Here is a 141,461-nt window from a genome sequence, read left to right on the forward strand (position 1 = left end):
TTCCTGCTGCCCTCAAACTTTTCCTAGCAGGACTGTCTTTTTCAGTAGTAGAAAAGGGCAAGAGTCCAGTAGCACCTTAAAGACTAACAAAAATATTTTCTGGTAGGTAGCTCATACCCTGCCAGAAAATATTTTTGTTAGTCTTTAAGGTGCTTCTGGACTCTTGCCCTTTACTGCTACTGCAGACAGACTAACACGGCGACCCACCGTGAATGATCTTTAAAGTGTACTGCAAATGGATTGAAAGGGGGCTATTACCTTGCATTTTGGAGGCGGGGGAGGGGAAGGGGGCGGGGTTTAGAAGCAGTGAGGAAGGGGGGGAGTTGCCTTTCACTGCTCCCCCTAGCGGCGTCCCCTGGGCGCTGCAGGATGCGGCAAAGGCCTTTGCATAAATTATGTTCATGACGCAGTAGCTAAAACATCCCGGGTCTGCAAATCTGCCCCCCCCCAGGCGGGGCAGGGGCTTGGGTGGCTGCAACTGGGGGAGCATGCCCGGTGCAAAAGCCCGGGGGCCGCGATTGCAGAAGGGGTAGGAGCCCTGCAGGGCCCGGGGGGGGGCGCTTCTTCCTCCCCCCTTTTTTTTCCTGCTTGCATCAACCTTCGCTCCTGCTGCTGTGAGATGCATTTTTAATTATCCCCCAGAAAGAAAAGAAAAAAGGCAAAAGATCGGCTTGCAGGAGCCCCGGCCCGGGCAGGGGGAGAGCCGGTCCCTGCCGGTGGCGGAGCGGTGAGTTTGGGGGGGCGGGCGGGGGGGACCCGGTTCGGTGAATATGCAATAGTCTTAATTAGCATAATTTATATATTTATGATAAAGAGAGGGGGGAAAACAGGGGGAGACGCTCTGGACGGCCGCAGCCAGGCCGGAGGGTGCAGAAATCTTGTTGGGGGGAGGAGGCATCGGATCTGGGGGGGGGGGCTGCACCGTCCGTGGGGAGTTAGAGCCGGGGAGACCGGCTGCAAAGGGTGGGGAGACACCAGGGCCGAAGGAGAGGCTGTTAGGGGAGAGGGTGGAAGGGCTGGATTGGTGGGGGATTCCCCCCACACACACCCCCAAAATGAAGGGGTTTGTTTGAATAGATTTTTTTTATTATTAATAATTTTTTTATTATTTTTCCAAAATTATTAATCATATAGTTTAACAGTGACATTATTAATAAATTTTTATTAATTTCCCAAAATTATTAATCACATAGTTTAACAGTGACATTATTAGTACATTTTTTATTATTTTTCCAAAATTATTAATCACATAGTTTAACAGTGACATAAACAGTAAAAGCAAATAAGTAACATTGTTAAAAGATCTGTATATAATAAAGAATTGTGGGCTTCCCCTACACCTCCCTTCATCTTGTGATAAATTAGTAATCTCTTTTGCACCAAATTCTAATCCTAATACTATTGTTAATATTTATTGACCTGGCATTTATATTTTTCAAGGGGGGGGGGGAAGATTAATAGTTAATAATGTCATATACAGGAAAGAAGAAAGGAAAGAAAAATAAAAGAAAGGGCAAAAAAGAAATAATAGATCTCACTAATAATAAATGGATTAGTATAATAAAAAGCATTTGATTATTTCCATTAAAATGTTTGAATAGATTTAATGGGGGGGTCGGCTGCAGGCGCGGAAGGGATGGAGGGGATCGTCCTGGGGAATAGGCTGGAGAAGGGGTGAAGGAGCAAAGGGGTGGGGGACGCTGGGGGCGGCCCGGGGAAATGGGGGCATTCAAGAGCAGAGGGGTCAAGAGGGGTGGGAAATAATATATGGGGAAGCCATCATGCTTGGCGGGGTCCCCTTGCGAGTGGGGGGGGGGGATGATGGCTGGACCAGGGAAGCATCCAGCAGATCTGAGTTGAAGGGAGCAACCCAAGAGGATTTGTGTTTTTATTTTTGATTGGCTGGAAATGGGACCTTGGAGACGTACCTGGCCAAGGGATGAGGGGAGGGCGCTCCACAATCTTTTGGAAGTAGCTGGAGACGGAGCATGAGGAAGGACAAGAGGATGGGGAGCAGGGATCCAAGGTAGAGGCAGCCCCCCCAGTGGGTCAGAGGAATTTGGGGTGCATGCCGAGTGGGAAATTATGTGACGACTGAGAGGAACAACACCAAGCCCTGGTGTAGAGGGGGAGTGATGCTGGACACAGTGCCGGGGGGGGGGCAGCAATAAATTTGGGGGGATGCTTGTGGAGAAGTGGGCCGGCTGAGGGCCGAGAGAGGAAATAAACTTGGAGCATTGGTAATGGCCGATAGGTAACCGTGATACTTTACATCTGCAGACTAAAAACAGTGGCAGCCTTTTTTTAAAAGAACAAAAATTAAACCGGCCTTTGTTTTTAGCATATTCCACCACCGCCCACACACACTACTTTCTGTTGTAAATATAGGAGCATTGACCTAATAGATATACACTTCAGTGTGTCTAATGAAGTGAGTTCCGAGTTATTAAAGCTTATGCTGGCATAAATTTTGTTTATTTATTTTATACCCGGCACCCTCTCCCCACTGGGGACTTGGGGCGGCTTGCCACATTTAAAATACAATAAATGTAAATGCAAATAATTACAATAAGTGTAAAGCAATAAATCCAATTAAAACATCAAGTTGACAAGCCAAGCCAAAGGAAAAAAACAACTGGTCAGCTCCGTGGTTCATAATGCTAAGCAAAGCCCACCCATCCAAACAAAGGAGACTTGCGTGCTCTATGGAATTGTGGAAGGTCCTACAGGGCACAAGCTTCCCCGGGGAGCTGGTTCCTGAGAGAGGAGGCAGCCACTGAAAATAGCCTTGCCCTGGTGGTTGACAGGCAGGCGGTTCACAGGCCATGCACCTCTAGAAGGAGGTGAGGGGGTGTAATACTGGGACAGGCGGTCATACAGGTAAGAGGGTCCCAGACCCCAGGATGTGGTGATGGCTGCCAACTTGGAAGGCTTGAAGAGGGGGGTGGACATGTTCATGGAGGAGAGGGGTATTCATGGCTACTACCGGTAGTAAAAATGCATACTAGTCATGATGCATACCTATTCTCTTCAGTATCAGAGGAGCATGCCTAATATATTAGGTGCTGTGGGACGCAGGCAGGATGGTGCTGCTGCAGTCGTCTTGTTTGTGGGCTTCCTAGAGCCACCTGGTTGGCCACTATGTGAACAGACTGCTGGACTTGATGGACCTTGGTCTGATCCAGCATGGCCTTTCTTATGTTCTTATGTTACCATTTAGGGCTTCATAGGTCGAAACCAGCACTTTGGATTGGCACCGGAAGCTGATCCAAAGCCAGGTCAGGTGCTGAAATATTAATGTTTACTGGTGGTCCCTGGCCCAAGAAGAATCCGACTGTCCTCAGCCAGAGCCAGGGCTCTAACCTTGGCCTGGTGGAACTCTTTATCAAGTGAGACCCTGGCCCTGTTGCACCTGGCTCAATTCCGCAGGGCCTACAAGACAGATGTTCCACCAGGTCTATGGTTGAGGACAGCGACGGTTCCGACTTAGCTGGCCTCCTTCCCCTTCCAACCCTATCCCCCTCCCTATGCCCATCCTTTAGTGTTTTTGGTGCTTTCTGTATTCCTGCCCCCCTTTTGCTCTCCTCTGGTTATCTTGTTGTTATCAGTGTTTCAAAAGCACCATTTAGAATTTTCCAGATTTTAAAAAAAATTCTAGAATGTCAAATAATAAGGATTTAAAGCATTATTTATGTATTATATTTATTAAGACTTCTTGTCCTATTTCAATTGTTACATTTTTGGTTGTGAGCTGCCCTGAGCCTAACTTTGGTCGAGAAAGGGCGGGATAGAAATCTAATAAAGAAATAAGTGGTATATGTGCAGTCAGCATTCTAGCAGCTGCTTTTTGTTAATGGCGCCACTGGAATCCTGTTTCATTTTGGGGTGGTGGGAGAACCTTTAAAGGTGCCACTGGAATCCTGTTTCGTTTTGGGGTGGTGGGAAAACCCCAAACTTAGTAGTGCCTCAACACTACTAAGAAACTGTGCTGCACTTAATCTTAGCCAGAGCTGACCCTTTCATTGTTGGGGTTTCGCTCAGGTAGACTGTAATAGTCTGTGGATGCAAAACATTGGCACCTTAAAGGCTATCAGCCCATTCCTGAAGGGGGGGTGGCGCGAAGCTCCTTTGGAGCCAGTGTGATGACCCTGCGCCAGCATAGGTGCCACCTTATCACAGAATAAGGTGATATCTATATGGTGCGGGGGCAAACATGGCAGCGTCCAGGTGCCACCGCCACCAGTGCAGCCATGCCGGCAGGGCTTTCCCTGAAGCGAAAGCCCACACTGGCATGGGGGGGGGGGCATTCCCAGGGGTGGAGCTGCCTTTAGGCTGTGTCCACAGCCCTTTCGTCCCGGGAACGCCCCCTTGAACAGTGGCTGGGCTGTGCCACCTTTTTGGGTGGTGCAGCCTCACTGTTTTCAATGGGGCATTCCCCCTTTTTTAATTAAAAAAAATGCTCTTTTTCTCTCTGCGGTGTCCGGGAAGCCTCTGAGGAGGTGGCCGTGGATCTACCCCCCCCCCACCTTCAGGATTGCGGTCTATGAAATGTATTGCAGCATAAGCTTTCGTGGACTAGAGCCCACTGAGTAAGCTGCATGAAGTATGACCTCAGTTTGCAAATATATACACATGGTTATAATGGGGGGATTGTAAACATGCCATGAAATGGAAGAGACATAGGCTGTAACATTTCATGCGTGAAATATTCTCTCTTGGCAGGTGTTGCTGTATGTACACACACATGCAACGCAAAGAATAGCCGCACTAACTAAATTATAAACAAGAATCGGAGAGCATAACTCACCCACTGAGTAACTGCAGCTAAAACTCATATCAGGCATTAGGGAATGGGTTTTTTTGGCTCAGGGGACATTAATTCCAGGACAGCTTGATCTCAAGAGCCTGCTTTTAAAAATAATTTTAAATAAATTATCCTGAGACTGGATGTAGTAAGGCTTAGTTCTCATTGAGGAATGTTCCTCGGTAAAAAAAAAATTCTCCTCTGCATAGAAAACCAGGTGTTAGAGAAAAGCCGTCTAGCCTTCTGTCTGATACGCTAACTCTATGAGTAAAAATGTCTTAACAAATACATAAGTGGTTGAGTGAGGCAACAGCTGTACTGAGGCGTTTTGTGTCAGATTGCTTTGTATTTTCCACTTGAAAATAATTTCAGCATAGAAAAACGTGTGAACACTGGTGTGCAGGCTGAGAGGCCTTTTTTTCTTTTTGCCCAGGGTATATAAAGCCCGAAAGTAAGCGTATGCTTCACATGTCTATATTATGATTGTTTATTGGAGAATTGTTTCAGTGATGATTGTCCCTTTTTATGTAAGCCATTTTGGAAGCTATTTTCTGAGAGCTATTTTTTAAAGGGAATATAAATGTTTTAAGTAAAATAAATGTGGCTCGGGTTCTCCCTTTGGAATTTAACTCTCTATACATTCATGGAGAAAGCTCTAAAAATGCCTAATGCTGCTGGGGAAAGATAAACAGAGACCCACTGTGATTCCAAGTATTTATTGATAACATTTTTATTTGAAAAGCTCAGGGCAGTGTTCCTATTCCACTCTATCACACAACAACGCTATGAGGCAGGTTAGGCTGAGTGAATGACTGCCCCAAGGTCACACAGCAAGCTTCTGTGGCAGAGTGAGGATTTGAACCCAGGGGTTTATGTTCTAGTCTGACACTGTCTAGACATGACTCGGTTAGATGGACAAATGCCGGCTTGGTATAAGGCAGCGCCACTGAACTGTATATAGTTCAGTGTTCATGTGTGGATCACACTCTAGGGTGGGCAAATCTGTTGCTTCCGTGGGTTAAAGGCAGTTCCTGTATTGGGTGTTGGTGTCATCTCTGAACTAGTCATACAACCACTTTGGGGGTTCAGTGGAATCTGTGCAGCCTTTTAATTGCATGATAATCTGCTGCTTTAGTAGTAGTAGTACATTTATTGCGGCATTGCGCCAATAAAGATTAAGAACATAACAGCAATGTTACCACGGGTACATTGATATTATTTAAAAGTTATGTCATATTAAATTGAAAGAGTATATATAATTAAAATAATTTACAGTTAGGTAAAAAATAAACATTTTGACACATTAAAAAAAAAGATTTCACCCCCCCCTCTTCTTTGTTTTCCGTTATTTTATATATGGATTTTATCGTAAAAGACTTTGACGACGTTTATAGATTGCTGCACAGAATTTGGCGACCTCACTAAGTTGGTGGGGATTTTCCTCCGAGAGGAGATTCCTAACCTGAAATTTATCAGAATGTCCTGAAATTTTCTCAGACATGGATCGAGTCAGCTTAGAACGGGCAACCTTGTAGAATGGGCATCTAAGAAACATGTGATCCAGTGTTTCAACTTCCCCAGAATTGCATGGACAGATGCTGCTTAAGTATGGTTGCCAGGTCCCTCTTTGCCACTGGTGGGAGATTTCTGGAGCGGAGCCTGAGGAGGGTGGGGTTTGGGGAGGGGAGGGACTTCAATGCCATAGAGTCCAATCGCCAAAGCGGCCATTTTCTCCAAGTGAACTGATCTCTATTGGCTGGAGATCAGTTGTAATAGCAGGAGATCTCCAGCTAGTACCTGGAGGTTGGCAACCCTATGCTTAAGCCACATTTAGCAGTTTTGTGGTCGATTCCTCCCTGCTCCCCATGGCACCTTCTGTTGGATTTCTGGTGTCCAAGTGCCACAGGCATTTCAGTTACCAAAGGTTTTGCCATCAACAATAACAATTAATGAAATTGCTTGCACCCTGTAAATTGTACCTAACTGTTCCAGTGCTGCTGATTTCCACTTCTAGTAGTACGTGGAAGTCAGTGCAACAGTGCAGTATTAAAGAAGGGAACAATTATTCTTTGTTCCACTGGTCTTTCATACCTGCTGCTACTCCCTTTGTGGTGCTGAGAGACACTGATCCTCTCTCGGGCTGTTTGCCCAGGTTGTGCTATGAAGAGAATGGTTGGACAGGATTGTATCAAGCCTCAATTACGTCCAGTCTCCTAGAGATGGAATTGCCACTGAAATCATCTATTTTTACTACGGTTAACTTTTAAGAGGTTATTATTTAAAGGGGAAAAAGTTCACTCAGAAGTGATCAGATTAGAGATTGGAATTACATCTGTGCACCTGTTACTTTCATACTGAAAATATCACCCATAACCAAGTACCATCTTGTTGGGGATTTGGCCAGTGAACCCACTCCTTTCCTTTCCAGCCCCTGTGACTATGAGCTCAAGTTGGTATAATCTGGGCCAGTCACCCCCCCCCCCCATTCCATTTTGTTTCCAAGCCTGGAAAGAAAAGAATATTTTGTGTTCCTTATAACTGAGAACAGAATTCTTCCTCAAAATATGTGTGTTTGTGGCTGCCCTTCTGGATGCTCTTATGTTTCGAGAGACTTCCCCTCACCCCTGGATTTGTTAGTTGCCTGGATCACCTTTACTGTTGGGTTTTCCACTGGATCTCAGGACTGGAAGCTCTCTCTTCTGCATTTTCTTTACTTCAAATGAGTGGTCATATTCTTGGTGCTTGGCATGACTCTCTAGGCTAGACCTAGTCATCCCCGCCAACACCTTGGTATGGTTTCCCTTTACTGAACCTCATTTCTGATTTTAATTTCATCTGGGCCCTCAGTTATATTTGCCCCCAAGCCTTTTGGCAGCACTTGGGACCCTAAGTCAAGGATCATTGTTGCTGCCATGTGGGGTCATAGGTTTGAGCTGATGTCCTTAGGGTCATTAGGATGCTCGTAAGTGTACTGCTTCCCAAGATGTTTTCCCTTAGTCAGTGGTAAAGTCAACGATGGAAGCTCTACAGTGAACATTAGAGAGATGAAAGGCTGTGGAGGAGTGTTGGTTTCTTCATATTGGGCTTGTGAAGCCAGTTCCATAACCTGGCTTCTGTTCAAGGAGTCAGACTATTCTCAAATAGGTGCATGTTTAGAGAACATGTGTGCCTGCCCACACAAATGTGCTCTGTGCCCTCTTCTTTTAAGCACTCTTGTGGAGTAGGCATCTCTTGGGAAGGAGGAAGAATCAATAATGCTCTCTAGATTTTATTTCTGTGCTTTCCTGTATTGGTAAAAAATAGACTGAGGGCAAATAACGAGACACGCCTTGTATTTCTTTTTTCTTGTGTAACAGAAATAATAGAATCTTACTTGATTCTGGAAAAAATTATGAGACAATCATATAATCGTGTCAGTCCCATGATAATGGAACCACCTTCCCAGGGGGGGTATACCTGGCCCCCTCACTTTCAATCTTTAAGAGGCAACTGGTTTTATTTTGGACTGTTTTTGATTAAAGCAGTCCTAAATTGTGATTTTAAATTTTGATTTTATGTATTTTTATATACTCTGTTTTATGTATTTTATTTATATTGGAAGCTGCCCTGAGCTCTGTAAGGAAGACAGGGAACTAATAAATGTTTAAAATAAATTAATAAAGATTTCAAATGTTATTTTAGTGTTTTGTTGGAAGACCATGAACGTTTAGAATATGGCATCTTCTGAACTAGGCATTTTCATTTTTCCTATATAATAAATATCATAGAACCTTATGTGCTGTTCCAAAAATTATACAGTGATTGTTTTATGGATTTCTAAAAAGTTAGCACATCAGGAAACCTTAGTAGGTTTCCAAATGTTGAACAAATGTGAGACTTATTTTTAAATATACAAGTGTAGGGCTCAAAACATTTCTGTCGTATTGTACCCCAGATTAACCAGAATGTGCAGCATGATCTTAAACATGTTTTCCTGAATGTAAACTTCATTGATTCCAATGGGTCTTACTCGCAAATAGGTGATCATAGCATTGTTTCCTGGGCAGCATTATCTGGTTTGGACATCTGCCCGTTTGTGCATTGACAATTGTGCACATTTGTCCTGCTAAAGAATTATTAATTGGATTGAACTGGAAAATGAATATGAAGTTGTCATATTTTGTTTTGACAGATGAAAGAGAAGAACCTTGCATTGTTTACTGTGTAGGAAATAATTCTGCCCTTCCCATATTGACTTAATCTGTAATTGATTCTTAACACAGCATAGAATTATCTTGCTTCTGTTTTCATATTTTATAGCAACATGTTGGAACCCCAGTTTGAAATTAAATGGACCCAATTTGACACATGATTTGTGAGTATTGAGTTCTCCGAGAGCTGTGCTTGCAGTATGGGGACCACTGTCTCACACTGCCTTGCTCTGAAGAGTTTAAAGGATGAGAGATGTTGATTTTATGTGAAACATAATATAATGTGTTAACATTTATTTATTTCCTGCCTCTCCACGTAAGTAAGCCCACAAGGTGGGTTACGACAATAAACATTGTGAAAACAGTAAAACAAGATAAAAGAATAAAAACAGGAAAAAAACAAAAATGCTATAAAATAATTTAAAGCAGCATTGGATAAAGCCAAGCAAACCATATGAAAAGAGCCATGGAATGAAAGCAGGACAATTTGATAAAACAATGACCGAAGCTTCACATGGGTGAGTGGGGGGGAGGAATCTCAAATGCTTGAAAGAATGAAAATGGCACTAACATATTGGCACTAACACAGAGTGAAGGTAAGCAGGTTTTCTGTGAATCTGCACAGTGGCGGTTGTGCAGTGAAATGTGGGCTGCAATTTCTGATGCAGAATCTAGAATTGTAAAACTGCACATGTGTCTAGTCCTTATGTCTACTGGAAGAAAAACTTGAATAGTTACGGGCTGCTGCTAAAATTGTTTGAAACCCAGAGAGAGTCAAAAGATGAAGTTGGATCTGGGAAAGTGGCACTTAGATGCAGTCTTGTGGCTTGCTGGCTCATCTAGAAGACAATAAAAGTTTCCATTTCAACTATTTCCTGCACTCCCCCCCCCCCAGCTAAGATGCACAAAAAACCTAAATATTACAAAAATAAACTATTGTATGAACGTTGGATACTTGGTTATTTTTAAGTTCTAGCAGTAGAATTTTTTACACTCTGGTTGCAAAATTTGGGATCTTCAGCAATAAATTCTAGACTGAAGTATAGATTTCTCTGAATCCTTAGTCCCAAGTTGGGTTGTCAACTGGCCAGAAGAAAACTGTCCTGCCTCTTTAACAGAGGTTTAATGATCATGAGCAGTTGAAGCTTTTCATGGCCTGGGAAAAAGTTATATTGCCTGGGACCTGGGGTAGATCAAACATAGTAAACTGAGACATAGAGGGACCAGTTTTAATATTGGCAACCCTAGCCCTAAGCATCGCTCTGTGGACTACTTTATTTCTGTTAAAACTTATCCATTTTGTTCAAACTTCAACTCAAACCAGGAGTGTGTACCACCGAGACTACTTGAAATCTTTCTAGAAAGCCTACTTAGTGTTACCTTAATATTGCTGATACTGAGGGAGAAATGCATGGATAGGATAAAAAATATTTTTAATGAAAAGGTTTCAGATTTAAAATAACTACAATTCGACATCGGTAATGACTGGGGTTTGGTGAGTTTTCATCATAGGTCCAACATACTGCTACACATTGGAATATTTTCATTAATTTGGGGGAGCAGAAGTGAGAAGGTATATTTAGCTGAGCTTGCATTTCCTTGGCAAACATGGAATGTTCCTCCTGTGGCATATACAGTTCCCAAGATCCTCTGGAAGCGAAATGAAGTACTCCAGTTTCCTCGCATGCAAGCTGTCTGCCTAAGTGTGGGTCCTGCTTAGTGATTTTGTTTTGTTTTAGGAACAGACTAATAGTCTAGCCAAAGCATTTAGGTCTAATGACAGCTTCTTCTAGGCTCTAGCTTCCCCCCCCCCCCCCCGCAGCAGCTTTACACAAATGCTGTGGTGTCTGTCCTTATGTTTGTAAATGTATTTCCAGAGAATCAGCCAACAAAGACCTTTGTGAGCTGGCCCATCCCTGCATAAACTTTCCAAGAATTACGATGAATCATTCTGAATAAGATTAGAAACTGAGAATTTTGGGGGATAGCCAGAACGTGATGGAAAGACCTTGCAATAGGAGAACTCACCAGGCTTCCCATCTGTTTAAAAGCGTTTTCGCAGCCAGCCACAACATTTACACATGATTCTACCTTGGACTTTTATGCACACATACACACGCAATCCAGCCACATTCTAGATTCCAAGCAGTTCCCTCAGTCTTTGCAAAGTGTATGAGTTATAAATGCAATTTTAGAATAATGGCCCCTCCAAATCTAATATTGTCAGGTCCGTGCCGGCCAATATATGAAAGTTGAGGGGAGAGAGATTTGGAGCACTTGTAGTTGGTAAGTTTAAAAAATGAACGGGTATGCTCTTTGGTCTAGAATCCTCTGATTAAATGTGAATACCCACTAATTAATCAAGTGATTAACGTTGATTAATCTGCCAATCCATTTGATTAAAGGTTACTACTAAGACTTTGTTGGAATCATGCAGTGTGGGTTCTCTTTTCATTCAGGAAGAGATGAGATGATGGGGAACAAAATAGGTACATTGTTTTAGGGTTTTTTGTTGTTTTTGCTCTTGCTGTTGTATTTTAATTATTTTCTTTGATTAATTTGAGTGGTTGTCTTGGTAGCTTATTCCTCTGTGGCTCTAAAGCAATATGTGAATTAAGTAAATAAATAAATATGGAGTACCCAAATTATATTCAATACTATTTTTTGAAGTTTAGAATTTTTACCAAACTGAAGTTTGATGTTAAGGGTACTTTTTGTAATACAAAGTCTATAAGTCTTGTGGCTGAATTTGTAGGCAACAAATGTGCAAATCTTCCAGATTCAATACTTATAGCACATTTTTTCTAAATGCAACATCATCTATAATTGGAAATGTTTAATACAAATTCTAATTGAGAATATAAATTTGATTCTTTTGTGATTGACTTGGGAGAAATTGCTTGAGACTTTGCTCTCAGGTTTGCTCTCAGATTTGTTTCAAGTTAGCCTCCAGTTCTATCCAGTCTTATTGTTTTGTGAAATATTATGCTTCTTGCTCACCGGTTAATATAGTATAGAATAGTAGCTGTATTGGGATAGTATGAAACCAAGAATATGTCACAGATGTAGGTGACTCTGCTGTTATATATTTGGTGCCTCTAAATCAGGGGTCCCCAACCTTTCTGAGCCTGTGGGCACTTTTGGATTTCTGTTTCCCTCCCCATCCACTCTCTGCAGCTTTCCCCTCACAGTCTGCTATTTGCACACATTTGCTGCTGCACGATTGGGAGGATTTGGTACATTTGCTGCGGGATGTACTAAAACGAAGGACAGGATGGTCCATTTGAAATAATGGGAGAGGCTTGACGGCCCATTGGATACAACGAGAGCCAGGAATGCTGATTGACTTGCATGGGCTCCATTGAAATACATTACAGCACAAAAAAAAAAGTTGCAATGAAAAGGCAGAGTGGATTTGGGATGATGGTCACTGTGCCCAGATAGACTGCTCTGGGACTGGAATGACCCCCCAGACTGGAATGACGGTCCCGGGAGTAATGTGGGGGTTCTGGGACTGGAATGACAGGTCCCAGAGTGGAATGGCAGCCCTTGTGACTGAAATCAGTGTAAAGTTTCCCACTCTAAGGTTGTGATTACAGGCGAGGAGCACTGCCTTCAATCACGAGGGCTGTCATTCCACTCTGGGACCTGTCATTCCAGGCCCCAAACACTTCTCCTACTCCCAAGGGCTGTCATTCCTATCCCAGAACACTTCTGCTACTCCTGGGGACCTGGCATGTTCAGTCCAGCAATAAGCTGGGCAGCTGCATGATATAGGTTTTAGTTTAGTACATAAATAAGTTGTGTATTTATGTTCCTCCCCTCTGCAAAAGTACTCAAGGCAAAGAGCTTCCAGGACAGGCTTTGTTCTGGTCTCAGTCAAATGCATATGCCACCTCGGGCTCCTTTGAAGAAAGGTGAGGGTAATAACCGTGTAGTGGAAATGTGACATTCACTCACCGGTTCCTCCTTTGCCCAGAGTTTCATAGTAGCTCATAGGCTGAATCCATACATGATACCTCTGGAGTCAGTGGGTTCAGGGCTTGTATGCTTGAGTCCTGACAACCAGATATGGGGCAGTGCTTCTGAGTGAAGCTGTTAACTAAAAGTGGGTGAATATTACATAGCAATGGCAGAAGTGTGAATGACGTGTGCTTGAAGTGCAGTCGCTTCCGACTCATGGCGACCCTATGAATCAATGTCCTCCAAAATTTCCTATCTTTGACTTACACATTATCATCTTATGCCTGGGTGTGATGTGCAGAGGAAGAACTTGTGCGTCTCCTCTGTCTCAAGGAGGATGAGTTCTTCTCATGTGTGGAATTATTTTTTCACACTGTTTATTTGTCTAGGAAATGTAAATGCTGCCTTTCCAGAGACTTGCTAAAGTCTCCTCACAAACTAAAGCAATACACGAGAGCAATAGTATAAAAACAAGCGATATGGTTACATGAAGCTGCCTTATACCGAATCAGACCCTTAGTCTATCAAGGTCAATATTGTCTACTCTGAAGACGAAGAAGAGATGGTTTTTTTATACGCCACTTTTCTCTACCTTGAGGAGACTCAAAGTGGCTTACAATCTCCTTCCCTTCCCCTCCTTACAACAGACACCTTGTGAGGTAGGTGGGGTTGAGAGTCCAAGGTCATCCAGCAGGCTTCACATGTAGGAATGGGTAACAAACCTGGTTCACCAGATTACAGTCCACCGCTCTTAACCACTACGCCATGCTGGCTCTCTCTGACTGGCAGCAGCTCTCCAAGGTTACAGGCAGAGGTCTTCCACGCCATCTACTGTATAACCCTTTAATCTGAAGATGCCAGGGATTGGACCGGGGACCTTCTGCATGCCTAGCAGTTGCTCTAGCATTGAGTAACAGCTCCCCAAGCAGAGGCATTACAAAAAGCATAAAACGGCTTTGAGCAGCCATAACTGATATCTATAAAACAGTCTCCAGGCTAGAAGCAAATCATTAAAAACAACTAAAAACGGTGCAGTCCCTCCGTGAAATGCCTGGATAAAAAGAAATGTTCTGGACTGGCGCCTAAAGGACAATAAGATAGGTGCCAGGTGGGCCTCAAGGCAGAAGGCACCCCAAAGGTGAGGTGCCACCATGGAGAAAGCCTTGTGTGTGGTCATCACCCATTTCATCACTAGGTGGGGGGCACAGACAGCAGGGCCTGGGACAAGCATCTTAACTGGAGGGGAGCTGGAAAGTATGGGAGGATCAGCTCTTCAGGAAATTACATCAGAAACTCAGTTGTCAGACATTTGCACTTCCTTACTGCGCCGCTCCATTTTTTCTTATCTTTGCTGGCTACATAACCTATAAAGAAGAAAAAACGTGCTGTCAAGTGACACCTAAAGCAGGAGACAAGCAACGCTTCTTTTTCTCAGAGTTGCTGCTTATTTGGACAAGAGATGGTTGCTCACGTACACTCATCCCCGCTTTTGCTTCAGGTTAAATAGATTTTACAGGCTTTTGTTTTTATTTGAAACCAAAGCCTGTGTGACCGCAGGCAACAGTAGGACAAAAAATAAAAATGTGCACGTACGTTATAGGAAGCTTTTACTACCGCTCTCAAATCATTTGCAGCTTTCTTCAAAATGAACGCCTGTCTCCAGCCCTAAGAAGCATGTCTGCATATGTTCAGGATCTGGCCTACAGTCTTCTTACAGAAGTTGGTCAGTTCACTTGGGATTTAAAGCAGAGATCTGGGATGCTAGTTCAAACCCCGGCAGTTCTCTCTCGACAGCTTCTCTGCCGGTGCTGCGCTGCTCCTTACCTTGTGCCACATTCAAGGTAAGATTCCCACTGGAATGTTATCTGGGACGGTTATATTTCTGACTCATCGGCACTTGTAATTAAACTTGGTAATTATATTCACAGTAAGGCATGGAGTGTTGTAAATCATCCCTCTCTCTCTTCACCCCCTTCCTCCTATTTTTTTGTGTGCATTTCGTTTCTTTGTCTCCATCTGCTGCGAAATGGCTGTTTCTTTTGCAGCGCGCACTTAACATTGCCATCTGGGCAAAATTATTTGCCCCATTAATTGCAGCAAATGTGTGAAGGAGCAACCCCCCCAAAAAAAACCCTCAAACGCTACTGCAAACGGGTGGAATGTCTGCTAAATGAGATCCAGCCCACTTCTGAACCACAGAACTTGAACAGAGCTTGACATTAGGAAATGTCTGTTTTAATAGTCTCTCTTGCTAATTGGCCTCTGCGCAGCATCGAAAAATAGCTCTCTCTCTCTGCTTGACTCCGTCCCAAAGGGAGGGCTTGAAAAGATCTGAGCCTTTTGGTATAAATGATAATTAAATATGTTTGTGTGAACTTCGTGATACTGTGACTGTCTTCCGACTTCGGCGATTGCTTTTGTGCTTCGGAACGTACGTGAAGGTCTAAAAGAAGCTCTTGGCTTTGCTTCGCAGCCAGAGCTCTGGATGTAGAGAAAAATCGTAAGGGGACATGTATGCTTTCTTAAACTGGTAGGATAGCCATTTCATTTCCCCCTGCAAACTAATTCTGTGGGGGGGTTTCAAAGGTTTCCGGAAAAAAAATCTTAACACACCCCACTGAGCAACCCCCCCCCCTACAATTCCCAGTGTCCTGTCTCGACTACATGATGCTGCTGTAGTGAGGCAAAGCAATTTAGAGGCAGGCAGGAGGTAGCTGGCAGGGGTATGTGAATGCAGAGGTAAGTGCTAGAGTTGGCATAGATTGAGATGGGGGTAGTGTGGTGCGGTGGTTAGAGTGTCGGACTAGAATCTGGGAGGCCCAGGTTCAAATACCCATGCTGTCATGGAAGCTCATCTGGCGAACCTGGGTCAGCCCGACCATCTCAGCCTAATCAACCGCATAGTGTTGTTGTGAGGATAAAAATGGAGGAAGGGGAAACAGTATTGTAAGCCACTTTTGGGGGTAAAGCAGGATATAAATATCGCAGTGAATAACTGGGGAGCAAGCAGAGAAGCAAGGCAAGAAGTAGATGTCTGCAGGCTTTGGACAGTTCCTAGGTATTTAACGATTATATTTTTACCCTATACAAGGAGATCATGGTGGCATAGAACAGGGGTCCCCTATGCAGTGCCTGTGGGTGCCATAGCACCCGCCAACGCCTTTCCAGGTGCCCGCCAAGTGTTTTTAGACAGTGGGAGGGACCAGTTTCAGATTTTGCCCAGCTGGTCTTCTGGTTGGCCATTGTTGCTTAGGGAGCAGTTGTTGCCACTGCGCAAGGATCTTCACTGTGTGACTGAAGGTAAGCTGTATGCATGCAAGCAAACATTTTGAAACAGATAATTCACAGTGGGTAGCCGTGTTAGTCTGTTTGCAGTAGTCAAAAAGGGCAAGAGACCAGTAGCACCTTAAAGACTAACAAAAATATTTTCTGGTAGGGTATGAGCTTTCGTGAGCCACTTCTGAAGAAGTGAGCTGTGGCTCACGAAAGCTCATATCCTACCAGAAAATATTTTTGTTAGTCTTTAAGGTGCTACTGGTCTCTTGCCCATTTTGAAACAGGATGTTCATTTTAAAAGGCATCCTGTTAAACAGCTTCTGCCTGAAATGCTGAAGTGTTACTATTAGAGTTATTTGAGACCTCACTCCTTGGTGTTTTGTGGTTGCACCCACCACCCTTTGTCGGAATTCCAAAAGTGCCGGCAGGCTGAAAAAGTTTGGGGGACCCCCTGGTGTAGAAGATTCTCCAGTCCTCCATTTCATCCTCATAACAAACCTGTGAGATTGCTTGGGCTGAGAGAGAGAGTGGCTGGCTCGGGGTCACCCAGCGAGATTTCATGGCTGACTATGGATTTGAACCCAGGTCTTTCCAGTTCTCGGACATGCTAGCCACATTGGCTCCTACACGGTGCCACAGGTCCTGAAGGCTACATCAGGCTTCACCTGTCAGTGGAAAATCTTTCTAAAAGAGGGATTTCCAAAGAGATTTCAATGCAAGAATGGGAAAGACTCTGGACAGTATCTATAAAATTTACAGACAGTAATAACTTGAGAGAAAATTGGTACAAGCAGTTTTTCAGATGGTACATCACTCCAATGGACATTAAAAAAATGAATAAAACATCCGATAGTCGTTGAAAATGTAAAGCGCAAGATGGAACTTACTTTCATTCGTGGTGGACATGCAAAAAAGTAAAGAAATTTTGGATACAAGTTCACCAAGAAATGCAAAATGTGTTGAAAGTTAAATTTCCTATGGAACCTGAAACGATGCTACCGGGAATAGAACCTGGTAATTTAGAGAAGAAGCATAAAGGATTATTTCAATATTTAGTATTTAGATGTATGTGTGTGTGTGTGTGTAAAGTGCCGTCAAGTCGCAGCCAACTTATGGCGACCCCTTTTGGGGTTTTCATGGCAAGAGACTAACAGAGGTGGTTTGCCAGTGCCTGCCTCTGCACAGCAACCCTGGTATTCCTTGGTGGTCTCCCATCCAAATACTAACCAGGGCTGACCCTGCTTAGCCTCTGAGATCTGACGAGATCAGGCTAGCCTGGGCCATCCAGGTCAGGGCATTTAGATGTATAGTAATATATATATCCCAGTGGCTACCTGAAGGCTACCTCAGGCTTCACCTGTCAGTGGAAAACCTTTCTAAAAGAGGGATTTCCAAAGCAATTTCACTTAACTGGAGGTCAGAAGAAAATCGGCCCATGTGACCCTGGCGATAGCAAGTTCTGTCCAAAGTAATGTCAACCCAAGCTCTGACTTTTCTCAGGTGCTGGCCGCTTCTGATGCTTTCAGTGGCTGGGACGTGTAGTCCCCTGTGTAGCTGTGTAAACAAGAGTCTTCCCGCATGTGTCAAGTAGATTTGAATGTCATTCAGGCAAGCTGGCTAAGTGCATCGCGGAGACACGCCTTATAAAAAATGCAGTAGGTTCCTATAAAGACAATTACCTTTCTGTGAGGCAGTCAGGGGACAGGACGTGACCCAAGGAAGCGAATGAAGAACTTTCTGAGAGAAGAAACCCTGTTCACCCCTCTTGGCAGGTTTGCCTGGTTTTTTGTTTTCAACGACGAGGAAAAGGAATGCAAAGCAGAGAGCTTGATGATGAAACACGGATGATAGCAAAGGGAAAACTGACTGGTGTAGTGATTAAGAGCGGCGGACTCTAATCTGGTGAACCGGGTTGGTTTCCCCCCTCCATGTGAGGCCAGCTGGGTGACCTTGGGCTAGTCACAGTTCTCCAGATTCTCTCAGCACCACCTACCTCACAGGGTGCCTGTTGTGAGGAGAGAAGGGGAAGGAGATTGTAAGCCAGTTTGATTCTCCTTAAAAGATAAGAGAAAGTTGGCATTTAAAAACCAGCACTTCTCCTTTTTGGAGGGGGTGGTCCCAGATGGTAAGATGTCTCCCTCTAAAGCACTGAGGATTGATCTACTTTTGTCTGTTCTGAAGAAGAAGAGTTGGTTTTTCTATGCCAACTTTCTCTACCACTTAAGGCAGAATCAAACTGGCTCACAATCACCTTCCCTTCTCTTCCCCTCCCCACAACAGACCCCATGTGAGGTAGTCAAAAAGGGCAAGAGTCCAGTAGCACCTTAAAGACTAACAAAAATATTTTCTGGTAGGGTATGAGCTTTCGTGAGCCACAGCTCACTTCTTCTTTCGTGAGCCAAAGCTCATACCCTACCAGAAAATATTTTTGTTAGTCTTTAAGGTGCTACTGGACTCTTGCCCTTTTTGACTACTGCAAACAGACTAACACGGCTACCCACTGTGAATTATCACCATGTGAGGTAGGTGGGGCCGAGAGAGCTTTATCAGAGCTGTGACTAACCCAAGGTCACCCAGCTGGCTTCGTGTGGAGGAGTGGGGAAATCAAACCCGGTTCCAGATCAGATCAGACCAGACTCCACCGCTCCAAACCACCGCTCTTAACCCCTACACCACACTGACTCTCTGATTATGAGTATAAGTAACCAAGTTTTCTGAGGAATCCCAAATCTTGTATTGCAGGATCAATAGCTCTGAGGGCACAAGGGTTTTTTGGATTTATCCTCAATTCTTGGGAGGGGAATGCCCACACCACACTAGGGGAACAAAAGGGAGACCTACCTCAAGATGCCCTTTAGGGACCAAAGCATTATTAGCAGGGTAAGTTGGGGTAAGGGACAGATGGTAATAGAACAGTGGGGTGAAATGAGGCTTAAGGGATTCAAGGAAGGTTTTTTTAAAGTAAGCAGGTGTTGAGGAACCCGTAACATGAAAGAAGAAATGCTAAAAGTGTCTGGTGTGTATCCTTGTCTCTCAGGACTGAGTGGATTGCTACTTTCTTAACAGGTGCCTCCGCAGCCTCAGCATCCATTGTCTCTGCACTATGTGACCCATCGTACATTGCCACTTGCTTCTTCCAGCAACCAATCATGGACACTGAAACGGTTACCCCACAAGAAGCACCCCTGACAGTTAATGAGCAGGTATGTGTCGGAAGCTGTGTTCCAGGGATTGGGATGGTGGTGATGGTTATGTATTAATTCAGATATTTATACTCTGCCTTTCCCTTGTAACTCATGGTTCAACATTCAAAAAGAAATACAGTAAAACCCCATTTGCTCACTTACTGCAGAAAATGCCTGCAGCTGACAGCCCATTAAAAGGACTGGCAAAAATAATTTATTTTTTGTTATCTTTGGATTTGTATCCCGCCCTCTATCCCGGCTGAAGCTGGGCTCAGGGCGGCTAACAACAAATAAAATATAAAACAATAAAGGTACAGGAAAATCCAATCACAACTTTAAAACCAATAGTTTCTGAAATAAAAACAAGCAGGCCTCATTATTTGCCCACAGGGCTGCCCCCAGCCCAGGGCAAAACCAGTCAGGCTCCCTGTTGGAAAATCAGATGAAGAAAAGAGAGGGGAAGGGAGGCCAGGTATGCTGGAAACCGTTGCTGTCCTCAACCATAGGCCTGGTGGAACATTTCGGTCTTACCTGTGGAACTGTGTTAGATCCCGCAGGGCCCTAGACTCGTTAAGAGAGTTTCGCCAGGGCCAGGGCCAAGAAAGCCCTGGCCCTGGTTGAGGACAGCCAGATACTACTTGGGCCAGGGACAACCAGTGAGTTGGTATTTGCTGAGCGTAATGCTCTCTGGGGGGGGCATACTGGGACGGCTTTATGGTGCCCCCTAAAAACATCTGGTGCCTGCCTCACTGAGCCCATTCCACAGTGTGAGATGGCACTGTCTTTAGAAGATGCTAGAGAAAGGGAACAGTCTGGTAAATGCCAAGTGAGCCACTTTAGTGAAATGGATGGTACATGGAGTCTTGGGCAGGATTTCTCAAAAGCAGCCAGCACAAGGGACTTTTGTTGATGTCAGTGAGGTACCAGTTGGTTCTGCTGATGACCAATGTACATGTTACATGGGGGATCTCTGACTGTTCTTCCAACTTCTTTATTAGAAGTTCTTTTGGTGGGTCTGGACCAGGAAACCATAATCGAGAAAAGATTACATACCCCCTCCTTACTACTGTATATACTCGCTTATAAGCCGACCCGCGTATAAGCCGAGGTGCCTAATTTCCCCCCCAAAATGGGGAAAAACTAGGCACCCGCGTATAAGCCGAGGGTCGGCTTATACAACCCCCGGGTCGCCCTCCCGCCCGGCCTCCCGGGCCCTCCAGACCCACCCCGACCCCAGCGCCACCCTAGGGGGGGAGGGGGAAGAGCCCCTGAACCCCCTACTTACCGGGAGAGGCAGCAATCACCTGGCGGCGGCTCCCTCCCCCCCCCCCCGGCGTGCAGGAGGCTGCACAGGCCGCTCCTGGCCCGGGGAAGGCGTACTGGTGGCGGTGGCCGCGGGGGCCCCCCCGGCGCGCAGGAGGTTGCGCAGGCCGCTCCTGGCCCAGGGGAAGGCGCGCTGGAGGCAGCGGCCGCGTGCCCCCCCCCCTGCACGCAGGAGGCTGCGCAGGCCGCTCCTGGCCCGGGGAAAGGCGCGCTGGAGGCGGCGTTGCCCCCCCCCGGCGCGCAGGAGGCTGCGCAGGCCGCTCCTGGCCCGGGGGAAGGCGCGCTGGAGGCGGCAGCCGCAGACCACCACCACCCCCCCCCCCCCGCGCGCAGGAGGGCCAGCAGGCCACTCCTGGCCCGGGGAAGGCGCAATGGAGGCGGCGGCGGTAAGTTTCCCCCCCTCCCTCCAGCTACCGTATTGACCCGCGTATAGACTGAGTTGGGATTTTTCAGCCCTTTTTTGGGGCTGAAAAACTCAGCCTATACACGAGTATATACGGTACTTTGACAGCCCCTTCCAGCTGTATTTCAGTTGTTGTTTTTTAATTGGGAGATCAGTCATGTATAATTAAATATAATTTGGCCCCAAGTTGCAGACAGGCTGCACTGTGGCCACGATCCTTCTTCTGTGGCTTCAGCTAATGACCTGATTAATTTCATTTTTATTTTAATTACTTCATTTACAGCCCACCTTTCTCCCCATTGGAGACTCAATGTGGCTTATATCTTCTCCATTTTATCCTCGTAACAACCCCGTGAGGTAGGTGTGGTTGAGAGAGTGACTGGCCCAAGATCACCCAGCTTCCATGGCAGTGTGGGGATTTAAACCTGGTTCTCCCAGATCCTCACCTGACACTCCATCCACTACCCCACACTGCCTCTCATTAAGAATTGTGGTCCAAATCACCATAGTTTCTTCTCTTGGTTTGTTGTTTTGGGGATGTGAGCCCACTCATGTCCCTCTCCTTCACTTTCTCTTTTCAGGTGATTGTGATGTCGGGTCATGAGACAATCAGGGTGCTGGAGGTGGGGGTGGACACTCCACTCCCTGTGGAGAATGCAGGGAAACCTTTGGAAACGACACCAATGTCCATGGGAGGAGAAGCTCCCTTGAGCTGCCCTCCAGAGCCCAGTGAAACAGGGAGGAAAGGAGTAGAACAAAACACAGAAAAGACACACGACAATTCAGGTGGTAAGAGGCACTTCCTTTATTTTCTCCCATTCCTCAGCCTATCTTTGTTTTTCAGAAGAAATGTACAAGAAATGGGTCAGCTTTGGATTGAGCTATGGCGTCCATTTGCAGGGAGATAATATTCCGGGTAACTTTTGTCAGGCCTGATTCAGGTATAGGCATCCTCCTAAGAAACCTTAGGCATGTGGTTAGCTTTCCTGTATCACGTCGTTCATCTCATACCAAGAGATGCACCCAACAAGTTGTCTAATGGGTTACTGTACATAAGTAAATACTATTATTTTTATCCTTTATTAAAACTAATTATTAGTATCTTTAACTTGACAAACTTACAGTAGTATAATACCATCCAGTAATGTACATAGATAATTAAAGGAGAACAGCTACATGACTCTGCTAAATGTCTTACCCCAAAGTAAGCAGGATCACAAAGCTCCCAGAAGAAGCTGATAATCAGTTCAGACTCCTGTACCAGTAGGCTTTCAAAATCATCTCAAACTAATTGTTCCGCTTGATGGAGCTCACATTCTTGACTAATAAATTATCTTATTACTTCAGATACCTTCTTCTAAACGTGGTCCTCTAAAATTATATAAACATTGTGTTCTTGCTGCTTTCACTGATAACAAATAATATGAGAAATAATAAATAAAAGTTTCTCATACACAGGATTATCATTGGCCTCCCAACCAGCACACCCCATCTTTGAACTATCTCCTCACTTCAGTCTTTGGTTGAATGTTTTCAGATATTCCTTGCACCTGGTCCCTAGGACGTAGGTTATCTGTTGATATAGATTAGACCAGTGGTTCCCAAAAGTTTCGGGCCACTGCCCCCTTGGTTTCACAAATTCAACCTCAGCACCCCCTTCCTTATCCTATAAAAAGCATTATTCAAAATAGGGGTTTTGCATGACTCACTAAAGAAGATAATAACAATAAAATTTTAAAACAGTAACAATTAATTGCCCATCTATTCAAAATCAAATTAAAACTTTTTAGTTGAAATTTATTCAACAAATCCAATGAACTTGGTCCGGTGGTACCAGCTCTTCAAAGTCTGGAAAAAAATTCTGATTGTTTCCACCAAATTTGCCAGCATGGTGCAATAGCTTGACCTATTGTAAATTAGTGAACAACACAGTTGAAGGGGCCCACCCCTGCTGCCCCCTTGCCTCTTAGTGCCCTCCTCGGTAATCCCACCGCCCCCAAGAGGGTGGTACTGTCCACTTTGGGAACCACTGGATTAGACTCGTATTATTCTTTAGCTTCATTGCCCGACTCCGATGTAATAAGAGGCCGTATTATTCTTTAGCTTCATTGCCCGTCTCCAATGTTGTTCAGTTCTGGGTTTCTTGATTCCTTATTTGGCTTGACCCAGTGTTCAGCTGAGAGACCAGGCCAGCCCTTGTTCTGACCCACAGAAGTGTCTTCTGTGCTCTTTTTAGTCAAAAGCAGCATCTGCTCCCCTGTATTCCTGGCCATACCTGTGACAGTACATTATCCATTTGAATTTTTATTTTTTACTTGGGCTGGCTGCTGAAACGTTGATGAAGTTCAAGAGTCACGCACAAGCAAATTTCATTTGCTTACTGAGGGAACGCTGAGCATGTGAAAAACACAAATGGAACATCCTTCCTGATAAGTGAGGCTTGAGAGGGTGAAAGTCCATCCCTTGCACTATCTCCCGCCTTCCAAAAGTCAAAGAGGTTTGGGCGAAGGATGAAAAATGCCATTGTGCACTCATCTGCCTGTTATCTGGTGCTCAATCCCTGGGCCTTGACAAGCCAAGCTCTGGCAGCAGAAAGCACAACAGTGGAGAGCACAAACGTGTACAACAGTCATGAGTGGCCAAAGTGTTGAAGCAATCCCCAGGCTAATGGCCAAGACAAGGTATGTCAGGACATGACAAGATGAAAAGCAGGCAGCTGGGCCAATACTGAGGGGTTGGGCGGGGGTAGTCTGGGATGCATCAGGGAAGGGTCAAGGGGCTTTGCTTGACAGTGAGTTGCTCAGGCCCAAAATACACAGTACACCCTACTTATGTCAGGTGCTCAAATGGACTCAGAGTCAACATACACTGGGGAAATCACCTTAAACACTGCTTGTTTGCGAGAGGGGAGAATGAGCCTCCTGTTTCCTTCCCTCTCTGTTTTTGCCAGCAGAAATGGCAGGGAGGGGGCTTTTCGCCCCTGATGAAAACAGAGTTTGAGGGAAACCAGAAGCTCATTCTCCCCACTCATGTTACTCCCTTGCAGTACTGAGCAAATAAGTGAAGTTAATTCCTGCATTATACTTCTGACTGCAAGTCCAGTCACACACCCATGACCCAACATATGTTGGGCTCGAATAATTGGAGGTCTTGCAAAGAGGAAGTGGAAGGTGATTGGTTACCCCTGGAGACCTGACTCCCTGGCTATGAAGTTTCTGCCCAGTTGAGATGCTTGCATGCTGAGTGGAGTTGTTCTCTTTTTCTTTTACTTTAAACCAGTGTGGCATTCCCTATGGGCAGCTTTAAGATACTGGCAATCACTTACAAAAATCCTTCATGGCCTCCATCCTTCATATCTGCTGGACTGCCTCTTCCATCTATACACCACACAACAACTTTGCTCATCTGAGGCCTTCTGCAGGCCTTCTGTGGGTGCCACTCTGCAAATGGGCAAAATTAACAACTGCCCATACACGTGGTTTGTCCGTTGTGCTCCCACCTTATGGATAGGCCTGCCTGTTGACGTCAGGAAGGTTCCCTCCCTCTTGGCTTTCCACAAACTACGCAAAACTGAATTATTCAAGAGGGATTTTAGCTAAAGTTTGCCAAAGTAATGAGATATGGCCTTAAATTTTATACCTGTTGTTCCTCTGAACCTTAAGCTGCAACTTATTCATCAAAGAATTATGTTTAGGATATACAAGACACCACAGTGACTTTTTAGTGAAGGACTAAGTAACGTGTCTAATTGTTGGTGCTGTAACTTACAAGACATATCTCTTAAACATATACTTTGGGCCTGTCCAGTTATTTAGTCTTTTTGGGAGGAAGTAATTACTTATATCAATTTTGTATTACAATATTAATTGATCTTTGAGAATGCTTATGTACTTTTAAACTATTTGTGTGTCTCCTAGAGACTGATGGTCAACTAAATTGGACCCTCCGTGCCCATACTGTTGCTAAAAAAATTTATATTAACACACTGGAAAGATAAATACCCACCTCCAGTAATCCAATGGATTGAGGACTTTACAACTTTATCAACATTTGAACATACGGCGTACAGATAACAATTGCTTGGACATAGTTTTAGATATTTGGAAACCTTTTATAGATGCTTATCTGTCGACCTGCCACCATTGTTGTTACATTATGTTATATTTTTAATTTCTTTCTATTTGGGGTAATTAATTAAACAAATTGAAAGGTAGCCGGCTCGAGGTCGACTCAGCCTTCCATCCTTTCGAGGTCGGTCAAATGAGTACCCAGCTTGCTGTGGGTAAAGGGAAGATGACTGGGGAAGGCACTGGCAAACCACCCCATGAACAAAGTCTGTCTAGTAAACGTCGGGATGTGACGTCACCCCATGGGTCAGGAATGACCCGGTGCTTGCACAGGGGACCTTTACCTTTTTAATTTAAAAAAAACTATTAAAAACACTTCAGGTATCTCTTAGTGGCTCCTGATAGTGATTTCCCCTTCACTGAATATCAGTTATTGAGTAACAAACAAGAGATGGATTGACTCAATAAAGGAAGCCACAGCCTTCAATTTGCAAGATCTGAGCAAGGCTGTCAAAGATAGGACATTTTGGAGGACTTTCATTCATAGGGTCGCCATGAGTCGGAAGCGACTTGACGGCACTTAACACACACAACAAACTAGAACTTTTCAGTCACTAAATCATGTTCTTTTTGGATTGTTTGGATGCAGTCTCCTTTGGTAATTTGTACTCTCTGGCTGATTTCTTCCATTAAACGTGCAGTGAATGTAAGGATTCTGTACTTCCTCATTTTCTATCATGTTTTCATGTGCTGCATTTTACATGAAAAATCTTTCTTCAATAAAAAAGAAAGCATTATTTCTTTTTTTTAAAAAACAACAGTAGTAAACTAATGGATAACTGTCACCAAGATTTATATAGAAGAGCCTGAAATGCCTCTCAAACTGCTTTTCCTGGGGGACAGGGGCCCCTAATGAACAGTATGAGGAATGGACTTGGGGTCTGCAGTAGGCGGGGGGAACTGTTAAAAATCTCTCCTCCCCTTCCATTAGCAGAAATTACCATTGGGTTGGATCCAGACTAAATTTTCCACCTGCGGTACAGAACTTTCCTGCCTCCCCCTATGGTCCTTTGATCTCCATGAAATGCTGCTCCTGGAGAATAGGGGACCCTGAGGAACAACATGAGGGGGGTCTGCAGCAGGAAGGCGGAATCGGTCGAAATTGCCAAATTTGGACTGGATCCCACCCCATGAATTTCAGGATGTAAAGTATTTTTCAGCAGGAATGCAAGACTCGAGGCCAAATTAGACCCTGCTGGCGTACCCTCATGGCCCCTTTTAAACAGAGGGGTGATCAGGACCAGAGAGCTGGTAGTGGTTGGCTGGAGGCACAGCCTTTTCCTGCCCTCAGTTTCCCTACTCCAGACTGCCCCCAGTAGCCTTTTGTCCCTGGAAGTGCTTTCAAGCCCTACCTGCTAGCTCCACCTGTCTTCATTCAGTGATATTAACTTGGTTCAGCATTCCACTGAACTCTTGCCTCATTCTTCTCAAGGTGAAGTAAAGACATTATCGGAAATAATTCCCGCACCCATCCCAGGAGTCATCCCCTTCAGCCAAGCAGCAAACCAGCAAACACAAACTCTGACACCTGTCACAGTGCAAGCTGCACCACAGGTAACTACCCTACAGTTCTGTGTTGGGTATGTGGGAGGTATCGCACAGGACGGCGAATTTAGGGAACAGTGCATTCAATTTCTCCATCTGGGGGGTGGGTGGTTAGGTGGTAATTTAAGGCCGTGGTTTGGAGCAACCAGAGGTGGGCTTGAAATCTGTACAGAAGCGGAACTGCCAAACATCCCTTATTTGAGGGATCCTAGGGGTTACAAAAACATTCTGGAACTGTGGTCCTCTTTCCCCGCAGAATGCTGTGGACCTTGAATATTCTAGTCTTGGGAATTCCTACTGTTACGAGGAGCTTTAGAGTTCTGGAATGAGTTTACATTTTTAAGCTGGTTGATATGTAGAAATAAAATGCACTCTTCCATTGTCGTTGGCGGGTGTGTGTTTGTTAACACGGGGATATGCAATGCAACTGTGCCAGCCCTCGTTAGGGTATAAAGCCAAAAAAAGGAATATTTCCAGGTCCTGCCCTCTTCAGAGCCATGTGCATTAGAGAGTTCACTGTGAAATAGTTGTGAAGAAGAAACTTCCCATAGCCCTATAAATACCTGGGACCCGAAGTAGATACCCAGCTCTCTTCACTGCAAACTGCTGCAAGCAGCAGTTGTCATGAGTAAACTGTTCAAAGAACAGTAGATCCCCTCCCATCCTCAAGCAAGGAGCTGTCCATCTGCAGGATTTGGGGGAAATTAAAGCAGCGGGGGAGAATTAACCCTCCTTCCGCAGATCCAGTTCAGCCCCCATCCACCCCCACGACTGTTGGGAAGCCTGAAGTCAGGAGATCTGTTTAATTGGCAGCTTGGCCATTACTGTCCCCAGCAGTCCCAGTCATGGTCTGTGGCCAGTGAGCAGGCTAGTCCTACACATTCACGTACAAAGGAGAACGGGCCATTTTGTAACAAGGGGAAATAGGCACAGAGAACAGAGCACTAGTTTCTCTTGCTCTAACCCACCAGACTCCAGGGCTTTGCCAGAGAGCTTTGGGCTTCATCTCCATGGGGATTATCCACTGCATGGGCAGTGGGAAGCCCAACCATAGCAATTGAGAGTGCCCACATAACCTCGTGCCCAATCCAGGCATAACTTGTCTGACTGTCACTTCTCTCCATTTCAGATAGAGAAAATTGAAACCATCATTTTCTCTGGCTCGAATGGGTAGCTGTGGGTGGAGCATTCATGTGGATGCTCCACCCATGGCCAATATCGGGGTGGGGGGAGCTAATATTTTTTCCAAGCTGTTCTTCTTTAAATGCTTCTCTCCCCACTTCTGTCACTATGCTGCTTTTTGTGGGTGTGCAATTTGGACCTGCTGAGAGAACCAGAATAGCTTTTCTTATAAATAAGCTTTCCAGCCTGCTGTCTGAAGCAGCAGGCTCGGGTGCTTTCTGGTGAATAGATCCGCTGGCAGGGATGTCTCTGGCCTTCTGCTTAGAATGTAGTTCTTCCTAGACAGCGTTTCAGCTGCAGCCCCGCACAGAGCACAAATTCAGTGTTTCTTGCGCTGTCCTGTCAAATACTGAAGAGAACATTGCAGGAAAACGAGCTCCTATACGGAGGGACAGTCTTTCCCGCAACCACGCTGGCAATCAGGGCACTAATTGGAGACACTAGCTGGGATATGGTGCAAAACTGTACTTCCCCAGGAAAAATGCCAGTGCTAACATAAAACCTGTAGACAGGGTGTCCCCAACATTGTTGAGCCTCTAGGCGCCTTTAGAGTTCTGACACAGCATGGTGGGAGCAGACTACCACAAAATGGCTGCTGCTGGAGGAGGAGCCAGCCATAAAATGGCTACCATAGCATACCTTCAGTCATGCAGTGAAGATACTTGTGCTGGAGTGGCGGCAGCTGCCAAAGCAATGTTTTTAAAAATCTGTGTTGCTAATCAAATGCCCAGTGGCCAATAGGGTTGCCAACCTCTAGGTTCTAGTTGCAGAACTCCTGCTATTACAACTAATCTCCACTCAATAGAGATCAGTTCACCTGGAGGAAATGGCCGCTTTGGCCATTGGACTCTATGGCATTGAAGTCCCTCCCCTCCCCAAACCCTGCCCTCCTCAGGCTCCGCCCCAAAAATCTCCTGCCAGTGGCAAAGAGGGATCTGGCAACCCTAGTGGCCAATAAGAAGCTTTGTTGGGCAAAGCCCCACCTGCTTTTGCCTAGTTTGCAAAAACACTTGGCGGGCACCAGGAAAGGTGTTGGCGAGTGCCAATGGTGCCCATGACGGGGAGCCCCGCCTTAGACAATTGTGCTCTGAAGGGAAAGGGTTTGGAGACCAAGGCAGCCTAGCATGATCCTTGGTGCTGTAGAATGTTCCCCAATGTTGATTTTGCAAACAGCCCCCTTTTGGGTGTCACAGAGCTGCGTCTGTCCAGCTGCTGGCCCGGGGTGCAAAGCCCCAGACGGCACATCTCAGGCAGGAGTCACCTGGCTGGGCTGGGCCTCCCGCGGGCTCGCTGACGCGGCGCTGATGCTGTCTGCGGTGGCGTTGATCTTTTCTTTCCCTTTTCTTTTTTAAATCTTGTTTACTTTTGCAGGTCTTGACTCAGGAAAACTTAGCAACAGTTGTGACAGGCGTAATGGTTCCAGCAGGGGCAGTTACTCAACCTCTTCTTATCCCCATCAGTATTGCAGGTCAAGTGGCAAGTCAGCAGGGGCTGGCTGTGTGGACATTTCCTGCAGCAACGGTCGCTGCCCTTCCGGGACTGACGGCCGCCTCTCCTACTGGGGGAATTTTCAAATCACCTATAGCCAATCTGCAAGGTAACCACATTCTTCCACAGGACGGCCTTCTTGTGTGACAGCCTTCTTCCGCAGGACAGCCTTCTTGTGCCAAATCCAAGCACCCTCGGAAGAGGGAGGGAGGGGGTGTGGCTCAGTGGTAGAGCATCGGTTTGACATGCAGAAGGTCTTGGGTTCAACCCCTGGCATCTTAAGTCAAGGATCAGGTAGTAGGTGGTGTGAAAGACCTCTGTCTGAGACCCTGGTGAGCTGCTGCTGTTCTGATTATACAGTACTTACCCTGATGGACTAATGTTCTGATTCAGCTTCATGTAGTGGCGGTGGGCCTGTGGCTCAGTGGTAGAGCATCTGCTTGGCATACAGAAGGTCCCTGGTTCAATCCCCAGCATCTCCAGTTAAAGGGACTAGGCAAGTAGGTGATGTGAAAGTAGGTTACCTGTAGACCCTGTAAGCAAGTAGGTTACCGGAGACCCTGGAGAGCTGCTGCCGGTCTGAGTAGACAATACTGAATCTGATGGACCAAGGGTCTGATTCAGTGTAAGTCAGCTTTATGTGTACTTGGCATGTAGAAAGTACCAGGTTCAATCCTTGGCACCTCCAACTGAAAGGATCAGCTGGTAGGTGACGTGAAAGACCTTGGCCTGAGGAGAGCCGCTGCCTGTTTGAGTAGACCGGGGTCCCCGACCCTTTTCAGCCTGCAGGCACCTTCAGAATTCTACCACAGGGTGGTGGGCCCAGCCACAAAATGGCTGCTGCAGGAGGTGGAACCAGGCACAAAATGGCTGCCACAGCTTGCCTTCAGTTACACAGGGAAGAACCTTGTGTTGTGGTGGCATCTGCTGCCAAAGCAACGTTTTTAAAAATCTACACAGCCAATCAGCAGCCTTGCTGGGCAAAAGCCCCACCTGGCTGTTCCCACTTTTGAAAAACACTGGTGGGCACCAAGAAAGGTATCATCAGACACCATAGTGCCCACAGGCATCACATTGGGGGCACCTGGTGTAGGCAGATGGACCTGTGGTCTGATTCAGTTGAAAGCAGCTTCATTTGTTCAAGAGCCTGCAATTTTCTTTAGAAGAAATGTAGTATTGTTAAATTTGTGTTTTTTCCCAAATATGACATGTGTAAGGAGGTGCTAATTGGAAAAAGCTGCTGGCGTGGTTTTAGATTTACTAGCTGAGAGGGGAGGAAACTCAGCGGGGTTTACTGTGTATATTTAGGGGCTCTTGGCTCTGAGTCAGAGCCTTGTGCATGCTGGGAACGGGCTTCATTCAGTTCAGTAGAGTGAACAGATCCTCTGGCATAAAGGAATATACTTTTTATTGGCTCTCCTGAAATGAACGAGAAACACCTTGCATGCTGGGGGGGGGGGGCACCCCATGCAGGCGTCAAAGCCCCTGTGTTCATATTATTTATTTGTGGCCATTGTTATCTGTTGCAGCGCATTAATATATTTTACAGTACAATCATATACATACAGTGCATTCCTAAGCAGAATTATCCTCTTCTAAACTAGTGGAGTGTAACAGCTTAAGATTGTACTGGAAGTTACTTCCTTCAGTCTAAGCCCATTGAAATCATTGGATTTTTTAGAAAAAGGAAAAGAAATGGGTTTATATTGGGAGTGCCTTTGCACTCTTAGCCACCTCCGCTGCTTTTTTGAAAGCAGATTTCAGCTTGCTTAAAACGAATCAATAAACATTCACGGTAGAATATTTCACAGCAGCAAATTCCATGTTGGTCTGTTTCACCAGCATGTGATTTAAGAGAGGTTATTCTGCTGGAAAGTAATTTGTGAGAATAGCATAGCTTTTATTTGCAAGAGGCTGTTTAAGGAAAAGGACACTGGATCAAGAAAATATAGTTGGGGGGGGGGGAATCAATCCTCCAGGCACAACTTGTTACTGCAGCCCAGTTTGCATAGGAACCTAAGAATTACCCTCTGTATGTTCAAAAGCTTCTGAATGACTGTAATGGTTGTGGGTTTGAGACAGCTAACACAAGGACCTGTGACTTCACTTCTAGCTCTTTCTTAACTGCAGCTGGCTACTTCCTTGCCAGTTCACCTTCCAGCAGGGCTTGGCTTCTTCTTGAAGCAGCAGGAAGAAACTTGCACTGACTGATACAGAGTTATCTGCATTACAAACGCTTTCACGTGTTTACATCAGCAGAGGTTGCAATTCAAAAAGATGGCACCTTGTTTATGTATGTATCTAGCTAGCTAGCTATAAAGCATCTCCTCTTAAAATTTTATTTTGGTCTTAAGTTGCAGCGTGGTGTACTGGTTAAGAAGGGTGGACTCTAATCTGGTGAACTGGGTTTGATTCCCCACTCCTCCACATGAGCTGCGGAGGCTAATCTGGTGAACCGGGTTGGTTTGTGCACTCCTATACATGAAGCCAGCTTGGTGACCTTGGGCTAGTCACAGTTCTCTCAGAACTCTCTCAGCCCCACCTACCTCACAAGGTGTCTGTTGTGGGGAGAGGAAGGGAAGAAGATTGTAAGACTCCTTAATTCTCCTTAAAAGGCAGCGAAAGTGATTCTCCTTAAAAGGCAGCGAAAGTCGGCATGTAAAAAACCAATTCTTCTTCTTCATTTCCACACCCACTGGATATTTTAAACGTGCAGGTGTAATCCATGCCTCAAGCTGAGAAACAGCGTTTTTAACTTACAGGGCCGGAGAAAGAAAAGTACAGTGTGATGGTGGATAGTTAGTCTTGCTCTCGCTCCTTCTCTCACAGCTGCTGCAGTGCTAAACACAGCCATACAAGCCCCTTTGCAGCCAGCCCAACCTATCCAGGCTCAGCAAACAGTCCAGCCACGGCCGCCGGTTCAAACACAGACGGTGTTCCAGCCTCAGACTCAGCCGGCCATTTTGCCACAGGCCACCACTGCTTCAACGCCACCTGTTGCCAAGCCGCTGGAGGCGCAAACGCAGATCACAGTTCAGCCGGCGGGATTTGCCTTTAACCCCGGAATAGTAAGGAGCTGAAAACTGCTGATGAGGAATCACTTGCTAGATTAAGGGCTGGGAGGGATGGGGGAGATTCTGGTCTTTCCTCTCCCCCACCCCCCCAGCCAGATTATCCTTTGGTAGAGAAGAGGGCGCAGAGTGGTAAGCTGCAGTACTGCAGTCCAAGCTCTGCTCACGACCTGAGTTCGATCCCGACGGGAGTCGGTTTCTGGTAGCCGGCTCAAGGTCGACTCAGCCTTCCTTCCGAGGTTGGTAAAATGAGTACCAAGCTTGCTGGGGATAAAGGGTAGATGACTGGGGAAGGCAATGGCAAACCACCCCGTAAACAAAGTCTGCCTAGTAAACATCAAGATGTGACGTCACCCCATGGCTCAGGAATGACCCGGTGCTTGCACTGGGGACCTTTACCTTTAGAGAAGAGGGCAGCGTAAGATAAATTGTGGTTTATGGTATTTTTTAGAATTGTTGTTTTGTTTACTTTGTAAGCCACCTTGAGTACCGCAAGGTAGAAAGGTGGCAAATAACGCTTTAAAAAAAATAAACATTCGCAGCATAATCTTTGGTGCTGAGAAAGATGGGTCCCATCTCCTGTTCTGATGCTGATGCCTGAAGTAAGCCCTGTGGGGCTGGGTTGCTTTTATTGTTTATATGGATTCTAAGATGCTGGGATTTCTAGTCGCTCTTGAAATGATAATGCTTGACTGCAAATATGCCACAGTTGCGTTTGTCGCAGAGTTCAACAGCATGTCAGGCGAGATAGTACTTCCTTTCCACGTGGCAGCCTGCAAAATCTTTCCTGGAAGGCTGTGACCAATCATAATAAGTTACCACAAACCGCAGTTTAAGGCCATTTTGTATTGTCAAAGTAAAATTTTTTTGGCTGTCAAGTCACAGCTGACTTATGGCGATCCTGTAGGGTTTTCAAGGCAAGAGACGTTCAGAGGTGGTTTGCCATTGCCTGCCTCCACGTCACGACCCTGGTATTCCTTGGAGGTCTCCCATCCAAATACTTGCCAGGGTCGAGTCTGGGAGTATGTGACTGACCTAAGGTAACCCAGAAAGTTTCCATGGCACAGTGGGGATTCAAACCTGGGTTTCCTAGAACCTAGTACGACACCATAATCACTACACCACGCTGGCTGTCCACAAATAAGTAATAATAATAAGCAGCAAGGAAGCCAGTGAGGCATAGTAGTTAGAGTGTTGTGCTATAAGTTCAGATTCCCACTTATCCATGAAGTTCACTGGATGACCATGGACCAATCATTCTCTCTCAGTCTAAACTTCCTTATGGCCAGTTTCCACACACCAGCATGGTACAGGGGTTAGAGTGTCGAACTAGGATCTGGGAGACTGAGGTTTGAGTCTCTACTCTGCTGTTGGAACTTGCTTGGTGTTTTTGAGCCAGTCACACGCTCTCAGCGTAACCTACCTGACAGGGTTATTATGAGGATAAGATAGAGAAGTGCCAGGATTTCGGTGGACATTTTGGGCTGCCTGTGGAGGCAGGAGAAGTGTGCTGTGTGAGGGGAAACCCTTGTGTCCACAGAATTGTCTAGTGGGGAATCTGTTCCAATATCTCAGGCCAGCTTTTACCACTTGGCTTTAAAAGTTAGTAGGATCTACCGAGAGTCAGGTAAAATTGCTGTGGGGGTGGCGATCTCTGCATTATTTCGGCAGTCTTTGATTAGAACACCACTGCGAGGTTGGTCAGGATTAAATAGATTCCACTTTGTATATGAAACAAGAATAGCACAGTGTTTTAATGCTCGGCTTCTGTTCTTTTCCTCCCCCCCCCCCTTTAGCTCAGTGCGGCTTCTCTGGGGGCCCCAACTCAGCTCCTCAGTTCCCTGGCTGCCACGCCAGTGATTGCAAACACTATTCCCAGTGTGCAAGGGATAACAGGACAGATCCTGACGAATGCACAGGGGCAGGTAAGTGCCACAAGACTTCAGGACACGCTTTAATCAAAAACGCTAATGGAATGTGAATGAATTGGCAGTCAGTCCTTGTCTGAAAAACCAAGCAGCCTCAAAAACTTAATGGTTTATGTATGTGCCCCCTTCTGCCTCTAAACAAAGCATCCAAGATGGCAAACAGCCTATAAAAACAGATAATAAAGACAGCAGTTGAAAACAACTTAGACACTAACAATGCAGTCTTTAAGCAGAGGCTGGACATAAGGACTAGGAATGCTGTAGGGGTGTAAAAATGGAAGCTGAGATTTCCCATCCTGTTGAAGTTACCATTTTCTGTGTTTGCACGGTACAGCTGTGGAACTGTAGAAAACAGACAGCTCTTCTCTTATTCCTCTCTTGTTCATGTGGCCATCTTGTGAATGAATGTCTTCAAAACACCTTCCAACGATCAGAAAACAGTGGGTCAATCTATTCTTGCCACCGACCTTGTTGGAGGGTGGGGAATGGTTTTGTTGTATATCTATGCTTAATTTGTTTGATTAGAAATTGAGAGTCTCCTATAGTCACACCAAGTCTTGACTCTCTCCCCTGCCCACACTTGCCCCGTAAAATCCCTCAGTATGTTTTACTATCATGTATCTATCTAATGAGTACCCAGCTTGCTGGGAGTAAAGGGAAGATGACTGGGGAAGGCACTGGCAAACCACCCCATAAACAAAGTCTGCCTATTAAACGTCAGGATGTGACATCACCCCATGGGTCAGGAATGACCCAGTGCTTGCACAGGGGACCTTTACATTTTTATCTATCTAATGAAAAGGGGCTCTGATCCACTAAAACTCATGATGAAATAAATGTTGTTATTCTTAAAGGTGCTACTAGATTTTTGTTTTATTTTGCTACTGTTTCTCCTTCTCCTTTGTTTTTTCACACTCCCGCTTTTGTCCCACCGACTCCAACCCCTCACTCTACTGAGCGGGGAAGCTACCAAATTTCATGGCCCTTTCAGTTCAAAAATTCCAGCTTCTGACATTGGTTCTGTAGTCTTTTTAAAAAATATATCAACCAAGTTAATGAAATTTGATAGAAATGCCTCTGTTTTTACATTGATAGTGTAGGAATGGATGGATGGTATACAAAGGCCATGAAAGAAGTAAGAATAATTGAAAATGCTGTGAAAGATGCAAACAGATCAGAAACGACAGCAACAAACAGGGGCAAAATAAAGAGGATCACAATGACAACACTCGGAAGCAAGCAAACAAAAAGACATATTATACATCCCTACCTGAGATGGAGCCTTGACCTGGATGGCCCAACCTGATCTCAGAAGCTAAGCAGGGTCGATCCTGGGAGAGCCAGCATGATGTAGTGGTTAAGAGCAGTGGTTTGGAGCTGTGGACTCTGATCTGGAGAACCGGATTTGATTCCCCACTCCTCAACACAAGCAGCGGAGGCTAATCTGGTGAACTGGATTTGTTTCCCTGCTCCTATACATGAAACCAGCTGGGTGACCTTGGGCTAGTCACACTCTCTCAGCCCCACCCACCTCACAGGGTGTCTGTTGTGGGAGGGGACTGGAAAGGTGACTGTAAGCAGGTTTGATTCTTAAGTGGTAGAGGAAGTCGGCATATAAAAACCAACTCTTCTAGTACTTGGATGGGAGACCACCATGGAATACCAGGGTCACTATACAGAGGCAGGCAATGGCAAACAACCTCTGCTTAATCACTTGCCTTGAAAACCCCACCACGGGTTGCTATAAGTTGTCTGCGACTGTATGGCACTTTATACACACACACACACCTGAGATGGAATGGGGGAGGGGATATTTAAAGTTGTGTGTGCTATGTGCCTGAACATTTCCCCTTCCTTTCCTCTTCCAGGTCATTGGAACTCTTCCATGGGTGGTGAACCCAGCTAGCATCGCCACAGCCAACCCTGCCCCGGCCACACTGCCTGCCCAGAATCTGCAGGTGCAGGCGGTCACACCGCAGCTGCTGTTAAACGCCCAAGGCCAGGTCATTGCCACCTTAGCCAGCAGCACCATCCAGACAGCGACGGCCGTCAGGAAACCGAGCACCCCGGAGTCTCCAGCAAAGAGCGAGGTGAGCGTCAGCCTAGCAAGGGCTGCAGTGTGCTAGGGAAATCTTCTGTGGAGGACTGTGACCAAGGTGTAAATGCACACGAGTCAGGACAGAGTAATGGACCGACCTTTCCAACAGATCCTTCGTTTAGACCAGTGATATGCAGGGCTCTTTGACATGCCACCTTTGGCTCATGTTCCCCATTGTGACACCTGCCCAGTGTTTCAGGAAAGCAGGCTTTTGGGTTAGCAGGTTATTCCCACCTGGAAACAGCCACTGTTTAGGCTGATGATAATGATGAGGGAGCCAGCGTGGTGTAGTGGTTTGGAGCAGTGGACTCTGATCTGGAGAACTGGGTTTGATTCCCCACTCCGCCACACGAAGTTAGCTGGGTGACCTTGGGTTAGTCACACACTCAGCCCCACCTGCCTCACAGGGTGTCTTTTGTGGGGAGGGGAAGGTGATTGTAAGCCAGTTTGATTCTCCCTTAAGTGGTAGAGAAAGTTGGCATATAAAAACTACATCTTCTTCCACTACTGCCACAGAGTGAGTGCCACTGGTATAGACTACCTCCTAAGTGGCAAAACCAGTCCAAATATACCTTTCTTCTCTAGAGCCAAGATTTGAGGGAGGTAGCATTTCTGCAAGTCTGCAGCTGATTGGATGATGCCTGTTACATCACCAAGGACCTTTCCTCCAATCTGTGCAGCAGTGTTTCACCTTTAGAGAAACAAAAGAACACAGAAACAAATTAACATACACGTTTTACAATAAAGCAGAGAGCTTTCTCTATGCGTGGGGGAGTCAGAGGTATGACTGAAGGCTGAGAGCACCTGATAGACTGGTTTGCATACCTGTCACTTCAGTTGCGAAGACAAGAAGAGGCCATGCTCCCTCTAAAGTTGCAGACCTCTCGGTGCGGCCTGCAGATCTGGAATTACAACTGATGTCCAGATGACATATATCAGTTCCCCTGGAGAAAATGGCTGCTTTGGAGGATGGGCTCTATTACATTCCATCCCTGCTGAGCTTCCTCCCCTTCCCACCCTCCCCAGGCCCCCAAATCTCCAGGAATTTTCCAAGCTGGAGTTGGAAACCCTAGCTCCCTCTACAGCTCCAGAGCCTTCTGTGAACATTCTTTCAATCAACAGGTCTAAACTTCAGAGCAGAGGATGAATCCTTCTTATTTGGCAGAAGTTAGGAAAAATCTTCATAGTTCTGATAGTGGAATTTGGACTTGCTTGGTCAGAGCTGCACACAAGTCTTGCCAATTAGGTGGTTCTTCAAAGCTAGAGCCACAGTTGTGTTCAGTATTTTTGCGTCTAAACGTCGCTCTCTTTTGCTCCATCATCAGGTCCAGCCCATTCAACCTGCCCCGAAATTAACTCAGCCAGCTGTGGTCATCGCAAGCCCTCCCCCTGCAACCAAACTCACTTCTGCTCCTGTCCCCATCACCAGCTCAGAGACCCCGACAGTCAGCCAGCTGGTTTCCAGTAAGCATCTCTGGGATCCCTTATTTCTTTTTAGGCCAGGTAGCGGGTGGGAATCGTGAGTGTCAGAACAGAAAGGGGCTTGCGATTCTGGGTGATTGCAGTGTGTATTTGTGGGTGTGGATGCAATTCCTGTTTAGGCTAGCAAGGGGGAGTGCCTGGGTTTGTGTGGTTCAGGCATTCACTGCTCCATGCCTAGAAAAAAAGTTTTGCTCAGCCTAGGGCTTGTCCGCATTCTCATTTTTCTCTCTTGTAAGTTCCTGTTTCTTCGAGGGTGGGGGGAGTGTTCCAGTTCCGCACGTGTTTTGTTCCCTCTAGTGGTCAATTCTATATCAAACAGGTTTATGTCCAGCGTAAAAACCTGCAGTTTAAATCTGCAGGGAGATGTGCTGGTGGACATAAACCTGTTTGATATAGAATCAACCACTAGAGGGAGCAAAACATGTGCGGAACTGAACCCCCCCCCCCCCCAGAAACCTGAATTTACAAGCGAGGAAACTGAGAATGCAGAAGAGCCCCTACTCAGGCTGGTGGTGCCTTCAGTTCATGCTAACACAGAATGTTAAAGGTGAACCACACAATCCAAGCTCTCTTCCTTAGTCGTTGCTTGGTAGTGATGGATATAGTCATCGCATACTCTTTCCTCACCCCAGCCATTGCTCTGCTCGGTGTTGGCAGCCAGAATTTGCTTTCATGAGTCAGAGTTAACTTCATCAGATGTGGTGGAGGGTAAATCCTTCAAAGCTATTTACATATGCAATAGAAAGATAGAAGGATGGATGTGTGTCTCACACTCATTGTCAGTTAACTGATTTCATTGTTTGTATTTGATCTTCTTTTGAACCAGCCTCTGTTAGGAACCTCTCTTCTCCCCTCCCAACTCCACATTCTGTTGTGTATATAAATCCCCATACGCTCCAAGACATCTGATGTAGTGAACTCTGATCCATGAACACTTAATGCTGGAATAAATTTTGTTGGTCTTGAAGGTGTCGCTAGACCCCTGTTTTGTTCACCTGCTACAGACTAAGGGCCAAACTGGACATTGGATGCAATATGTGATGGCCACAGGGAATTGCAGTCAGACAGCAGCTGTGAGGTCCCTGTGGGAATTCAGCTTTGAAAAGCTACAGGAGCCTGATTTGAATCACGACTCTGGAACGGTGGGAGGAAGGGCTTCAGCCTTCCCTCCCCATGTTATTTTTTCCTACATGAAACAGCCCCAACAGGGGATGTTATTTGTCCTGTGGGGCACTGCAAATGTAAGCATTCATTGTACATGTAGCCCACCCCCAGTAATGCAAATAACACTCCCCAGGGCATTTCAGATAGAGGAAATGGCTGGGGGGGGGGGAGGAGTCTGAACCCCTGATCATGCTCTGAATTGGGCCCTTGTAGCTCTTCACAGTTGAGTTCCCACAGCAAACTCGCAGCTGTTATCTGGCTGATAGTACCCATAGCGCTCATGCATTACATGTAATGTCTAGTCTGGGCCAAACGCAGTTACTCCTCTGGAATTATCATTGTCTGACTAGTGTCCCTGCCGACTTTTTCCTTCGCGTTTAGAACCCCAGCCTCCCAACAGCGGTAGCGAAGAAGATGGAATAAACTTGGAGGAGATCCGAGAGTTTGCCAAGAACTTTAAGATCCGACGCTTGTCTCTGGGACTGACGCAGACGCAGGTGGGCCAAGCTTTAACTGCGACTGAAGGACCTGCGTACAGCCAATCTGCTATATGCAGGTAAGCCCAAGGTGTTCGGGGAAGGACCTCTTGTAGGAAGTGTGTTTGAAACTATGTACTGAGTCTGTGGGATTGCAGGCACAGAGTCTCTCGTTCTAGGTATTTTAAGTTCTTTGGCTGTTCACCAGTTCTTCAAAATAAAGGTAAAGATCCCCTGTGCAAGCACTGGGTGATTCCTGACTCATGGGGTGACGTCACATCCCAATGTTTCCTAGGCAGACTTTGTTTATGGGGTGGTTTGCCAGTGCCTTCCCCTTTACCCCCAGCAAGCTGGGTCCTCATTTTACCGAGCTTGGAATGATGGAAGGCTGAGTCAACCTTGAGCTGGCTACCCGAAACTGACTTCCGTCGGGATCAAACTCAGGTCGTGAGCAGAGCTTGGACTGCAGTACTGCAGCTTACCACTCTGTGTCATGGGGCTCCTTTTTTTTCTTCAAATTAGAGTAGTAAAATAAAGAGACTGAGATCTCTCAGTAATTTATAACCCCCTGAATTCTGTTTTTCTGGTCAGAAGGTTGTAACTGTCATTTGTACAAAAGTGTAGAAGGCGAATGTGTACAGTTGGATCCTGCAATGTGTGAGCAGAAAGGAAAACATACTTAGCACAGTTCTGCTTGCGCAAACAACGGCACAATGGCTGTAGCAACGCATAGGCCTTCAGTGTAATTTTTAATGAACTAACAATGTCCGATTGGACCAGTGGAATGTACAGCAGACAGTTTGCATGATTTTATTTAATTTGCTTTTGCAATTGTATCGGAAGAAGTACCTTGTGGAATGTACCAGTGGAATGTACAGCAGACAGTTTGCATGATTTTATTTAATTTGCTTTTGCAATTGTATCGGAAGAAATACCTTGTGCTATGCCTTGCGCATGCCGAAAAGATGGTGGGGAGGTAGAATTGTTTTCACTTAGAGCGAGTAGACGGCAAGGAGTAATTACAACACATCAGCTTGCGCATGGAATTTTGGGCACATGGAAATTGTTCGTGGAATCTTGCGTTTTGCTCAGTGCTAAAGGATTGGTTCCCCTGAAACCCCTTAGCTGAGGGGAGAGAGGGGCTCTGCTAGTATTCTTTTGCCTGGGCTAACCTGAACCAAGAGGGAGTCAGCTCACCTTCTCGTGTTCCTCTATGGACCTTTTCTCTGCAGGTTTGAAAAGTTAGACATCACCCCCAAGAGCGCCCAGAAGTTGAAACCCGTCCTGGAAAAGTGGCTGAGTGAGGCCGAGCTACGGAACCAAGAGGGTCAGCAGAACCTGATGGAGTTTGTGGGCGGTGAGCCTTCCAAGAAGCGCAAGCGCCGCACGTCGTTCACCCCGCAAGCCATCGAGGCCCTCAACGCCTACTTTGAGAAAAACGCCCTGCCCACAGGCCAGGAGATCACCGAGATTGCCAAGGAGCTCAACTACGACCGCGAAGTGGTCCGGGTTTGGTTCTGCAACCGGCGACAAACACTCAAAAACACCAGCAAACTTAACGTCTTTCAGATCCCTTGAGTGACAAACGGCTCAAGAGCCTCTCCTACCTTACGTCGCTACTCTGAGCACCTTGTGGCTAATTTCTCCCTGTGCCCTGCCAACCCTTTTACAAAGACGACTGCAGCGGAGGGAATGAAATAGGATTTCCTCTTGCTTCAGTGTATCCGTGCCCTTTTCCCTCACTATGACCCAGTTGTGTACATGTTCAGCTGTGTTCTGCCCTCCTGAGTGGCATACTGGAGTAATGAAGGATTTAGGAATACATACACATTTAGCTTCTTCCTGTCAGATCATCCGCTTTTTTTAAAAAAAAAAAACTTCCTGTGTGTTTGAAAAATGTAGCATTAGGACCACTGGAATGGTGTCCACGAGAAATTTCCTGTCACATTTCAAGAAAAAAAAAATTGTAAAAATCCTATTCCATTTCAGTTTCTTTTCAAAGGCACTGTTATCTCTTCACATGTGGTAACAGGTCTAGTTAACAGCATCTAAGCAGAGTAGTGGCATAATTTATATCTTTTTTTTCTTGTGAATATATATTATTATTATTGATATTATTATTATTATTGCAGAGCACTATTCAACTAAAAGCCTTTTTAAATCACTGAAGGAAAAAATATTTTTTATTTCTGCTAGGACCCTTGGGTTTGCTGAATTCCCAGACTGTTGTGGTTTTGTTAGTTGGTTTTTATGGATAGATTAACTTCCAGAAGAATGCTGGGGAAAGGGGGGAAGCGGTCAACACTGGTCCATTCTTTATTCGGCACCTTGATAAGAAGAAAAAGAAGAGTTGGTTTTTATACCCAGCTCTCTATCTTAAGGAGTCTCAAAGCTACTTACGATCACATTCTCTTCCTCTCCCCGCAAAAGGCACCTTGTGTGAGGTAGGCGGGCTGAGAGAATTCTGAGAGAACTGTGACTAGCCCCTGGTCACCCAGCAGGCTTCATGTGGAGGAGTGAGGAATCAAACCCAGTTCTCCAGATTAGTGTCTGCTGCTCTTAACCACTACAGTGGTGGTGTTGAAAACCCTGAATGACCAGGCAGGACCATAACTGGGGGTGGGGGGGAGGCAGATGTCACCCTGTGGCATGCAGAGAGGGTGGCATAACTGCCTCCCCTACCCGGCCCATTCCTCCTGTAGGAGAGGAGCTATGGCCATGACACCAGGTGTTAACAGCAAGGATAATCTAGCAAACAGCAAGGGCGGATTGGCTTTTATAGTGCAGGATTTGCTAATCAGCTCTGGGTACAGTGGATTCCAAGTTTGAGTGACTTCCTGGGCAGATGATCCTGGCTCAGGTTTTAATCAGAAGAGTCATTAGAGGGGGCAGGGTGTATTACGACAAGAACAGGCTAAGGGATGATGTGGTTGCCTAGACTTCTTTCAGCAGTAAATATATAATGAGGCAAGAGGTGTAAGTAGATCCTTGCCTTGGGGGCAGTGAGAACCATGAGGCTTGATGGTGAGCACAGTCTCTCAGGCAGAATTGTTGGTAGCTCAAGCAGCGTGGAAGGGGACAAACTCTGAACTGGCCTTCTTCCTGTTGCTGCCTTCTAGCCATGGCATATAGAGGTTTATTTTATCTATTTTGGTATTGATATTCAAGCCTGAACTCTCCCCAGAAGCTAAACTGAGACTATTGTACTCTGGTGAGAAGACAAGTGTCACCGGAGAAGGCAATCATGCTAGGAAAAGCTGAAGGCAGCAGGAAAAGAGGAAGTCCCAACATGAAGTGGGTTGACTCAATAAAGGAAGCCACAGCCCTCAGTTTGCAAGACCCGAGCAAGGCTGTTAAGGATACGTTTTGGAGGTCATTAATCATAGGGTCGCCATACGTCGGAAGCAACTTGACATCACTTAACACACACACACACACTCCACTTTTCTCCCCAACAGGGACTCAAAGCAGCTTATAACATCATTTACCTCCATTTTCTCCTTATAACAGCAACATTGTGAGACAAGGTCACCCAGCGAGCTTCCATGGCATAGTGTGGAGTTGATCCTGGGTCTCCCAGATCCTACTCTGACTAGCAATTACGCCACTGCCTCTGGATATGATGGTTCCCTTTAGTCATCATGGCTAGTAGCCACTGATGGATTTATCTTCCATGAATGAATTGAAGTGCTGTTGCTACTGAGTCAGACGATTGGTCTGTCAAGGTCAGTACTCTCTACTCTGGCAGTGGCTGTCCAGCCTTTTGCATGGTTCTACCTGGTCCTTGTAACTAGAGGTGCTGGGGATTGAACCTGGGACCTTCTGCATGCAAAGCAAGTGCTCCACCTCTGAGCCACAGCCCCTCACCTTTATTTATATGGGTATATTTATGATACATGTGTATGATAAACAGACCTCCGCATACATTCAGTGAGACGCCAGTGGCTATCAGCCAACTCTTGTTGGGTCTGATTTCTGTTTACTACATTTCACCTTTATAAATGCCTGGGGGAGAAATCAATAATGTGGGATTTTCTTTTGAGGACAAGATGAAGAGTGTAAAACAACTCTCTGCTGGCTGACAGAAGCCACGGCAATTGGGGAGAAGGGAGTGCCTAAAATCATCGGTGCTTCCCATTAGAGGAACAAGAGGAGGAGGAGGAGTTGGTTTTTATATGCTGACTCTACCTTTTATGGAGAATCAAAACGGCTTAAAATCTCCTTCCCTTCCTCTCCCCACAGACACATTGTGAGATAAGTGGGGCTGAGTTTGGGGAGAACTTTGACTAGGCCAAGGTCACCCAGCAGGAGGTTTTTGGGGCGGAGCCAGAGGAGGGTGGGGTTTGGGGAGGGGAGGGACTTCAATGCCATAGATTCCAATTGCCAAAGCGGCCATCTCCAGTGGGACTGACCTCTGTCGGCTGGAGATCAGTTGTAATAGTGGGAGATCTCCCGCTAGTACCTGGAGGTTGGCAACCCTAGTTTTGCAAGACCTGAGCAAGGCTAATGATAGGACGTTTCGGAGGCCGTTAATTGGTAGGGTTGCCATAAATCCGGAGTGACTTGATGGCACATGACATAACACAACCTCATCTTGAATAAAAGGTCATTCCACTAGTATAGATACAGGTGCAGTGGTGGCCAAGTTAGCAGAATAGGAGTTGGCAGAATAGAAGTCCAATTCTGAATTACGGGTTGGACTGGTTGCACATGCGACATGTAGTGTATTTTGGGACCTCTCCTGTTGTCGGTGTGCACATGTGACATTGTTTTCAATGAACTTCAGTTTAAAATCTATTTACAGTGGCATGTCAGGCTTCCTACATTTTTGTGCTGTGGACAAATGCATTTAATTTTAAACACATTTTTAGTCCCGCCACCCTTGTCCCACATAGTTGAGCACACGGGGGAAAGCCTCTCGCATAAAAGGAAGTGCATGTTGGGCCAGCTCGCTCATCTAATGCTTCCTTCTCTTCCTTGAAAATGGGAGATTGTGGCAGGTTCATTTCTTTCGCCATCCTCAAATGGCAGATGTCTGTGAAACAAACAGGTTTGGGGCAAAGCCTTGTCAGTTTCCACTGGAGTGGGTTTTTTCTTCTAGAAGAGTGTAGGTGTACCAGCATTGGTAAAGTTTACAGGGGGGGGAAACATGGCAGTCACCTGCAATTGACAGTACTTTCCCCAGTTTTGCCATTGAGGGGGACCGTGAAGGAAATGTTAGCAGGGAAGGTAAGCAGGTAACCCAAAAAGCATGCCTTGCACCGGCAGACTCAGTCATCACCTCATGTTTTGGCTGCATATAAGTTGAAGGCAGTATGGGCCAGCATCTCTGGCAGGTAAGTGGAGAAGGTTTTTCTGTACTAGCTAGAGAGGGGGAGTCAAACCATTTGGAAGCAGGGAAAGCACAGCTTGTAAATGATGCTGATGGGCATTTACTGAAACGGAAGCTGAGTAAACAGAGTCCTTGGAAATGTACTGTGATTATGCCCTTTAAGTAGGGTTGTCAGCTCTGGGTTAGGAAAGACCTGGAGATTTTGGGGGCGGACCCTGAGTAGGACAGGATTTGGGGAGGGGAGGAACTTCAATGCCATAGTCCAATTGCCAAAGTGGCCATTTTCTCCAGGTGAACTGATCTCTTGCCTGGAGATGTAAGCGGGTGATTTCCAGCCATCACCTGGAGGTTGGCAACCCTACCGTTAAGATATGGGACCATTGATGTGCATGCTCATGCTGCCCATTGTCTTTTCTGTGTGACTCTGTGCATTGTTTCCTCTCCAAAAGTTTTGGACTAATGGGCAGACCGTGCCCCCCCCCGGGTCTCTGGAACACTAAACCTGTGTATCAGGTGGAAGAGACAGGGCATATCAGTGCATATCAGTGAGCCAGCGTGGTATAGTGGTTAAGGACAGTGGTTGGAGTGGTGGAGTCTGATCTGGAGAACCAGGTTTGATTCCCCACTCCTCCACATGAGCGGCGGAAGCTAATCTGGTAAACTGGATTTGTTTCCCCACTCCTACACACGAAGCCAGCTGGGTGACCTTGGGCAAGTAATTCTCAGCCTCACCTACCTCACAGGGTGTCTGTTGTGGGGAGGGGAAGGGAAGGTGATTGTAAGCCGGTTTGATTCTCCCTTAAGTGGCAGAGAAAGTCGGCATATAAAAACCAACTCTTCTTCATCACTGTATCCATGTCCTCACTGTATCCATGCCATTATAATTTTTTGTGGGGTGGAATTTGGAAAAAGTCTCTGCATGCACTTCTGTTCCCCCCCCCCTGCTAGATTTCAGCCCTTGAACCAGCATTTATGGATCGGCAGAGTGTACCTTTCCCAAACCAATTTGGCCTCCATGCTTATGGAATCACAGGGGGCAGGGTTTCTGGATGATAATACACCACTTTCCAAACAGGTTTGAGCCCCAGTACTTGCAGAACAAAGCTCTCACTAACGTCCAGAGAGATGTCTGGCAGAGAAGAAAAAATCAACAGTGGTGCGGAAGCTCTCTGTTTTCATTAGGTGTTGCCAGAGAATGTCCAATGGATGTGATTGTTGAGTTAAACTCAAGGCTGTTAAGACCCAAGATGAAGACCAGCCAGAAGGATTCAGGTGACATTTAAGCACTTTCTGCGCTATAGGCTTGGTCCCCTCATGCCAGGTTCCATTTTATTCTTCCTGCTACCACCAGTCTGATTTGTTTTCCATGGTGTGTTTTAGTTTGCCTAGTGGTGAAAAGTGCTGTCAAGTCACAGCTGATTTATGGCAACCCCATAGGGTTTTCAAGGCAAGATATGTTTGGAGGTGGTTTGCCATTGCCTGCCTCCACGGGGGCTGAGAGAATTCTGAGAGAACTATGAATGGCCCAAGGTCACCCAGCAGGCTTCATGTGGAGGAGTGGAGAATCAACAACCCCAAACCTACTAAACTTCTACTTATCAAGAGATTTAAGTAGGGCTCCTGGACTGTCCACAAGCAAAGCAAACCTTTTGGATCAACTCAGCTCTCAAACAACTATCACTCGTCTACCACCTAATTTCATAACTCACCCACATAGTGTGGAAGATCTGGCCAAACAACACTGTTGCAGAGCTTCTTGGGTAACATGCTCCAATTCATCCACATGGGAAGCCCATTGAAAGCAATAAATTGTGCATGAGATGTGCAGTGTGATGATGCACATTATGGTCGCGGATCCTAATCTAACAAGCAAAATGTACTCAGGTCTCCTTTGCAAGATCAAAGTGACAGGTTAACTTGGTGGGCCCGCAGAGCCTGTGGTCACTTATACGTCCTCCCTTCTCAACCCCATGATGAGTTGCGGTCATCATCATTTGAAGGGGGAAGGAAGGAAGGGAGCAGTGTTGTTCAGAGGGATTGCCTTGCTTCTACACCCTTTCTGCAAAGAATTAAGCAGGCAATGCACTTGATGTAGTCGTGTGAAATAAACTTTATTTTTCCTTTAAACCCCCTCCACTCTGGTTTGCTTGCTTTCCCCCCTCCAATGGATCCAAAGAAACAAGGACTAGAAATAGTTCCCAGATGATTCATCTATAGACCCTTGCTCAACACAGATCTCATTCAGATGGGGGCTGTTGCATGCTATAGCATCAGTCCAATGCAAATTGGCTTAGGTGGAAGGCAAGTACATTTCCCATCTCATGAGCCAGTGCGGGAATCCATTTTACACAGTTACATGTCTACTAATACTGGAATATCTTGCATATCTGAAGTGAAGAAATTCATACAAATAGCTGATGCATACCTTTTGGCAAGAGTTTGGATTCCTGTTTCTAGTGTTGTCTGACAAAGGATTTCTCAGGTTGGACAACTAACATAGAATTCAATGCCACAAGATGTGGGTGATGGCTTTTAAAAAGAGTACCACAAAAATATAAAGAGTACTTCTATCAATGGCCATTTTCTATAATAGCTAATTGAAACCTCCATGTTCAGAGGCACCATATCTGTGTACTGGATGACTGGCAGAAGCAACAAAGGGCTGACCCAAGGGTTTTGGTGCCCTAGGCAAACTATAGAGCAGCTCTAATGGGAACACACGTTAGAAATTTATTTCCCTACATTGACTGTTTTGTTGCCTTAGCCAATTTAAAAAAAAATTATTTTTGCTTGCATTGTCTTCAGTCCTAGCCCCCTGCGTTGTTTTATTTTGTTAAAGGTCTGTGCTGTTTGACTGAATTTGGTTTTCATTGCTTGCAATCTGTCTTGGGTCTCAGTGAGAATTTCGGGCTACATATGAGACAAATAAATAAGCAAACAAATTTAAACATGATTTGCACTGGAGAAAATTCACACCACATATGTGGTGGACCCGTAAAAAAGCACGAAAATACTGGGAAATGATACATGATGAAATGCAAAGAATGTTGAAAATTAAGTTTGTGTTAGATCCAAAAAATATGTTGCTAAATATTCTGCCAGATAACATACCAAAAATACATAATGAACTATTTATGGTGACAGCGGCAAGAGTGGAATACGCAAGAAAGTGGAAAGCAGAAGATTATCCAGATGCAGCTGAATGGGCCAATAAAGTAGTAGAATATGCAACTAGGGCTAAACTAACATCTTTAGTGCACAATAGATCAACCTCTGAGTTTTAGGATAAATGGAAAAAATATTTGATTATATAGCTGAGAAAATTCACACCAGATTCACAAGGGATTTGTGCACACTGGCCCGGTTATCACTTTTTATCTGCACCAACCAGTGGTGACTGGCTTGTCTGAATAAGCCATCGCAGAATCTCATAGCAGAAACGAAACTTTCATATGACCTAAGCTACAACTTTTTGAATAAGTCAGTTTATTATTCATTCATTTATTTTCTTCATTTATACCCCGTCTGTCTCCCCAGAGGGGACCCGGAGTGGCTTACATCCTTCTCTTCCCCTCCATTTTATCCTCACAACAATTATATGAGCTAGGGAAGGTTGAAAGAAGGCAACTAGCTCAAGGTCACCCATCAAGCTGACTTATGGCCACCCCATAGGGTTTTAAAAGAAAGAGGCAAACAGAGGTGGTTTGCCATTGCCTGCCTCTATTCAGGACTTCCTTGGTGGTCTCTCATCCAAGTACTAACCAGGGCCAACCCTGCTCAGCTTGCAAGATCTGACAAGATTGGGCTACACATTCATATTACACACTCAGATGTGAGTCAAGTACTGAGAAATCAAGCAATGTATATTAATTTGGGGGAATGAGGCAAGGGCCATTGCACAAAGGTAACGTAACTGTTTGGTACGCAGAAGGTCCCCGGTTCAATCACCGGCATCTTCAGTTAAAAGGATTAGGGAGTAGGTGATGTGAAAGACCTCAACCTGAGAACCAAGACAACTGCTGCAAGTTTGAATGGACAATACTGACCATCATGGACCAATGGTCTGATTCAGTACAAGGCAGCTTCATGTGTTCAATGTGTGAGGAAGCCTATGCCAGGTATCTAATAACCCCATCCCATGTATATTAACCCGGAAGTACATTCAGTAGGATTTACTCCAACATAAACATGCCTACAACTGAAGGCATAGGCTAGAGGCTAGGGTTGGCAACAGGCTTGGAGATAAATGTCCTATTTAATGAGCTAATTAAGAGGCTTAACGGGATGTTCTTTACCAGATGGTTATTTACCTCTGTGCCCACCCATTTCCATGCATCAAGCTTCTATCAAAGGGACAGGACGTATTTCTCCAGACCTTTTTAGAAAGGCTGAATGAACCCTGGGGGAATCAGGCAAGGTTTACATGTGCAGGTGAACCAAGATAGAATACCACTTCAGGTGGTGGAATCCAATGCTGAATGTTTCTTTGCATTAAAACCTCCCTCTACGGAAATGAAAAATGAGTGCAGAAAGATTCCCACTTTGCTGGTTTTTAAATCTGTTGCTACAGACTAACATGGCTAAATACCTAAACTATCTACAGGTGTTTTTTTTTTAATCCTAGGGCAGCATTCCTAAAAAGATCCTCAACTTAGTCTAAAGTGATGGCGCTCACTCTACCACCTTCATTCTCCTGCTTACCTGAGCACTCTTCCATTAGACTGGATGGTAAGCTCTGTAGGTAGAAATATGAATAACCAACCCTAACTAGAGCAAACCCGTGCACACAAATTACTCCAGTCTAAACCCGCTGAAATCAATGGCATAAGTGTGGGTAGGATTGCAATTAGACTTCGTGTGTGTGCATACAGTGGGATCTTACGTGGAATTGTTCCAGCCTAAACCCGTTAAATGAATGGAGCAATTAATACACAGGATTGCACATTTAAGCTACTGCATACATGTTTGCATGCACACCCCTGAGTTACTCTGCCCTACACTCGTTGAAATCAATTCCTCACCTAGAGTATTGTGTTCAGTTTTGGGCACCGCAATTTAAGAAAGATGCAGACAAGCTGGAACATGTCCAGAGGAGGGCAACAAAGATGGTGGGGGGTCTGGAGACCAAGTCCTATGAGGAAAGGTTGAAGGAGCTGGGTATGTTTAGCCTGAAGAAGAGAAGACTGAGAGGGGATATGATAACCATCTTCAAGTACTTGAAGGGCTGTCATATAGAGGATGGTGCCGAGTTGTTTTCTGTTGCTCCAGAAGGTTGGACCAGAACCAACGGGTTGAAATTAAATCAAAAGAGTTTCTGTCTAGACATTAGGAAGAATTTTCTAAAAGTTAGAGCAGTTCCTCAGTGGAACAGGCTTCCTCAGGAAGTGGAAAGCTCTCCTTCCCAGGAGGTTTTGAAGCAGAGGCTAGATGGCCATCTGTTAGCAATACTGATTCTATGATCTTAGGCAGATGATGACAGGGAGGGCACCTTGGCCATCTTTTGGGCATGAAGTATGGGTCACTGGGTGTGTGTGGGGGGAGGTAATTTGGAATTTCCTGCATTGAGCAGGGGTTGGACTAGATGTCCTTGGTGGTCCCTCCCAACTCTATGAGTCTATTCTATGAATTGTGTCCAGCTAGGATTGCATCGCTTGGCTGCCACCCTATGCGTACACTTGTGTGTGTTAAGTGCCGTCAAGTCACTTCTGACTCATGGCGACCTTATGAATGAAAGTCCTTCAAAATGTCCTATCTTTGACAGCCTTGCTCAGATCCTGCAAATTGAAGGCCGTGGCTTCCTTTATTGAGTCAGTCCATCTCTTGTTGGGTCCTCCTCTTTTCCTGCTGCCCTCAACTTTTCCTAGCATGACTGTCTTTTCCAGTGACTCTTGTCGTCTCACGACGTGACCAAAATACGACAGCCTCAGTTTAGTCATTTTAGCTTCTAGGGTCAGTTCAGGCTTGATTTGATCTATAACCCACTGATTTGTTTTTTTGGCAGTCCACGGAATCCGTAACAGTCTCCTCCAACACATTTCAAAGGAATCTATTTTCTTCCTATCAGCTTTTTTCACTGTCCAGTTTTCACACCCATACATAGTAATAGGGAATACAATGGCATGAATTAATCTAGTCTTGGTGACCAGTGACACATCCTTACACTTCAAAATCTTTTCTAGCTCCTTCATGGCTGCCCTTCCCAGTCTCAATCTCCTTCTGATTTCTTGGCTGCAGCCTCCCTTTTGGTTGATGGTGGAGCCAAGGAATAGAAAGTCTTGAACCATTTCAATTTCCTCATTATCAACCTTAATGCATACACTTACCTAGGAATAAATGCCACTGAATATTACAGGGAGGGGAAAAGAGGTCTCCCTCTCATTTATATCACTAGAAAAGAGCAAGAGTCCAGTAGCACCTTGAAGACTAACAACATTTCTGGCAGGGTATGAGCTGTGGCTCACGAAGGCTTACACCCTGCCAGAAACTGTGTTCGTCTTCAAGGTGCTGCTGGACTCTTGCTCTTTTCTATTCTTTTTAATTTTTTTAAAAATTTTATAACATAAAACAAAACAAACAAATACAATAATAATATAAAGAAAATTAAAAAAAAAAGAAAATACAAAAGAGTATCTATATATACTTGTTAATACATTCATGGTTACAAAATTATAAAGTTCAAAAAGATACCCCTTCGACCCTCCACCCACCTTAAAAAGTGACCCATCACCCGACTTCCGAAGAAGTGTCTCAACAGTTTTAAAAATATCTATTAACAGTAAAATATTTAAAGTATTAAAACTAGTTTCTATAACTCACTAATTAAAATAGTAAAATCCATTTTTGCCAGTTTATCCCTGACTCTTGCTCTTTCCTACTGCTATTGGCAGACTAACTCGGCTCCTCATCCTGATTTATCTCATTTATATATACCAGTGGTTCCCAACCTGGGATCTGGGGACCACTGGGGCGTGCGTGTGCAGAATCATTGCAAGGGGTCCCTGAAACCAGATGTGCACAGAGCAGTGTCATTTTGATCTTTTCCTCATTGTGTATTTTCTCCATCAGCAGATTCTAACAGGACAGTTACTATCGTATGGGGGTCTGCAAAAGGTTAAGAAGGGGGTTCTCAAACTTGAAAAGGTTGGGAACCGCTGATACACACAGAACGAACTGAACAACGTCAATCAGCTCACCTTCGCCGAGAATCTAACACACCCAACCCCGCCAAAACCCCAACGTGAACTCACCCCCCCCAAAAAAAACAAATACCACATCCCCTGACGCTCCTTACACACCCACCAATCCCAGTCCGCGCCACGCCCTCTTTCCCTAACCCAACCCCGAAGGCTCGTTCGCAGCCAATGAAACCGGCGACGTCCCTTCGCTCTGGCGCCCCGGTTGGTCGCTGGGGCGGGCGGGCGGGAAGGAGAGCGGCGATTGGCCTGGGCGGCCGAGGGGGCGGGGCGCGTTTTCCCGGCCGGGCTGCATGTAGCGGAGTTCTCTCGCCCTCCGCCTCCATATTGAGGAGGCCGCGGGGGTGGCGCCTCGGCTGGGTGGTGGCAGGGTGGTGGCAGGGCAGGCCCCGGGTAGCCGCCCTGAGGCAGGCAGGCAGGGCTGGGGCGTCCCTCAGGAAGATAAGGCGTGGTGGTTAATTGGGGCATAGTGGTAATTGGGGGTGGGGGGCATTGCTGACGGCTTGGCATGCTTGGGGGTCTGAGCTGAGCCCTGCCTTTTGGGGGGCCCTGCTCTTGGGTACTGAGGGCAGGGTGGGTGGCGCCTTCTGGAGGAGGGCGGTCCAAATTGGTGGGGTCTTGGGGGGGGTGTCTGAAGGGTTGGGACAGAGACCCTTAGTGGGTGCATCTCTAAGGCGGGCTGAGGTTGGATCTCCCCCCAGCTTGGGGCTCTGGGGTTGGGGGTGTTCCCCTGGAGAAGCAGCCTGCCTGGCTCCCTGATGGTGGCAGGGACTTGATCCCTTCACACATGCACTCTGGGGTTGGGGGGGTTTGGTGCACCCGGGGAAGGTTATTTGGGGTTGCACGGCTGTTGGGATCTCCTTTCTCAGAGTGTTTGGGGTGCCTAAGGAAGCTGCACCGTCTGGCCCTGGAGAAGGGTGTAGAGCTTGCAGGAGTTGTGCTTCTGCCCCCCACCCCCACCTAACGGAGGAGGTGTGCCAAGATGGCTTGGGCTCTGAAGTTACCCTTGGCGGACGAAGTCATCGAATCGGGTCTGGTTCAGGATTTCGATGCCAGCCTCTCTGGTATTGGGCAAGAGCTGGGTGCTGGCGCCTACAGCATGAGGTAAGAGGGGTTGCACTTGCCTGGTCGTTTTTGGAAGGGTATCTGATGGTGTTCCTTGGATCCTGAAAAGATTTAGTAAGGGACGAGATTGGGTTGTGTTGCTGGGTGTCAGTTGGCAATGCTGGCGCCTTGTTTGTGCTGGATGGGGTCAAGAAACCCATCTAATCCAGTAGCCTGTCTTTAGTAATCAACCTGTACTGGTTACTGGCTACTTTCTTGCTGAACCACATGCTACCATGGGAGGTATGGATTGAAAGGATGCGCCTGAGGAAGGTTATTTGGAGCTGTGCATAGTCTTACACGCATAGTTAAATCGTGGAACTGCCTGCCCCAGGATGTGGTGATGGCCGCCAACTTGGAAGGCTTTAAGAGGGGAGTGGACATGTTTATAGAGGAGAGGGCTATCCATGGTTACTAGTCAAAGTGAACACTAGTCAAGATGCATACCTATTCTCTCCAGTCTCAGAGGAGCATGCCTATTACATTAGGTGCTGTGGAACACAGGCAGGATGGTGCTGCTGCAGTCGTCTTGTTTGTGGGCTTCCTAGAGGCACCTGGTTGGCCACTGTGTGAACAGGCTGCTGGACCTGATGGGCCTTGGTCTGACCCAGCATGGCTTTTCTGATGTTCCTATGTTCTGATGCCTTTTTGTATTCTCCTAAAGTGAAGGGAACACAGTTCACATGTCTGTATATCAGAAAATGTCATACTGTTCTTTCTTTTCCTCCTCTCCTCGTTCAATAGCTGTAGTCTTAAGGGGCTTGTGAATGCATGGAACTGGAGTCTAAGTGATGGGTGTCAGAGGGTTGTACAATGCCTGTGTATAATGACTGCCTGTCTTCGTAAAACTGGTGCATGTCCATTGAACAGTCCAAACTGTTCCAGATACAACAGCTTGAGTCTGATCGCCGACACACTGCTTTTGCAACCTCCATCAGTAATACAAACTTACTGAGGAATTCCAACTCTTCATTTACAGCTGTGATCTTGTACTTTGTTGCTTAGAGGTCTGATTGCCTTAGGCTTGCTGTTTCTTTCCTTTAACAAGAGTGTCATTTGAGGATAACAGAAGAGGGTATTGATCCCCCAGGATGTTTTCATGTGAAGGTGGCCCATCAGAAAGGAGTGGTAACGCCTGCTTTCCCTGCATACATTTTATTTGTGGCAGAGTTAGATTTCGTAAGCCTCTCTGTCACACTGCTTCACGGACTCCAGCATCAGCTACCAGTGCCATTCAGTGGAGTCCTCAGAATCTTAGCTTTCTTTTAAAGTTAAGTTTCTAGCTTGTGTGGGGCGGGGGGCAACTGGCAAGATGTGGAGGCAGTTAGGAGGTAAAGCACATATCTGGAAGTAGGTTTTGATGTCCATTGTGATCATTCTTTTCTGCCTCTGGATTTCTAGTCACAGTGCTTTTTTTCGTCAATATCCAATGAGCCCATTTCCTCCTTTCTCTTTTCCTCTTTATTTTTGGCCGTAGAAAGCATAAGACCTCACCTAGAGTACTGTGTTCAGTTTTGGGCACCACAATTTAAGAAAGATGTAGACAAGCTGGAATGTGTCCAGAGGAGGGCAACAAAGATGGTGAGGGGTCTGGAGACCAAGTCCTATGAGGAAAGGTTGAAGGAGCTGGGTATGTTTAGCCTGAAGAGGAGAAGACCGAGAGGGGATATGATAACCATGCTCAAGTACTCGAAGGGCTGTCATATAGAGGAGGGTGCCGAGTTGTTTTCTGTTGCCCCAGAAGGTTGGACCAGAACCAGTGGGTTAAAATGAAATCAGAAGAATTTCCATGTAGACATTAGAAAGCATTTTCTAAAAGTTAGAGCAGTTCCTCAGTGGAACAGGCTTCCTTGGGAGGTGGTGAGCCCTCGTTCCCTGGAGGTTTTTAAGCAGAGGCTAGATGGCCATCTATCAGCAATACTGATTGTATGAACTTGGACAGTTCATGAGAGGGGGGGCATTTTGGCCATCTTCTGGGCACTGGGTGTGTGTGGGTGGGGAGGTAGTTGTGAGTTTCCTGCATTGTTCAGGGGGTTGGACTAGATGACCCTGGTGGTTCTTTCCAACTCTGATTCTATGAATGTTTGGTAGTGGGTTACAGTGTCTTGAGTAGACTTGTTTCATTCGCGAACAAAGTTTTTAATACTTGTGTGATCTTTGGTTTCTGGTGAACCTCTTGAACATAACTTCGTTTTACAACTTTTTTTTTGCTTGCTTGTAGTTAGGTGTGGTCCTGTTTACCGGCTAAAATAGGCAGCTGGGTTTAAGGAAGAATAGGGCAGGTTTGATGTTTTCTGTTGGCACTTACTTTAGGTTTGAGTGATCTACTCAAAATGTAGTTCCCTGAAGCTGTCATTAGTAGAAATGAAACCTAGATCGTTTATGCATGGGAGTTGTACCTGAGGCTCGTTGCTTGCTGGACCCATATTTTCCTGTTGGGAATCTATGCACCAGCAGTCTCCAAGCTCAAATCAAGTCCCCGCCTCTTTAAATGCTGCTTTGTAATTGGCTTACTTTGTAGAGCTTACTGTGAGAGAAACCCCCCCAAACCAAATTGGTGCATAAAAAAGCACTTTAAGAACAAAAAATGGAGCAATCTGAAAGGGGAGGGGAGAAATCCAACCCTCGGTTTTAAAAACCTTTTCTTCTGCTCAGAAAGAGCTCTGAGGAAGCTGGAAGCATTTGAATCCCTGCCTCTTTACATACTGCTTTGTAATTGGCTGTGAGAGAAACCAAGTTTGCGTGTCCCGCCCTTTGCATTATGCATGGGGATTTCACCTGGACTGAGCTCAGGGGAGAAGGAAGAATCGGGTTGAGAGGAATTGGAAGTCCCGAAATTTATGAGGGCTGGCAGCAAGGTCATCTCTGATGCATAACTCCAAGGTACAACCAAGACAGATGGGGGGGGGTGCGAACGTGAGTAAAAGTACCCATGCATAAACGACCATCGGCACCTTTGTGTAATATACAGGCTTATGTATTCATTTATACCCTGCCTTTCTCCCCAGTGGTGATCCAAGGCAGCTTACATCGTCTCCTCTCCTCCATTTTATCCTCACAACCACCCTCTGAGAGTATGTCGCTTGCCCAAGGTCACCCAGCAACCTTCCATGGCAGAGTGGGGATTCGAACCTGGGTCTCCCAGTTTCTAGGATGACCCTTGAACCAGTTTCTAGGATGACCCTTGAACACTGGCAAATCAAGGCTGTTGCACCGTCACTTTTTTCCTCATTGTTAGAGTGGGGCTGATGGGGAGAGCCGTTTACGACTGTAGTAGCTGTCCTCATTCTGAACAAACCATATCTGTGACTTTCCCAAAGCCCCAAAGTGCTTCTTTGCTCTAGGGCAGTAACTAAACTGCGTGCTGTGGCCCAGTAGTATGGGATGAGAGAACTGTGTGTGTGCTACAAGAAGGGTTTTGTGAGCCCAAAAGAGTTGTCTTCAGAAAAGGGTACCTGTTGCATCGCTGTATGATTTCCTGTTCTGGGTATGCTTTCTTCTAATAAGTCTTCTCAGTGGTGGGTGATTCTGCTGTATCTGGTGTTGTGACTAGATTAGTCTCTCGCAGTGAAGAGAGATGGCAGAATAACCTGCTCTTTGAGGGGACAGGGCCAAATATTGACTTGGCAAACAAATATAATGCAGTAAATGCAAAGTAAAACGGCATAGGGCTTTTCACATTCAAACCAAAACAATATTTTTACAACTTGCTGTATTTGCTGTATAACTTTTTTAAAATGCCCATTTATTTCCAGTACTGGCTGAAAGTCTTATTAAAGTCTCTTATTCTGCACCAAGAAGTAAGCAGTTGAATATTTATCTGGAAACTGGTCAACATAAGCTTAGAAATGGGTACATGTCATCTAGGGTCACACTAAAGACAAGGTAGTTTCCCATTGTGCTCAGAAGAGGTTGTGCAAGTGAATTGTTCATCAGCTTTCCACATAAATGTCCATAGTCACTCACAGAAACCACTCCTGATGTAGCCTATCTGCAGGGACTCACTTTTTAAATAAATATTTATGCACATACCGGCCTCTAAGTAAATGGTTTTAAAGAAATGCTGTAAAAGTTTTTATCTGATATATGCTCTATAGGTTCAGCCAGTTTAATCTACTCTGAAATCCTGCTTTCTCCCTTTCTCTGGCAGACTGTTTATATTTGTAGTCTATTACCATGGATTTCAGCTATATGCAGAAGGCCTCTATCCTGACTGCTGCTGTTTCCATGCTCCTGAAAAACACCACAGATAAATGAACTTTTTGCTTGTTTCTTTAAAATATTTGTGTGTGTTTTCCCACTTAGGGGTCAGTAAAAGGTAAAGGTCCCCTGTGCATTCCTGACCCATGGGGTGACATCACATCCCGACGTTTACTAGGCAGACTTTGTTTACGGGGTGGTTTGCCAGTGCCTTCCCCAGTCATCTTCCCTTTACACCCAGCAAGCTGGGTACTCATTTTACCGACCTCGGAAGGATGGAAGGCTGAGTCAACCTTGAGCCGGCTACCTGAAACCGACTTCCGTCGGGATCGAACTCAGGTATTGAGCAGAGCTTGGACTGCAGTAGTGCAACTTACCACTCTGTGCCACGGGGCTCTTGGGGGGGTCAGAGTAGCTAACAATTAAAAACTGTTATACAAACACATTTTTTTAATGCGCTTGTGATTAATTCAGGTTGGAGCTGATAAGTGTACACTCACTGTGGAGGTTTTGTGTGTGTGATTCTCGAGCCTTTATTCTGGAGCTAGTCACCTAAACCCTTTGTGGAAGTTCTGTGCCCGTTTGGGTTAAACAAAGACTTAAGAGTTGTCACAGGATCTATTTGACTGTGGGTCCAAAGGAAAAAATTCAGGTTCGGTTTAGCTCCGTGCCTTTTGCACAGCATGTTCTAAAGACTTCGTCCGTAGTTGGTGGGTGGGTATTCCTGGTACACAACCTTGGGGGTGGACGAGGATGGCTTTTAGATCCCAGCCAATACTGATTTTCAAGCACTGACAAAAAAGACCCTTTTGTTTGTTTTTTGCTCTAACGAAGTAGAAAGGGAGATAAAACAGCGCTGGTTTCCCAAAGAACGACTTAATTAAGGTAGGTAGTGTGGTGTTTCCTGTTAGTGATGCTGATGCAGTTGCCTAATCCGGCAATATAAGCTCATTTAATTGTGTTGATGTACCTGCAGGCGGGCCCAGGAGGGAAAGGTCTTTGCAGTTTCACTTATGGCACAGTGGTATTTTCTACACGGACACTGCCCAGGTGTTAACCATTTAAATGCATCTGCTGGCACCCTGAAGGAAAGAGAAAAGGCCTTGCTTGATGCTTTTTGGCTCGTTTCTGGTGATACTCCTGAAGCTTAACCCTGACAAGAAAGAAGAGCAACTAGTAGGCTAACCCAGGATTCCAGGTGTCACCACTTCTGAATGAGGTCGCGCTGTCCTTGACCAGGTCTGTTGTCGGGTGATGCTCTTGGACCCAGGCCTACTGCTGGGTAAGCAGGTGGCAGCTGAGGCCAGGAGTGACTTATACCAGCTTTGGCTGGTTAGCTGACTGCAACCTTTCCTGTGCAAAAAAGTTCTGGACACTGTGGTCCATGCCTTGGTTACATCTAGATTAGATTGCTACAATATGCTCTATGCGGGGCTGCCCTTGAGATGTGTTTGGAAACTTCAGTTGGTACAGAATGCTGCTGCCAGGATGTTGATTGTAGTGGATCCTAGGGACCGTATCACTCCAGTCTTGGCTCGTCTACATTGGCTTCCAATTTGTTTCTGGGCACAATTCAAATTGCTGGTCTTGACCCTCAAAGCCCTATATGTTTTGGGACCAACATACTGAAGGAGCACCTCACCCGTTATGAACCTGCCCGACCAACTATGGTCATCTTCAGAGGTTCTGCTTTGGGTACCCCCGCCTTCTGAGATTAGGTGGGTGGCAGCTCGGGAGATGGCTTTCTATGTCATGGCAACAAAACTCTGGAACGGTCTCCCCAGGGAGATTAGTCTGTCTTCTGTTGCCATTTTCTGCCAGGTGAAGTCTTTTTTGTTTAGTTTGGAAGCTTGCTGGCTGACATTGGGCCAGCCACACTCTCTCAACATAACCTACCTTACAGGATTGTTGTGAGGATAAAATTGAGGCCAGGAGAACAGTGTAAGCCGCTTTGGATCCCCATTGGGGAGAAAGGCGGGATATAAAGTAATTAAATAAATAAATGTTTCATTTGGCATTTCCTCAATGATTCCTCCTTTCTAACCAATGGGTTCCTTTGAAATGTGGTATTGGAGGAGAGTGTTACGGTGTTGGAGGAGTGTGTTAGAGAAAGTTGGCATATAAAAACCAACTCTTCTTCTTTTCCATTCCCTTTAACAATGATGAAATTTTATCCTCTACCAGCTCTCAGCCAGTTTTAACTTTGGGGGGATCTTGTGAGAGCAGAGGCTCGGGGGGGGGGGCTTGTAGGTGCAAGTCCTCCATTCCTGCTTAAAACTTGAATCTTGTGTGCCTTTTTCTTGACGTGTTAGGGTCCTTAATATTTATTGTTATTACTAACAACAGTTGTATCCCACCTTTCTGCCCAATCAGAGCCACCAAGGTGGCTAACAAAACTATCATAACAAAAATAATAAAACCAGAACTAAAAAATACGTAGGGCTTTAAAGCTCAACACTAGTGCCTTGAATTGGGCCTGGAAACAAATTGGGAGCCAGAGTAGATGGATGGATGAAGACTAGAGTGAAATGGTCCCGATGACTTGATATGGAGCCTATAGTCTGTGGTCAGATTTTGGTTATTGTATGTACTAAACATCAACTGTTATGTGTTGCTAATATTTGTAACTATGGGGGTTACCTCACTTTGTATTCCCAGCGATGTATTAAGAGTTTGAAAATGTTATAAAAAACATCGCTTTAAAAGGGTTTTTGGATACCACGGCTTATAAATGGTTGGAAGACGTCTTCACTGCTAAAGGGGCCAATCAAAGTGCGAACAGTATTTTTTATAACGTTTTCAAACTCTTAATACATCGCTGGGAATACAAGTGTGGTAACCCCTTATGTTTGTGCTTTTTAGGAAGCCTGTATATTAGGCCCTGTGTTTCTAAATACAGTTGTGCACAATGTATAATAAAAATAGATTTATTGGTTGCTATTTTAGATAGTGTTTAGCTCAGCCTCTTTGGTTTCGCCTGTAGGGTCCACACATGATGGTTAAATACTGTAGTGGGTATTAATCATTCCTTTCCACTTGGTTTGGTTGTGTGCTTCTGAATATTTTTGTGCTTCTGAATATTTATTCACTCATTTAAGGCATTGCTACTTCTGAAAGGCACGTAAGGCGGCTTCCAAATGAGGATAATAATGTTTGGACAAAAAAATACAGCGCAAAACCAAAAGGTCTCTAACTGGCAAGCCAGCAGCAGCACAACCATGATCATGAAATTGGCGATTAAAAAAAATCACTAAAAAAGATTTTAAAAATTAAAAAGTAATGCAAGCAAACAGCATTTAAAAACCAAGTAGGAAAAAATATAGAGGGGACCAGGCCGTGTACCTCTTGATATTGATGATTTCTCAGATAAGGCATTTGAGTCCTGCAGTTTTAACTGAGTTTTGCAATTTGCAAAAACTATAGGCTCAGCATGCATTGTAAACCCAATGACCAGCTAGTGGTGTAGTGGCCAGTGTGGTGTAGTGGTTAAGAGCAGTAGTTTGGAGTGGTGGACTCTGATCTGGAGAATCGGGTTTGATTCCCCACTCCTCCACATGAGTGGCGGAGGCTAATCTGGTGAACTGGATTTGTTTCCCCGCTCCTACACACGAAGCCAGCTGGGTGACCTTGTGCTAGTCAAGCTCTCTCAGCCTCACCTACCTCACAGGGTGTCTGTTGTGGGGAGGGGAAGGGAAGGTGATTGTAAGCCGGTTTGAGTCTCCCTTAAATGGTAGAGAAAGTCGGCATATAAAAACCAACTCTTATTCTTTTATCATTCAGTGTGCTTTGACAAATTCCAGGAACTTGCAGACAACTTTTGATTTGGTGTAACAAGTGTTGTTCGATCCATTACTGTCAGTTTGTGTACATATACAGGCATGAGATTTTTGGGAATGGCTGAAACAGTCCCTGCTGCCTTCTCAAAAACTGCATTGTGTCAAAAGCTATCAAATGGCCACGTTGGTTCACACAAAAGATCCGAGAGCAAAATCTTAACACCTTTCATTAGGCCAAACCAGATTTGGTCCTGATTGGTTCACTTTATGTTGGAAGCAAGGAAATATCTCGGTCCCCGATTTTCAGAATGACCTTGTGCGAAGGACTTTCTCCCTGTACGTTCGTAAGCCCAGCTGTGCAGTTGACAAAAATGAGATGGTTGTGCTGAATGCAACATATATCGAATGGATTATTTTTTTTAGAGAAAATAGTTTCACAGAACCCATTGATATCCTGCAGTCTGGATGTAGTGGGAGGCACAGCTGCATTTCTAGAATGCTACCTGGACTAATAATATGAAGTGTACTAGGCTCAAAATGCTTTTGTTATATGTTCTTCAAGGTATTCAGCAGTTTTTTGTGCAGTCAGCTGCTCTTAGTAGAGGAAGTGCTTCTTGCTACCAGTAATACTTTACCAAGTGTCACACTGCTTGTGAAAGTTACTGTTGATTTTACTAGTTGCCCTGCAGCCAGAAAGTTTGGGAAACTTAAAATATAAGCTGTATTTTTTCCTTTGGGGTATGCTTGTTGGGCTTTCTGAGTGCTGTGAAAACCAGTACAAGTTATGTGGGAAGAAGTACCTATTTTTATGTGATAGTACCCTCTGGAAAGAGCCCCATGGCGCAGAGTGGTAAGCTGCAGGACTGCAGTCAAAAGCTCTGCTCATGACCTGAGTTTGATCCCGACGGAAGTCAGTTTCAGGTAGCCGGCTTAAGGTCAACTCAGCCTTCCATCCTTCCGAGGTCGGTAAGATTAGTACCCGGTTTGCTGGGGGTAAAGTGTAGACAACTGGGGAAGGCAATGGCAAACCACCTTGTAAACATAGTCTGCCTAGTAAACGTTGGAATGTGATGTCACCCCATGGGTCAGTAATGACCTGGTGCTTGCACAGGGGACTCCTTTACCCACTTTGGAAGCATGTTAAAACACATGCAAATTTCCCATGCAGAAAAGTAAATGCTTGTTGTGTGTCTTATAACTTAATGTCAGTATTGCTGAGTTTATCTAGGGGTCTGGAGCACACAGAAGGGCAATAGATAATCTTGAACACAGTTCGCAGGTCATGTGTCTGGTGGTAGTCACCTTCAGTTGCCATATAGCATGGTGTGGGATAGATAATTCTTTTGTACCTTGCTTTAGACTGGAAGAATTGGGGGAAATCCTTACTGGCGATTGTAAAACTGCCCGTAAAACGTTTGCTTATGGGAATGCAGAGTGGTGTGCAGTGTAATTTTCTGGCTGTTGCGTCACACAGCTAGGGACGCTGCAGGTATGTGGTTTATAATTCAGCATACCTTTATGGCGCTGGCTATAAGCTTGAAAGTGCATTGGTTGTACCTGGTGAAAGCTCAGAAGTCTAGGGACATTTAGGCTTGACCTTCAGTGGTCATTGGTTGGAATTTTGGTGTTCTCCCTACCCTGTGGCTAGCAGAAATAGAATAAATTATGCAAACACACATTTTCTTGATCTGTGCAATAAGATTTGGTGGGTAATGCAAGCCTAGATAATTGAGAACTTACAGGTCCGTGTTGCAAGATAAGCTCTTATGGATAAGGTTCAGTGAGGATTTTTAGCTGTGAGGTTCGTGTGCATGTGCTAAACTTTCAAAAATTAAAGAAGATTTTTATGGGCATCTGTGTGCTAAAGGAAAGCATTATGTGTAATTAAGCCTTTGTGCAATCTTAAAAAAGAAATCCATCATCTTATGAGAGACCTCTGTACTGATCCAAGAAGGGTTCTATTTCAAGTATAAATTAGGCAAACAAAATCCACATGAGTGTACTTGCAATTGATGGATCCCTGTACATGAGCAATTTCGCTCTGGGAATCACTGATGTACCAGTTCTGTGTCTGTGGCATGCTGTGGTTTTGAGGTTGTGTGTGTGTTTATCTCTAGGACTAGTGTGAGGGTGGACCTTTGTGACTAGAAAGCCTTTCAAGCTCCAATCTAAACAAGGTGTATTTGCCAAGTTTAATTTTTTTCCAGTCTTTGTGATGGTGAGAGAGGAAGTGTGGTGAAATTAATGGCAGTGATGGGCAGGAAAGGCATTGACTATTGATATGTGATCCTTGCAGATGCATTCAAAAATCAAATTGGGGAGTATTCCATATTCTCATGTTGGCTATTTGGTCACCGTTTAAAACAAAGCAGTATTCTGAGAATATTTGCATCTCTGAAGTTGGCCATGTTCATCACTTAGGCAGCCAGGGGGTACTCCCTGTTTATGCGTCCTTGGAATTTATTTGATTGTTGGAGTTAATGGTAATTTGGGATTTTCCTGGCCTTCTGATTCAATTAATGAGGCATTAAAAAGTACAATTCCTATCAATCCTGGCAGGGAGTCATATTGGAGAAGGTGGGAAATAATAATTTACAGGAAAGGTAAGCCTGTTCTCTGTTTTGGGAGCAAACCCCTGTGGCGGATTACTCTCCCTCTCCTTTTAAAGTAAATTTTATGCCTGAGTGGGAAGACTGGTTGGGTATGTCTTGGGTATGTGAGCAACCCACTGAATGCTTGTATGTGAGCATCCCATTGAAGGTGAGAATCCCAAATTCTCATAAATGCCCATCACTCACTTTAGCAAGTGATAAGAATGCTTGAAAAAATGCCAGTAATTCCAAGTTGTGTGTAGAGATGTTGTATCCATCACTGATTTTGACAGGATAGTGTGAAGGTAGGGTAGGCTGATATGAAGAATGCAGAGAGATTGTTCTCTGGAAAAACTGGAGAATTTGGCATTTACTCCTTGTGTCAGCATCCAGAAAAATAGGCAGTCAGTGGAGATTGACAAGCCAATCTCTGGACAGGACAACTGCTGTCACTTGACTGTTTGACCGTGGTCCAATATTCATTGATGACATGAATGCTGCTGCATAGACTGCAACTGTATTTCATTATGATATCCTTTTTAGCCACAAATATTGCCATCTTTAAAAAAATTGCTGTCATTTCCCCCCCATATTCATGAATTCCCATCAAACTAAAAGAGCTTTAACTTTGGCCAGATGTGAGGCTGTACTCGAAGGCAAATATTAAACTCCATACCTAGAGACACTGCCCATGCCCAATGGGTGAAACGATGGTACATGTCTTTTTTAAGATGTCCGTACCACAGTGGATTGAGGGCTAAGTTTGTTTCTCCTTTATTAGCTAAACTCCCTGAATGCTCAGAGCGGGTATGGTTGGAAAAGCTATTAATTGATGAAGATCTCATTATTTTGAAGCAAGTGGCCAAATGTTGTGCTGATGTGGTCAGAGCTCGAAACAAGAAAAGGGTTCCTGGTAATGATAAAGAATTGTATTAACTACAGATCTACACTTCATATTGTTTTATATTGTTTATATAGAATTTTACCTATTTTGCTAGTAAATTTTGAAAACATAAGGTTTTAGGTTGTTAGATTTGTAGCATAGAATCTGTATCTTGATATTTCTCTGGTCTATGCCTGCAATAAATTTATTAGTATTCATGAATTTAACAGCTGGCTCTGATATTCTAGGGTCAAGGTCAAAGATGAGAGCTGTTCAGTGACTTGTTCACATTTTGGTTGCATTCTTGAGCAAATCTCAGCTTTTGAGGGCATGAACCTGGATAGATGTCCAGCTCCTTGGTACTCAGCCGCTGGTTTGCAGAGAGCCTCATTTACCGAAGTCAAAAGAGCCATATGACTACTGTATGCCATGTACACCACCTTACCAAACACACACATAGATATTTAATATAATTTTACCTTATATTATTCTAACTATAACCATGGCTGCATCCACATGATTTTCCAGGCCCTTGCTTCTATCCCTAGCATGAGGCGTGAAGCTCACCCGTTCTCCATTACCTGTGGTGGTGGATGTTTCAAGGTGGGAACCAGCAACGAGCCACACCAGGCAATGTCCTTGGCCGCTTTCCTGGGAAATGGGATGGGTGCCACATTGGGGAACAGTGCTCTGAAGAGCCGTGTGTATCGTGTCAAGGAGCCACAGAGTACCACTGGTCTATCTGGTGCTCATTCCTTGCTTTCCTTGTGCAGTGCATCGAGATGGAAGAGTCTGACTTGCTCCCATTAGTTGTGAGGCTGCATATCCATCTTTGAGTACTTATTGGAGACTTCTGTCTTCAGTCTTTGTGCACTGGGTGGAGGGAAGAAGAAGGGAGTGTGTAAGGTAGCTACTCAGGTTTGTGCAGTCACAAAACTGATATTTGCTCATATCTGATCTGAGCCCCATAAAAATCTTACTTGACGTTGTTAAAAATAATTAACTTCACCATTTCACTAGTTAACTAATTTGTTTTTTGTAATTAGCATAAGCATGTAACCTGATGATGATTAAAGTTTCTTTTTTTGCTCTAAATAATGTTTCTGTCTTAAAATTACTCGATCGTTAGTTGATTAATATTTCACTAGTCAGTTGGCCAAATAGCTCTTGACCTGACCAATTCCCAACCCTCGATGTAAAGAGGCAGTAAACTTGCGCTTCCTTCAGAAACCAGAATCCAAGCCCGGCATTAAATGGCAGATAATTGGCAAGATCCTCTGTATGTAGAACCCCTGAAAGAAGCTCCTAGAATACTAGTAGAACTGAAATGTTCTTTAGCTTCTCCTACATGCAAACTAAAGCTCCAACCAGGTGTGAGGTCACAAGCACAGTCCCAAAGTGAGGATATGGGATTGAGAGAATTTTTGCAAGCTGTGACCAAAATGAGACTGGAGATGGGAAAGCTCATGTGCCCCACCCCCCATTAAGAAAGATGCTGATTCTGAAGGATGTAGCTACCCGGCCTTGTTGTTGCTTTGTGTAATCTTCCCTACAAATGGTTAACCTTTTTATTACTTTGGGTGACGTCTGAAGCTGACCTTTTCAGCGGAATCTTATAGTACTGCTAATTTAAAATTGCCTTAACTCCTAGTTTAAGTGCTTTTAGGGCAGTCCTGCTACAGCAAAGTTAGTAACGGTGGGTAATCTACTCTGCCTGGAATTGTTCTTGGTCTAGCACGTGCCATCCATGGTACTTGAAACGAGTGTTGCAAATACATGTATGAAAGCTGTTAGCTCACCTGCCTGTGACTATGGGATGAAAGTGTGTGTGTGTGGGGGGGGCAGACAGTTTTTTTCAGTTTGCAAAAGTATCTCTGTGCTTTCTTGGAGGCCATTCATAATCTCCATAGGTGACGAGTCCATTCATTGTTTAAGAGACAGTTTGGAGCTGAGGGAAGGGGTGTGGAGGGGGAGTATTTCCTGCAGTGCTTGCAGGCTGGGGTCTCTATCAGACTTATGAGGCATTATTGTTAGGTCTGCAGTAGGAACTACTGGAGCTTACAAAGCCTCTTCTGTGAGACCCTTTTCCTCAGTAGAGAAGTCTTCCATCTTGAATACTTTTTTTTTTTGCCATCAAGTCACAACTGACTTATGAAAACCCCGTACGGTTTTCAAGGCAAGAGAGTTTCGGAGGAGGTTTGCCATTCCCTGCCTCTGTGTCACGACCCTGATATTCCTTGGAGGTCTCCCATCCAAATAGTAGGCTGGGTTAGGGTTGCCAACCTCCAGGTATTAGCTGAAGATCTCGTGCTATTACAACTGCTCTCCAGCCAATAGAGATCAATTCACCTGGAGAAAATGGCTGCTTTGGCAATTGCACTCTATGGCATTGAAGCCCCTCCCCAAACCCCGCCCTCCTCAGGCTTCACCCCAAAAATCTCCAGGTATTTCCCAACCCAGAGCTGGCAACCATAGGCAGGGTTGAGAGTATGTGACTGGCCCAAGGTCACCCAGCAAACATCCATGGTGCAAGTGGGGATTTGAACCTGGGTTTTCTAGGTCCTAGTATCTTAAATAGAAAGCTATCTTTAGATAGATTTTTCCTCAAAAAACATTTTTTTAAAAAAATCCGATTTAAATAAAAAAATTTTTTGATTCTTTTGATTTAAAAAAAAACAATCATTGATTTTTATCCAACCTGGGTATGAAGACTTCTGTCCTGCTCCATAGCTAACTTCTGGTTATATCTCTAAAACTCAGAACCAACCCTTCATGGTTGCCTACCCAGTGAGCTTGTAAGCATGTGACAAGAAGTCACATGACGCCAGAGCCATGTGTCAGGCAGACAAGCACGATGACCTCCGAGGTTTCAAGGCCAGGATCTTGGGCACCAGGCCAAGGGATCTAGGAACAGGAAGTGCACCAGGATGCGTGATATATTGAGGAAAAAGGGGCAGAGCGCTGGAGGAATCCTCTCCATCACTGCGTTACTTTGCCTTGCGGCCCCACTGCTCCTCTCAGCATATATGTAAAAACCAACAATACCTTTGCTCTCTGCCCTTATCCTGCAGGCCCTGGCCCCTGGGTTGAAAATCACTCAGTAGAGGCATGTTGCTTTTTATAAGGCCTGTCATGTCTGTGTTTGAAAGCAATTGTGTCATAGCTGCCGGTACTCACCTGCACTCTCTTGCAGCTCCATTCTCCTCCGAGGCAAAGGCATCTTCAATTGTGGGTGTTTTCCTGCTCTTTCCAGGAGGCAGGACTAATCAAATTTCCTGTCTCCTTGGCGGGAAGACCACCCAGTTCCCCAGTTTTCGTCCTGCCTTTTACCGGAGAGCAGTGACTTCGCACAGCTCCGGCTTTTATTCAAGATAGTTTTCCTATCCTCGTCTTCAGAGTTTGTTTGTCGTGTACTACTTCATGAATTTTAGTCTTGTGTTTAGTATCGTCTGTAGTTTCGTTTCGCTCCCCCGTCCTCTCCGTTCCCCCACCCCTCCATAGCCGGCATCGGCTTCTAAAAGCCAAGATGGCCGACGCAGCAGTAGGGAGAGAGGACGACCTCCTCTCACTGGAGGACTATCAATTGGGCAGGCTGGTCCATTCCGCCCAGATAGATAGACCACCCGATGACCGCACCGGCGGGACATCGGGGAAGGACAAGGGTGCGACGGCGCAAGGCACGGGGGAAGAGGAAATCGATCCCACGGCAACAAAGAAAAAGGCGCGAAAAGCACCGAAAGCCCCGCCACCGCACAAGCGAAAGAGATGCTCCAAAGTCGCCCACTTCACGAGAGCCGGGTCCACTCGATCCGTCTACTTGGCGACCCTGGAAAGGACGGCCCCGCTTCAGCCTACAAACTATGCGCAGCCTTTGAACACGGGAGAAGCACCGACACTGGTAGGAACGTTCCCGGTGGGAGGTGGCAACCCCCTTCTTTGAATGATATCCTTAGATGGCGGGTATATACCTCTGATGAGACTAACGACCTAGTTAACCTGGCTCTACAAAGACAGTGGCAAGCCTTCCAGGCTTTTCAAATGAGACCCCCCCTTCCCCTGGATGGGACCTGAGTCATTACCAAATTCCTCCTCAGCTTGATCCTTTAGCACGAGCCAAGAGGAGCCCATACCCCAACGGCCAACTAAAGCAGCCAAAAAGGTCACCTCTCATGCTACGGTGGTGCAATCAGATCCTCTCTCCTCTGAACAGGAATCTGAGTCAGAGGAACACGAGGAGGGCGAGTTCGATTCCGATGAGGAGATACTTCCCTCAGAGGAACAACAACCCAGACTTTTCTCAGGAGATGACTTCCAAGGTCTCCTAGCTAAAGCCCTGTTAGCATTAGACCTAAATGAAGATCAGGAAGCTTCAGAGGAGACCACCCCAAAGCGTAAACAAGGGGTCAGAGAATGCTCCCCTAGGAAGCAAACCCAAACCATTTCCGTACCCTTTCCTGAGTTTTTCCTGGGGGCAGTCAAAGATGAGTGGGATAACCCTACCTCTGGCAAACAGATTCCCAGCAATGTTAAGAAGCTGTACTCCTTAGCACCTCACTCCATGAATCTCCTTAAAGTGCCAGTGGTGGAGGCCCCTATAATTGACCTCCAGAACCCCGGCCTGGTACCTGAGGATGGAGTAGGCTCCATAAGGGACCAGCTAGATAGGAAGACTGAGTCCCTAACCAGGAAAGCTCATGAGGCGGCCGCCATGGCAATACAGGCTAGCGCCACCGTATCCATTTTTGCGAGGGCATCGTACCTTTGGCTCAAAAAGCTAATCCAGCTTGTGCCAGAGGAGAATCACTGGGTCTCAGCCGGGCGGGACAGGGTACTCAAGGCCAACATGCTAATGGCAGATGCTTCCCTGGATTCCATCACCTTCATGGCAAAATCCATGGCCTCAGTCACTTCCGCGAGAAGAGCCTTGTGGCTAAGAGCCTGGCCGGCAGACTTCAAAGCCAAAACAACCCTGATGGCCTACCCCATTCAGGAGGGACGCCTGTTTGGGGAAAAACTGGATAAAATACTCATTGAAACCAGGGACAAGAAGCATGTAATGCCTAGACAGCTTAGAAAAGATAATCGCCCCACCGGGTACTCCACCGGATACCAGTCCTTTCGTTCCCCAAGGGCACCTTTTAGATACAGGACTGAATCCAGGAAGGGAACTGGGAACAATAACAACAATCAGAGACCGTTTCGCAAAGGCAGAAGGTTCAACCGACAGGGCCAGCAGCCCAGATCGGATAAGCCAGATAAATTCTCAAAGCCTAACACCCAGTGACTTCAAGTCACTACAACTGGGGGCTCTGGGGGGAGACTGCAGGCCTTTGCAAGCAGGTGGCAGAGGTCCAACCCAGACAACTGGGTATTTCAGATTATTTCCAAGGGATACCTACTGGAGTTGATATCACCACCACCAGACAGATTTCGGCCTTCCCCCATACCATTCAAGAGACTAAAACATTCACGGACCATTCAGGCCATATCACATCTACAGCAGATGGCCGCCATAGAACCAGTACCATCACAGGAGAGGTTTCAGGGAGTGTATTCAATATTCTTCACAGTCCCCAAAAGAAACGGGGACTGGAGGGCTATTCTGGATCTGAAGTGTGTAAACCGAAGAATACAGAAAAAACACTTTTGCATGGAAACTCTTCGGTCCATCGTAGAATCCCTCCTCCCTGGAACCTTCATGACTGCGGTGGACCTCAAAGAGACCTATCTGCATATTCCCATACACCACATGCAAAGATGGTTCCTCCGCTTTTCTTACACTCAGGAACACTTCCAATTCAGAGCCCTCCCCTTTGGGCTATCTTCAGCTCCCAGGGTCTTCTCAAAGGTGCTGGTCACCATTATAGCAGCCCTCAGACAGGAATCCATCCAGGTACACCTGTACCTGGACGACAGCTTAATCTGCGCAACATCACGGGAGCAATCCCTTTCTCACACCACAAGGGTCATCCAGTCATTACAGGAACACGGGTTAAACTTCCAAAAGAGCTCTCTGCAACCATCCCAGCTCGTAACCCACCTGGGGGTACGAATCAACTCGTTAGAGAACTCACTGTCCCTGCCCCGAGAAAGAGTGACCAAGATAGTCTACCTAGCAACCACCATAATTCGGAACAAGAAATCCCGACTGATGTCTCTGGTGAAGCTTATGGGTCACATGGTCTCCTGTATAGCGATAGTCTCATGGTCAAGGTTTCACTCCAGACCACTACAGTGGCTCATTCGCCCCTTCCAGAAAGACATCACACACAAAAGAGACAGACTACTTCACGTGACACCCAAGGTGAAGCACAGTCTCTGCTGGTGGACCAGCCCGCGCAACTTGGGAAAGAGTCAACAGTATATCCACAGCGACCCGCTTCAGATCTTCACGGATGCAAGCCTCGAAGGGTGGGGAGCCACCCTCAACGCGACAGTAGCCCAAGGCAGATAGTCAGCACAAGAGAAGGAGCTTCACATCAACCTGCTGGAGCTCCGAGCTGTGAGACTAGCTCTATTGGCGTTCTCAGAAGTCATCAAACTCCAACACGTGTTATTCGTTCGGACAATATGACGACCAAGGCGTACCTCAACAAGCAGGGAGGGACCAGGTCATTGGCCCTCCATCAAGAAGCATCGCTGATATTCCGATGGGCCCAGGTCAACGTAAAATCACTAAAGGCGGAACATATCAGGGGATTCCTGAACACCCAGGCAGACTGGTTGAGCCGCCAAACCATAGAGACGGGCGAATGGTCATTAAATCACCAAACCTTCCAGACCATCACACGCAAATTCGGCCTCCCAACGATCGACTTATTTGCGTCAGCCACCAATCACAAAACTCCGCGCTTCTTCAGCAGGTACTTCCACCTGCGAGCAGAGGGTGTGGATGCCCTTCTTCACCCCTGGCCTCGGGAGTTCCTGTACGCCTTCCCACCACTTCCCATTCTCCCCAGGGTGCTTCCTGGTAATAGCATCATACTGGCCGCGCAGACCATGGTTCACAACACTACGCAGACTGTCGACTCAAGAACCCTGGAGAATTCCAACTACCCGGGACATGCTTCAACAAGGTCCTCTTGTGCACCCAGAACCCCAGTGGTACTGTTTGACCGTATGGGTCTTGAACGGAGGAGACTTCTAGACTGTGGCTATTCAGAGAACGTCATCAATACCATCCTGGAAGCTCGGAAGCCCTCAACTAGGTGCATCTATACAACATCTTGGAAGGCCTTCATCAGATGGGCCAGAAGAAAAAAGGTTGACCCTCTCGACCCAGGAATCGACAAGATCTTGGAGTTCCTACAAGACGGAGTGCGCTTGAAGCTGTCTGCCTCCACCCTCAGACGACAAGTGGCGGCGATCTCCACAGTAATTCCTTTCTCTCAAGGTGTCCCCACCTCTCAACACCGAGACGTCACAGCATTCTTAAAAGGGGTTACTCAAATTAGACCACCCACAATACACCGCTTCCCCACTTGGAAACTTAACATAGTATTAAAAGCCCTGACCACAGAACCCTTTGAGCCACTGAGAACGGCATCCTTACGGTTCCTTCGGATGAAGGTACTGTTTTTGACCGCAATCACCTCAGCTCGCCGCGTCTCCAAGCTTCGAGCTCTGTCAATCAGCAAAGGACAGTGCGTCTTCCATAAAGAGAAGCTGGTCTTACGATTGGTGGGAACCTTCCTGCCAAATGTCAATACTACCTTTCATAGATCCCAAGAGATCTCCTTGCCGTCTTTCTGCCCGAAGCCATCATGTCAAACAGAAAAGGATTGGCACTCCCTAGACCTTCGCCGTGCTATCCGAATTTTTATCACCAGAACAGCTGAGTTTAGAAAATCGGACTCTATGTTAGTTAACATATCTAAACCTAATAAAGGGCTTCACAGGTCAGCAGCCACCATTAGTTATACCTTGCATAGATGTATAGCGGAAGCCTACAAGGCCTCTAAAGTTCCGGTCCCAGAGGGTATCACAGCCCACTCTCTACGCAGCGCGGCTACCTCGGCGGCATTCAATAAACAGGCCCCAGTCGACGAGATCTGCCGGGCGGCCACCTGGTCCTCGGTCAATACGTTCGTCAAGCATTACAAAATTGATACCAGGTCCTCAGCACAAGCAGCCTTTGGACGTAGAGTCCTTCAGCATGTGGTAGACGAAAAAGATTAACCCTCCCAAATGGGGAGCTCTTGGAGGTCCCACAATTGAAGATGCCCTTGCCTCGGAGGAGAAGGAAGCCTTGGTTACTCACCGTAAAGGCTCTTTCTCTCCCGAGGCGAAGGGCATCTGGCCCACCCGGGCTAAAGGTATAGCTAAAGAAGGACTAGAATACAGTATATCAGTTTATATGCTACCCTTCAAGGTCAGCTCAGTTAATGTTGTCTATTAGCACGCTGTTAGTGCTTAAGTTACCTCCTCTCCCATTAGGGTCAGTTAGGTATATTACATACCCTTTTCAGTGTTCCTGTTTCCTAACCTTACCTTATTGTACTGTTCCCAGTTGATGTTTTTGCACTTCTCTAAGTAGCTAGGCAAGCCTGTAACTGGGGAACTGGGCGGTCTTCCCGCCAAGGAGACAGGAAATTTGATTAGTCCTGCCTCCTGGAAAGAGCGGGAAAACACCCACAATTGAAGATGCCCTTCACCTCGGGAGAGAAAGAGCCTTTACTGTGAGTAACCAAGGCTTCCATTATTGTGATGTTTCACCTTCTTTTGGTGAACTGCAACGTTCACTAAGGAAACACCAGTACAGTGCTATGGTAGCAGGCTGTGTGAACGTTCTCCTGACTTTTGGAGGGTGTTGAAAGTGAAGAACACCTTGGTCCTGTGAGGGGCTGAGAAAGCAGTGCAGAGCTCGGATTGCTGCACATGTTGTTGATACCACGATAAGGAGCCATGTGCCTGGGATACTAAGGTTGCAAGCAGGAGACCATGCACATCAGTCTTCCTAGGGCACTCTGTTCTCAAGCCTCCCTGTTCTATTTTATCAAGGCTGGGTTTTGGCAGTTGAGTTTAAGTTAGCAGAAGGGCTTGTTTTTCTTCCTGGATTTAGATTGATGTGGTCCAAATATTTCTGCTGCCTTCATAAAGCCATATGAAGCTGCCTTATACCAAGGCCGATTATTTATCCATCGAGCTCAGTATTGCCTGCAGTAGGTTTCTGGGATCTCAGGATGACCTTTCCCTGCCTCAGCATCTGTTGCCTGAGATCTGTAACTGGAGATGCCAAAGTTTGAATCTTGGACCTCTTTATGCAGAGCATGTGTTGTGTACAGCTGAGCTGCAGCCCCTCCTTGTGATTTGGAATCATGGTTTGAGAAGAGGACTGTAGTTCAAGGCTAGGTTGCAACAGCTAACTTACATGAAAGTAAAAGTCTTTCATTAGCGAACTGAGGGTCTCCTAAGCTTGTTCATGTAACCAAATATCATGGGTCAAGTCTGAACCATGCTTTGTAGTTTGAGAAGTCTTACTTTTATGCTTCTAATACAGCGATGACTCTTCAGTCTGTGTTGGTGACAAATCAGTAACTTTGCTCTTTCTCTGGTTCGGATGCTTACTTGTTCACAAAAAAAATCTATAGACAAACACAATGGTTTTGCTACATTTGGGTTGATGTCATCCAACATAAATTCAGCTTCATCCAGTCAAAAGCACCATGCTGTTTACTAGAGCTCTTGAGTTGTGTTTCTCTCTGTGTTGGAGTTATCATTTCATTCTTCAAGCCAATGTTCCATTTCAAAACAGAATTTAGTCCAAGACTGTGAAGAGTTGATGAGGCTCCCTGCTGTTGGTGGGAGGCATGGAGAACAGCCGAGGTTCAATCCACCACGTCCTGCACGGGTGGAACCCCATTTGGCTGTGGTCAATTAGGGGTGTGTCTGTGTGTTAAGTGCCATCAAGTCGCTTCTAGTAAGAGTGAATACTGGCTGGCTGTTCTTCATGCGGATTGACTACTTAAGCTCAGATGAGAAATGGAAATAATGCCCCTCCTCTTGTTGTCTCACATCTCACAATAAACTAGAGGCGATCCATTCTTTACTCTTGGTCAGTTGTCTGGGTTGGTGGATCTTGGGCCTCCAATGTAATTTCTCTAAATGTAGGCTCTCCATAAGTCAGTATGTAATCTATTATTTCAGTCTGAATGGAGGAAGCTTTCTTCTTCTTTTGAGCCTTCCTTTTGGATGCTGGAGTTAGAACAGATTGATGGTTCTTTGGATCCAGCAGTATTCCAGTTCCCTTAATTTGGCTAAACAATAATGACACTGGGATTGTGGGACAACTGGGAGTCAAATGCCACAGCCCCATGCTGAAAAGTAGATAAATATTGTCTGCTGCCGGAGGTTGTCACAAACAGGTTTCAAAGTAGATTTTTTTGATCAAAGATGTGAACAGCCACTGTAATCTCCACTAATCCTCACTGTGGAAAGAAAATGACTAAAATCTTTGGAGCGGTAATGCTGATGTGCCGTGGCTTTTGTGAGGGTAAGGCTGTGTTATGCCTAGAGATGAGAAGGTCTGGAAAAAACTAGAAAATTTTTGGGGGAAATTGTGGGTTTTCCTTTTTCCCCCCTGAGCCCTTTTTCCAATTGAAAAATTAGAAATTTTGAGGAGTTCTGAAAAAATTCCTATGAAATATTTTCTCTTTTAGTATGAGTGAAATGCTTTCAAATACAGTACATGGTGGGCATCCCGTAAACATATACTGTTCTTAAATCCAAGATGCATTTCGGCACCTAGAAGGATACCTAATCTTCATGAGGGGAGCATGCAGGGCTTTCATTGCTTCTCAACTGTTGCATGCCTTTTGACCTGACATAGTTGACCTTTTCACCTCTTCCTCAAACCACTGTGACACATTTATCCACAGACAAGGTAAAAAGAAGGCCTTGCTGAGATGAGCGAAGCTGTCGTGGTGGTGCATAGGGGAAGAGATGGTCTCGCATATATGAGGCTCCAAGACCATGACTGGCGTTGTATGTGATAGTCAATACTTTAAACTCAGCCCGGTAACTGATGGGCAGCCAGCAGAGTGACTGTAGAATGAGAGTAATATGCATGTTCCACCTAGCTCCCGATAATAGCCGAGCTGCGGCATCCTGTTCCAACTGGAGTTTCCGAATTGATGCTGAGGGGAGATGTATAGTGCATTACAGTACTCTAGTCTCAATGTCACTGTGGCGCAGATCCAGGTGGCCAGATCATAGAATCATAGAGTTGGAAGGGACCACCAGGGTCCAACTCCCTGCAAAATGCAGGAAATTCACAACTACCTCCCACCAACACACCTAGTGACCCCTACTCCATGCCCAGAAGATGGCCAAGGTGCCCTCCCTTTCATGATCTTCCTAAGGTCATAGAATCAGCATTGCTGACAGATGGCCATCTAGCCTCTTCTTTTTTTAAAAAAATTATTAGGTTTTTTAAGGATACAGAAAAAAGAAGGGAAGCAATTAAATTGGGAACTTACATTATTGGGTCGGTATCCAGGCTGAGCCCTCATCAACTTTAACAATTAGCCTTGGCATTTATCAAAATTAGTTATTATATTCTCATTTACAAAGCCTATCTCGCACTAATACAAATTATTTTACTCTAACACTTTAAATAAATGTCACTAGTATCGTTTTTATTGTCTAACTTTATATTTACTTCTCTGATTACATATATACTACAAGTTTAAAGCATTTCTATCATAAAAAGATTGCCATCTGTGTTCATGTTCCTCCATCATTTTCTTTCGCAACAAGTTGGTTAATGTCGCCATGTCAGCATAGACATACATTTTTGTAATCCACTCTTTTAGCATTGGTGTCTTCTTATCCTTCCAATACTTTGCATAAAGTATTATCGCCGCCGTCATCCCATATTGGTAAAGTTCTTCATTTACAGGTTTGATTTGTGGCGGAACTAGGCCTAGCAATAAATGTTGAGCTTGGAGCCTCTTCTTAAAAACCTCCAGGGAAGGAGAGCTCACCACCTCCCGAAGAGGCCTGTTCCACTGAGGAACGGTTCATACCACAAATATGTCACTTTTACATTGCAGTAACTACCGTGATTCTCTCCCCTACTTCCCTTGGCACTTGTGGTGAGGGTGCTGACTAGAGTACATAATTTTAAAAAAATTGCCTATGCCCAGAGAATCTGAGTGTTGTATCCAAGTCTCCTACCCCAGTGACTGGGGCTGTACATAGCAGACTACACAGGCTCCAAGACTCCTGAGGCCCTGTTTTTATACCGCACTGCACAGATTCATTCCAAGATGGATCTCCACCTTTCAGAAAGTTTATTTTGGAATAAGGCTCAGGAAGTCTCACTGCCAACTCCACCCCCCCCCCTTCCCGGTCACCTTTCATTGAACATGTCTTTGCCGGCTGTTAATTATAAAGGGATCAGTTACGTGGAACTTCAAGCACAAGCCAAGTACAGCAGAGGCGTTTGCTGGACAGATGTATGTGTGCCCTTGGTCTGGCGTTTTGGGAGCCTCAAAAGACAGGTTTTCTTTCACTGCAAAAAAATAAAGGAGGGGAGGCGATCGACACTTGTAGCTGTAAATTTCTCGTAACTTGATATCATGAACTGTATTTCTGTATGGGTTTTTTTGAAGGAATACTGAAGCTTTTCACAGGTGATGAAGAATTGGATCCCGTGGAAGAATTCCACTGAGGCAAGGGATTTCTGACTGTGCAGTGTTGTTTCCTTGCCTTCCACCACTTGCTGCTGCCCAAAATGCCCCTATCAGATGGGGCCCCCGGAACAACACGGGGGGGGGGTGGGGGGGAGTCAGAGGTTTGCTGTGGGAGGGGGAATCTGCAAAAATCACACACACACGCATCCTCTGTCCATGGAAATTGCCTGTTGGATCCAGTGCAATGTCTGAAATAAGGGTATTGCTTGACATAGGGTCTGGTCTCAGGCTAACAAAATTAAATTGCATGTAGTTAAAATGAACAGTTTGTTATGATCCTCCCGGCTAATGATGTGTCAGACTAATTGCTCGTTTGAAGCGGTATGCTGGCGGCACCAGGGCAGGGCTTGTAGTTAAGGCAGTCCCTAGTAGGAAGTGGGGCTTTCCCTGATAGTCTTCTTCCTAACCACAATTGTAAGTCTTGTACATCTCTGTGTCTATCTCTGGGGCAGGTTGAGGCAGCTTCAAGGCCTGGTTTGTCAATGTATCCTCAACGATGAGGGTGTGGAACGACCTAGAACTTGTGCAAGGGATATGTGATGAGTCAGATTCACCCAGAGTAGCTTCTCTTTGAGGCATGTACTGCTGGGTAGAGAGATCTGGGCTCTATTCAATCACACCATTTTCCGGTGAATATTCATTTTGAGGACAGAGATGGTCAGCTTTGGGCATTATGCAGATATGGTGAGACTTCAGATTAATATCTTTGAGGCCAGGGATGCAGTTGCTTTTTATATTTTTTGCCATCACATCACAGCTGGCAACCCCATAGGGTTTTCAAGGCAAGAGATGACCCGTAGGTGGTTTGTCATTGCCCGCCTCTGCATCATGACCCTGGTATTCCTTGCAGATCTTCCATCCAAATACTAGCCAGGGTCAGGGCTGATAGTGTGACTGGCCCAGCAAGCTTCCATGGCATGAGTGGGGATTCGAATTGAGAAGGTGCAGAAAAGAGCAACCAAAATGATCAGGGGGTAGATCAACTGCCCTATGAGGAGCTGTTAAAACTCTTAGGGCTGTTTAGCTTGGAAAGAAGGCAGTTAAGGGGAAACATGATAGAGGTCTATAAAATTATGCATGGTATGGAGAGAGTGGACAGGGGGAAGCTTTTCTCCCTCTCTCATAATACTAGAACTAGGGGTCATCTGCTGAAGCTGGAGGGTGACAGATTCAAAACAGATAAAAGGAAGTATTTCTTCGCACAAGTCATAGTTAAATTGTGGAACTCCCTGCCCCAGGATGTTGTGATGGCTGCCAACTTAGAAGGCTTTAAGAGGGGAGTGGACATGTTCATGGAGGAGAGGGCTGGTCATGGCTATTAGTAAAAATGGATACTAGTCATGATGCATACGTATTCTCTCCAGGATCAGAGGAGCATGCCCATTATATTAGGTGCTGCAGGACACAGGCAGGATAATGCTGCTGCATTTGTCTTGTTTGGGGGCTTCCTAGAGGACCTGGTGGCCACTGTGTGATCAGACTGCTGGACTTGATGGACCTTGGTCTGACCAGCATGGCCTTTCTTATGTTTTTATGTTCTTATGAACCTGGTTTTCCCAGGTCCTAGTCCTATACCGTAACTACTACACCACACAGTTGCTAAGAAAATCAAAAATCCAAATCCAACTCATTCTCTAGGTCAAACGTATTGAACTGGCTGACCCAGGTTTCTGCCTAGGAACTCTATTGCCTGTTTAGACATGCAGAGAGAATGCCCATTGATTTTTGCACCTGCTTTGGCTGTTAGAAGGGCAAGAGGTGTGTGTGTGTGTGTGGGGGTCATCATAAAGGTAAGGTAAAGGTCCCCTGTGTAAGCTCCAGGTCATTCCTGACCCATGGGGTGACGTCACATCCTGACGTTTCCTAGGCAGACTTTGTTTACGGGGTGGTTTGCCAGTGCCTTCCCCAGTCATCTTCCCTTTACCACCAGCAAGCTGGGTACTCATTTTACCGACCTCGGAAGGATGGAAGGCTGAGTCAACCTTGAGCCAGCTACCTGAAACCAACTTCCGTTGGGATCGAACTCAGGTCGTGAGCAGAGCTTTTGACTGCAGTACTGCAGCTTACCACTCTGTGCCACGGGGGTCATCATAGGTAGTTCTTTTCAGTTCTTCTCTGACCTCCCTTTTTATATCTTGTGGACTTTAGTGTTCTCCTGGGTATGTTTTGTGTTCTCTTTTTGCTATTTTCTGTGTTTTTTTAAAAAACTTTGGAAGCGCACTTGAACATTTTTTTTTTAATTAACGAGGCAGGGACTAAGCATTTTAAATAACTAAATTGTATGGGCAAGTGCATCTCAATAGAGGCTGCAGGTGGGAGAATTAGGCATCCCTCTGCAGGAAATTTAAAAAATGGTTTTAATGTTGCGGCGGTCTTTTGGGGGGCCTCTTTATTTTGGGCACAACAGGGATGTTCTTGGTAAATATTAAACTTTTTTTAAAAAACCCTCTTGAGTGAGACTAGTTCAGTTGTTCTGATCACCGATTTCTCTTGCAGCGATGTCCTGGCCTTGCCCATCTTCAAGCAAGAAGAATCCAGCTTGCCTCCTGACAACGAGAACAAAATCCTTCCATTCCAATATGTGCTGTGTGCAGCCACTTCCCCTGCTGTCAAACTCCACGATGAAACTCTCACTTACCTCAATCAAGGTGAGCTGCTTTCCTCTCGCCAAAGGACAGCTGGAGAGAGGCCGGTTTATGGCCCTGCGAGCACATTCTGTGCGCTCGCATTGCTTCCCTGTCTCAGGTCTGCCTCCCTCCTCTCCTCCCAGAGCATGTGCGTTTTCCTCATTCTGCTGTCAACGGGGCTCCTTCTGAACTGTCAACAACAGACTAGAAAGCTTTCTGTATTCTGGCAGAAGAGTTTCGAAGGGAGATTCCTGTGATCACCTGCTGAATGGGCCGTTTCTGTGCTGGGCTGGCGTTCTAGATCGTGGGCTTAATAGGGACTGGCTCGCTCATTGTGGAAAACCAGCGTCCCTTCTTGCAGGTTTAAGTATTCATTTTACTTTGCCAGTTCATCAGAAGTTGAAAATAGTTCACCCGTACCCTGTGACCAGATCATTTACTCTTTCAAGAGGATCTTATCTTCATCTGTGCGCTCCAGTTTAAAGTGTAGCACACCTACGTTGCAGAATGCTGGGTGCCTTTCTTGTCTCCCTCCTGCTTTCTGTTTGTAACCGTGTGTTTATATATATCCCCGCCAATTGAATGGGACATTTGATACATCTAGCAAAGTGGACTCTGGCTCCTGAAAGCTTGTGCCACAATAAATTGGGTAGTCTTTACGATGCTGGAAGATTCTTTGATGAGCTGTTTTTAAATTTTATTTATTTTTCGATTTAAATCCTGCCCTATGTCCCCGGCTGAGGCCAGGCTCAGGGCAGCTAACATCCTCAGTAACATATAATATCATAACAATAAACTTCAACATTTTAAAACCATATCCTAGTCATTAGGTAAAAGGTAAAGGTAGTCCCCTGTGCAAGCACCAGGTCATTACTGACCATGGGGTGATGTCACATCCTGATGTTTACTAGACAGACTGTGTTTACGGGGTGGTTTGCCATTGCCTTCCCCAGTCATCTACACTTTACCCCCAGCGAGCAGGGTACTCATTTTACCGACCTCGGAAGGATGGAAGGCTGAGTCAACCTTGAGCCGGCTACCTGAAACCGACTTCCGCTGGGATCAAACTCAGGTCATTAACAGAGCTTGGACTGCAGTACTGTAGCTTACCACACTGCGTCACGGGGCTCATTATAGTAATTAGTCAATAAAATAATTAAAGCCAAGTGGCGCTCATCTCTAGAGTATAGGCCACATTGGACCTGGAAGAACATGCGGAATAACTCCATTTTACTGGCCCTGCTAAAGAGTTCTTATGGCTAAAGTGCGTATAAATATTTGGAGGCCAGAAGTATGGAATGGAGGAGGTGAGGAGAAGTATGATGGAAATCTTAACACCTTACTAGGGCTCAAGGGTGCCACCTAGAGCGTCTGGGACCTTGAACCCCTGGGATTTACATTAGAATAACCTGTTCATTTCCATTCCGCATTGGGCCATCCTGTCAAGCTTAATCCTTTTTGTGCAAAAGTCAAACTGTTTTGGACCGGACTATCTGTTTGTCATGGAAGTTCAGGGCCATTAACAGATGCTTGGGATGTGTGTGTGTAATTTTGATAGCTAACATGGTGCTTGTGAACTATTCTGACATCAGAGATGGAGATTTGCATGGGATTGGCTAAATTAGCTTGTCCTTCCTAGAGAGGAAGCTGGCTGAGCTCAGATTCCATTGACCATAAATATCTGGACATTTGGGATTTTCCCTTCTCCTCACCCTTCAGCAGAAACTGGGGTTCACAGGAGTTTGGGTAGGGGTTAAGGAGCCCTCCATCGTCTTGGTACTGCAAGGCACTCTGCACATGCTCTGAGGAACCTGCTACACCCTAGGTAACATGGACTTCACTGCATTAGATTAGCTGTTTTGCTTTTTATTTGAAAGTCTCTGCTTTGATATTGTGTGCTGTTGCCTGTTTTTGCCCCCTTTTCACATCCCTTATGGACTCCAACCATCTTTTTCCTCTTTCCCCCCTTTCTTCTATAATAAACCTTTTAATAAAGACATGGTTTTTTTGGCTTTGTTTAGTACAGTTTATCTCTCTGGGATATTTCTGTTAATCTCTTCCCTACGTATTAGATCACACAGGCACTACTACATAGTTCATTGTAAGGTATTTGGCAGGGTTTCCACCCTGTTACTTCACTAGAAGGATACCTTCTCAGCTGGTAGTCTAAATGTTCTCTGGAGTCCCTGAGTAAGTGACAGCTGGTTACCAGGGTGCTTTCCAGGGAACCCTTGGTCTAAGGAAGTTTCCTAGCAAGGAAAGCCACATTTCCTTTTTCCTTCCATAACAAGACGTTAGCCCAGAATTGTGTGATTTGTGATCATTTGAATATATTGGATGTAATCAGTGGGCTGGAGTTGTAAACCATGGAAAAAAAAGATAGGAATACTGTGATATAGTTTGGGCATTTAAGTATATTTGGGTTTCTAAAGCATGCTGTCCCAAAAGTGTTGAATATAAGCAATTATTTAATTTAGAATTCACTGAAAACAGCTACAGTTTTACAAGTGGTAAGATTCCACCTCCTTTACCAGTTTTACCCGAGATACTGTTGCAGGATAGCCTAAACTTTGAAGATGTTTCTCTTCCATTGACACCATCCATGTTCAAAACACTTCCTAACGTTCCTTGTCTCCTTGCAGTGAGTCTAAAATGAAGTCTGCTGTTTTTCTGCTACTTGTAAAATGCAGGTTGTGTACAAGTTGTGATTTCTGAGTGCAGTGGGAATGACTTACCTCTTACAATTCCCCTGGCGATTGGCCAGGTTACTCACTTTTATGTTAAATCAAGCACATACCCATACCTATGGTATCTTCCACTTCCCAAAGTTTTGTACAGATCAGTAGAGCGATGCAATCGACTGGAGCAAATTGTAGCAGCTTCTGACTGAATCAGTTTTACTCCTATAGGAAAGTGTTCTTTTTTGCCCCCTTAAGGGATTGTGGATATGCCCCTCACTTTTTAAAAAAACCCTTTAAAAACATCTGCAAAAGCGTTCCAGGAGTTGGAAGGGGAATGTGGTTATGCTTGCCACAAGAGCTATCAAATACTTGCATTTCTTTCCAGTTAATCTTATTATACGATGAACTGATGAAACACAGGCCTATTTTAGTGGTAAACACGCAAGAGCTCTTCTTCTTCAGGTCAATCTTACGAAATCAGAATGCTGGACAACAGGAAAATGGGGGAACTGCCTGAACTGACTGGGAAGCTTGTAAAGGTGAGTTGGCTGGTTTTGCAGATGATGCTCCTTTCTCTCCAAAAAGACTCAGGGTAGATACTTTTGAACAGTTCTTTAAACAAAGATAGGGTAGGGTCACAGGGTAGGGCCAGTGAAGTATAATGTTAGTGCAACCTGCAAAAATTGAGGAGGCCCTGGTTCAAATCCTCATTCAGCCTTGATCCTCACTGAGTGACTTTGGGCCAGCTACACTCAGGCTAACCCACCTAATGTGGGCTTCTTTCCTGTGCAGTTGGAGTGGAGCAGAGCTGCATGAAAAATCCCCCCCCCCCGGTTTTCTGTGTCACCTGAGATTGTGCCCCCCTTGGGCCAGTGAAATTGCAGGAACATCATGGGGCTGAAGATGGAGGGGTGAATTGGTGGAAAACTCCCTTCTCTTTCATAAGCAGAATAAGAGCATAGGATCCAAGCCAGGGTTGTTAGAATAAAATCATGTATGCCGGTCTGATCTGCGGGGAGAATGTGAAAGATACACGTAACGTTGGTGTCTTCTGTGTTGAAAAAGTAGGAGGAGCCCCTCTTCACCACCACCCCACCAGTACAAATGCCACTCCGGTGCAACCCCTGCAGGGGCACAATATGAAAAGAGCCCAGGGTTTGATCCCTGGTGGTGGTGTGGTTTCCAGGTTGTTACCCCGAAAGTGCTAGGGATTGCAGTCCAGTAAAGGAAGTTTAATAGACAGCAGGACGTCGTGAGAGACGGACAGCAGGGGCACCAGTGAATCAGGCAGAGATCTATACGGAGAATGGAAGGATAACTGCCAAGTGTGCAATTAATTCAGAATTTGGGCCTCGGGGGTGGCTACCTGGCTACGATTTGTGAACCCCCAAATTTTAATTTGACTGATCATCTAATGGCAAACTAAAAAAAAAGTCCTGTGGGTTGCTGAGAGACCACTTAAATGAGATTCTTCTTTTTCAGAGGATTTTGTCCTTTGATGAATCTGTGTAAGGCACACAAAATGGAAACCATTATGGTAGTCCCGAATCCGGTCTACGAAAGCATGTAGAGCAGTGGTGTTCAGCTCATTTGTTACAAGGGCCGGATATGACATAAATGTCATTTTGTCAGACCGGGTCATGTATACCATAAAATTTAATGCCAGGTACCAGAGATACAAACTTTATAGAAGACACAGGTAAAGCCAATTAATTATATTTTTTACTTTAGTGGGCTCGCTAGCCCAGAGCGGGGGGGGGGGAGGCGCGGGGGGCGCTTGCCAGCCCAGATGGGGTGGTGGCTGGCTCGCAGGTCAGATAAGAGCTCTCAAGGGGCCTGAAGCTCAGGAGGCAGTGTAAGTTTTTGTTAGTCCCAGAAATAGTCCCATCCCCAAGATATCTCATTATGTACATGCGAAAATTCCAAAATATGGAAAGATCGAAAATACGGACCACTTCTGGTCCCAAGCAGTCCAGATAAGGGATACTCTTTTTTAAATAAAATTTTTATTATTTAAAAAAAAGTAAATTTAACATCCATTTAACAACTGTTATAATAACAATCATAAAAGAATATCTCTGTAATGTTGTTAAAAATACATAGTAATGAATTAAACAATGACTTCCCCGTCACCTCCCTCTGCTTCAAAATAGATTAATGTATTTCTTACGTTTATAGTATTGACCCTAATATTAAACAAAAATCTAATAGCTAGTCATCAGAGAATACCTAACGGGTCAATTCAATGTGTAACCTTCTAATTTCCCTAAATATAATTCATGTTCACAATAAATTCTCCATACCTCCCATTCTCCCATAAACTGTTCATTGTCTCTTTGGTTTATCAATGCAGTTAATTTTGCCATTTCCACTAATTCTAGCATTTTCAGTATCCAGTCTCTTTTTTCTGGAATGTCCGTCATTTTCCATTTAGCTGCGTACAGCAATCTTGCAGCTGTGGTTGCATAAATCAAAAAAGTTCTTTGAGTTAAAATAGTATCTGGTATTATACTAAGTAGCATCAACTCTGGTGATTTCGGTATATTCTTCTGTAATATAAATCTGATTTAATAGTATATCATGTCCCAAAATTCTTTAGCTTTATCACAAGTCCACCACATATGATAAAATGAGCCAATCTCTGTATTACATTTCCAACACTTAGGAGACATCGTATTGTAGATCCTCGCCATCTTTTTAGGTGTTAAATACCACCTATACATCATTTTAAGATAAGGGATACTCAACCTGTATTCTAATGTGCCTTAGAAACAAAAGCAGCCTCCCTGTGAGGCAAAGGTCGCTTGACTTTGAAGCTTCATAGGTAGCTGCCTCTTTTTCTCTGGTTGTTGCATATTAATGTATAGTCTTTGTCCTGTGGCAATCAGTCTGAAAGAGCCCAAGTAGACGTGCTGGAAGAAATGGTTGGATCTCTCCCCAGGTGTTTTTTTAATGCTAATTAGCAGCCCCTCCCCCTTGCAGTGGCTGCTTTGAAGATGGGGAAGGAGTGTATTTAATCTCCTCTTCCTCCTCCTCTTCCATGATTTAGAAAAAACACATGCTCACCACCCTGCCACTGTAAATAGCACCGTAGGAGGAACAAAGCAGTACTGGGGTCTTCAAAACCTTGGGAGAAAAGGGTTAAATCAGGGGTGTCAAACATAAGGCCCGTGGGCTGCATCCGGCCCCTGAGAGCTTTTATCTGGCCCGCAAGCCAGTTGAGGCAGCCACCCTCCCCCCCTCAACTCTCGATCTGGGTGGGCGAGGCATGGCCCTGCCCAACAAAGTGACATGTCATATCTGGCCCTCGTAACAAATGTTCGACACCCCTGGGCTAAATATTTGCTGCTGTTATAGCTACTCCCTGGATTTTGAAAAGGCTGGACTGGGGGCTGCTAATCTGTTGGGTTTTTTTAAAGGAAAAAAACTGTGAAAAATCCTAATTGTGAATCTCTGTCATTATGTCTTTTATGGCCCTAGATTTCCAGGGTAACACCAGTATTTAGTGCATGAGATGGTTTCCAGGCAGGTAACATCGAACAGCTGCTTTTGTGAACAAGGGAGTAGTCAGTGGTTCGGTTACTGTCTCAGAAAATATTGAGTGTCCCCCCCAGAACAGATTCCCATTTGAGGAGTTTGTTTAGTGTAAGTGCCATCTAGTTTCCCCAGTTCCCCCACTCCGTGTTTCATTTTCCCCCCAGCTGTTGAGAGTGGATATTCTTTGGATGCTGTGCTGTGTGCAACCTTGGGATCGGACAATGTAGTGTCAGTGTAGAGTCTGCTTTTTTGTAACGAAAAGGGTGCAGAATTTCTTCCCTTTGCAGGTTGAAGAGTGGCTGGAAAGCATGCAAAAAGTGTCCAAGGCCAAGGTGGCTTCAGACATGCATTTACTGTATCACAAGCAGTGTTTTGTGTAGTGCTGAACACTACCCTCTCAAAAAAAAAACACCATATCTAATTTTCCTGTTTTTGAGGATCTCTCATAATCTTAGGGCTGCTTCACACATAATCTAAGAAAGGGCCCGGCCTCTGGGGATGTGCAGAGAGGTTTTCAGCAGCGCATTCCTGCACTCCCTGATGAGCTGTCTTCCTTGAACCAGCCAAGGGCCCAATACATATCAACATATACCCACTAACCAGAGTTTCATGAACAACTTTCTCTGGCTCTTATGGTGGCCAGAACCATAATCTATCCAGTATTAATAGGGAAAGAACGTTGTAAGCATAACCAAAACCTGGGCGCAACGGGCAAAATAGCCTTGAAATAAATCTGTTGCTCAGTATTATAAATATGAAATGTAAACAAATGTAAAAAATACACTGGCTCAGGATATCATTTCAAAAAGTACTTTTGAGTAGAATTTGTTTGCACGGTCTGCCATTAGGCATCAGGTGTAGGAGGTCAAGTGATGAGTAAGCATGCGCGATTGAGACCAGAAACTTGATTTCCTACTGACCTTGTCCTGGCTGTGTGGATTATGTGTATGCCGAAGTGTGGGAGTGTGTCTTGGGCTCATGGCCCTTCCGCTAGTTTGAGTGGGATTTTGAATACGTGAACCGGTGCCACGTGTGACCCATCCTCGCAATCCATGTTGCAAGCAGAGCTTTCCTTGTGCAGGCATTTACACATGAATACTCCAGTTCCCATTCAAGATTTTGAGTATGGTGCATGTATCTTTGGGGGGAGGGGGGGAAATCCTTTTCTTCCCTACTCAACCTGTTCCATTTCCCTTAGCTCAAAATGAGTTCCCAGGTGTGTCTTATAACCAGCTCAATCTTTGTTGCCCAGAGTATATTTCGAGTGGTGTTCCATGACAGACGGCTTCAGTACACGGAGCATCAGCAGCTCGAAGGCTGGAGGTGGAATAGGCCAGGGGATAGAATACTCGACATTGGTGAGTGCTGGTTATAATTCCTGGAATAGTGTCGTAGTGGCTTTCTGTGAAGCATGCCTTGTGATGCTAGCTGTGATACAGTATGTGTACTGCTGCTCCAGAGACATACGTGGGAAAGCTCACAAAGTGATAAAACAACAGAATAATAAAAAACAAGAAAAGGGCCCATCAGAAGGACAAAAACAACATTAAGAAACCTCTTTCTTAAAAATAATTTTTAATTTTTTTAAATTAAAACCTCCAAACAGAAAAGAAATAGAAAAGGTAACAATGGTAGCAAGTCTGCACATAAGCATCTATAAAAGGTTTCTAAATATCTAAAAATATCTCCATGCACAATTGTGGTCTATACTCCATGTGTTCACATGTTAATAAGGTTGTAAGGACTTCAGGCCATTGGATTATGGGAGGCAGGCATTTACCTCTCCAGTGTTGCGACAAAAATTAACAAATCTCAAATGATATCCATAAAGCAGCCCTCAGGCTAGAAGCCGACCGTAAAGCAGACCATGTTACAAAGCGTGGTTAAAGAGAAATGTTTGGCCTGGTGCCTAAAGGATAGTAAAACAGTCACCAGGCAGACCTCCAGCAGCCCAGAAGCTTTCAAAATACAACCTCTTGCTGTATTTCACATGCCACAAAGGCATTTTTCCTCCAGTCTATGTGCCTTTGACATCTTGAGGTGTTTTTTTTTTTTTAATGTTGCCTTCTCCACCCAAATGCGGCCTGTCTTGTCACGGGCTGTCTTGAGCTGTTTGCTCTGTAATCCCCATTCCCAAGCCGAGCACAGGTGTAGGTACTGCTGACAAACCGTGATCCAGATTGCATGTCTTGTTCTATAGCTGTGCCTGGTGGGCAAACGTACCTGCCTTTGCGCAGTGCTGGGATGCCTTTTGATCCTACTTAATTTTGTGGTCCTAATATTTTTAATTGGCTTGCCTGGGAAGCTGCTGCTGCAGGCAGAGGGGAGACACCAGTGCCTGCTGTTACTGCATTCATTTATTGCCTTAAATCCAGCTCTTTAGTCTGTAAAGGATTCTATAGTGGAAGAACTTGCAGATTGTCAGGCCTGTGAAGTCTCCAGTGTGACTGCCTTTGTTTAGCAACTTGCCTTCTTTTGACTGAACTATTAGGGTTTTGTGTGACCTGTAAGTGTGCTGTTAGGTATTGGGGACCAGAAATTATTATCCTGCATCTTGGCAAACTTTCATGTAAAGTTTCTAGTCCTTATGGCAGCAAATAGAGCCTTGAAAGTGCTTGTTACTATCTCATAAGCTGGGGTGGCAGACCCTGGGTAAGATTTCCTGTGCACAAAATTGGGGCATTTATTCCCTACATGGCTTTCTGTCACAGCCTCTTTCTTCTTCCCGTGACTAATAGAAGCTGAACAAATTACGAAAAATAAGCAAGATTTAAATTACAGGTCCCAAAATCTGGTTCTCTGTGCAGAATTTTTGGGTTGTTCTTAATGTATTGTGCACACAGCCCTGTCTTCTGTGGACTCCAAGCTCTTTTTGAATTGGCTTTGCAGGCTTGTTTTAAAGCAATAGTGTCACACTTGATTCTCTATTCTGCCAACTTACTGGTTCCTTGAATTCTTTTCCCTCCCTTCAGTAATCCAGTCCCTTAAGTTCTTAATATGTTCCACACCTGTCTACTAGCGTTTTCCATGCATCTTCCAGCCTCATTCTAAACTGTGTGTGGCTTTTCTCTTCTGCAGATATTCCAATGTCTGTGGGCATAATTGATCCCAGGGCAAACCCAACACAGCTGAATACTGTAGAGTTCCTTTGGGATCCCTCAAAGAGGACTTCTGTATTTATTCAGGTAAACTGAGATGCATACAAGGTGCCCCTAGATTCCCCCCCCCCCCGTGACAGGGTATACAACGAGCAAGCCAGCAGTGACACTTCAGTGCAGTCTGTTTTACGCCAGTAAATCTAAGTAATTGTGTTTTACAGTAAGGGTATCCCAGTATTGTATAGAGAGCACAGAAGTGTAACTTTCCATCAGTTTAAATGCACCATTGCTCGGAGTTGTGAAGCAAGCCATTTTAGAAAGCTGAAGACAGCTGACGGGGCAGGTGTAACCTTTTCTCTGACCCCAGCCATCACCACCTGCTGTGTGCCTTGACTGACGTTCTCTATCTCCTGGTCCGGTCACCATTCCCATGCAACCCTTCCTAATTTGCCAGTCAGGGCGATAAAGGAGCAGTTCCTCTTTTCCCGCTTCCAGGTCTCCTCTGCGTGGCCTTCCTTCTGTAATCTGGTTTGACCGGGCCACTGAATTGCTCAGTATCATTTCAGAATCTTGGCTACCAGTTTCAAATTGGTTGTGGTGGTTTTTTTGGTCACTGATGGGTGGCAGCTAAGCTCTTAGTCACAGCTAGGAAGGCTTGACAACTCATACTCTTCACTTGGGAGGCTTCTTACAGTGAACTCTGCGAACTCTTGCACTGAGAAGTCACTCTGATTGCACTTGAGAAACCTAAGTGTCAACCCAGAATGGCAAGACCGCTGTTCAGAGCGACCATGTTTCAATGCAGTGAGAAAGTATGACCTATTGTTTGGGAAGGGGGGTTAGTGGATGGGAAAAGCAATTTTACTGCCTAGCTGTAGTTTGGGTGTAGGAATGTGCAGCCTGAAAAAATTGGTCCCCCCACCCCCAGATCTGGATATCGAGGAGGAGATAAAAAACTATCAGTATTCCTGGTTTTCCAGGTTCCAAATACCGGTTTGGTATTTATATCGGGGTTTTTTTTCTTGGGATTCCAATGTTATTTGGCTCCACTACTCCCTATGGGGAATCTTTCCAGAGGGCTGGGGATCTGTTTGTTTTTTTAACCGAATTGTAGCGGAGATGCTGGTCCCTGTCTTTAAATAACTTCCAAATTTGAAGTGAACCCATGTAGAACCAGAGAATCCTGGCAGAACTGTGGGACGATGCAGCAAGCCTAATGCAACTAATGTACAGCTTGAGAATCCAACCCTATGTCAAACTAGAGAATTGCCCAAGCAAACAATAGGACACAGTTGCAAGTCTAACAAATGTAAATTCAGATAATCTATGCTAATTTACAACCTGAGAATCAAAGACAATGTTGAATCAGAGAATCCACCACAAACTGCAAACCCCACACAAACCAACTGGTGCAAAGAACACAATGTTGAAAGACCAACCAAACCAATTTAAAATGACAGACTCAAACTGAAACCAACACAGCAAGCCAATGACAAGCCTGGGAATATACAGGCACACTGCGGGGGAGGAGAAAAAACAGTCCTGGGAGCATTTAAATGCTGGCTCCTGATATTCATGGCTAATCCTGAATAAGTGTGTAATTTTTTGGGACCTATTTCCCAGAAAATCCTGGATACCACCCAAAGCCCCGAATATACCCAGAAATATATGTATTTGGACCAGATATATCAGAATGTACGTCCCTACTTGGGTGTTCAGTTCTGCCTTGAGGGCAAGGCAGCAGTTGCCAGGGTAAACAAAGGCCCGGCCTTGTTGGAAGCCTTCAGAAGGGCAGATGTTCCTTGTTAAAGACAAATAGTTCAGTATCAAGGCTGTACATCTGAGGCTTATTCCTTGGGATTATGGATCCTTTTATCTGTGTTGTAGGTTCAGGGCGACATTGTCCTGTTTCTCTCTATCACAACTTATGGAAGTAGCTCTCCACTCGAGGTGTAGTGGCAAAGCATTGAGTTGCTCATTGCCCTTTGCTCTTGCAAAGTTGATGGGTGAGCTAGAAAAACTAAATTGTCTCCTGAATTACGGCTTCTGTATCCATTCTGGATTAGTTTTTGTGACCTGAAAGCAAATTGCGTTTGCTGTTTTTTTTCCTGTCCAGCTTAAGGCCCAGTTTCTCCTTCATGCTTTTTGCAAGCAACTGCTCTGTAGACATGAAAACCTTAAAAGTGTGTCTAAACAAAGAAAAAGCGAGATAACCCCGCTCTGTTAACCTTGGAGCCCTTTTTCGGTTCTGTGGACTGCGTGCTGTTGCAACATTTCCCACTCTTTTCATCTTGGTTAAGACATCAAGAGAGGCCCTTAAACTGATGCTATCTTCCCCTCTCCTCGTTCAAACCCTAACCCCCAGCACAAACCAATACTAGCATTAACAGTTCTTCCATTGACTTTATTGCAGAGTTTGGTGAAGGGACTAAAAGCCCAGGTTTACAGTTCCTATGGTTAGTATGCCACTTGGCGCAGACGTTCACATGAACCCTAGTTTGCAATGAAAAGTGCAGGGTAGATTTGAGAGTGGGGAGAGCATGAACTTGGCAGGTTGTGGGGGTGGGGGCGGGGATAGATGACAGAGGATCACATGCAGCTGAGCAGTGTTCCTAGTCCCTCTAAGAGATCAGGAAAATGTGTGTTTGTCCTGAGCTTTAAAGCCAAACACCTGTTGGGTGTGCTTTCCAGCTCACAGTCCTTGCTGAAAGATAATCAGGAGCAAGCTTAAGGGATTTTCTTTCTTTGCTTCCACAGAATCTGATCCGTGATCCCGGTTCTTCTCTGTCACACATTGACAAGTTATCTCTTGCATGCATGCACACTTCCCCCCTCCTCTACAGCAATAGCATTTAATTAATTGAATTTAATATTGTAACCATAGGTCATAACATAAACATCAGATATAGGCACACACAAGAACATACCATAAGTAAATAACATCAGAATGCATCGAAATACAAGTATAAGCTATAAATCCCATCCAATCACTATTTAAATACCGTAATAGCACATCTGCTACCATTTTGATTCTTACGTTATCTGCTGGAATCTTCTGTTCAAATAAAGCAATGCTCCTCGTCCCATGATTCAAACAGCAATTTTGTGCTCGAGTGAAGAGTCTTGATACAAACAGCAGGGTGATGCAGAGAGCAGGTGGAAGCATTCGCTCTGTGGTTAGGATTCCCCAGGCTGTTGTGGCAAACAGGGTCCCCAGACTAGTTAATTTCCTTTGCCATAGCATGCTTTGTGGTAATGGTTCATCTGCCCGTGCACAGTCTTCATTGTCCCAGCAATGAGGCTGCAGCTTAGGCATCTCTTGCAGGTGCATTGCATCAGTACGGAGTTCACTATGAGGAAGCATGGTGGCGAGAAGGGTGTGCCATTCCGAGTCCAGATCGACACCTTTAAGGAGAATGAGAATGGAGAATACACAGAGCACCTGCATTCTGCCAGCTGCCAGATCAAGGTCTTCAAGGTACATGCATGTCATAGAAGGCTAGTGCCAGCAATAGTCTAGAAAAGCAAAATAAAGCTGTTCCCTGGGACAAGTATCTAACCCTGCCTCAGTAAGAACATAATGTTGAAAATGTACTTGGACAGCCTTTCCTCCATCTTCAACAGCCCTCTTCTGTGGCTTTCAAACATCCAAGCCCTGGTGTCTAGCGCTGAGGCCTTAGGTGTTCATGATATACAACACCAGTATTGGCTGCATTTACCATGTGTGTGTAAAGTGCCATCATGTTGCAGCTGACCTATGGCAACCCCTTGGGGTTTTCAAGGCAAGAGACGTTCAGAGGTGGTTTGCCATTGACTGCCTCCGCGTGGGCTGAGAGAGTTCAGAGAGAACTAACTGTGATTGGCCCAAGGTCACTCAGCAGGCTTCATGTGGAGGAGTAGGGAATCAAACCTGGTTCTCCAGATTAGAGTCCCGCCGCTCTTAGCCACTACTCTACCCTGGCTCTCCATTTACCCTAACGATGGGGAAATAGCACTATGCTTTGGTTGCCGTAGACATCTTTTATTTACATTGTTTTCTGGTTTCTTTAATCCTGGTTCTATCGCATTGTTTGTTGGAGGTCTTTGCAGTCTGGTTAAATTGCTTTTCATACGTTGTCATCTCCCTCAGTGGGAAAGACAGGCTATAAATGAAGTAATAATTATAATACAAATATGTGCCTCTCCAAAGAGATTCAGGAATGTGCAGGCGTTGGACAGGATGTCCATCTCTCTTTGCCCTTTACTTTTATTCAGAGCCCGAATCCTGCGTTTATGCTAAATGCCTTCCAAATATACTTCCTCGGAATAGCTGCGATCTTACTTTATTGCGCTGTTTATCCTGAGAGTACGTGAAACTAGGTTTCTCTAGACACAACTTTGGAGCTGGTGTTTAATATGCTTTGCTTGGTTGTCTGGCTTGAGGAGGTCTTTGCATGCTGAAGTCCTGACTCCTAAAGCGTCAGCTGGCCCAGTTGGCTGGGTGACCCAGTCCACAGGAAAGAACTATTCACTCCCAGGGGTGGCTGAGCGAGACGTCTTTGGCTGGAGCTGTCCTGTCACTACGGTATCAACTTCTGTCTCCCCAAACAAAATGCCATTCCTGGGTGACTTGTGTCTGCGAACTCTCTGAGCTACAGATAATGAAAGTATAGCATTAAGCTGAAAACTTTGTGGATGAAATAAAATATTATCTCCTACAAGAAAACGCGAGGCGTCTTTAATTATTGTGAGAAACTGTGGAATGGGAGGAATGAGGGCTGTAGTTTGGTTTGAGATTCCAGTCTTGGGAAATGATTTCTGAGGTCTGAGCTAGATTCAACAGGCAGATTTATTTAAATCCAGGTCTACCTCAATCACATATGATAGGTAGTAGGCTCTGATTTTCAGAGAAAAAGAGGTGTACAGGTGACGAGAGGTGATTCACACACACACCCAGCAGCTTTCTACTACTTGTTGAATTCACTTTTGACAGCTGAGCTTGGCTGAGGAGAGAAGTATGTTCGAGGAACACACAGGAGAGGCAAGTGGAATCCTCCTGTCAAAAAAGGAGAGAGCCAGCATGGCGTAGTGGTTACGAGCGGTGGACTCTAATCTGGAGAACTGGGTTCGATTCCCCGCTCCTCCACATGGAGACTGCCGGTTGACCTTGGGCCAGTCATAGTTCTCTCAGAACTCTCTCAGCCCACACAGAAGCAGGCAGTGGCAAACCACCTCTGAAGTCTCTTGCCTTGAAAACCCTACAGGGTCGCCATGAGTCAGCTGTAACTTGATAGCAGAAAACACACACACACAAAGAAGAGACGCTCCTGTGTGCCCTTCCTTTGATGCCTGCTTGAGGTAAAACCTCTTCAATGACTGTAGTTTGATCCCAAGTTCCTTGGAACAGGGTAGATGACTTGAGGGGCTCAGGCCTTTCCATGCCATCCCTGTCCACGATGTACGCTTCCAATTGCTGCCGCTCCGAGGAATTGGGGACATATCCCACCGCTTACCCAGATAAAAATCTGCAGGACTCCAGCAAGAGAATGCAAAGGGCAAGAGGGGCAGGAGAACAGGTTTTTCGGGTTGGCGTTAATTTGCAAAACGAACTTTTAAACCCTGGTAGGGAAAGTTGAATACCAGTTCCAGCTCACTCCCCCCCCCCGGGGGGGGGCTTGTTGCCAGTCTGATGCCCGAACTAGGACCCCTAGGAAATGAGCATTTTATTTTTTTCCGTGTTTAAAAAGGTTTCTCAACCCCCATAGTTGCCCTTCTGCTGTCTGTGCATGAGAGTTGGTGTTGCATATGTCCAACTCGTTATGCCACCTTTCCACCTGGGAAGGGACCTCCTTGAAAGTGAAGCTGCCTACTGTAACCTCAGATCATTGGTCTGTGTAATCTTAGTATTGTCTGACTGGCTGTGATTCTCCAGGGTCTTGGGTAAGAGTGAAGTCTTTTCTGCCATTGGCTGCCTGAGATCTTTTAACTGGCAGGTGACCTTGGGACCCTTTGCATGCAGAACACAGGAACAGGAAAAGTATTTAAAGCTTCAAATAAAAACCTTAATAAAACAAAAGGAATGTGCCATCAAACTGCAAATGACTCATGGGGACCCCACCCATGGAGTGTTCCAGGCAGAGGTGGTTTGTTGTTGCCTTCTTCCACATAGCAATCTCCCATCCAAGTACGAACCAGGGCCAGCCCTGCTTAGCTTCCAAGCTCTGATCAGCTCGTCCTAAGCTGGGCTAGTCAGGCTGCTAATAAAACAAACTATGGGTGAAAACGCATGGTCGCTTCATCCTCCTTTAATCCCTGTTTTAACCAGGATCGAACGCACATTAAGCGAAACGCATGCGTTCGATCCAGGCTGAATCCTGGCTGAAACAGGGATTAAAGAAGGATAAAGTGACCATGCGTTTTCGCCCTATGCCAAAAGAATGCCAAACCCCAAATCCTCAACAAATAGCAGTATAGTAAAGGTATACGTGGCCCACTTCACCAGCCTCCAGTGTTGAAAGGTCTTGACCTAATACCAAACACATCGGTTTGTGCACAAAACTTCCTAGTAAGGATGCATCCATGGAAGGATCTCAGGTTTTCTGTCCAGGGAAAGAGAACCATGGCAAAAGGCAGTGTGGTCTATATCCTTCTGCTCCCTGAGCAAAATTTGAAGCCTTCCTCCAACTTAAGTGGCTTGTCCTCCAGTGTAAGGCTGGAGGAAGGTTCTTGAGGCTAGAGGAAGGATCCACGCCTGTGCATGCCTGCAGTTGTTCTCTGACAGTCCTTTTTTTGGTGTTTGTTAGAGGTCTGCGCTGCCGATGTCCAATTCAAGTGGACCGGAGAAGCCAAGCAATTTTCTTCTGGATACAAGTCCTGGTGTTTCTTTGCTGCTCTTCCCCCCCCCCCAAAAAAAATTGCAGTGTTTGGAAGTATCTCTGTGGCAGTTCAGTACCTTCAGAGGTTCCCCGGCACACTTCCTTCTCATTCTTGCCAGCTTTCCTCCTATATTTGAGGGGCATAAACGTTGTATACACAGCCCCAGCCCCTGCAATCTCCTTATCAGTTGAGAAGAGGGATTTTTTGCCTGGCATTTCCTTTTGGAGCCTGCAAGCATTAGTTTAACTAAAATGTCTGGCTTCCAGCCCAAAGGAGCTGATAGGAAGCAGAAGACGGACAGGGAGAAAATGGAGAAGCGAACTCCTCAAGAAAAGGAGAAGTATCAGCCTTCGTATGAGACGACAATACTTACGGAGGTAAGGCATCCAGTGCTGAACTGTCCATTGTCTTTAACAAACTACTGTTTGAAATAGGGTAGATAAAGACTATAAGAGGGAGTCTGGCCTAGTGAATGGCCTTGGGCAGGAAATGCTGTAGCCACAGTGCTGTAGCCTTTGCACCAAAGTGGTCAGGGTATAAAGCACAGGTGTCAAACATAAGGCCTGGGGGCTGGATCCAGCCCCTTGAGGGCTCTTATCTGGCCTGTGAGCCAGCCGAGGCAGCCAGCCCCGAGGTGGCAATGATCAAAGAGTGTTAAATAAAATAAAATATTGTAAGTGTTATTGTTATTAAGCATGTTAGTATTTTAAGTAAAAAGAAAGAAAAGAAAATATCATTAATTGGCTTTGCCTATATTTTCTATAAAGTTTGTATCTCCAGTGCCCGGCCTGACCAAGTGACATTTACCTCATATCTGGCCCTTGTAACAAATGAGTTTGACACCCCTGGCATAAAGCACAAGATGGATCAGAGCTCTCTAGCCATAGCTATGTCCCTTATGTGGTCTAGTAGACTTCAGCCTAGTGCCATATACACATACATGCCTTTGTGTTCTGGAATAACCTCTGTCCCTGGTTCTGTACACCCTGGTCTGTACACATGCGCACGCACTCATACACATACTCGTTGCTGGTATGGATTCCTATGCATTATGTATTTAGCATGGGCATGCAATGTGATGCATTCCCCAGACCTGAGTCCCTCGTGTACCAATGTTATGCACGTTGGTGCCAGTGACCTAGTTTCAATGGGAGCCCGACATGGATAAGGTTTTCTGTGCATCCAACTTCATGTTTAAACCAGGCTGGGGTCACAGTTTAGAATCATAACTTCCTGCATAAGGATGAGTTCAAAGAGAGCTGGAAAAATTCTTCCTTTAGTGCTCTTTAATTACCCTGACTATGACTGATGCGTGACTCAAAAGCTCTCGAGTTTGCTCTTGCAAATGCAGTTCTGATGAACCATCTGACAAAAAGAAAAAAAGAAAAAAAAACAGTTGGCTTTTTCTTAACATCCTCACATCCCTGTCAGTTGGGGAGACCAGAACCTTTGAAGCTTAGTTTTCAGAACAGACCTTGTTTCCTGTGGCTTCCAAGAAGCTGTATTTGTGAGTGCTCTGCGGCCTCCTCCTAGGGCAAACAACGATGACAGTGGAATAAATAACTGTTTTGCTTAAGAATCTAAAGAAATTAGGGTTGTTTATCAGAGTGGGGTAGTAACAATGAAGTAAAAAAAATAGACTGTGGAAGCTAGAGTTGTTTCACAAGTGTCAGGGGCAAGGCAGAAGGATGGTGCTCCAGTGTCCTATGCAACTCCCACTTGCTACTGGGACATCCACCCCAGCCTTGTTGGGTTTCTGAGCCCCATTTCCCCATATATGCTACATGGGGTTTAAGCCCATCCCGCCTGAGTAGAAGCTGCTGTTCTCCCCACATGTCAGATCTGCGCTTGCGAAGCATACGCCCAAGCCTGACCACTGTGGTGCATTCTGAGTATTTCACAACTGCATTCTCATTTGCAGTGTTCTCCATGGCCAGAGATCACATATGTCAATAATGTATCATCCCCTGGCTTTAGCAGTTCGCACAGCAGCTTTTCCATCAGCGAAGGGTAAGTCTGGGCAATGCAGCTTTCTTGTTGACTCCTTTAAGCCATCGGTCCATTTTGCTTAGTTGCTGGTTTGCGATGTCCAAGAGCAAGTTACTCTTTCTAAATATGTTTGAGGTTTCAAAGGAGGCACACCCTATCTCCTTCAAAATGCCTTGAAGAGAACCCCCCCACAAAGAAAATAGATATTTTGTCTCTTCTACTCATAACCTTTGTAGAAAAGCAAAAGCTAATTCCAGATTTTTGATCCCTCTCTGCTCCTTGAGTGCATATTTTCCTCATTCCCTCCCCCAGTAGCCTTAATCGTGGTTAAATGTCTACTTCAGCATCGCATTTGGTTAAGACGCAACTGAAGTTAGCCTTAACCGGGGCTTGAAACCAGTCTCTAAAAGTTTGTTAAAGTTAATCACAGTTAAGGTCATGGTAGTCCTTTGCCAGAGTTAAAGCCAGAGGAAAAACTGATGGAAAGCTTGTGGTGTGTGTGTGTGTGACTGCTTGATCCCATGGGCGGCTGATGTTATATCTGCATTGTCCCCTTTGACAAGACGTGGTTCAATCAAACTGTGTGCCTAAACAGATTGGGTGGCAAGTGGAGAGAAGCCATCTCAACCATCTTCTGTTTCTTTTTGCAAATCTAGAAACGGGTCTCCAAACCACCAGCCTGAACCTCCTGCTCCAATTGCAGATGTAAGTCCCAAGTCATGTTCTGTGTTTAATTACCAGCACAGATTTCTATGAGGGGTTTGTCTGTCTTTGTATATTTTTGCCCTTCTTCCAAGAAGCTCAGGTTGGCACCCTCCCCCCTCCATTACCCCCTTAAGATAAGTTTTTGAGGTACATTAGATTTAGAGAGTAACTGGCCACCCAGTGAGCTTCCTGGCAGAGTGGGGATTTTGACCCGCGTCCCTTAGATCCTAGTTGAACTCTCTCGCCACTAAACCTTCCGGGCTTTTTAAGCTAGCCCAGCTCGTGTTTAGAATGATCTTCTCTCTCTAGTGGTCCCCTTCCACATATGAGTCTGCAACTGATAGTCAATGACTCTTGAAAATGTTCCCCCCAACCAAAGGAAATTGTATTCTTCTGTTGTAGAACCTACTGCCGACATCCACACCTCAGGAAGCTCAACAGTGGCTGCACCGAAACCGCTTCTCTGCTTTCTCACGGCTTTTCACAAACTTCTCAGGTTGGTGCTGAAAGATTTTAGGATCCTCTTTATGCCCAGACATCTCCTTGGGTCTCCTGTTGCTAATAACAGTGTGCATTTGGGAAGTGAACAAATCAAAATCCAAACCAAACCACCTCCTTTCCTTAATATAGGCATGGTAATTAATCCAGTTGTTAGGGTTTCTTTTTATTGGGAATCTTTAGAAATGACAAATCTGTTGCCTTGCTGTCCGCTTTGCAAGCTGGTACCTTGGGGTGGAGGCACAAACCTCCCCACATTACTCTAGTGTTTGAAGTCTCCCCCACCCCCTACAAGCTGAGCTCCTATGTTGGAGCTTAGCTTTCTCCTAACTGCCTGAAAATTGGTAGGTGTGCCATCATGGAAAAGGTGTGCATCCCTTGAGGGTTTCATCCCATTTAATTGGGAGAAGAAAGCCACACCTAGAAATGTGTTCCCAATTGAAACCAATACAAACACACTAAAAGTTTATTAAAATTATTTAAAGAACAAAATTGAATACAATTTCTCTGTACATCACCGGTTGCTGCCTCTGTGCCCCATGGCTCCCATCTATCTCATTTTTACTTTTCCCTTCTTTCAGGGGCACCATGAATGGTTCTTAACCACTTTCCCCTTATCTATACTTTTTGTCCCTGCCCTCATCTTCCCCCAGTAGTGTAGACGTATGTCTTTTGCTGCTGTTTGATGCTACTGCCATTGCCATTCAAAACAGTCACAACCCAAAGCAGCAATAGAAGAAAGCACGTGTGTCTCCTTAGTCTGACATTCAGGGTGGTTATCTCTGAATGCAACACCTAGCTGTGTTGGTCTGCTGGCTTAGGTAGCATCTAAGTAGAAGGTGTGGCATGAAGTGTGAGAACTGCCATGTTTAAACAATTGTTGGCTCTTCATCCCCTCTTACTTTTTCTCTCCCCCCACCCTGTTCCTTTGGCTTTACATCCCAGGGTCAGATTTATTGAAGCTGACCAGAGAAGATGTCATACAGATCTGTGGTCCTGCAGATGGCATCAGGCTCTTCAATGCGTTAAAAGGACGGTGCGTAGCATCAGAATGGGTTTCAGACAGTGGTTGGAAGCTCATACTCTGAGCAATAATGAAGGCAGGGCTTCTACTTTTTTAGTAGTTTTTGGTACTTGAAAGCTTGTGGGTATGCAGCTGAACACCTTGATGAGACTGAAGATAATTTTGACACGATGCAATAAGGAAAGCCAGGCAAAACTCCTGTTGGCTTTCTTGAACACCTAGGAATATCAAGTTGGACCATAAGAACATAAGAAAAGCCCTGCTGGATCAGACCAAGGCCCATCAAGTCCAGCAGTCTGCTCACACAGTGGCCAACCAGGTGCCTCTAGGAAGCCCCCAAACAAGACGACTGCAGCAGCAGCATCCTGCCTGTGTTCCACAATACCTAATATAATAGGCATTTTCCTCTGATCCTGGAGAGAATAGGTACTCTATGCAGGACCAAAGCTTAAACTCTGGATGTAGTATATGCTTCTAGCTGTCAGGAGAAGGGACTGATAAGCAAACTTCTATGGCTTCTTCATTAAAGAAGAAGAGGAAGAGGTTTTTTTAATACCCCACTTTTTCTCTACTGTAAGGAGTCACAGAGCAACTTAATAATCACAATCCCTTCCTCTTCCCACAACAGGCACCTTGTGAGGTAAGTGAGGCTGAGAGAGTTCTGAGAGAACTGTGACTGGCCCAAGGTCACCCAGCAGGCTGCATGTGGAGGAGTGGAGAACTGAACCCGGTTCTTGCGATTAGAGTCTGTCGCTCTTAACCACTACACCACACAGTTTTCAGTTAATTCCGGTCATAGATCAGCAGAATAAAACATATTAGCAAAGTGGTTATAAGAATATATATGCAGCCTTCCATTAAAAGATATTTTTAAAAACCAAGCACGTGTTACTAAATAAACACTGTACCTCAGTAGATATTAGCAGCTGCACAGAATCTGGCAACACTGTCTGAGGCGCCAGATTCAAGGCCTGCAAGAAGAAAGGAAGTATACCATTCCTCCAATTTTCCTGGGAGCTTTTGGAGGATAGATGTAATATGTGTGTGTGTGTGTATATATATGTATATAAGGTCATCATAGAAGGGACAATGCATCAGCACATGTCCAGCTGTTGATTAAAGACAGTTTACCTTTTAGAGTCCTCTGTGAAATATTGATAATTGTCAGCTTATTCTGATTCTGTGTTACAAGGGGACTTAAGCTTTCTGGTTGCTTGAAATCTAGTTGGCCAGTCTTTTCTGATGAAGGAGCTTGACCAGCTTCTGCTGTGAACAGCAGCAGGGTTTCTGTTTAAGGTCAGCAAGAGGCCAAGCCATGCCTCAGAGTTAACGTTCCAGTTCTGATTCTTGAGATAGCACTGAAACATGTTATTGTAGCATTTGCTGGGGGGCGGGTAGTGCAGTAGGCTTCGTTTACTCCATGCATCCTGACAGTAATTTTAAAATGTGCTAATTCCCCCCCCCCCCACCCAAATTGATTTACTTGCTTCTACCCAGTGCTCTAATAGCTGTAGTTTGTTGAGCTGAGAGTAGGGATGACTGGCGGTATTAAGGAAATGAGGCCAAACAGGCAAACGTGGAACGTGGCAAGATCAACAGAAGATGGCCCAGAGGGGCCATAGCTCAGAGGTGGAACAGTACTGAGCTAGGTAGACCATTGCTCTTGACTCCATGCAGATCAACACCTTACGGTTGCATGTGGCAAAAGGCAATAAGGAGTTAGGAGGAGAAGAGGTGATGGGTGGAGATCACTTACAGAGAGAGGTGTCACTTTCCAACTCTGTCTGGCAAAGATGGACCTATCTACCAGAAGCAGGGGTCACTGTAGGCCCTTTGAGAGAAAGCGAGTCAGAGGTTCTTTCCAGAACTATGGTCCTGAGAGCCTCTTGACTTACCAGGCTTCAAAATTTAGGCTGACGCGCAAATTGAGCCTAGGGTTGATTTATATCCCTGTCTGGAAGAAGACCCTGAGCTTCCTGTAAAATGAAAGCCCAATTAGGCCTGCTTAATCAGTAATCCCTTCTCTTTTGAACACCTGTCGAAGGAAGCTAGAGCAAGGGCTGCTGTATACATTTTAATGGGCACATGTTGTAGTCCTGTATTGCATAGTCATTCAAACTGGAACATCGATGCACATGGATGTCTTTGTGGCCCCTTGCACACTTAGCCTAAATGAGCAGCAGTTGCCCATGGTTCTTCATAGCATGTTTCAATAGTGTACGTAAAGTTAACAACACTCATTTGCTTCAAATCCCGCTGAAGCTTTAATGGGATTTAAAATTAACTCCTAGAGGGGAAGCCGACAAGACATGTAGAGCATCCAGCTTGTCTTTAACTCCTCCCTTGGGGATAGTAGGTTTATTGGTCCAGGCAATCTTAGATGAACACAGGCCAAAACTTGATAGTACAGGTAGAGTATCCCTTATCCGGACATCCCATATCAGGACTGATCCGAAAACCGGACCCTTCAAACCGACATGCAGGTAGATCCGTGCTGCCTGCTTTTAATGTTTTATCTCAACTAAAAAAATAAAATACAGTGTATGCTGCGTTGTGGGTGGAGTCTGAAAGACTGTGTTTGTTTTTTTTGCTCTTTAACAGCTGATACAGGTATTCTGGTGAGATAGTTACACCTTTGCTTTCTGATGGTTCAATGTACATACAATTATAAAAAATATTGTTTAAAGTTACATTCAGGCTATGTTTATAAACTGTATATAAAACATAAATGAATTTGGGTCCCATGCCCAAGATATCTCATGTGTATGCAAAAATTCCAAAATTTTCCAATATACGGAAAGATTCGAAATACGGACGACTTCTGGTCCCAAGCAGTCCAGAGAAGGGATAGTCAACCTGTATGAGTATTTTATTATTTCATTTCATTTATTCAAGGTAGTCTACATAGCACATAGGCTTTTAGACAAAATAATATAACAGTAATTGAAATACATGAGAAAAAGGAATACTCAGCACTTTAGGAAAAAGTAAATATTGAATACACATTTTAAAGTAGCGAATTAAAATTACAATTAAAATAGCCACAGAATCACCGGATATTTAACTAGGTAGTGATTTAATGGCAGTCACTCATATTTTTAGAATAGCAGAGATATATTTGCCATCTGCCAGAAATATGTGCTTTTCATTTCCGGACAGAAGATTAAGTAAGTGATTGTCCTCCAAACAGCTGGGAAAAATTGCATGAAGGGGAGTTATCAGAGAAGCACAAGAGCGGAATATTGCTATATTAACAGCAGAAAAAAGTGGTTCTTGCTCTGATTCTAACTTGGTGTCTTCTCTTTAACCCAGTGTTCATTTTATTTATTTTTGTTGGTGTTCATTCTCTGAACACCTTTATTAACCCTTTCCCCCATGCCCTGCTTACAGATCAGCATCGTTTGTTTGTTTCTTCGACTACAGGGTTCTCTGCAGTCTTTACTACCTTTTTCTCTTCCTGCTCTGGTGGGACTCTATGTGTGCTTCCAGTTCTTGGTTTTCGCCTCGGTTTTTCTCTCTCCCCATCCTATAAGTCCAGGAACTCTGCATTACCTTCTCTTTCGCACAGTACTCTTCCTTCTGTCTGCATCCTTTGGCTCTCTTCCTCTATCTCCTTCATTCAATCCTTTGGTCTCTCTCTCTCTCTCCCTTCCTGACAGCTTACACCAACAGCAGCATGCAAGGGTTTCACTTTCCCAGAAACTAGCATAACTGAAGGAGTCCCTGCAGACGGATCATAAAGTGGCTGGTTGTCTAGAATAGCTGTTGCCAGCTCCACCGCATACATTTTTAATCCCAGGGGGAGGAGTAGCATTGCAGATGTGAAAGTGCAGGCATAGAGATGTGAAGGCCTGGAAAAAGAACCAGAAAAATGGGGGGAGGGTGGTCTTCTGACTTTCTCAGTTTTTCTAATGGTACCCTTAGGGAACTGCGGGGAGCACAGAAGGGAACTTCCAGGATGGTGAAGTGGTTAAGAGTGGCGGATTCTAATCTGGAGAACCGGGTTTGATTCCCTGCTTCTCCACATGTGCAGCAGACTCTTATCTGGAGGTTCGATTCCCCGCTGTTCCACATGAAGCCTGCTGGGTAACCTTGGGCTAGTCACAGTTCTCTCAGAACTCTCTCAGCCCCACCTACCTCACAAGGTGCCTGTTGTGGGGAGAGGAAGGGAAAGTAATTGTAAGCTGGTTTGAGACTCCTTACGGTAGAGAAAAACGGGGTATAAAAACCAACTCTTCTTCTTCTAATTCCCCCTCCTTTTGGAATGAGTGAGATGCTTTTAAGGCAAACTTTTACCCAAAACGTGTAGTAAGAAAGATTTTGTAAAAGATAATCTACAGCTTTTGATAATTCCTATGTATGCTGTAGACATATGTCAACATATTTTCTAGAATGTCTAAAAGTGAATAATTTGGCAACAGTTAATACTGTTTTTAATGGCAACACATTGTTAAAGAGTTTGGTATCTTCAATATTATAAATAACTTGATATTCACATGTGCCTACACATTGAGAATTTCTGTCCAAATGATACACTTTCTTTTCTTGACTACTGAATTTGCCTCCAGTTTTTATTTTTTTCCTACCTCTCAGATGGCAAAAGTTAAGATACGTGTGCTGTGGTAGCACAGAGTACAGCAGTATTGGATATGTGTGTGATTTCTTATAGAAAACTAAGACCCTTATGTTTTAAATTGCATAAATAAGTCGTGGGGTAACTAAGTTATAAATGATGTGTTTGTGTGTTAAATCAGTAAAATAATTTTAGATTTAATAGAAAATAAGCCTGGCGTATGTTTCAGTCCCCCCCCCCCCAGAATTTCTACATACCCACACACCACCCCCAAAGTGGTTCTAGAACTTCCAGAAATGTCACATCTCTATACAGGCATTCTCCCATCTTCCTCCTAGCGTGGTATAGTGGTTAAGAGTGGTGGTTTGGAGCGGTGGGCTCTGATCTGGAGAACCGGGTTTGATTCCCCACTCCTCCACGTGAGCGGCGGAGGCTAATCTGGTGAACTGGATTTGTTTCCCCACTCCTACACACAAAGTCAACTGGGTGACCTTGGGCTAGTCACACTCTCTCAGCCCCACCTACCCCACAGTGTGTCTGTTGTGGGGAGGGGAAGGGAAGGTGATTGTAAGCCGGTTTGAGTCTTCCTTAAGTGGTAGAGGAAGTTGGCATATAAAAACCAACACTTCTTCTTCTCTCTAGTTCTGATGGGTTTTAGATAGAGCTTAGGCTGCCTCCTCACATTCCACTGGTGGTGTGGAAGCTGCTGTTCTGTCGATCCTTCCTCCATGGCTGGGCTAATGGGAGAAGCCTGGTGTGACTTAAGAAGGGAGCACAAGATGCTTCCACAAAAAGATGAGGGAAGGACTGCCAACCATGAGTGTCTCCCTAAAAGAGCATTAGGGAGGAGCTTACAATCAGTCTCCAGTCCTGACCTGCAGTAAACGCCGCTTGCACTGGGGCTACCGGCAGTAGAAAGAATCTTGTGTCTTTGCTTAATCTGGTGCTCTTCATGCGCAGAGCCTTTTTTTTTGATGTGGTAGATAAGCCTTGAGAATCCAACAGTCCACCAGTGTTTAGAGGGTGCCTTTTTCTTAATATGTGAATTCGCTTTCGGCTTTCAATTTCCCGCTTGGAGCTGCTTAATGAAGGCATCGCTTTCTTCCTGCTGCCCCGCCCTTAGCTAACTCCCTTTCAGCTCCCGGGTGCTTACATCTTCCTTCCTCTGCAGGATGGTACGGCCAAGACTGACTATCTACGTCTGCCAAGAGTCACAGCAGTTGAGGGACCAGCAGAAGCATGAGGATGGAGATGCAGCCAACAGTACTTTCTTCGGTAAGGAAAAGTAACATCAGCATCAGATATGCGTTTTTGTTTTGAAGGGGGGCAAAAGTACAAAACGACGCCCCTTGTATATTATATACATAGTTTTTCTTTATGTATATGTATATAATCAACAACTCTTTTAAATGATACAGTAAATTATGTCGACCTCTATGAACTGTTAATGAATGGTAGAAAAGAGCTAGAGTCCAGTTGCACCTTAAAGACTGACAAAATTTCTGGCAGGGAAATTACGTGAGGCACAGCTCACTTCTTCAGATACCTGCAAGCTCACACCCTGCCAGAAATTTCGTTAGTCTTTAAGGTGCTACTGGACTCTTGCTTAATCTTTTTACATTATTTTATCTATCTGTAATGTTTGATTGTTCCATCAAGCCCTCTGCACATATGAAAGTTGTGAAACTGCTCATATGAAAGTTTCTCCAACCCAAGGAGAAAGTTTCTCAGCCGAGCCTTTTCCCGGACATTTTAAAAAATATAGCATACATAATTTTGACATGGGAAACAACAAACACACCTCACGCTCCTTTGCAGCCTGGTAATGTAGGGCCATAGTCTCGTCTGACTAACAGCCGCAGCTTCTGCCTTACCAAGGGCTGCGACTCCCCTCTGAGGCCTGGGGTCTCCCTCTCCCTTCCCCCCTCCCACCTCCTGGCAGCATCCTAATTGGGGGGATGGGGTGCGCGTGCTGCAGAACAAGCCATCTCAGCTGGGCAGTTGAGCCTCCCCCACCTCCTAGCAGTAGCCTAATTGGCGGAATGGGGTGCACGTATGCTGCAGAACAAACCATCTTTGCTGGCCAATTGAGCCTCCCCTACCTCCTATAGCAGCCTAATCGGGAGACAGGGCACATGTGCTGCAGAACGAGCCATCTCTGCTAGGCAGTTGCGCCTCCCCCACCTCCTAGCACCAGCCTAACCGGGGGAAGGGGGTGCGCATGCTGCAGAATGAGCCATCTCTTCCGGGCAATTGATTCTCCCTCTTGCTGCTGCTCCCTCTCTGCCCGCCGCCTGGGGCACCTGTCCCCTTCGCCCCCCTGGATCTGGCCCTGAGCATTGGTCTCTCCTTTGGTTGGTGGAGCCACAGGATGATTACTTTGTAAGGCTCTGGGGTATGATTGGTGCAGTAGTTTCCATGGGATTGATGGAACTTTTTTGTAGTAGTACTCCCCACTAATCAGGTAGGTGACTTTTTTAAACAATATTTTTTTTAATGTAACTTCTTATAAACACATAGATGACAAGCCTCTTTCTAGAAGAGGCATACTCTTGCATATGGGAGAATGCCTCTTGAAATGATACTGATGGTGGGGGGGGAGTACATGCATCCTAATGCAACCCCCCAGTTTATTGTGCTCTACGATTGAAGTAACCCTGCATAGAACTACCCCGTAAATCAAGTAATTGGTGCATGGTTTGGGCTTTAATTGAGAGAGAGCGTTATAAGTAAATAGTGTCCTCTGGACAACCAACAGGCATCACAGAAATGCTTTATAAATGGACGTTTTGGAGACTGCATTAAGCAAACACTTAATGGCCAGGAAGATTGTGTTCTTGTTTTAATTGTATTAAGAATACATTAACTAAACCTGTTGATGTCCTGGTGGTGGTATAAAGTGCTGTCAAGTTGCAGCCTGCTCATGGCGACCCCGTAGTGTTTTCAAGGCAAGAGAATGTTTGGAGATGGTTTGCCATTGCCTGCCTCCGCGTGGGCTGAGAGATTTCGGAGAGAACTGTGACTGGCCCCAGGTCACCCAGCAGGCTTCATGTGGAGGAGCAGGGAATCGAACCCGGTTTTCCAGATTAGAGTCTGCCGCTCTTAACCACTACGCCACACTGGCTCTGTTGATGACCTGAGGAAAAAAGAGGTGGATTAGAATGAATGAATAAAGGAGTAAAGCCAGTGAAATGTAGTGGTTAAGAGCGGCAGATTCTAATCTGGAGAACTGGGTTTGATTCCCCTCTCCTACACATGAAGCCTGCTGGGTGACTTTGGGCCGGTCAGTTCTCTCAGAACTCTCTCAGCCGCACCTACCTCACAAGGTGCCTGTTGTGGGGGGGGGGAAGGCAATTGTAAGCCATCTTGAGACTCCTTAAGGTAGAGAAAAGTGGGGTATAAAAAACCCCAACTCTTCTCCTCCTCCTGCCATGTTCTAAGTATTTAGTGTGTTGAGGAGCAACTTAATATTGAGCTCCCTGTGTCCTCTCCAGGGATTTATTCAGCGCCTCGTTTTTAAGAGGTTTGTGGCCTCCCCCTCCTTTTATGGTCGACTTGGAAGTGCTGCTTATTAGTTGCTGTTTCCTTTGTTGCAGTCTATCATGCCATCTACTTGGAGGAGTTGACGGCCGTGGAGCTGACAGAAAAAATAGCCCAACTCTTCAGCATTTCCTCGCAACAGATCAGCCAGATCTACAAACAAGGTCCCACGGGGATCCACGTCGTCATCAGTGATGAGGTGAGCATGCCCCTCTGCCAGGACGTGGGGAGTTTGGGATGGCATTGCCGGCTGGTTCTGCTCCTTTCTTGCCATCCGATGTCATTTTAAAATCTGGCTTTTGTTTTTCAGCTTCACACTAAAATCAGTTTGGGCAAAATCCCATTTGGAAATGTTGTTGTTTTTTTATAAATATTTTTATTGGTTTTTAATAGTAAATGGGATACAGAAGGAAAAAAGGGTAATGGGGTAAAAAAAAGAAAATATATATATATATATACATATAAATAAATACATAGATATTATACAGCGTTAATATATTTAGTAGTACTGCCCCTTTGTAAAGTGTCATGGTACCTTACATTATTAACTGATTAAGTTTGATCTCAAGTATGAATCTGCTGAGTCTCATAAGGTTATATTATTATTTTTGGTTTTTATGTATTTATAGAAGGGTTTCCATTTGTCTCTATTTCGTTGTTGAGTATCTTTCTATAATGTTTCAGTTAACTGTGCCATTGTTATGTATTCGTATGCTTTATCAATCCAAATCTCGATTTGTGGTATTGTATTTGTTTTCCATAAAGATGCTAAAACTACTCTTGCAGCTGTAATTAAGTATTTTAGCATATCTTGTTGATCCTTGTCAATGTTATCCGGAGTTTTATTCAATAGATATAGTTTAGGATCATATATCATCTTTTGGTTGATAATGCCTTCTACGTTCTTATGTATTTTCTTCCAATATTTCTGGACCGATTTACATGTCCAGGAAATGTTGTTAATAGACCTGTGATCTCTGATGGTGACTCCTTCGTGTTAGTCCCCCCGCCCTTCTCTTTTGATGCTCAGTGGAATACCTGTAACTCATGGAGCCTCACATTAACTATTATCATCGCCAAAAGAGCCACATTTACTTCTCTCATAGAATCATAGAGTTGGGACCACCAGGTTCATCTAGTCCAACCCCCTGCACAATGCAGAAAATTCACAACTAACCCCCACTCACCCCAATGACCTCTGCTCCATGCCCAGAAGATGGCCAAGATGCCCTCACTCTCACGATCTGCCTAAGGTAATAGAATCAGTACTGCTGACAGATGGCCATCTAGCCTGTGCTTTAAAACCTCCAGGGAAGGAGAGCTTACCACCTTCCGAGGAAGCCTGTTCCACAGAGGAACCTCCCTGGCAAGAGGCCTGCACCTCAGGGAGGTTCACAGTTTTACCCGTTCCTCTGGTGGTGGCTGTATTACAGAGGCATCCAACTGCCAACCACAGGCCCCACAGAGGAAGGCCCTTGCTCACTCTTCTGAAACATGTGGCAGGTACCACACTGGGGAACAGTGCGCAGAAGAGCCACAGGTGGTTCTCAGTTTTATACTGCGAATAGTATTTTATCTGTTTTTTTATTTGTCTTGTTACCAGTTTTTTAAATATAAGGTTTGAGATTTTGGATTTGTAGCATAGCAATGCAATACTATATTTACTGGTCTATGACTGCAATAAATTATTATTATTATTATTGTAATCTGGAGAACAAAGGTGAGGCAGGTGGTCACAAGACAGGACATTTCCTGGGGTGGCCCCCTTCATTTGGGACACCCTCCCCCTTGAGGCTCACCTGGTGCCTACTTTGCTTTCTTTTAAGTGCCAGACTCTTCTTCAGTTTTATCGATAGTTTTTATGCCACTTCTGCCAATGGCTTGTGGTTACTGTGGTTTTTAATTGTAAGCCATCTTGAGCAGGATGGTGAAGAAGCGGCTTAGAAATATTCTAAATAAATAAATCTACCTCAAATGAAAAGTCTGAGCAAGCAAGGAGTAGCCATTTCTCATGCTGGGAGCCAGCGTGGTGTAGTGGTTAAGAGCGGTGGTTTGGAGCGGTGGACTCTGATCTGGAGAACTGGGTTTGATTCCCCATTCCTGAGTGGCGGAGGCTAAACTGGTGAACTGGATTTGTTACCCCGTTCCTGCACATGAAGCCAGCTGGGTGAACTTGGGCTAGTCACACTCTCTCAGCCCCACCTACCTCACAGGGTATCTGTTGTGGGGAGGGAAGGGGATTGTCAGCCGGTTTGATTTTTCCTTAAGTGGTAGAGAAAGTCGGCATATAAAAACCAACTCTTCTTCTTCTTCAGTCCCTAAACCGATTAAAAATGATCCATTGCAAGTGAGATCGAAGAGACTTGTCGGAACACTGGGCTGTTCTCCATGTATTTTTAACCCATACAACCTAGGACAGTCCAGTCTTCCAACAAGCCTCTTCCACCCCGCATGCGTTGGGTCTTTTATAACTGAGCTGCTTTCAAAAATAGCCTGGGTGTGTGAATGAGAACCAGGTGGATTAGCAGCTGAACAGTAGCCACACACGTCCCCTGTGGGGGAGACTGAGAATTGGTGGCAGTCGAGTGAACGAGGAAGCTCCGTGAACTCTCTCGCAAGAAGTTAGAATGAAGCAGTTTTGCAGCTCCTTCCTGGAGGCTCCCGAGGAGTCTAATGAAGGGCAGGTGTTGCTTCTCATCTCTCTTCTGTCTCCCTGCCTCCCCCTTGCCTCTCTTTTCAGTCAGTGGCCACTGAGGCTAATGACTTCGAAGGTAGCCATTTGAGAAGGGGCAAAATATTAATAAGGGAGTGGTACCCAAAGCACACATATATATGTAAAGAGAAAAAAATACCACTATACACCTGAATGTAATAAATTATATAATTTTCCGAAGATGATTTATAATTTTAAATGTCAACTTATAATTTCCAAAACACTTCTGTCAACACAAAACAAACTATACAAGGTTTTGCGATTTATCCTTGTTTCGCATATCAGCTTCACCAGAAGCCTGTGGCTCTATATCTTGCTATACAGGAGAAACTTAACTGCTCCATTGAGCCTCTCTGATTCAAATCCTGTTACTTTAAAACACAAATACACTTATAAAACAGCATTTCCCACAGAAGTGTACTTAACCTATACTTTCACACCTATATGTTGAAACACAAAGAACATAACAAAGTTTACCCAAGATACAGAGCAACAGACTTCTGATGAAGCTGATACGCGGAACAAGGATAAATCGCGAAACCTTGTATAGTTTGTTTTGTGTTGGCAGAAGTGTTTTGGAAATTATAGGTTGATGTTTAAAAATATAAATATCCTTTTTGGAAAATTATATAATTTATTAAATTCAGGTGTATAGTGGTATTTCTTTTTCTCTTCATATGTGTTTCAGAAGGGGCAGCAGATTGAGGCTTCTCTTCTGCCCTTCTCTCAAGGCCAGCCTCTTACTAAGAAAGCGAGCCGGGAACCTTAGGTAGGCACATTGCTTGGATACGTTTCACGTTTGAAGTGTTGCAGTTCTCCTTTCCGGATGAGTAAATGCCTGGATCCCTAAAGCTGCTGTTTGTTTTCCTTCATGCTTTTAGATGATACAGAACTTTCAAGATGAGTCGTGTTTTGTCTTGGACACAATGAAAGGTAAACCGTCTGTTTGGTGCATATGGGTGTCTGTGTGAGCCCCCCGTCCCCTGTTCTGCTTTTACTTTCTCTGGGCTTTTCTTCCCACTATAAAACAAACCAGTATTTATTGAGGCGAGTGTGCTCAGCGTCAGCTTGCGGCATTTTGGTGGGTCTTGAACGTGGGATGAGGGGATTCAGCCGTTGCATTCCGCTGTGTCCAACGACACTGTGTTTCCTTTGCAGCTGAAACCAATGACAGTTACCACATCATCTTAAAATAAGCGGGAGACTCGAACATAACCGTCTCTTCTCGCTCATGCTCTGCTTCATCTTCTGTCTTGGCACCTGGATACCATCAAGATATCCACAAAAAGCAACTGAGATTCATCTCGTCACCGCAGCATGTTGCCTCTTGTTAGGTGAACACCCTGTACTGTCACTGGCACGCAGGTAGACATCTGTTGTAAGCACACCGCTGCTTGTTCGGTGTTCAACAACATGGCTACGACCACCGGGCTGATCGGTGAATGGAAACTTTGTAATGACGTGTCACTGGTTGGGGACGAGCCGCCTGTCATGTACGGCCGCGACGCTTTGATGGGGAGCGGGGGGTGGGAATAAGGTTTCTGTTGGCAATGCTCTAGGCACCCCTGGAAGCGAGCATCTGTCCTGGAAAGTCTCTTGTCTCAGCTGTGCACACGTTCTTGATGCGGACTGGGCTGGTACAGCCAAGGAGATTTCCGGGTTTGGGACCAATTTTTAGATAAAGACTGGGTTCTTGTTCGGACTACTTCAAACCTCATTGATTTTTTTAGGTAAAGAGGCGCACGTGTGTGTGTTCGTGAGTGACCTGTGGTTTTGTCTCTTCCTTGCCAGTATAAATTAGAAGGAACTCATGAGTTTACGCACTGTAGCGTGGGAAAGGGCCGCCTGTGGCTTTATTCTGCACTCCAGTTCAAGAGATTAGAGTGCAAAAGAGAAAATAGCCGCACTGGATATCATCGGCTGGCTTTTTATTTCTTTACAGACACCCCCCCCTTCCCTAAGATGAGGCGAAGGGGCAAAGAGGATGCCAAGAGACCTGTGTAGCTCTGATGTATTTGGGCTATATAGGACTGACATAGGTCAGTGCTGAATGAATCCTTCAGAAGACCATAGTTGCATCATCCAGGAAAGGGCTGGTAGCAACAACAGCAAAGGCTGCGGAAGCTCCATGGAGACCAAGCGCCCGCCTCTGTTTCCAGGGTAGCAAACAATCTCTGGGTAAAGGCACCATGCTTCTGAAACAGATGCCAAAATGCATTTTCCTAGCCTTGGAGCGGGAGGGGCTACTGCAGTTTCAAAGATGATGCCCTGAAACCAAGAGTGGGCTACTTGCTGGGAGGGATGAATCCTGCATCTCCTAAGCCTTTCAGTCCCTTTATCAAACTGACATTCATGGCAATTCCAAAAGCCTCCCCCAGTTTCTTGCAACCCCTTGCTGCGTGGTGCACTGGTATCATGGAATACAGAGGCCGGATAGGGGAAAGCTGATGTCTCCTGTGCTTAATCTAAGCAAAGGATTTGGTGGAAAGCTGCTAGAGTTTTTGAATGAAACCTAGCTGCGTATGTTTCTTCCCTGGTGATTTGTGTAGCTTTTATTAATTTCACGTGATTTTTTTTACCGAGGAGAATTTTTTTAATTAACTGGGTTTCTTTAATCGAGTGTGGTGCCCTAATGAGGTGGCAGGAACTTGGGATTGGTCAAATAAAAAAATGGAGGTGGGGAAGAGGCCCTGGCAGTTGCCTCTCGTCGGGGCTTAAATAGTTAAAATGCCAATTCCCACCATATACATGTCAATAAAGATCAGCTTCTTTTTCAGTCAGTCCCCATTCAGTTGCCTTTGGGTGTGGGGATTCATGATCATGGCTTAGCTCACTCGGTCTCACCTCTGCAAACCTGACCAGCGAAAAATTGTCCCGTGGTTGGCTTTAAGGGGGTACCAAGACTCTGCAGTGTGGTGTGTGTCCCGGCAGTGTGCTTGATCAGACAATATGGAACAAAGCAACGTCATGGTAAGCCCCTGAGTTGACTGACGCCAAATCGACTTGATTCAGTTCCTGGTAATGACTGGCTGACCCACGCACAGAGGAAATCCTTCCCCTTCCATGAGCCCCCAAACTGGACTAGCCTCTTACGACAACAACCAAAAGCTTGTGCTGTTTTAGATGTTCTGGTACCTGTTGGGAAGAGATGGAGGATGATGTTATCCAGTCTGCCAGCACTACCACGTTTTGCCATGCCAAAGTGGCAGCTGAATTCTTCCCTTCCTCCCTCCCAAACTCTGCCCTTGAAAAGCCCCTCAGGCATCAATGAGGGTAGCTCACGAGTTGGCCGTTCTTCCTGGCGCTGTGATCGTTGGTGTCCAACTTTTTTCTTTTGTTTTTGTTAAACTAGAGAATGAAACGATGAACTCAAACACGGCTGTGGGTCTTTTCTTTTGACGTGCCTCCCTGCTTAACAAAACCTGGGCATCTCTGGCCATCGAAGGCCATACTGGAGCGAAGCTACGGAAGATGTGAATTTAGTCTTGCTTAATCGGGTGGTCTTAATGGCAGAAGAATGAATGCCACAAGAAATAGGCAAGAATAAGAACTGTACTGGCAAGTGGCCTTCTGTGCCTGCTTTGCAAATCAAGTAATAGTTCAGAATTGAAAATGACACTTTGAATCCTTTTCTAAATGTGTGACTGGTCTGATGAGGCAAATGTACAAGTGTCAAGCTTGTTTACACTCAGTTTTTATATTAATGCTTTCAGGTGTAGAAGATCCACTTTGTTCATCCATTGTAGGCATCTACATTCATGAGTTGGGGTTTGCATCAGTGTTCATATAGTTCTGTTCAGTACTGAAGGTCATATGGGATGAGAATAGAGCTGTTCAGTACCAAAGGTCACATTGCCAGCATGGTGTATTGGTTAAGAGCAGTGGACTCTTAATCTGAAGAACTGGGTTTGATTTCCCGCTCCTCCACATGAGCGGCGGATCGTAATCTGGTGAACTGGGTTTGATTCCCCACTCCTCCACATGAATGGTGGACCCTAATCTGGTGAACTGGGTTTGATTCCCCACTCCTCCATATGAGTGGCAGATTCTAATCTGGTGAACTGGGTTTGATTCCCTGCTCCTCCACATGAGTGGTGGGCTCTAATCTGGAGAACTGGGTTTGATTCCCCACTCCTCCACATGAGTGACGGATTCTAATCTGGAGAACTGAGTTTGATTCCCCGCTCCTACACATGAGTGGCAGACTCTAATCTGGAGAACCGGGTTTGATTTCCCGCTCTTCCTCATGAAGCCTGCTGGGTGACCTTGGGCCAGTCACAGTTCTCTCAGAACTCTCAGCCCCACCCACCTCACAAGGTGCCTGTTGTGGTGGGGGGAGAAGAAAAGGTGATTGTGAGCTGCTTTGAGACTCCTTATGGTAGAGAAAAAGTGGGGTATAAAAACCCACTCTTTCTGCTTCTATTGGGACAAGAATATCATAACTCCAATATTTTTTCCCTTAAAATAATTAAAAAGATAACTCCCATCTCTTTCTCCCAATTAACTGCTTTGCGTTAGCAGCTTTAACAAATGGATGGCTCAGCTTCCTTGCTTGCTTAGCTATAATTCTACCTCTTAAGGTGGTAGTGGGGGGACCCTTTTCAAGCTCATAACAGCTTTGCTGATACAACAAAACATGGAGATTGCATGGATTGATCTGCATAGCTCTGGCTATCACCATCAGTAGAAATGAAGTTGGTAAGCCAAAACATTCCCCCAGAATGGCTTTTCGTCATATTTCCACTTATCACTTCCTTTTATTGGCCTATCTGGTAGATTCTGAACATCGGATGGTCCAATAATGCGGGGGATGTGGGGCAGTGGCTCAGTGGCTGAGCATCTGCTTTGTATGCAGAATGTCTCAGACTCAATCACCAGCATCTCCAGCTGACAAGATCAGGTAGTTGGTGAAGTGAAACACCTCTGCCTGGAGAGCTGCTGCCACTCAGGAGACAATCCTGACCTTGTTGAAGAGCTTCAGTCAGTAGCCCTGTTCGGGATATTCACTTTTCAGGGCTCCAACCATATGTGATGAGAGTGCATGCTACCCATGATCCTCCTAATACACAGGTGCTATGGTGTGTGGAAAGGGTAAAACATACATAGTTTCCATGCATGTTGCGCTTTCGAATGTGTGAATGGAATACTAGATTTTTTTTAAAAGGATACATTGGAAAACTCATGTTTTTCCCTTTTCGTGTTTTCTCCTTTTCACATAACATGGAGGCATTTTGGGAGGATCATGGGTAGTGCATCTTCTTGTTATGCATAGTTGGGATGCCAAACTTGAACATCTGAACAGGGCTAGCATTAGGTAGCTTCCTATGTTCAGTGCATTTGAAAATCGAATTTACCCTGCTTACCAAACTGTTATGCATGCCATTTTAAATCATTTGTGTGATGAGTGTGTGCGTGCGCTGGTTTCATGTTACAGGTTGCAGTTATAGGTTGAGTATCCCTTAACCAGACATCCAATAACCGGAATGACCCGAAAACCGGACGTTTTGAGCTGACATGCAGGCATTACTCACACGCCCTCAGCAGCGCCATTGATGGTTCAATGTACAGAAAATTATTTAGAATATTGTTTAAAATTACATTCAGGCGATGTGTATAAAGTGTATATAAAATATATATAAAGCATAAATTAGTTTCACGTTTAGAAGGGTTCCATCCCCAAGACGTCTCATTATTTTATTTATTTACTTATTTCAATTTACTAGCTGCTCTCCCCAGCTGAGACAGGTCTCAGAGTGGCTTACAAAGAACCTAATATCCCATGAAATCAATAAAACCATTAAAGCAGCATTTAAAATAGCCCTGTAAAAGTCATATAAAACAATATCCCCAGTTTCCTAAGGCGCTTCTAGAGTGTAAAACATAAACTACAACCAGGCAAGTAGCCACTACTGAGGTTATTGTATTTTGGTCACATTATGAGAAGGCAAGAGTCACTAGAAAAGATAGTCATGCTAGGAAAAGTTGAGGGCAGCAGGAAAAGAGGAAGATCCAACAAGAGATGGATTGAATCAATAAAGGAAGCCACGGCCCTCAATTTGCAAGACCTGAGCAAGGCTGTCAAAGATAGGACATTTTGGAGGACTTTGATTCATAGGGTCGCCATGAGTCGGAAGCGACTTGACGGCACTTAACACACACACACAGGCAAGTAGATGATATTGGGACAAAATAAATAGCAGTGGAGGTTAGCAGTGGGGGTTAGGGAGGCCAGCATTTACATATAGGGAACCATATGTATATGAAGATATTCCAAAACATAGAAAGATCCGAAATATGGAACACTTCTGGTCCCAAGCATTCCGGATAAGGGGTACTCAACCTGTAGTGGCATTCCTCATCGTGCTCAGAAGCGGAACAGTTCTGCTGTTGGCAAGTGCTGAGAAGACACTGTGATGCATGATGCACACAGTGGTCTAGACCAGTGGTTCTCAACCTTTTTCCGACCGTGGCCCCCTTCCGACCTTGTTTCCTTCCCGTGGCTTCCCTGTCCTACCGGCAGAAAGGTAGCTATTTAAATGTTTTGTTTGTAAATAGCCAAGGAACAAAGAAGCATAAACAGCCACACAAAATGCACACATGCAGTTCTTATTGGGAAACTGAAATTTACAAAAAACTACCCCACAAAAAGGGAATACAACACGCTAATAAACAACAATGTTCACATACAAGGGAGAACAAAGCCTCTACCATGGTTGCACAAGATTACAGCGATACAAAAATCCACAGTTGCAAACGATGCATAGAAGTGCAATGAAGAAAGTCATAATCACAAAATCACACAAGGTTGGAAGAGACCACAAGGGCCATCCAGTCCAACCCCCTGCCATGCAGGATTCCACAATCAAAGTGCTCCCAACAGATGGCCATCCAATCTCTGCTTAAAGACCTCCAAAGACGGGGACTCCACTACCTCCCGAGGCAGCGCATTCCACCATTGAACCACCCTCACCATCAGAAAGTTCTTCCTAATGTTTAGGTGGAATCACTTTTCTCTTAGTTTAAATCCATTACTCGGTGTCCTAGTCTCTGAAGCAACAGAGAACAAGCTAGTTCCCTCATTAACATGGCATCCCTTCAGATATTTAAACATAGCTACATTGCATGTGTTAGGTTTTCATGTGTTTGTTTTCTTCACTTCTCACTTTCCTCTGTGGCCCCCTAGTCTCATGCAGTTGCCCCCCATTTACGCAGTTTTCACCTGTGGCCCCCTTGGAATATCCTGGGGCCTCTGGGGGAGGCATATGGCCCCAGGTTGAGAACCACTGGTCTAGACAATGGTTGTGGGACCATGTAGGCAATGTAATGCCCCCCCCCCGCACAGGAGCTATGGATCCCACACAGGAGCCACAGTTCCCAAGTAACAATGTGAGAATGTGCACGTGCAAAGGGTTTGTGGCCCAACTTGGAACACGCACTACACAATTGGCTTCTCCCCTCAAGATGAGGACTTAAGTGAGCAAAACAGGTGAGCCAAACAGCCATCACAAAGTAGCAAAGCAAGTCTTTTGCTGAGTATCTTCTCTAGCTTCTGGTTGGGTCTGGGCAGACAGGATGGGGAGAAGACGAGCGTTCATTCTGTACCAGTATCTTCCCTTGGGTCCCACACGGAGCCCACCATAACATGAGCCAAGTGTTTGTGATCCAGCGTAGAACACTACATCAAAAGCAGGCCACCTTTTTAGTGTTCAAGGATGGCACTTGCAGTTTTGCAGTCAAGCAAAGGAGTTGTTGTGCATTTCTAGTGAAAACTTGGCTTCTGTTGACTCTGGACCAATGAATGCAGAAGCCATTGGGGTACATGAACAAGTAAGTGGAATGTTACGTTTTTCCCTTAAAAGTTTAATAAAAGTCTGGAACACATGTAAACATCAGACTATGTTTAGGCTTGGCTGTTCTCCACTTGATCGCCTCTCTCCGCCCCTAGTAGCAAGCTGCATCATAATAACTTCCAGCTAATAAGGCTTCTCCAGAAGGGGAAAGTGCAGCCTTCAGGAAAATGAATAGTGGCTGAATGAATGCTAGTTCTGATAAGGCGTGCAGTGTTAGGAGCACAATAGTGATTCTGTCTTACCTTTTGTAGCAAGTAGGAGGAAGGGAGGCCAAGCAAAGACAGCAGGGCCCGTGGATGGGTTTCTTATGCGAGGGAAGCAGGAGCTGTAGTGTGTTGGTGAAAGGAGAGGCAAAGGTAATGAGAAGAGGAAGAAGAGTTGGTTTTTATATGCCAACTTTCTCTACCACTTAAGGAAGAATCAAACTGGCTTACAATCACTTTCCCTTCCCCTCACCACAACAGACACCCTGTGAGGTAGGTGAGGCTGAGAGAGCTCTAAGAGAGCTCTGAATAGCCCAAGGTCACCCAGCTGGCTTCATGTGTGAGAGTAGGGAAACCAACCCAGTTCACCAGATTAGCCTCCGCCACTCATGTGGAGGAGTGGGGAATCAAACCCGGTTCTCCACCATTCCAAACCACTGCTCTTAACCACTATACCATGCTGGCATGGTGTGACTCAACCAAGTGAAGATCTTAGCTGTGGGTCTCCTAGGCTCATGTGCTGTGCCAGTCAGGGCTATCTAGCATCCTGCCCTTAATGTTCTGTATTAGGTGACCATGTCAAGAATTAGATAACAGCACAGTGGGTGGTAGAGTGGTGGCGGACCAGCCCCACACTCTCTGGAAGATCCCAAAACCAGAATGGCCAAATCATGCTCCATTTGCATTGCTGTAAGCTGTAGTCTGACAGGTTTCAGAAGCCATATTCAAAAGGACACTAGTAAGGGTGAAAGGCAAGGTACATAGCATATATGGAAGAGCAAAAGGAGATAACCGGTTACCTAGGCAACCCCCCCCCCTCCAAGAGGCAGGAAGGAGTACTTGGTGATTCCCACAGTATGGGAATCTATGAAGACTAAACACGGGGCATAGGCTGGCCTTGGACAGAATAGCACAACAGCACCTGGAAGCAGCACAATCGCACTACTGCATACCATCCTCATGGCCTGCTCCTGACAATTGTTTGTGTTTTTGCAATATAGACTTAAGTCATCTTCCCTGGTTCACTTATCATGGTGAACAGACTTCTTGGAGGGCACATGGCCTAGGGGCTGTGGCGAAGGATGGGGATTTGGGCCAAGGAAGAATGTCCAGTCTCCAAAGTATAAAGTATTTGCAGATCCATCTAGCTTATCAGAGTTCTTAGCAAGTGCACTCTGACACATTTTAGAAGGTATGCCTGTTGATCGGAAATCTGCTGGGCGCATTAGCATTTATTGAACGCCTTCTGCAAGCTAGATGCTGCAAAAACATAAAAACTGACAATCACTCTTGCCAAGTGGTGTACATGTTCCTTCAGGAGGACACAGCCAGACTGGCAACTGACCAAAGAGAAGTATGGGGATAAATGAAGACGCTCAGGAGTCCTACAGGATGTGGGTTTTGAAGAGGGGTTTAACAAAGGGAAAGGAGTGGAGTGTCCGTTCTCCATAATGGGGTGCAGGAGATAACACCCAAGAAGCACGATTGCCAAGCAGAGAGCAAGAAATGGTAGAGGCTACGAGTGGAGAACTTTACACTTGATACTGTAAATTATGGAAAGCATTGCAGAGAGCTCGTGAAGTATGCGATTAGAAACGGGGAGTTGTGGCTTGAGCAGAGGTATCCTCTATTAAGAAGGGAGGGGGGAGAGAAGCAGAAAGGAAGGCCAACAATAAAAACGCAATAGTCTGGCCAAGAAATCATCATAGTTGGAGAAGGTGTGTTCGCACTTAGCAGGAAGCTCAATTAGGGAAAGGTACATACCTGTACAGTATTCTTGCAATAAGATAGTGTGTCAGTGAGAGGCTGAAGATGTTGCCAAGGAGAGGGATGTATATGTTCCAGTGGTATCTCCCCATCTGTGGGAGAAAGCAATGCTTTGGTTCAAAAAACGAATTTGGTGATCGCCTCATTCAGTTTCAGATAAATGCAGCCACCCACGAGGAAACGACAGCGAGACAAAGGCTGGAGGTAAGTCCCCAAAGAGCTACCGTATGGCGGCGATTCATAACACGGTTATGAATATGCAGGCCTGAAACCACTTACTCGTGTTGCAGTTCAATTACGTTTATTGTGAAAGGTGGTTGAGACTGTACCATATGATAGCATGAATTCAACCGATGGAACAGCATTTCTGTTTGCCGAAGGGGTGGTGCTGATTTTTGTCGGTTCTCCCCTCCCGCTTTAGACCCCCACTTTGCCCCGTGTGCTGTTCCTGAGTATTTATTGACCCAGGAACAAAATTTAAGGAGATTCCATGAGCTACAGCAAGACGGTGAAGCAGGAAAGTTCTGCTTTGTGAAATTCTGAATGGTTGGACAGGCCTTGTATGTGTGTGCTGATACAGGTTTTATAATGTGTGTTTAACTGACGTATAGCATATAGCACTGCCCTATTTTTTTTCATGGGCTCCAGTCAGCACCTTCTAGAGTTGTTAATCTCCAACAAGGCCAAGTAGGCTGCTGGAGCAACAACATATTTGGCACTCAACGCACAATTGAAGTCTGGTGATCTACAAATATCAGACTGGTGTTCTTTATCTTCGATCCTCTGTTGGATAAGGTTTTTTGCTTGGTCAAGCCCACTTTTTAGGAGGGCCTCAGGGGTTAAGCCTAGATTACTGATACTTTTCTGGACTGCCTTCAACCACTCTGATTGGTGGCTGTCCTGGAATATCAGAGGAAGGAGACCCTGGGGATTTTTATTCCCTTCCAGCCATGCCTGAATGGACAAGATACATACCCTAGCTTCCATCCTCAGAATTCCTGGCTCTAATCCAAGCGTTTGACACGCTTGCAGGGACCTGTAGGACCGCTCTTAAAAACTTAGATTGCACTCTCTCCAAACGAACAAAGCAAGAAGAGGGCGGCCCCAAATGTGTACCATACAGGAGTTGTGCCATAGATTTGGATTTATATAGCTTCAATGCTGCAGGCACAAAAATGGACAGATGTTTATTGAAACTCCACCATACCTACTATGGTAGGTGTCTAGCCCAATGGTGTGAAAAAAAATTGGGGACAGAAACTTGCTTAGTAAACTGGTCGAAAGGCTGCTCAGGATCTTAGAACTGGCTTCAAATTTGTGATTCTCAGTGATGGTATCAAGCTGTTGCTCTTAACTACCCTAGATCTGAATCTGGCTTAAGCATTGCCCTCTGACATCTTTTTACATTAAGCCCGCCTGCAGCTGCTTCGTATCTATAAAATTAAGTTGCTTTTTTGCAGCTTTCAGGCTTTCCTAATCTCTTGTCTAGACAATCCGAAAATTAAATTTCTGGCCGGTTCTTCTTCTTTTTTTTAAGCTGAGTTCTTTATCCACAGCTCTGCTTCAATGCAGACCTGGCATTGAATCAAATCTAATTTGCATAGTGGAAGCTACAAAAACCATTATGACTAGAATTGTGGCTGTAGCTATGTATGCTGACTTAAATCCCTTCAAGGGATTCCTTCACTTCAGTTCCTTTTATGCTTTGTCTCTTTAAACAGCTCTTCTGCCTTGTTGGAGTTTGCTGGTGATTCTTCTACAGATGATCAGTACATACACCACTAAATTAATCCCTGGAAAAGAGCAAGAGTCCAGTAGCACCTTAAAGACTAACAAAATTTCTGGCAGGGGATGAGCTTTCGTGAGCCACAGCTCACTTCTTCAGAATGAGCTGTGGCTCACGAAAGCTCATACCCTGCCAGAAATTTTGTTAGTCTTTAAGGTGCTACAGGACTCTTGTTCTTTTCTACTGCTATTGACAGACTAACACGGCTACCCGTCGTAAATGAAACTGTTTGCTTTAGTTGTATTCGGTTCATGCCCACTTCCTCTTTTTTCTTCTAAGTACAGAGATAATTTAAAGCCAACAAACCAACGATAAGCTGGGTCCAGACCTCAGAACAATTTTACCTACTTTTTACTGCCCCTAGCCAATTTTAGAAAGAAGTATGACAAAAGATTTGCCTGTAGTTCCACTCGTAAGGACAACATTTTAACTGTTGTGGGACCAAGCAGACCATGCTTCATTGCTGCACCTCTCTCAATATGTGATGGCCAGTGGTATGGTCTGTGGCTGAGTGTGTGTGCTCTGAAATTGTGAAGCCCTTGTGAATTGTGAAAACTCCAGATTCGTTATAAAGCTTGGTCCATAAGCTGTCAGTTTGTTTTGCAAAGTCCACAGCTGAATTGCAGACAATTTGTTGGAGAAAAGCAGGCCATGTGAATCTAGAAGTTGCCTAACCCTCGCCTTTTATGCATGGCTGTTTCCCTCGCGGTCATCTCTCCAACGACTTTGGGTCTTTGTTTTGATTATGCATGTCATTTCCAACCATCAGACATCGCCTTGCTCTCCCCCTGCATTTCCCCTGTTTTCAAATTCAAGATAAAACAGGCCCCTGAAAATGAATGCAAAACACGAGGAAATGCACGAGTGAGCCGACCTCTGACGGTCAGAAATGGCATGCATAATCAAAGCAAAGACCTGAAGTTGTTGGAAGGGTGATGGTGAGGGAAACAGCCATGCATAAAAGGCCCCTGCCTTTGTGAGATAGGTTGAGTGTTCATTTATGGGGCAGGAGTGTCCAGGGTTTTTCCACCTTCACTAGTACTCCATCCAGTGGTGAGCGAGAAAGCCGCACTGTTAAAGCACTGCTTTTTCTTGTGTATGAAGACTACTTGAAATTAATTTAAATTAGAAGTTTCCCAGGGCAAGGGGAAAAGCAGGTTGCAGGGTTGAGGTTCATTGGTGCATGCAGGATGGATGGTGCTTGTTCTGCCTTCAAAAGCAGTAAAATATATTTTGGTGGGACTTTAGATGCTTGCCCTGATCTGGGTAGCCCAGGCTAGTCTGATCTGATCATATCTTGAAAGCTAAGTAGAGTCAACCCTCATTAGCATATGGATGGGAGACCACCAAGGAAGTCCAGAGTTGTCACACAAAAGCTGGCAAAATGGGAAACCACCTCTGAATGTTTCTTGTTGTAAAAATTCCACAGGGTCACCATAAGTCAACTGTGACTTGACAGCAAAAATAAAAAGATTCTTGTGATACCTTTGCTGTAACCTTTTTTTTTTTTTGCTCAAACAGACCCTGTTTGTATACAACCAGATTAGCAAGCATTTCACTATTATCATCACTGATGTGTTTCATAATGATGCATCTGCACCAATTCTCAAAACATCTTTAAATGGTAGCAGAAAGAATGATAGTTCTTCCCTTTGTCTAAATGTCATTGCTTTCCACATTGCCCAAATAGATTCCATCTTCAAATAATGCAGTACCCTGCGAACACTGGCATGGCTCAGGCTGTCTGACACCCCATGCTAAATGCTCTGGTGAATATAAAATGTTCACAGTACCACTGTAGAAAAAAAATCCATGTCCAATTATGATGGTGGATTCCTGAATGGAAAGAGCCATCTGAACGGAACATGCTAAAGCCACATGGAAATGGAGAATGGGATGCGTTAAACATAACAGCGCCCTGACCTGAATGGCTGAGGCTAGCCTGATCTCATCAGATCTTGGAAGTCTAGCAGGGTTGGCTCTGATTAGTATTTGGATGGGAGACCACCAAGGAAGTCCAGGGTCGCTACGAAGAGGCAGGCAATGGCAAACCACCTCTGAAAGTCTCTTGCCTTGAAAACCCTACAGGCAGGGTCACCGTAAGTCAGTGGTGACTTGTTGGCACTTTCCACCACCACAAAGTGTAACAACTGCTAGATCATGATCCTTAAGGCCTAGTCCACCACTGCAGTGGGAAGGATGATGTGGGAGAACTCTAAGTTAGTAGATAGGGTTGCCAACCTCCAGGTACTAGCTGGAGATCTCCCGCTATTACACTGGTTCCCAACCAGGGGTCCGTGGACCCCCAGGGGTCCGCGAGAACTAAATTAAGGTCCGCGAAACAAAGTTATAAACCCATAATAAATTAATATTTTCAATTAAAAGTTCTCTATTATAAAAATATATATTCAAATATTATTCTGAGTTTAATGTTTAACTAACAGTTATGATTAAAGTTTATTTTCAAATTCTCAGAATTTTTATTTTGAACCTTGGGGTCCCTGCACCGAACAAAAAAGTCCTAGTGGTCCCTGGTCAAAAAAAGGTTGGGAACCACTGCGCTATTACAACTGATCTCCAGCCCATAGAGATCAGTTTACCTGGAGAAAATGGCAGCTTTGCCAGTTGGACTCTATGGCATTGAAGTCCCTCCCCTCCTCAAACCCCGCCCTCCTCAGGCTCCACCCCAAAAACCTCCCTCTGGTGAGGAAGAGGAAACTGGCAACCATAGTGGTACAATGGACTGAAACATTTCTGACTGTAGGAACGTTTTTAATGTTCCTCAACATTTTTAAAAAGCCTCTTTAGACTACTAGTAAAGAAAATAGCATTCTGGGATATGTATTATTTGCACACAAAAAACCCCAAAAAAACTTGTGGTATGTGGTAAGTGTTTAAAATTAACATCCTGATCGTTCTGAAGTAATGTAATCTATTCTGTGCCCTCATCCTGCTGCGGGTGCCAATCAGGTCTTGAAACAGGAACCGCTTTTCACATCTTTAAAAGAGACGGAAGCGCATAGCTTTTTTTAGACAGGCACCTCACGAACCTTGTAAACACAAATAAGACGCCATTGACGGCTATCTCATTTAAAACTCACATGCTTGTTTTCATTTTAATTGCTTTCTTCTGGGTCAGGGAAGGAGGCAAAGGAATAACGGACAACTGGGCTGCACCTCTCTTCGCAACCGCTGGATGGAGTGTGCAGGACACTCAGGTTTGCATCGCGCTCCCTTTCCCCTTCATTGACTCCATTTCCCAGAATGCACAGCGCGTCCCCTTCCCCTCAGCGGCCGCCGTTACCTAGGGAGCAAAGTCCTTCCGCAGTTCGGTTCCTTCTTTCCTCTCCTGACACCCTTTGGGACAGGCGCGCGCAGCTCCCGCCCTGTTTGGGCGTGACTACATCTCCCATGTGTCTCTGCGGCAAACGGCGTCTTCTTAGGCGGTGGCGGGGGGGGGGGGTGTCACGTGACTCGGGCTATATAAACCGGGAGGCTGCGCCGGCAGCCCCATTGTTATCGCCGAGCGGAGCTGGGGCAGGTCGTCTGTCCCGTGTGGGGCTGTCGCTGCCAGAGCCGCCGCCGCAGTCGGTTCCCCGCTCCTTCCCCTCCCCGTGCAAGGCACGGAGCTGCGGACTGACCACCTTCCCCTCCCCGGGGGTCTTCGCCCTGCAGCTCCGGCCTGTGCAGAGGGAGGGGAGGAGGGACCGGCGGGCGGGAGGAACCCCTTACCCGGTAAGAGGCTTCCCTGACTGACTGACTGACTGGGCCGGGGGGGGGCGGGCTTTTCCAAGGGGCGGGGCCAAGGGGCTCCCTCCCTTTTTGCGCTGGGGAAGAAAACGAGCATCAGTCTGTGCTCCCTGTCTCCCCACAGACCCCTCATTCCTTGTAAGTAAGGGGGGGTATCTCTGGGGTTTGACCCCCCCTCCCCCGTTTCATTCCTCAGCGAGGCAGGAAGTGCCTTCGGATTCCTTTTTTTAAAAGGGGGGTGGGTGGGTTGGCTGTCTGGCCTTCCCCTTCTCTCCCCCCCCCCCAATTGCATTCTTCATTGAGGCCAGGGCTGTTCTGGGTCACGTTACTGTTTCTTCTCGTTTGCAACCCTTTTAAACGTTGTGGGCTATGAGGTGTAAGAGCTTTCCTTTTAATGTGTTTGTTGCCTCTGTTGGTTAGGGAAGGGACACTTTTTAGCCAGGCTGGCTGAACTACGTCTTCTCTCTCTTCCCCCCCCCCAAATAATAATAATAATAATGCAGCACTTTGTTCTTGTCTTTTTCCCTTCCCGGTATTTGTTGACTGTCATTATCATCAGATGCAGCCGAGGCCTACATATTTATACGTGTGTCATGCTTATGTGTGTGCCCTGTGATGAACCTGGTTGTGCCTTTTAGGTTTCAAACTGCTGTTTCGCAGGTCTTGCACAAAAAGGAAGATTACAGTTAATTATCCTTTTGGTTGCTGTTTAATAATGGACTTGTAGCTGCTGGCAGGTGAGGTCAGGAACTGGCTCTTGGAATGGCACCTACTATGAAGAACAGAGGTGCTTTAAGGTGAACTTTAAAAAAAAAATCTTGCATATGCTATTGGGCCTTGAGGCTGAGCAATAGGGTTGTGGCGAGGGTTTGTGTGTGAGGGGATGCTCTTTCACTGGAACAAGAATTGTACTCTGCGCAGTGATAGTTTCCATCCTCTGATACATTCCTATGTCAGGCTCTTACCTCATGGTTACATCAGTCAGAGGTCCCCAACATGGCACCCACTGACACTTCCTGGTGCCCACCAAGAGTTTTCTGGAAAATGGGCGGGTCCAGGTGGAACTCCTACCCAGCAGGGCTTCTGATTGGCTATTGGAGATCTGACTGGCTGTGCTGATTATAATAATGTTTCTCCAGGAGTTGCCCCCCACAGTGCTGGTTTTATTCTCTCTCTTCTTTCCCAGTGTATTTTTAAATCATCCCCTGCACTTGGGCTTCCTTGGTGTGTGTGGCTCCACCTCTCATGGCAACATCCACCACCCTGTGTCTGAATTTCAAAGGTGCTCGCAGGCTCAAAAAGGTTGGGGACTGCTGATATAGATCCATACAGCCACTTCTTTGGAGAGCAGCTTTGTGGTGGTTCAGCCAATGATGCATTGCATATGCAATTCTTCATCCTCTAGGCCAGAGATGTGAAATTTATGATGGAGTTAGAAGATTAGGTGAGTGATCATGGCAGGACAGTGTGGCATTTGTAAGATAGCCTTTATGCATTGATGGGAGTTTAGAAGCAATTTGCTAGAAGTTCTGTTTTGAGTTATGCATCAGGAGGTACCATTTATTCTGGACGACTGGGAGTGATTTCTCTTCTGGGGACTCGAATGCTGTCAGAGGTCTGTTATCAGGAACACTATTTCATTCTTAGTGCTTTCAAACTAGAGGGAAGTTTTCAAATAACCTGACTTGGTTGGGAGAGACCTGCAGAAATGCTGTATGATTTCTCTTTGGTCCCTGGAAGCTCTTGTGCTTCTGGTATGTCTTTTTAGAAGGTCTGTGCTTTTGCCCCATCTCGTAGTTCTCAGTGACTAGGCCATAAGGGCCAGTACTCCCATGGTTATTTAAAGCAGTAATAAAGCGAATAGAAAAGAGATGTTTTATTGAGCTGTGTCGGAACTTCCTGAGTCAGGATATTTGTCCTCCCACTCATCCATTGTGACACATTCACAGTTAGCTGCCATCATTCATCAGTGGCTGTGTGCGGTATTCTTGCATGTATGTTCGAGGCATGATATTGTCCCTGTTTAATCAAAATGGGGAGGTGAAGAGTGTTAAATTGCAGCCTCTTAAAGGGGCTACTCTTAAATTATGTTATTATGTCAGAGTGCAGTTGCACATTACACAAATTAGCCTCATGCTTTATGTATTGGAGCGAAATGTTTCAGATATGCTGAAGGGCAAGTCAGGTTAATAAGGTAGGAGCTGAAGATAGTGATGGTGGGGAATGCAACCTGATCACTAGGTAAAACGGGTAAAGGTAGTCCCCTGTGCAAGCACCTAGTCATTACTGACCCATGGGGTGATGTCACATCACGATGTTTACTAGGCAGACTATGTTTTCGGGGTGGTTTGCCATTGCCTTCCCCTGTTGTCTACACTTTACCCCCAGCAAACTAGGTACTCAGTTCACCAGCCTTGGAAGGGTGGAAGGCTGAGTCAAACTTGAGCTGGCTTCCTGAAACTGACTTCCATCAGGATCGAACTCATGTCGTGAGCAGAACTTTGGCTGTAGTGCTGCAGCTTACTATGCGCCACAGGCTCTTGATTGACCCCCATATCCCTCATTCTTATTCCAGTGGGCTGGCAAGAAGGGAGGCTTCATTCTCTCACTTCACGTTGCATTTTTGAGGCCGTCAGAAACACTGAGACACTCTGGAGCTCAAGGAAAAGATGGGAGTCTTTCATGGTATGCATCACCACCTGGCAGAAAGTGAGAGGCTGAAACCTCCTTTGATTTTTCTCCACACATCAGATGGATACCCATGCTGTGTGAAGAGAATTCCTCTCTCCTAGCCAACAGTTTTTGGTGGTGTGAGGAGAACTTGAGGGAGGGGATCTCATGATGATCTAGTCCATAAGTGCATTGGCTAGAGAAGAAAGCCTTTGTCAGTGGTAGTACAATACAAATTTTTGCCTTCAAGTCATTATTGAAGCCCTGAGAGAGGCAACGGTATTTACTCCTGAATTGGGATTTTGCGATCATGTCCCCTTAAGTGCTTTTTAGAGCCATTTAGTGATTTTCATATTAGAAAGAGCAAGTGGCCATCTCCTTGCATTCCCCATTTTTAAAGTGTGTAGTTTGTTCCTGCCCTGATCTGGATGGCCAGGCTAGCCTGATCTTGTCAGAGCTCAACAGCTAAACACCTCTGTTAGTCTGCCTTGAAAACCCTACTGGGTTGCCATACGTGGTTGCGACTTGACAGCACTTTACACACACAATTAGTTCCTGTTCTCCTAGGCAGTGACTGTCCATTTGGTCACTGGAAAATGCTAAACAGCAGTTAGTAGTGTGCATGACAGAAGTAGAAACAGTTGACCTTCTGATAGTTCAGCTGATCTTAGGCCCAGTAGTAGATGAAAGAACAGCTGCCACTAGAGTTTTAGCCCAGGGCTTGCCACCCCTTTGGATTAGGACCAGTGATGTCATAATGATGACGTCCCTAGAATAGTAGCTTTCAGCGTCTTTGGCATGACCCATAAAGTGTCTGCCTTGCCTTCTGCGTCCAAGACCACAAACATAAAATGGTGTTCATTGAATTGGCATCAAACTGATTGTTTAGGAAGGTATATTTCATGCTCATTAAAAATTCCATATGGCATATCTGCACTCAAGCAGATTCAGGTTTAGTTCGCTTCCCTCAGAGCTGTCTGACTGCGGAAGCCATTTTGTCATGGTTGTGAAATAATTTGTCTCGTGTTTTATACTACTGCATACAGCACTGCTACTACTAGTGGAGAAAGAGAAGACTGAATTGTCAGTTATCTCTTGTGAATTCTGCAGCTCTCCGATTTCATCCTAAAATACAGAATGTTCGCCAGACCCTGTGGCTTCAAGATGTGTGGAATGGACTTGAAGGCATGCCCATAAATCAGCCAGGCCTTGTGCCCCTTTGAAATAACAAAGGAATGTAATACCTGAATCTGACATACATGAATATCTGACTAAGGAGCAAGATGAACTGTGCTTGCTCATCTCCGAACCGTGTTCTAAACAGTACATATTTAAACACGTTGCAGGAAAATTGTAGTCTGTTTGCAGCCAGAGACTTAATCATTCGTTGATCTCTTTTGCAAGCTCTGCACAAGCTGCTTGCCTTGCGTGTAGCTTGATTCATGGTGTGTTGATGCATGGGGTTCTTGTGATGGTCCCTGGTTTGCAATTGAACAACCATTTCCTGTAATCTGACTGGTATAATTGCTGTAAAACCTGAACTGTGTTAAAGCGTATTTGGTTGGTTGGGATCACATTTGCAGTTGGGTTGTCTTCCCAATGCTCCTTTGTAATTCTGTGGCAGTTGTGAACATTGTGCTATGTATGATTACTTCTTGCGCACTCATATGTGTCTAGTTAAGAAAATGAGGACTGTGGAAGTCACATTTAGGTTAACTGGTCTACAATTAAATGCTGGGTAGTTATTCGTGTAAACTCTCCTTTGGATCATGATTAGGAATGGTAAGTAGGAATATGTCTCAGTCCCCTTGTATGATAAAGAAATTAACATGCCAAAGACGTTGCTTCTCCTTTTTGAGGCTTTCCAGGACCACTGTTCAGTCTACATGAGGCATTTCATGTTGAAAGACCTTTTAGGCCTTTCTGCATGTAACTAAAAGCCTGGGGGTGACCAGAAGTGAAAGACATCTGGCCCTGGCCCTCAGCCTATGGCTTGTACAGCGTCATGTGAGCTGTACCGGCAGGACCAACCTGGGACATCCTTGATAAATTTGTATAGGGGAAGGAGGGCTGTTGAGTTTGTTTATTAGATTTCTTTCCCGACCCAAGTTGGGCTCAGGGCAGCTCACAACCAGAGAGTTTATGTGTTTTTGTTTCAGTGTGTATTGTTGGTAAGCCCCTGTGAATCCCCAGTGTGGGAGAAAAGCAGGGTAAAAAAATATTTAAACAGAAGGCCATCGGACACAAGTTGTGTGGGTTGTTCTGCACTTATCCTGGGGATCAGCGTTAATATCAGTGTTAACTTGTCTTGTAATGAGCAGAACCACCTCTGCTGACCTACTGAGATTGCAGCAGCCGAGTATGTAGCTACGGGATATTCCTGGTGCTTTCATGGTAGGAGGTTACTGGGTCTTGGAGTACTTCAGCGTGTTTCATTACCGTAAGTCTTCCGATGACGTCACCTTAGACGGGTGCCGTTTGCATCTCTGCAGCGATGAAGCCATTTCATTCTGGGCAAGCATCACTTCCGCAGCATGTATGCGTGTAATATATAGTAACTGTGAAATCAGACGCTCAGGAATTCCCAATGAGCTGATTTCCATTGCAGAAGGGCCTGAAATTGTGAAGGTTAAGAGGGGGTTAGCCCTAGAATAGCCCGAGAATTTTCTGTGGCACTTCACATCCAGCTCTTGGAAAGCCGGTATATACTTGCCTGCCTGTTTCAAAGTCCCAGGCTGGCTTCCATTGATGACTTGGAGTTTTACATATTTTAAAAAAAGCTTTCCCTGAAATAACATTCTGAAGTCTTAAAATAGCCAGAGTCTTTCCCAACAATAGAGAGAACAGGTGGCCATTTTGATAGAGCTTGTACTAGAAGGGGGTGGGGTTGAGCTGTCAAGACAGTCGATGGGACTACTCTGTCTTTGCCTCTTTACAGCAAGGTCAATCAGCAAGGGAAAAGACAGAGGGACCAGGAGGTTTGGGTCCAATGGGTGGACCAGGGGTACCCTGCAGCTTACGACTTGTGTATGTATTCCTTCCAGCAGGTATGGAATCTTGGAGAGCCAGTGTGGTGTAGTGGTTAAGAGTGGTGGTTTGGAGCAGTGGACTCTGATCTGGAGAATCGGGTTTGATTCTCCACTCCTCCACGTGAGCGGCGGGGGCTAATCTGGTGAACCAGGTTGGTTTCCCCATTCCTACACATGAAGCCAGCTGGGTGACCCTGGGCTAGTCACAGCTCTCCTAGAGCTCTCTCAGCCCCACCTACCTCACAGGGTGTCTGTTGTAGAAAAAGGAAGGTGATTGTTAGCCAGTTTGAGTCTCCCCTAAGTGGTAGAGAAAGTCAGCATATAAAAACTAACTCTTCTTCATCAGCTTCTTCTTGGTCCACTCCTTTTTCTGTTCATGAGTTCCCCTTAACACATAAAAGTTCAATCAGGTATGCCACTTTCTGAATGTCGGCTGCCTCGTTGCGTTTCATTGTTCTGGCTTGGGGGGAAAACGCTGTTGTGATTCTGCAGCTTGCATCTCTAGTTCGACGGTCTGTAGGTGGCAACTTAGACACTCCTTTACCTGTACCCAAAATTGCTACTGGCTTGAATAACACTACTGACTTCTGTGTCCAGTCCCTCCCAGTGCAGATGTGCTGGTCACTCACCCCCTAGTGATCAAAAGTAGAATTGGCCTTTTGAGGCAAATTGGCAGCCCTTATCCTTATGGCTGGGCTTTAGCTATCCTGCCACAAGCAAAAATCTGTGTTTGTGGCTGTGAAGGCAGTGTGCTGTACTTGATAGATAGGCTAATAATAGCCTTGCCCATAAAACTCGTGTGACTGCAAAGAAACTGTGGTGTAAATTTAGGCCACTAAATAAACTTTCAGGCTGCTGTAGAAGAAGAGTTGGTTTTTATATGCCGACTTTCTCTGCCACTTAAGGGAGACTCAAACCGGCTTACAATCACCTTCCCTTCCCCTCCCCACAACAGACACCCTGTGAGGTAGGTGGGGCTGAGAGAACTGTGACTAGCCCAAGGTCACCCAGCTGGCTTCATGTGGAGGAGTGGTGAATCAAACCCGGTTCTCGAGATCAGAGTCCACAGCTCCAAACCACCACTCTTAACCACTATACCACGCTGGCTCTTTCCAGCCCTCTAAGCCTCTTACAGCTGCAGCTGTATTCAGCAGGGGAAAGAGGACATCTTTGCTGTGATTTGATCTTGGCTCAACACCATGGCTTATAGCGATGTTTACTAAAATTCAGACAATTGAAGTGCACGTCTTTCCCCCCAAATTATAATTGGGAGACCTGTTTCACTCCTACACCAGAAATCATTTTGCTCCTGCAGCGCGATCCTGTTCACGTTTAATCAGAAACGTTACCTTTGCCCTTGGGCTTACTCCCAGGTAAGCATGCAACAAGCTGCATCCTGAAGAACGAGTAGGAATTGCCAGATCCTAGAGAGCTCGTCAATTGTTGGTGTTACTGTGTAAGATGCTGCTCTGAACATTTTCCTCTTTGGGAAGAGGAGGGCCGTGATTCATTCGGAGGCTCAGTGGACAGCAGTCTGAGAATGAGTAATTCTGCTTTCTGCATCCAATCCTGCCCAGTGCAGATGTGGCTGTCACCCTTTCCCAGCACAGGCTGACTGGAAGCAAGCAAGGCCAGAGTGGTGAATCATGTAGAAATGCCTCAAGTAAACTTCTTCTGTGGATGGGTGTTCTGGGCTCTCGTGAGTATTTACTTCTCATAGCCTGCTGGTGTGCCCTGGCATACAGCTTGGCTATAAGATTGGCCAATAAGCTTATATATATATATATATATATATTTATATAAATATATATATATATTTATGGCCTTATTTTCACGTACCACCATCACTTACTGCAGAAGCGTTTCCCTGTAGAATTGCATTATCTCTCCCCCCCCCCCTTTCTAGTTTCTCATGAAGGGCGATTCCTAAATAGATGAGTCTTTGTCCTCTCGCAGTCTCCTGTGACAACAGTAGGCAGGGAGATAGTAGGAAGCATAGTGATTTTCAGTGCCTGTTAATGCTAGTGTTGCGGCAATTGCCGATCTGGTGACATTAAGGTCATGCTGAGAAGTTTGTGCTTCCCCTCCTAGCTGTTTCAGGCTGCCTGCAAACTTTAGAAGACAATGCAGCGTTAAATTACATAGCTGTTGTCCTCGGTTGGCTCTTCAAACACCTTTGTTCTAGAAGGAGTTTTCTTAAACGGAAGGGTTTTTGTTGCAGAGAATTGGGCTGTGATATTCCAGTCACATAAATACATCCAGCTGGGAGTTGTCTGTTTTATTGACCTTGGCTTAGGCAGAGGATTTTGTACTAGGAGTTATTTTAGAGCTGAATAGAGGCCTTCCTCCCTTCCTTGACAAAATGATTTTTAACAATCAGCCCTAGAGTGGGCAGAGTAGTAGGATCCAAGTAGTGTAATCCTTAGCATGGCTGGTTCTTTCTGTGCAGTCTGGAGTGGTTGGAGCCTTCCTGGAACAAGTTTATTTACAATCAACGCAAGTAGTCTGCTGTATCTAAAACTCAGTGTAGACTCAGGGAGCATTCTGTAAACTTGAGTGGATGTTCCCCTACCTTCCAATTTTGGACTCTTGGAGGTGTGTCTGCACCCGTGTTTCATGAACCATGGTAGGCACCGTACCATGGTCTGCAGACCAGCTTTTAATCATGGTTATTATAACCAGTTAACATAATGCCAGTGGTGGTATTCTGCAACTCAAGAGGCAGGACTGCCTGCATGAAGTTAGTATGTACAAGTGAGCTTTGGTGGAGGTGCTCCCATAAGTATATGATCATTATGTCTGTGTTGAGCCTAGGGTGTGAGGAAGAAACCCCACAAATAGGCTTTTAAACCTGGAGCAGTTCAGCTAGCCTCCAGAAAAGAGAAAACTGTGAATGTATGATGAATGTTTATGATTTTACTGTTGATTTTCTAAAGAAGCTTGCCTATTTAAGTAACCTAACACTGAATATTGGGTTTCTCAGGCATGCGTTGCATATTTATAGAAACCCTTACAATGAGGAATTCACAGATGTTCTAATCTCGATTTAGAGAAACTGATAATAAAACCAAGAAAGTAGCAAACATTGCCAGGAACACGTACAGCTGAAATGAGATTCTTTTGAGGAGGATGGAGTGTTTTTTTGTTTGCTTTTTTATGAAACAACCTTTCACCAAGCGAGGATGATGAAATTAACAGATACTTAGATCAGTATGCAAATTTTCCTATCTTGTGTGAGCGTTGCATGTTATGTCATTTCTCTGGAAAGTTCTAAATTGACTCACAACATAAAACAGCATTTTGGACATGCACAGAAGATGCTGCTTAATCCTTTAAAAAAAAATTCTTGGCATGGACAGTGATGTGGGGCGAAAATTTTCCCCAATGCTGCATTTTTCTGTGGGAAATTTTCCCATCCTTATACTCTGCTTACCTAAAGTTATCATGGCTGTGGTGTTCCAAATCAGTCATTTCAGATGGGCTCAATGTGGGATGTGAAGCATACACAGACCCCAGTGCTTGTACATGGTACAGGCTCGTTCACAGTGTATTTTCCTTATTTGCTAACATTTAAATTTTGCTAACATTATTTATTTATTAGAATTAGAAAAAATCTGATTAAAATGTTGCCTGCAAAATCTGAACATCACTGGACGTGGCCGCGAGAAGCAGCTCTTTCATACCTGAGCATACCTGAGGTGCCCGCAAAGGAGTGTATGTAAAGCTCCAAAGAAATTGTGGGTCGGCCCAAGGAATAATTTGTATCCTGTGGGGGGAAGTGATGCGTCTGGATTCCCAGCGCTTGTTTAGCCAGACTCTGAGAACTTTCTCTGCTTGATAAACACTGAGTGGTTCATATGAAAGTGTTTTGCTGGCAGGGGAGTGTGTTTTGCAAATGCATTTCATGCAGGGGCTTTTGGGGCAGGTTCCCCCCCCCCCCCAATAACCAAACCAGCAAGAAAATGGAAGCTGTGGAGAAATGATAACCAGCCTTTGTATAAGGTATTGGCTGTTTAATAATAATAATAATAATAATTTTATACCTTACCCTCCCTACAAAGGACAGCTCTGAGGAAGGGAGGTTGAGGAATCTCCTATTGGAAGGGTCAGCCAAGATGATGAAACAAGTAGCTAAATTCTGTGCTACCATATACAAAATTCATCAGACAAAGTGGGGGCTTGGGAATCTAACCTAAAATGGAAAATGTTATATTAATCTGAGGTTTTTAATTTGTTTTGTTTATTTAAGAATTATATATCCCATGTTTTAGATACTGTATCTTTTAATTCTGCCTTGTAATTGATATGAATATTTTAATGGCTTTGCCGTGTTTAATCTGAATCTACCCTGCCCTCCCCTGGCAAAGCTGGCCTCTGTGCGGCTATCATTGTACAATTTAATACATAAACAAATTTTAAAACGTTTAAAAACAATGCTGAAGCTAATAACTTTATCTACAATCTATAATGGCGCCATATTAATTTTTCCCCAATAAGGAGAGATGTTGTTATGGGGGCTATCACTCAACAATTAAGTCTGATGTTGCACCTCGGGGGAGGAGGTGGACGACTGAGGGTTGACACAAAGGAAAGTTAAGCAGGGTTCCCAGCTTTTGAGCAGGCGAACACAGGGACTGCATAGCTGCTTCTTCTCCTCACTCCAGGTCGTCTTGGGGCTTGCCTTGCCATTCTATGGTGCATTAAAAAAATATCCTTTGAGGATGTTTCTCTGGTTCTATTAGAGTTGCGACTAGTGTTGTGATGAGGGCTAAAAATAGACTTAGATCAGCATCATTGTCTGCATACGTGTAGAATCATGTTTGGCCCCTTGAGTCAATTTAGAATCCTTGAGAAGCAGGCTCCCCTGCCCTGGCTGCCGCAAGTGTTAAGTGCTTGTAATTGTCAACTGGTGGCAGGGGTGGAGTGTGGTAGAGGAGAGAAAACTTAGTTAACAGTTGCAGGTTGTTGCCCACTTCCTTCTTAGAGAGCTTTCTCTTTCTACATGCTGCCACCACCACACATATTCCCCTTTAAATATTGGAAAGCTGTGCATTGAGACAGATTGCCCAATAAAACCTAAGATGAGAGAGTTGTTGTCGCAGCCTGCAGGTATGGCAGGGCTGAGTCTTACGAGGATATAAGAAGAATCCTGCTGGATCGGACCAGAGGTCCATCTACTACAGCATCCTATGTCATGCTGTGGCTAACCCTGTTCCCCTGGATGGTCAACAAGTCTTCTTCACATGCTCAAGTCCAGAGTGCAGCCTGGCCTATTTCCTATCCTACTTGCTGTCTCCCTCTCTTATAGTTCTGAAAGGCTAAAAGCTGAGTAGCTTGCTACTCAAGTATGTGCTCGAAGGCCATTTTTGCTGGCCTTGGGCAAGGAGAAAAGTGGAAGGTTGCATCATTTCTATAAGAATGTTTTCATTACCATGACACATTGTTCTAGTCATGATGTGTCATCGCCCAGTTTGTTTACTGACTTAATGCTTTAAGTGTGTGCTAGGTGATCTACGAAATAAGATATATGTTGTGACCTCAGGCTTGCATATCTTAAGAACTACTTTTATGTGGAGATATACCTAAACCATTGATACACACACTAGGTCCTTCATCCATGTACCATCAATTGGAGGATACAATCTGACAACCGAACAGAGGTTCCCAGCCTTTTTGGTACCGTGACCCACAAGTTCAAAGTTACTTGGTATGGTGACCCATCCAAGGCTGGCCTACTTTTTTTTAGCACCCCGGCAAACTATGACCTTGGCACTCATCTAGTTCAGCATTCCATTTTCTACAGTGGCTAACCAGGTGTTTTTGAGAAACCAACAAATATCAGACAAAGGATGCAGTTGTCCTTACTGTGAACCCCAAGCAAGTGGCATTCCAACACACACAGCCTTTGCATATGGAGGTTATATTTCAGCCTTTGACCACCCTCTCTTTCTCCATTGCTCCCTCTAATCCACCCCCCCAAAGTTTCTAGTAACCATCAGGGCCTGTTTCACTTGATCAAAATATATATGCACTGAAGAAGAAGAAATGCCACCTAATGTATGACATGGAAGATACTGCTTCCAGGGTCAGATCTTGGTTTCCAAAATACAAGAGAGAGCAATGGAAAAGGCAGGGGCAGTCGTGAGGGAAGGCTGGCCCGTGACCCACTTGCAGAGGCTTCATGACTCACTTTTGGGTTCTGTCCCACAGGTTGGGAAACACCACATTAGAAAATACACATTATCTCCTTTGTGGAGATGAGTGGCTTGGAATAAGCAGGAACATTTTTCAGGCAACCAGACAGGAAGCTTCTGTAAACTGGAAAAGAGCCAATTATTCCTCCCCCTCCCTTCCACCCCAGTCAATCAGTATGCCAAACGTGACTGCTTATGGGTATGTGTGAACAGTCAGAGGTAATAACTTGTAGAATTATTTGAAGGGGTTGGGTTAATTTGTGTTTAAACAAGTAGGATGTCAGTATAAGGAGCCTCGAGAGGACATGCATGTTCTTCTTGAACTGTCTTTTAAAACATGCTTGAATTCTGAAGTTCACAGCTGGAAGGTACTGATACTGCCCTTGGCCAGAAGGACACATGAAGCTGCCTTATACTGAATCAGACCCTTGGTCCATCAAAATCAGTATTGTCTACTCAGACTGGCAGTGGCTGTCCAGGGTCTCAGGCAGAGGTCTTTCACATCACCTACTTGCCTAGTCCCTTTAACTGGAGATGCCGGGGATTGAACCTGGGACCTTCTGCATGCCAAGCAGATGCTCTACCACTGAGCCACGGCCCCTCCCCAAAGGAGATTGATCCAGTACCTGCCATGCAGTCTGCATGACAAGAATTTTGTTGAGGGACACTTTGCCACGCCTTCACTGAAATATTTTACCAGTGGCTCATGAAACTGCTGTGTAGATGTACCCTGAGACTGGGCAGGGGTTGAAGGATGAACCAGGAGTGAGGTAAAGGAGTAGAATCATGGAACCGTAGGCACTTTAACTGGAAGCTGAGAGAAGGCCTGTGTTAAAAGAGGAAAATGGTGTTGCCTAACCAGGAGTAGTATATATGGCATAATTTTAGTGGAAAGGTAGAAAAGTTAGAAGGCTAGCAGTGAGAACTGGGCTTCTCTGGAGCAGAGATCTTTAAGCGTAAAGAGTTCTCGAGGCTTAAAATACCAAATCAGGGTTAAGCAGTAACAGAGTAAAGGCCAAAGTAAAACACCTTCCACCCATGGTTCTGAGATCAGTCCTGTGAGTGGAAAAGGTTAATCACACATGGCTCTTTCTGAAGGGGGGCAGATTAGTAATTTCTCAGTTTGAAAAAGAATTATCCAAATATCTCTCCTAGAACTTTCTAGTCTGCAGCTCAGGGGTCACTAATTTTTTTTACAGTTTATGTGAAAAATTGGCTACCGCAGACTTGAGTTTTAAACCCCTACAGTTGATCCCTAGACTAATCCAGGGTTAATGTTCCCTTGTCAAGGAGCTGGGTTTCCTTACCAGGAGAGGTATGTTGATAAAATTTGTGTGGCAAAGAGAATCACCCACTCGCCTGGAATGAAGACAAAAGGTTCCTGCTTTAGAAGGGTGTACAAGCAAGTCACTGGTTCCTCCTGCTAATTCCACATCGCTTTTTGCCTGCGGTAGATAGGAGCCCCATGTTAAGCTGCAGTACTGCAGTCCAAGCTCTGCTCATGACCTGAGTTCGATCCCGACAGAAGTTGGTTGCAGGTAGCCGGCTCAAGGTTGACTCAACCTTCCATCCTTCCGAGGTTGGTAAAATGAGTACCCAGCTTGCTGGGGGTAAAGGGAAGATGACTGGGGAAGGCACTGGCAAACCACCCCATAAACAAAGTCTGCCTAGTAAACATCAGGATGTGACGTCACCCCATGGGTCAGGAATGACCCAGTGCTTGCACAGGGGACCTTTACCTTTTTTAGGTCAGAAATGTGGGGTGAGGGCCACAGCTGCATTTAGTTAGTGGTTGCCATTTGCCGTTTGATTTGATAACTACATGCCAGTTTTCTCCTATGTGAATTTCTGTGTTGACTGTGTTGTTACCCACTATGCCATTGGCACTTACCCACCAGAGTATTTTCCTTTCTTGTTTGCTGTGTGTTTCAGGTTGAAAGGACTGGAAGTCTGGCTTCCACAGACATTCTTGGGTGGGGGTGAGGATCACAAAAACGGTTTCCGTGTTTCATATTCTATGTCACTGTGTGGACCCTTTTCGCAGAGGATGAGGCAAAGTCCTTACATTGTGGTGGTGGTGAAAAATTTACCATGGTGGGTGGGTTTTGTAGCCTTTGTCACCCGCTCCAGCCAGTGTGAGAGCCAGCGTGGTGTAGTGGTTAAGAGCAGTGGACTCTGATCTGGAGAGCCGGGTTTGATTCCCTGCTCCTTTACATTAGCGGCGGAGGCTAATCTGGTGAGCTGGATTTGTTTCCCCACTCCTACACATGAACCCAGCTGGGTGACCTTGGGCTAGTCACACATTCTCGGCCCCACCTACATCACAGGGTGTCTGTTGTGGGGAAGGGAAGGAGTTTGCAAGCCAGTTTGATTCTTCCTTAAGTGGTAGAGAAAGTCGGCATATAAAAACCAACTTTTCTTCCCCACTCTGTGTAGCTTGGTTTGCTTGCTTCCCTGAGCAGTTTTTCAGTCATCCATGATACACTTGGTTCTCCTGTTGGGTTGGTGGCCAGCCCGCTCTTTGATTGGACAAGATGGTTTTTTAGTTTCTCGGTTCTGATTTTCTAGGCTAATTTGCATCTACATTGTCATGGCTTGATGACTTGCAACCGAATGTGTCAGTGGATTCCATATGAAAAATTGAGAGTTTAAGAGGGCTCTATGGTTCATTAACTGGTCTTTGCACGAGTAAGTCATCAATTTTTGTACCTTTCTAGTCATTATATAGTTACATTGACAGCTGTGCAGAGGTTGGTTTAAGTTTTTAAAAAGAAGGGCAGAAACCAGTTCTTTATAGCAAACAAAGGCTGGCATTTACCACTGAAATGCCAGCCTTTCTTCTTTGGAAAGGTCTTCAAGTGGACCCGTAACAGGCTGGAACGAGCAAGGGAAA

General features: G+C 45.2%; 2 protein-coding genes across 2 annotated transcripts; both read left to right on the forward strand.

Annotated features, from left to right (window-relative positions):
- Positions 1-19,326: 19,326 nt before the first annotated feature.
- Positions 19,327-41,288, forward strand: POU6F1 (POU class 6 homeobox 1). The gene is made up of 10 exons (XM_056864983.1): positions 19,327-19,436; positions 21,726-21,933; positions 26,704-26,825; positions 29,370-29,595; positions 32,316-32,554; positions 34,354-34,482; positions 36,354-36,575; positions 37,909-38,047; positions 39,611-39,785; positions 40,938-41,288. Exons 1-10 carry the CDS (start codon positions 19,383-19,385, stop codon positions 41,281-41,283), a joined length of 1,860 nt encoding a protein of 619 aa, XP_056720961.1. The 5' UTR covers positions 19,327-19,382; the 3' UTR covers positions 41,284-41,288.
- An 11,914-nt stretch (positions 41,289-53,202) lies between these two features.
- On the forward strand, positions 53,203-112,535 carry TFCP2 (transcription factor CP2). Its single transcript, XM_056864915.1, has 15 exons — positions 53,203-53,334; positions 79,976-80,127; positions 83,250-83,326; positions 87,577-87,682; positions 89,403-89,509; positions 92,748-92,900; positions 96,544-96,654; positions 98,199-98,287; positions 98,923-98,971; positions 99,374-99,467; positions 100,415-100,505; positions 106,238-106,341; positions 108,663-108,805; positions 112,201-112,252; positions 112,478-112,535. The coding sequence occupies exons 1-15, from the start codon at positions 53,213-53,215 to the stop codon at positions 112,513-112,515; spliced, it is 1,488 nt and encodes a 495-aa protein (XP_056720893.1). The 5' UTR covers positions 53,203-53,212; the 3' UTR covers positions 112,516-112,535.
- Positions 112,536-141,461: the final 28,926 nt, after the last annotated feature.

This window comes from Euleptes europaea, chromosome 1 (genome assembly GCF_029931775.1).
Source record: "Euleptes europaea isolate rEulEur1 chromosome 1, rEulEur1.hap1, whole genome shotgun sequence".
Taxonomy (NCBI): domain Eukaryota; kingdom Metazoa; phylum Chordata; class Lepidosauria; order Squamata; family Sphaerodactylidae; genus Euleptes; species Euleptes europaea.

What these genes read in the sequence shown, in the direction of transcription:
- POU6F1 (XM_056864983.1), top strand. Translation starts at nt 19,383, where the DNA reads ATGGACACTGAAACGGTTACCCCACAAGAAGCACCCCTGACAGTTAAT. An exon ending in TGACGAATGCACAGGGGCAG is followed by an intron (nt 34,483 to 36,353) that starts GTAAGTGCCACA and finishes TTCCTCTTCCAG; the next exon opens with GTCATTGGAACTCTTCCATG. An exon ending in AGTCAGCCAGCTGGTTTCCA is followed by an intron (nt 38,048 to 39,610) that starts GTAAGCATCTCT and finishes CTTCGCGTTTAG; the next exon opens with AACCCCAGCCTCCCAACAGC.
- TFCP2 (XM_056864915.1), top strand. Translation starts at nt 53,213, where the DNA reads ATGGCTTGGGCTCTGAAGTTACCCTTGGCGGACGAAGTCATCGAATCG. An exon ending in AGCTTTTCCATCAGCGAAGG is followed by an intron (nt 98,288 to 98,922) that starts GTAAGTCTGGGC and finishes TTGCAAATCTAG; the next exon opens with AAACGGGTCTCCAAACCACC. An exon ending in CTCCTGCTCCAATTGCAGAT is followed by an intron (nt 98,972 to 99,373) that starts GTAAGTCCCAAG and finishes CTTCTGTTGTAG; the next exon opens with AACCTACTGCCGACATCCAC.